We start from the raw sequence: 143,842 nt of genomic DNA on the forward strand, positions 1-143,842 counted from the left end.
GACGTCCTGGCTGTTCTCAGTTACAGAGGGAAATGGTACAGGAAAAGAAAGGCAAAGTTCACCATCCAGAAGGCAGGGCAAGCCTCAGAACACTGCCACCAGCCCAGGAGTACTGTCCTAAGTCTATTTATTGACACAGGTGACTATTTATAGTACAGAAAAATACATTATAAAACAATACGTATATCTGGGTGTGGTGGAACACACCTGTTTACTAAGCACTCAGGAGGCTGAGGCAGAGGGATTGAGAGCTTTGTGCAACCTGGGCTGTACAGTGAGACCCTGCCCCAAAGCAAACAAACAACAGCCATTTGTATGATAGCTTTATGAAATATCTTTTATAAATTACCTGCTTCTAAGAGACATCAGTAAGCTACAGAAGAGGGAGTGATAGTTGAGGGGCATTTTATTTTTAAGTCTGTACTAATTTGATTCTTCTGTGATGAATATATATTGCCTCCATGATGAAAAGAAAACATCCAGGGGATCTGAGTAAATAGAGCATCTCTTAGGAGAGTCACAGGTTCAAAGAACTCATAGCTAGGGGCCAGAGAGATGGCTCAGCGAGTTAAGGCAGTTGTCACCAAGCCTGATAACCTGAATTTGATCCTGGTGTCCAATGATAAAAGGAGAGAACTGATTTCCTGAAGGTTGTCTTCTAAGCACATGCAATGAGGCATGTGCATATACACACATGTAAAGAAGAAACAAAGCCCCATAGCCAGAAGACCAGCTAACTATTCCACTATGCCGGAGGATATCAACACTTACAGCCCCACACTTCCTTGTAGAAAGGAGGCCCAGCTTTTTTGTGGCCTCCTCATTTGCCTCCTCACCAGGCATCCCGAGATTCCAACTTGTGGCTGAGCACAGTGCTGAACACCTTTAGTCCCAGCACCCGGGAGGCAGAGGCAGGCGGATTTCTGAGTTTGAGGCCAGCCTGATCTACAGAGTGAGTTCCAGGACAGCCAGGGCTACACAGAGAAACCTTGTTTGGAAAAACAAAAACAAACAAACAGATTCCAGCTTGTCTTTCTTCGGCCTGCCCTCTCACAGCTCTTGGGCTCCTTTGTTCCCTAGCCACAAGCCATTCTTATTCTTGCCCATCATGTTCCCACTCTGAGCTTTGCTTTGGATACTCCCTTGTGTCTATAAGAGCCCTGCTCGACCACAGTCAGTTTGCGCTTCTCTGTTGACTTTGTCTCTCTTCATCATTTTTCTTTTCTCTTAGCTCCTCTCCCCCTTCCTCCTTACTGCTTTCCTCCTTTCCACCCTTTCTCTCTACTTTCTTTTGCTTTTTTCCTTCCTTTCTGTGGTGCTGGCCATCAAACTCAGTGCCTGTGCCACGCCAGGCAGATGCGCAGTCACTCATAGGTCCACATAGCTCTCCTGTCTCCCTTCTCAGCGATGGTTATTCTCTGAGTTTACAAGTGAACCAGCCAGCAAAATGGCCCTTTGGTTACCTATGTATACTTTAAAAAAATTTTTATCGGTTATTTTATTTCAAATGTTATCTCCCTTCCGGGTTTCCTCTCGGCAAACCCCCTGTCCCACCCTCTCCCCCCTGCTTCTATGAGTGGGCTCCCCACCCATTATGCATACCTTTTTATTATTTTAAATTAAATTGTGTGTGAGAGGATGAGCAAGAGGAAAATTTGCAGGAGTTGGTTCTCTCCTTCCACCATGTGGGTCCCTGGGGTGGGAGGTCGTTAGGCTCAGTACCCAAGTGCTTTTACCCACTGAGTCATCTCCCTGGTCTTTTTGTGTTCATTGTTATACCCTGATTCTGGAGGATGACAATGGAGTTGAGTCCCAAAACAAAAGAAAGACAAGATAATGTGGGGAAAAAAAAGTGATGGCTGAGTTGGTGTCTACAAGTGGTTGGCCAGTTCTTAGAGGAAGACGCTAATTACCCCACCTTTTCTTTCAAGGAATAGACAAAAGGCTATGAGCCTCTGTCAATAACTGACTGACTAATAGACAGAATTTGCTTTTTGTTTTGTTCTTTTGAGACAGGGTTTCTCTGTGTAGCCCTGGCTGTCCTGGACCTCACACTGTAGAACAGGCTGGCCTTCAACTCAGAGATCTACCTGCCTCTGCCTCCTGAGTGTCTGGATTAATGGTGTACACCATCATGTCCAGCAAAAGCCAGTATTTGTTAATTACTGATGTGAGTCTTTGAACTAAGTCTTCTAAGTCACCATGCTTTGCAAATAAGACTGATTATCCCTACTTGAGTACAAGCAATCTGGGAACGAGAAGAAAGCGAAACTAGTTCTTAGAATGAATTGCCAAAACCAAAACAAAGAACAAAATAAACTGTCTTCACTCAACACTGTTGTCTCCCAGGATAGGGAAGTTCCCCTGACATGGTCTGCCTTGCCTTTGAATTAAGTAAGCACCTCATTGTGGACAGGCTCCCTTGCTCAGGCTCTCCTACAAGGATGAGAAAGCTAAGATCATCTCCTGTCTGCTCCCATCAATCTGAATGACTTTACATTCATCCTTTCCTGCCAGTTTTTCTAACAACGCGGAGACTGTATACTTTAAAATTCTCAGTCCTTAATTCATGAGATAATGTAGAGATAGTCTCTCAACCCCCAGAAGATGTTTGGTGATTTGACTTTCTTTTCCTTTATTTCTTCTTTTCTTTTTCTCCATGGGGTCTCAGGTAGCCCTTGTTGGCCTTGAACTGTCTGTGTAGCCAAGGAAGGCTTTGAACTCCTCATCTTCCTGCCTCCTCCTCTCAGTGCTGGGATTACAGGCTTACACTACACCTGCTTAAATATTTTTGTTGTTAGTTAATAGTCATTTTTATTGAGAAGTTTTAGATTTGTACGCAGCGGAAAGAAATAATATGGAGAGATCACCACTTCCCAGAACCAACACCTAGCAGTTTATGATAAGATACTACAGCTCAGATACTGACACTGAGTCAGCCAGCCTGTGTGACTCACGTTTCCATAGTTTTAGATACACAGTTGTGTGTTAGTCTGTATATAGTGTTCTACCAGCTGGCATTTTCTTTTGCATCTACTCTTTTTTTTTTTCTTTTTGGTATAAAAGCTCTTGATCTTCACAATTAGAATCTTCTCATGTTCCTGATTTCTAAGAAGGAATTTGTTTTTAACTCTGGGGATTCTAGACTAGATCCGAAAACCTCTGTAGCTCTCAGTTTCAATAATCAACCCGAACCATTTTGAGACAATGTCCCACTATGCTGCCCAGACTAGCCTCAGACTTGCTCTGTAGCCCAGGCTAGACTCAAACTCGTGATTGCTCTGTCTTAGCCTTCTGCATCCCGGGGCTACACGTGTGTGCCACCATGACAGGTGGGTAAGGGGGCTGGGAAGATAAGGGAAAAGGAACAAAATACAAAGGCACAGTATACAGCTTGTCACCCACGGCTTGAATCCAAAGTGTCCCTTACAGGCTCCTGTTTCGAGAGCTTCTTTCCTGGCTGCAGTGCTGTTTTGACAGGTGGTGGAACCTTTAGGAGTTGGGTCCAGCTGGCAGGAGTAACCCACTAGAGACAGACCCTTGAAAATTCCAATCCAGACCCTGGTTCCAGCCCTTCTCTACTCCCTGGTCCACCACTGTGGTGGTTAAATGAGAAATTTCCCCGTAGGCTACTGGATCTGATCACTCCATCTCCAGTTAGTGTCACTGAGGCAGGACAACCCAGCCTTAGGACCTCCTGTGATGTCAACCATGAAGCGTGGCCATGAAGCAGCAGGACTTGGCTCGGCTGCTCACTTTGGTCTTGCTTTACTGCAGCAGTGTGCTGAGTTCCTGTCCTGTCCTCCGGTGCTTGGAATGGCTCTCTGTGCCACCAAGTGTTGGAAACACATCACTTACTTTTGTATTCTACAAGGTCTCACAGGTGAGAGGCTGCCTTGAATCTAAGACGAAGAAACTTTGGATTTCTGAGTAGGACTGTTACACCATGTGGAATATCCAGGTTGAACCAAATGCACTTTGTATTAAGAGATGCCCATAACCCTTTGTAAGGCCAAGACAGAATATTATGATTTAAGTCTGAGATGTGCCCAGGGACTCTTGAGATTTTTATTGTTGTTATTTCCCAAAGTACTGGAATTACAGGCACATACTATTAAGTCCAGCTAATCTTAGCTCTTAGTGCTATTCTGGAAGACTTTAGGACCCTTAACAGGTGAGCCGGGCTAACATAGCTCATAAGGGCAGGCCTTGGACAGTAACAGCCCAGGCCTGGTGTCAGCTACTCCTGCTGTGCCACACGCCTTCCCTACAATGAGAGATGGACTCCATGAGCCCAAATAAGTATTTTCTCCCTTGGATTGTTTCTATCAGGTATTTTATCACAGTGGTAAGACATGTGACATCCACACAGTCCGTTGAACTTAGGTCCCAGCACGGAGGCAGACTGTACATCAGGTAAAACAAATAATTTATTAATCATGCTCTCAAGAGTGAGGTTGTTGCTTGGTGATATTTGGAAAGTCTTTCTGTCGAAGCTGATGCCTGAGCTCCATGTTGAAGGATAACCCGGACTTCTTTAGCTGAGAAGAGAAAAACTGTTAAAAATGCATTCTCTCTTAAATCATACCTAGTCTGTTCTCAGTGCTTGGAGAGAAGACAGGAAACATTTCTACATTTGTCTACATTTGTTTACAATGTTAAGGTGTCAAATTTTTCAACCCTTGTGCGCAAGTACTAAAGCCAAGATATTCCCACCCCACCCCCATCCCTGAGTCCATTTTCCACTGTCTTGTCCAAAGTGGACACCAGATCCTGCCTGCTTAGTTTGAGAAAGGCATTTTATCTCTGGTGCCTTGATCACATCAGAGCTTATATTTAAAGCATGAGAGATGAGAAGAGACTGCAGCTACGCCCTTGGCTCTGTCCCATGGCTGTACCATCCTCCTCCTCTCCTCTGAAGACTTTGGAAGCCAGTCCTTCAACAGTTGATGGGAGTGAGAGCTGGCCAAACTGTGAATAAAACATCTTGGCCCTCTAACCCTAATCCTTTCCCTCACTGGTTCATCAGAACCCCTCCAGAGGCATGGGTGCCCTGACCCCTCAAGTCTGTCCTTCCTATGTCTGCTGGTTAGCTGCCTTGTGTGTACTCTCAGACACTCCAGGGATTTCTGTGTGGGCTTCAGGTTTTCTGTAAGGCTGCTTAGCTCCCAGCTCTGTTCTCACAGAGACCACTGTCTCTGATGTAGCCATTTTTGGATCTGGGAGGCTGAATCCAAGCAGACCTATACTTCCAAAGCCCCTGGAAGCCATGTTCGAGGCACTTCTTAGAAATGGTCTCTGTGTTCTGAAGGTTATTTAATTCATAAATTTCAGCATTGCCTCTGTAGCACCATCTCACAGAGTTAGTTTACTATTTATTTATTTATTTATTTATTTTGGTTTTTCAAGACAGGGTTTCTCTGTGTAGCCCTGGCTGTCCTGGAACTCACTCTATAGACCAGGCTGGCCTTGAACTCAGATCTGCCTGCCTCTGCCTCCCAACTGCTGGGATTAAAGGCATGAGCCACCACTGCCCAGCTAAAGATTTATTTATTTTATGTATATGAATACACAGTAGCTGTCTTCAGATACACCAGAAGAGGGTGTCAGATCCTATTATAGATGGTTGTGAGCCACCATGTGGTTGCTGGGAATTGAACTCAGGACCTCTGGGAGAGCAGTCAGTGCTCTTAACCACTGAGCCATCTCTCCAGCCCTAGTTTATTTTTTAAATAAATGGCCTGGCTGGGTATAGTGGTGAACTCTTCAATCCCAGCACTTGGGAGGCAGAGGAAGGTAAGATCTCTGTGATTTTGAGGACAGCCTGCATATATTGTGAGTCCCAGGTCAGCCAAAGTTACATAGTGAGTCCTTGTCCCAAATGAACAAACAAATTAATAAATAAACAAATGGCCTAGGCTAGAGAGATGGCTCAGTGGTTAAAAGCATACACTACTCTTCCCAGCACCTGTATCTGACAGCACACAATTGACTGTAATTCCAGCTCCCGGAGATTTGGACTCTGAGGGCATCTGGTGCACGTGTGCATACACACACATACACACACACATGGCCACAGACACATGGAAACACATATATGCATTAAAAACAGCTCCATGTGAAGCTCTTAGCATGTAGCTGGTACTCCATCTATATAAGCTGTTATTAACATTATTTTCAGACAAAGTCTCAAAAAACCCACACACATACACCAAACACATTGCATATGAACACACACACACAGACACACACACAGAATTGTGTCTTTCTTTTTCTAGTTTTTATTTATTTGTCTATTTGTTTTTTTTCTTTGTTTTAAGGTGGGGTTTCTCTATATAGATCAGGCTTACCCCAAACTTGTAATGGTCCCTGTCAGCCTCTCAATGCTGGAATGACAGGTATGTGCCCCTGAGCCTACCTTCCCAGCATGTATGTGTGTGGGCATACACGTTTGTCTACAGGTATGAGAAACTGAAAGTTGAGTTCATATTGAATAACTTGCTTTATTAATGGATCATTTATTCATTTCATGGACCATGAACTTCCTCATATATTTAGTTACAATGTGACAATCATACTTTCAGCTACTACCTGCTTTTCTAACATGTTGATATTTATATAATTCATAATGCATTACATTGGCCCTTAAATTGTTTCCTATTTTCATTTCGGTACACAGTGGCAAATGTCCTTGCTCATAAGTTTGTGTCTCTGGCACTGTCTCTTCAAGACAGATACTTGGGAGTGGAACAGCTCTACCCTGCTGTTGCTTTGCTAATCTTAGTTATGCAGAATTGCACCACAATCCCTGGCTCATGACACATTCTCCTGGCTGGCAAGTGAATGGTCCAGATCTTGTTCACTTAGATAATACATTTATTAATTTAATAATGTAATCAGTAACCAATCTCTAACCATAGCCTGTCATCTCCCTCTCCTACTGACCTTAGAGTTTCATTTCCTTGCTTCTATTTTTATGTGGTTTCATTGTTTCCATATTCTTTTTACTTTTTTATTTATTTATCTTTATTTTACGCACATTAGTGTTTTGCTTGCATGTATGTCTATGTGAGAGTGTCATATCTTGGAGTACAGACAGTTGTGAGCTGCCATGTGGGTGCTGGGATTTGAACCCGGGACGACCTCTGGAAGAGCAGTCAGTGCCCTTAACTACTGAGCTCTCTCTCCAGCCCCTATAAATATTCTTAAAGCTTGATTTTTTAATCATTTAAGAATCTTTCTGAGGGGTTGGGGATTTAGCTCAGTGGTAGAGCGCTTGCCTAGCAAGCGCAAGGCCCTGGGTTCGATCCTCAGCTCTAAAAAAAAAAAAAAAAAAGAATCTTTCTGTATTTATGATTAACTGACTAAAGTCCATCCATACCACTGCACATTGCTCCAGGTTACTCATGCTGATGGACCCAAAGTCACCCAAAACAGAACTGAACCATGGATCATCCTCCTCTCATGCTCCCATGAACGAACTAACACAATAGCCACGGTTTTGCTCTTCCACAAAGCACATCTGTGATGTCACCAACATCTCCTGCTCTTGCACTATCTATAGACTCAAGACCCTCTGGATACTCTCCCCTGGTGTTCATGTTTCTGTTGCCTGACAGTCATGTTGTCAGGCCACTCTCCAGACAGAGAGAGCAGTTTGCTCCTCCTCCAGGAAGAGAATATACACCTTCTCACTCTTCCTAATGAAAGAATCATGGAAGCCATTTTGACCATCTCACAGACAAAAGGTAACCCTCTCCTGGCTCTGTGGCCAGGTACTGATTCCTCTCAAAGCTGAGAACAGGTTATTGGTTCTGAGAATTGTTCCCAGTCTGATAATGTCAGTGATTTCTGGAACCCCTTTCCCAATGGCTCAACTGCTTTCCCTTGTCCTGAAAGAAGTGCTGCTGACAGGAGGAGGCTTCGAGGGGAACAGGGTGGGAACCGTGCCCAGCTTACCACAGTGGAAGATTGTCCCCTGGTCCCAGCCCCTGCCAGTGTCAGATCACGCCTAATAAAACAGGCATTCTCTCTCTCTTTTCACTCTCCTAGAAAAGCCAGCATAATGCTACCCTTTGTTCTTGAATTGACAAATTTAAACCTCCTGCTTTGCTCTGCAGTAAAAGAACTTTCTATTTTGGGATCAGTGACATAGCCAAAACCAAGCAAGAGCAGCCGGCTGCAGCATGAGTTAATAGCTTTCTTTAGGGGAGAAAGGATCCACATGCAAAAGGAGAATCTTCCAAAACGTGTCTTCTGCATAGCAACACGCAGCCCATTTGTCTATCTTTCTGCTGACAGATGTATTTCAAGACGGAAAACTAAACACTATTTAACATTCAAAGCAAACTAGGGGATTAACCCATAACTGACAGCTAGCCACACCCACTTCCCTGACCCTCCTGCCTCTACCACCCCAGTCCTAGGATTTACAGGCAAGAGCCACCTTGCTCAGTTTAGATTTCTTAATCAAACACAAACATTTGCTGATGGCCCCTGAGTTCCTAGCACTCAATAGGCGCTGCCAAGGAAGACATTCCTGTCCTAGAGGATTTCTAGCCACCAAAATTATGCTAATTTGAAGAGTATCTTGAGTACTAGCCAAGAATATGTTTTCCTCTAGTCTGCTAGTCTGCTAGTCTGCTTCTGTATGAGAAAGCCTCCATACTAGAGTAGGGGGTCTCAAGAAGCCTCAGGCTTGCAGAAAGGGCATGTTCAGATCTATGTAAGTAGGCACCAGTTAGTACAAACCCAGGTCTGGAAGAGATGGGCAGCAAAGAGTGAGTCCTCCCATTTCTCTTATGGAAGTTCCAAGTGCACAGAGTACAGATGATAATGAGAGCTATGCTATTAGCCACTGTCTGGTTTCAGCAATTATCGACATGTCTGTCTCATTCCATTCATACGCAACCCTCCCACATCTCTATCTTAAAACAAATTAGAGTCCGTTTATCTTTGTATACTTTATATATACATATAGGAAATACAGATTTCAACAATTACTGCATTGAGGCTGAAAAAAACACAATAATGTCATCTAGGGTTAGAGGTCAAACTGATCTGGTGTTCCTTGTACTTCACTGACTTCTTGCAATAGCTTGGTCTGACTTGGAGCAAAACAATGGTATCTGAGTAGGTATAGTGGTATAGGCCTGTAATTGCAGCACCTTGGAGGTAGAGGAAAGAGGATTAGGGGTTCAAGGTCATCCTCTGCTATATGCAACAAGTTCCAGACCAGTTTGTCTCAAACAAATAAATATAAAACAAAACAAAAACAAAAAAAACAGGCCTATAGGAAGGCATATAGGAAGGCATGTGGACACTTGCTGCCAAGAAGAGGAACTCAGGATGGAAGAAGAAACCTCTGACCTCCACACCCCAATACTAACTAACTAACTAACTAACTAACCATATAAATGTAGAAACATAATAATGCCGCTTTCTTTCACTAATGTATCGCATTGCCAAAGCCAAGCAATGAGCAGGAGGTTGCATGAGTTTCTGGGTTTTGTTCATAGTTTTAGTAACTTTCAGTTTATATTTTTTAAATCTTTATTTTGTAACAGTACCTGCTTCCCTTGCCTTTATTCCTGTGTATTTCATTTGTTGTTGTTGTTGTTATTTTCCCTTTTTGTGACTGTCTTACTCTGTGGCCCAAGGTGGCCTCAAACTCATGAATAAACTTCTTGCCTCAGCCTGAGTACTGGGATCAGTGACATGAGGCACCATGCTTGGCTAGTTTCTCATCCTTATTGTGCACTTTCTGGTAGTATTGAAGACAATAGGTCTTTTACTTTGATGGCTATGTAACAGACACTGTGGGGATGGCTTCTCCTTGCTCCATGTTTATTTGGGGCCTCCTTGGGAAGAGTCAAGTCTGCAGTGATGTCACATCTGAGATCTATCAGAACTTGAGGCTTGATGACCCCCAAACAAGGGCTGCAGCAGTGTCCTGATGTGGCCACTCTCTATGACTTAGTTTTCTAAAGCTGGGTGGTTTGGAAAGAGTTTGTTTTTGTTTTATTTAGTGTGCTCTGAGATCAAAGGTTTCCAGCTAACAAGCTGTTCTTTCTGACCAAATCTCAGAGCTCCCAGTGTCAATCTCCCTGTCTTCTAGTGGGTGACATTCATGAGCCCTCTCAAGTGGGATGGGTCCGACTCTACCTTTAGAGAAGCAAGATCTCTGTAGAGTGTGGAGGTTGGCCCAGTGGGAGGTCAGGATGGCCAGTTGAGGCTGCCTCTCTTGCACCAACCTGGAACAATGTTGCAAGCAGTGGGAACCTGCTGGAGGAGAGTACAGAGAGTTAGGGACATCTCCCAGCTGTGCACGTTGTACCCTGGACAACTGAAGAGCTGACTGAGCTACATCTTGGTATGGACTGTGCCCACATCTCCAGAAGGAACAAGGGCTGTGGTGGTTTGAATAGGAACGGCTCCCATAGATTCGTGTTTGAATGGTTGGCCATAGAGGGTGGCGCGATTAGGAGGTGTGTTCTTCTTGGAGGAAGTATGTCACTGTGGAGGCGGGCTCTGAGGTCTTCTATGTGTGGCAAGTCTCTCCTTGTTGCCTGTAGATCAAGATGTAGAATTCTCGGTTCCTTCTCCAGCACCGTGTCTGCCTGTGTGCTGCCATGCTTCCTACCATGATGATAATGGACTGAACCTCTGAAACTTGAAACCAGTCCTAACTAGATGTTGTCATTTATAAGAGTTACCATGGTCAGGAGGTCTCTTCACAGCAATAAAACCCTAACTAAGACAAGGGCTTTCTCACTTCATGTCAGACCCCACAGAACAGCAGTTTCCTAATGGACTGCAGTCATTGGATGCAAACATCTTCCTGACACTGGGCAACTATTGAACACAAGCCATTTTGGAGCACATTAGGTCTTATGTACCTTGAGCTAGATCCACTAGTTAACCATAAAACTTGAAGTTGTATTACTGAAATACTGTTTTTTGTTTTTTGGGGTTTTTGTTTGTTTGTTTGTTTGTTTTTTGTTTTTTTCGAGACAGGGTTTCCCTGGGTAGTCCTGGCTGTCCTGGACTCACTCTGTAGACCAGGCTGGCCTCGAACTCAGAAATCCACCTGCCTCTGCCTCCCAAGTGCTGGGATTAAAGGCGTGCGCCACCACTGCCCAGCTGAAATACTGTTTTAAATGATATGTGTATGCTTGTGTATGTGTGCAGGTGGCTGAATACCAGAAGAGAGCATCACACCTGTGAGAACTAAAGTTACAGGAGGTTTTAAGACAATGGTTCTCAACTTTACAGTTCCTTGTGTTGTGCTGACGCCCAACCATAAAATTATTTTGTTACTACTTCATAACAATAATTTTATTACTGTTATGTTGTAATGTAAATATCTGATATGTAAAATATTTGATATATGACCCCCAAAGGGGTAATGACCCACAGGTTGAGAACCATTGTAAATATAAGCTATTCTATGTAGGTGCTGAGAACTGAATTCAGATCCTCTACAAAAGCAACAAGTACTTTCAGCCTCTGAGCCATCTCTTCAGCCCTCAAATACTGTTTTTAAATGGTATGCACTTTTAGCTTGTAGGTCTTGCCCTTGTATTGCTATATTGGTCTAGTCACTATCTCAGAGGCTGAGACACCAGGTCTTAACATCCAGGGACCCCAACCTGACCCATCTGCATTTAGGCTTAGCTTGACACAAAAAAAATGGACATAGAATTTCTAAAAAAACCAAGCCAAACAGAATTGAGGATTTCCTTTCCTTTATTAAAATTTTCTGTTTCTCATTTATTGTTAGTATAGCTTTTATATTTGGGATAAATATAAGAGCAAATACTTAATTCTACTTCTGAGTGTCATGAAACATAAAGTATTTTCCTGGGGTCTGAGAGATGGCTTATTGCTTAAGAGAACTAGCTGCTCTGCCATAGGACATGGGTCAGTACCCATATGACAGCTCACAACTGTCTGTAATTTCAGTTTCAGAGGGGATCCAATACCATCTTCTGGCCTTTGTATGTGGTGCACAAACATACATGCACACAAAATGCCTATACACATAACTTACTTAATTTAAAAATAAATACATTTCTGATCATTAAAAAACTTTATTTTGGGCTTTATAATGGCTCAGCGACTAAGACCACTGACTGCTCTACCAGAGGTCCTGAGTTCAATTCCCAGCAACCACATGGTGGCTCACAACCATCTGTAATGGGATCTGATGCCCTCTTCTGGTGTGTCTGAAGACAGCTACAGTATACTCACATACATAAAATAAATCTTTTTTTTTTTTTAATTAAAAAAAAAAAAGTTTTCTTTTTAATTACGTGACTATGGGAGGGGTGCCTGTGTGAATGCAGATCCCTCAGAGTCCAGAGGAAAGCAAGGTATCAGATCCTCTGAAGCTAGAGTTACAGGCTGTTGTGTACTGCCCAACATGGATGTTGGAAATCAAACTCAGAGTCTCTGTAAGAGCTATACATGCTCCTAACCTCAAAGCCATTGCTGCAGCCCAATTTCTAAGTATTTTACATAGCAGGATAGCCTCATACAACCCTGTACCTGACAAGGGCAGGCAAGTTCCAAAACACCCCACAGAGTCCATATTTAAATTCCTCTCAATGAGAATATCAAAACACCATGGTGACATTCGCTCAGATGCTGGTAATAACATCTGGGTGAGAAAAGCCTCAGATGGCATGATCTGAACACCCAATTTTTATTTTCTTTTACATTTCAATGTTTGTCTTACTTATTAAACCTCAGATAGAGAGCATTAATCACAGATTTTCAGTTCACAGCACATTATACTGTTAAATCAGTCCACCCAAGGTTCTTCTTTTGTTTTGTGTTTGTGTTAGTATATATGTATGCATGCATGTAGTAGTTGGTACATATGCATGCATTAGTATATGTATATAGTATTATGTGCATATGTACACATTTGTGTATGTATGCATGCATATGTTTACATATGTATGTAGTAGTACCTATGCATGCATCTATGCAAGCATGCATGCTCATGCATATATATGTAGTATGTGCATATGCATGTATCTGTGTATATATGTATGCACAGATGTATTTGCCCCATTCCTTTCTCCATTCTTCTCTTATAAGCAATCATTCCAATATAGTTGCTGCTCCCAGTTTATGTGTGTTCATATCGGGTATGTTCGCATGTATTTCCATTTATATGAACAATACCGTGTTACATATCTCATTCTGTCTTTCTGTTTTTCACCCCTCAATATAATTTCCAGGCCTCTCCACATTGCTACCCGCACATTTCATATATCAGCTCAACTGCTGAACAGCATACTATAGTATGTACTCATGACAAATTGTCATCTCTGTCTCCCTAGTCACGGGCACTCTTATACAACCTCCAACTTTTCTTCCCAAACCAGGAGGAGCCAGCTGAGTAACCCATATCAGACTCATGTGGAAATCTCTCTCTTTTTTAATTAATTTTTTAAAACTTATCCTCATTACCCTGTGTATGTGTATGTCAGTGTGCATGCATGTAGATCTGCATGTGTGTGCATGTGCATGGGGGCAGGCATGCCAATAGTGTGTGTGTATGGGGGTCATTGTTTTCAGTTCACTCTCTCCTTCTACTTGGTTGAGGCAGGTGAGGCTACAGGTGAAGGCTTCTCCTTAATAGACCCCTTTGCTCTAGATCCTCTGGCCTGAGGCAAGGGGCTTAGGTACAGCAACACCTCATATTGTCTTGAAGACAGTGGAGAAATATGCTCCCCCATACCACTGCTGCACAGGCAATGTGGGGATCATATCCTCTGAGCAGCATCTCCAAGTGGTTTTGCCAGAGTGTGGAGACCTGGCCCTGAGCCACCCCATGTATGTCCTTGGGTGAATGTTTTGTGACAGAAACAAATAAGGGTGGTTTCCACCCAAGGACACCAGAGGTTTAGCTACAGCCATCTCAGTGAGCTTTTAAAACTGGTGAGGATTGCAATCCAGCAAAAATTCTACTGACTGTACAGACACATTTAAGCCCTCTTAAAGTGAACGTTGTACGGAGGAGATGAAATACCTATGTATAAAGAAAGCTGACTTGTTTGGCTTTCCAAGACAGTTTCTCTATGTAATAACTCTGGCTTTCCTGCAACTAGCTCTGTAGGTCCAACTGCCTCTGTCTCCCAAGTGCTGGGATGAAAGGCATGTGCCACCACCGCCAGGCAAAAACTGCTATTAGGTATACCTTTGTTACTTTTCTTTTTAGCTTTTTGAGGTAAGAGTTTACTATGTAGCCTACGCTGGCCTGGAACTCAGGGTCCCCCTTCTCACCACATCCAGTGCTAGCATTACAAGTGTGGTTTAGCCTTCCTGTGGCTGCAGCACAGCTTTTGTCCCCTCCTTGCACGGACCCAAGTTTGGTTCCCAGCAGCCAGATTTGGGCAGAGAACAACAGCTTATGACTCCAGCTCCAGATCATGACCTCCTTCTGGATGACATGGGCACCTGCACTCACACTGACAAGTCCCATTTAGAGTCTCTCTAAAACCAACATGCTGGAGAGCTGAATAACACTAGTGAGAGCACCTGACCTCCCTGCAGTTCTATGAGCTCCTAAGCATGCACAGATGAGTGGCCAACCGGCACCAGCCGTTCCCCTCCCCTTGGGTCAAGCCCTTGGATAAGAAAGTTTTGTGCTGTTGCCTTGGCAACAGCCTGAGACTCCTAGCTCCACATACCAAGCTTCTGAAATCTTAATGAGTCAGCAGCTCTGCTTCCTCCTCTAGTTCCTAACCACAGGCATAGCTCAGTTTCAGCCATGAACCAGGAAGGGCCCACAGTATCACCCACTCCCCAGAGTGATTCATTTGGTTGTTTCAACAGCTTGCTTGAAACACAAGCAACCTCCCCAAACTATTTTTGAAGCCCACACCAGAGATCATAATTCTTAAGATGTGTCATTCTAGTGACCAATCGCTTGATTCCCACAGCCTCTGAGAAAGCCTCCAAGGCTGACTGGTGGTCCTGGGGTATACAGAAGGGCAGGCTGAGGAAGGCATAAAAAGCAAGTCAGTAAGCAGCTCTTCCATGGCCTCTGCAGTCAGTTCCTGGTTCTACATTTCTGCCTTCAGTCCCTGCCCTGACTTTCATGAATGATGGACTACAAGCTGTAAGATAAAATAAGCCCTTTCTTCCAATTTGCTTTTGGTTGTGGTGTTTATCATAGTGATAGAAACACTAATTAAGACACTGTCTTTAGATTATTTCTATTTTCTCAGGAAGAAAAAGCATGCTGTGATCTCCTAGTTTCAGTGCACTGTAAGTGTGTGAGTGAGCTCAGAGGGTTTGGACACTGATCCCAGCCCCAGGTAATCACCATTTTGAAAACATTAGCATCCACACTTTGATGTCTTATCTCCTCTTTAATATATCACTTTGTAATCCTTGAGACACCATACTATCCTGTGTCACAGGATGTTGGGCTGATTAGGTGGAGAGCCCTGCAAAGAATGAAAGAAGCCAGACGTGAAAGCTCTGAGGACACAGATAAAGACTGCAGAGAAATGCATACAGCCAGTCACTGCTCGATCGAGTTAGGTCAGCCCACACTTGACCGAGGCGGCTGCTGGGTGAAGAGAATGCCACTCGGGAAGATGAGGACGCACTGAGCAAACGAGTCTTTGGAAAAACCACCAGTTCTCCTTTATCTCACAGCACTCCTGTGAGATCCAAGTACGTCTAACCCTGCCCTCTGCCTAAAGAGTCATCATTGAAAACTTATGTCTGTTTTCAAACATGTATAATATATATGCATATAATTAAGCAAGTGTAACATGTATAATTTCAAACATCTATAAAGGTCATAATTACTCACAAATTTATGCAATGTAGTAAACAGTATAATGGCCCCACTTCCCCAGGCAAGGTAAGGCTCCATTATCTGTTTCCACAATCATCAACTCAAAGCTATTACTACTTTTAGGCATCCTCATGACACTTCCTTGTGCCATTCTGAGGTAAATTCCATGCATTAAATATCATTAGTAAATATTTAATATCTGTCCCTAAAAGATAAAGTTCCAATTCAATCACTTCTGTAGTTAAAATTAACAGCTCATAATATCCAGGTGATTTTAGGCAGCAAATAAAATCCTGGCAAAAGGAGAGCTATAAAATGTGGGTCACACAGCCCTTATCCCATATGGATGAAACCTGAAGTGACAGAACTACCTCAGATTTCAGAATTTGAATTTTTCAATTTGAGAAATCTATAAACACTTTTCAGGCCTATCATCCCCAATCTAAAAATGAGAAATGCCCCAATTTTGCACTTTTGGGTGAGGGATGTCCAACTGTGCCACAGTCCCCATAGGCATTTATTTAAATGAAGGGTATGTCAAATTTGTTGCTAAGACCCCAGGGTGGCATGTCAGGTTTCAGGAAATGTAATGTGTGTCACAATCTACACTTGGTGTGGGAAACCATGGGGACATGCTCACCATGAAAATATTAGAGTGTGTCTCTTCATGAGCAATCCCCTTTGTGACATCATGCCATGTTGAGACACATTACCTCAGAGTGACACACACAGCTCAGGAATGTGAGCTGGCACAAAGGGCAAGGGAGTCACATGTGCATCCCGAACACAGGCCAGAAGCAGCGGTCTGTGAGAGCTTCCCGGAGTCTAATCTTCTTATCTCTTTCTCCTTGCCACTAGGAACACACACTCATTTATCACACAATAACAGAGCCATTCATGAGGATTACAAGAAAGACAGTCACACACATCAACAGTTTTAGTTACAAGTGACACATGCATGCACATTTGCCATATTCCTTGCAAGGATTGGTGAGTGGGACTTAAAAAACTTCACGTAAACACAGGTCTGTTCATGGAGCTCCTGAAGATCCAGATACAAACATTCCCCTAGAAAACACTGTTTGAGACAGGGTCTCACTGTGATCCAGGCCCCTCTGGAACTCATTATGTAACTCGGGCTGGCCTTGAACTCATGGCAATCTTTCTGTCTCAGCCTTCTGAGTGCTGGGATTACAGGTAGGAGCCACAACCGCAGCCCAGATTCTCAATGTAAGGCTGTGGCGTAGAGCAGCTAAATGCTTCTCACACTTCCCAGTCCCAGCCTTCACGCCATAGCTGTCTTCCTGGACATACCTGCTTCTGTCACTTCATTAATAGGTATCTAATGAGTCCATTGCCTTCTGAGACTATCTCACTTCCTTAGCACGGCACCCAGTTCTCTGTGATCCACTCCTGACTTACAGAAGAGCCTGCTGCTCCCTGCCCACTGCATACTCTAGCCTCCTGACGAGCAATGCTTTCACAACAGAGCCTGTTCTCCCAATGAGGTGAACCATGGATTTCATTCCTAGAACAAAGAACAGGATAGCCCAGTATTTAAAAGTTACCCTTCATGTTAGACTGGATTGAATTCTGCCTACGTCATTCACCAACTGCTTGTCTCTGCGAAAATCAATCTGACACAAGCTGTTCCAGCTCTAACCTGAAGACTAAGAGAGCACCCATCTCCTTGAGTTGCCAGGAGAGTGTATGCTTAGTCCAATATCCCCACAATCCCCACACATAAACATCCAACATACAACTTTATTTCAGTTTGTCAAGTCCACCTGCTGGTCAAGCCCTAGGTCAGCTGCTCTGCCATGGAGCCTTTCCAGCACCTCAGACTCTCACGGCCCCTCCATACCTCTTTCTCAGCCCACTTCCTGCCTCAAGCTATAATTCTTTAAAGACACAACTTTCCTGAATTCCTGCCCTTTGTTACATGCTATGAGAATAAAAGTTGAGGAAACTTTGGTCCTTAACTAAGGAGATCTAATTAGCAACCAGACACTAGCAACCAGGACATGATTCACCACCGGTTTGCTGAATGAGGCAATGCTCACTGTCTCTCTGTGAAGAGTGTTTAGTTGTCCTGAGATTTTCTCTATGACACAGTTTCATTCTGAGCTAGAGTCAAAAGGGGACCATCTCCTTCTGTTAGGCAGAGGTTATCCCCCACGAGCAACAACAGTGAGCTATAGTTGACTGCAGAAAGGCTGCATGGGCTGTCAAGGGAAAAGCAACATCAGTGACGTCAGGTTCAAAGGAGGCCATCGACTATGACTTCCTCATTCCAGAAGCTTCACTAGAATAAATGCACAAAGTGTTGGGCTTCCAACCCGACAGGCCAAGGGCTAAAACTACTTACAGCCTCTCTCGCCTGCTGATATGGCTGTGATATGTGTGGTGTACACATGACATTGAGAGCAGGTAGTGTGGTCTACATGCCGTGCTGTACCTCACATCCCAATATCCTGTCTGTAGACAAAGTCATGAGGTAAAGGGCTGCCTTGGGCTTCAGCTACAGCACACCAGTATTCCTACCTGCTACAGGAGTCATGTACCTTGTGTTAGATGATCTCCTGTCACTGCCCGCTGCTCAGTGTCATCAAGACTGCAAGTTCCTGCCTCACCCAAATACCAGATGATGATGCCCACAGCACCTCCACAAGAGGAGACGATGCATCTGGGCAGCATATTTTGACCATGTGAACTGGGTCCATGTCATTAAAGTGACTTCTCATAAAGTGACGGCCCAGGGCTGGCAGTAAAGTGGCTTGTCTGCTGGGCACTGTGGCCTGGTGGGAGGGTTGCCTCACTCCTCCAGATCTATAGCTTTGCCAGGAACCATGGGGGGAGAGGGAGCTTTAGCTGATTATGGCCAGTTCTGTTTCCGAACATAGTGCGCTTCTAAAACATAAAGGTCAAACAATAAACTCTTCTCAGGACAGGCCACATTCTAACCACAGTGACAAGTAGTGGCTTACCTTCCCTCCAGCCTTCCTTTTCTCTCTCCCTCCCTCCCCTCTCTTTCCCCTCCTTCCCCACCTCTATCCCTCTGTCCTTTCTTTTCCTCTGCTCCTCCTCCCTTCTCCCCCTCTGCTCCTGTAGTCTAGTTTGGCCTAGAACTAAGGAGCAAAGGATGACCTTGATTCTCCTGCCAGAGCTAGGATTACAGGTGACTGACTGACACCAGGCCTGACCTATGGGCACTGAGAGTCAAACCCAGGGCAACCTGCATGCTAGTCAAGCACTCTGCAAACTGAGCCACCTGCAGACTCAAACATGTACTTTCCATGCTTTTAGACTGCTTTCATTTTTTCACACTTAGCGGCAATGGAATACCTAAGGACTAGAGTTCTGCCACTACTCCAGGTGCCTCCAAGGCTCTCAGGGCTTCCGAGCAGTGGGTCTCTGAACACCGCACCATTTCTGTAGTTGCTGTACCTGTACTGGCCTTGCCACCATCTCCTCCCCTTCTATTTGTTTCTGTTTTTATCAAACAAGAGGGAACAAACCAAACTGTCACAAAACATCACAGTGCTTACAGTAGGATCAAATTAGCAGGTTTGATCATGGGCCTGCAGAGAAGGCCAGATGGTAGGTGAGAGACAGCCTGAGAGAAGAGAGCTGGGGAAGGCTCCCTGCAGGTAGGATCAACTGTCATGGGTGAGGGATGAAGCTGCTGGTTAGAAACACCCCTGCAAAGCGCTCATGGGCTGCAACTCACTTTCAGGATGTTATCTCGTTTGATCAGGGCATCAGTCTTGTACCTCACCTCACACTGTTTCTAGTTTCATGGAAGAAGAGGGTGGTAAGTCTGTGCAAATCAGTATTTGCTTACCATGAATTAGCAGTAAACAAGTACATTTGTCTTATTTGATACAGTAAATAAGGAGAAGCTGCAAAGATATTTAATGAGATGGGAACAAGAAAGATATTAAAGGGCCAGGCGGTGGTGCCGCATGCCTTTAATCCCAGCACTTGGGAGGCAGAGGCAGGCGGATTTCTGAGTTCGAGGCCAGCCTGGTCTACCGAGTGAGTGCCAGGACAGCCAGGGCTACACAGAGAAACCCTGTCTCAAAAAACCAATAAATAAATAAACAAACAAACAAATAAATAAATAAATAAATAAAAGAAAGATATTAAAGGAGCATGTGTACAATGGCTAAAGAAGGAAAAACCAAACCACAATATCTGATATGTTTTATGTCAGGGATATAGACACCAGGTATCTGTGGGAACAGCTGTTGGCTTTCATAAGCCTTGTGAAGTCTAGAATCACAACCTACCCCCGCCGGGTGAACAAGCTATACTGTTGTCTACTGTACTGTGCTCCTGCTGACATCTTCAGCCCCAGGTGCACTCAACAGAATTTCATTCAGTGCCTTAACAGGAGAGCCCATTACCAATTTAAGACTAAAAGACACTAGATTCAAACAGAATGTTAAACATAACACACGAGAAACTTAGAAACCTTAATGTTGACTAGAGTTTCGAAGTTTTAAACAATTTGTATCTGTGATAAGCAATTACATATTTTTAAAAGATGCACTTAACTTTTGGAGATAGATTCTTGAAATATTTAGGGAAGAATTATATGATACCAGGATGTGCCTCAAAAATAATACAAGAAAGAAAGAAATGCCTGGGAGACTAGAGGGGACAAAAATTGACCATGTGTTAAAAACTGTTAAAGCTACATGGTGCCTCCCTATGAATTATCAATCAGGAGAGCCTCTTAGAGTCCCTAAAACAATACAGAAATTTGCTACAGCTGTTGACTGATCACCAGAACTAGAGGTAAGAGTCTACTGATGAAGACACCACATGCTTTGGTCACAGAACTTAAAATAAATCAAATTGAAATGGGATGGGAGCTTCCTCCTCGCTGGCTCACAGTACCAGAGCGCTATACGCACTGCTGGGGAGAACTGCCTTCAGTGTTGCCTTCAGTGGTCTTACTACGCTATAGACCCTGAGTGTAAAGTTACCAGGCAGCCAGGCAAGGGGAGTTCACTGGTGCAGTAGTGGCCTGTCTGTTATGGGGCAACCAAGTGCTTTCTGATCGGACTTGAGGCCCACAAGGAGGGACCTCATACTGAATGTTGTGAATCTAGTCAAACACTTGTAGCTGGGGAGGTCTCAGGCCCTACTGGAGAAGTCACTGTAGTTGTTTTTTCTAGGTGGACATGATGTGCCTGTTAATTGCCTTCTAAATAACTATGCTTAGGCCCACAGAATAATGCTCCTACTAACTTTGGTCAGCAAAAAAATATTTTTTTTGTAGTAGTCAGCAGAGGCTCATAACTGGTCAAAAGCACTGAGAATAAGTAAATATTGGGTGGTCAGTCATCAGTGGGGCATCTATATGACCCATGCCTAGGCTAAGGCAACATTGTGGAAGGAAGGGTTAAAAAGAACGTAAGAAACAAGGGAGCCTGGTGGTGGTGAAGCACACCTTTAATCCTAGTACTCAGGAGGCAGAGGCAGGAGGATCTCTGTGAGTTCACGGCCAGCCAACCTGATCTACAAAGCGAGTTCCAGGATGGCCAGCACTACACAGAGAAACCATGTCTCAAAACCAGAGCAACAGAAACAACCTTTATTGAATTTTATTATGTGTGCATGCACACTTGAATGTACCACAGTACACATGTGGCGCTCTGAGGGCAATTGAGAGTCAGTTCTCTCCTCCCATACAGGCCCCGGGGATTGAACTAAGGTTGTCAGGGTTGGTGGTAAACACTGTGTTGCTGCCAGGGCGGTTTTAAAAAAATTTATATATATGAGTGCTTTGCTTGTGTGTATGTCTGTGCAACATGTATGTATCTAGTGCCCTTAGAGGTCAGAAGGGGATGTTGTATCCCCTGGAGCTTTCTTTCTTTTTAAAATAAAATAAATGTGTGTGTGTGTGTGTGTGTGCACACATGAATTGAACCTGGTCCTCTGAAAGACTGTTATCTGTTGAGCCATCTCTTCAACTCCCTAGATTCAACTCCCAACACACACACACACACACACACACACACACACACACACACTCACAGGGTTTCTCTCTGTAGACCTGGCTAGTCTTGAACTCAGAGATCCATCCGTCTCTGCCTTCCAAGAGCTAGGATTAAAGACCACCACCACCCAGTCCTAGATTGTTCTTACTATATTACACTGATTTGATTTATACAAGTCCATTTCTTTGCAAGTGTAAGACATTTTTGATGAGATTCTATGCTACCCTCAACTTTCATAGCTTCCCCTTCTCATAACTACATTTTTTAAATGAAAAAAAAAAATGTGAGCTCTATCCATGTGAATGGCCATAAGTGCAGGTCATTTTCACTGTGTAGAAATAACCATTCATTAATCCGGTTATTGAGAAACTGTTGCAACACTTACAGGTGTGGCTGTAACAAACACTGATGGGAACTAGTCTCATCCGAAGCCCATGTGCAAGGCTTCCTTTAACATAGATGCCAGGCTTTAGCACACAGGCCAGTTTGTTTATAGAGAGGGTGTAATTCCCAGAATTCCAAATGTCACACAATCGCAGAAGCTAACTGCAGCTGGCAAAATCATGCTCCGTCAGAACACAGGCAAATCACAGTCAGCTGCCGTGGGTAGTCTGAAGCGGCCGCATATCCCACACCTGGGATTAAAATAGTCTTCGCTGTGTTTTTAAAAGAAAACAAAATCCTCACCACAGAGGTGGGCCTCTACTCCACTCCCACAAGCACTCACTGGTTCCAGTTCCCTGTGTCCCCCTCACCAACAGTGTGTGCCAATGATCAGTCCTTGCCAAGTGGGTAAGGATGAAAAGTGGGGGCTGCTCTTCTCATTTCTACGTCTCTGCTTTCCAATGGTCTTCTCTTGTTATTGATCATCTATTCATTTTCTTTCTCTTATTTCCTGTGGTTTTTGTTTGTTTTTAAAGAAAAGGTCTTCTACATAGCCCTTAACTGAACTTGCTATGTAGACCAGGCTGGCCTGGAACTTGGAGAGCTGCTGCCTATGCCACCGAGCACTGAGGCCACCACACCCAGCTATCTTTTTTCCTATTTTGTTAAAGAGATTTTAGTACTCTAAAGATAAATGTGTTAACTCTAAGTTTAATGTAGCAACTCCCCCATTCTTTATGTTGGTTTTGGAGGTTTTTTTTTTTTTTTGTTTTTTTCTGTATAAGGATGTTTTGTCTCCATTGTCTGGATGTGCACTATTTTCCTGCAGTGCTGCAGAAGCTGGTAATGGACATCAGATCCTCTGACGGGAGTTAACAGACGGTTGTAGCTACCGTGCTGTTGCTGGGTATAGAACCCCAGTCCTCTGCAAGTGCAGCCAGTGCTCTTAACAGCTGGGCCCATGGAGAACCGTAAGTTTGTGTGCTTAATTAATTAATTAATTTTATTTATATGAGTACACTGTAGCTGTCTTCAGACACACCAGAAGAGGGCATCAGGTCCCATTACAGATGGTTGTGAGTCACCATGTGGTTGCTGGGAATTGAACTCCGGACCTCTGCAAGAGCAGTCAGTGCTTTTAATCGCTGAGCCATGTCTCCAGTCTGAAAACCATAAGTTTTAATACAGTTCAATTTGTCTATTACTTTCCCTTCTCTTTAAAGAAGTATCTACCCTAGAGTTTTAAATGTATTTTAAGACCAGTGAATGACTTGGCAGGAACAGCAATCACTTCCTAAGCAAACCTGACTAAGTCTGACCTGGAACCTAGGCAGGAGTGAAGTCTTTCTCGTTGACCTACACACACACTACATTCACACACAATTTCATACACTTACATACTCACACTCTCTTCTCTCTCTTACATTCTTTCTCACATAACACACTCTCTCTCCCTCTCTCTCCCACACACATTCTTTTCTCTCTCACATACACACACTCACACACTCTCCTCCCTTTCTCAGACACACACACACACACACACACACACACACAATGTTCTGATTTTCATTGTAAAGTTTTTGAGTTTCTCCATTCACAGTTCTTTTTGTTTTGGTTTTGGTTTTTCGAGACAGGGTTTCTCTGTATAGCCTTGTCTGTCCTGAAACTCACTTGGTAGACCAGGCTGGCCTCGAACTCTGAAATTCGCCTGCCTCTGCCTCCCAAGTGCTGGGATTAAAGGCGTGCGCCACCACCGCCCGGCCACAGTTCTTCTAAAACATATATTTTAAATTTTATTTATAGAGCATATTGTAGCTGTCTCTAGACACACCAGAAGAGGGCATCAGATCCCATTACAGATGGTTATGAGCCCACTATGTGGTCATTGGAAATTGAACTCGGGACCTCTGCAAGAGCAGTCAGTGCTTTTAACCGCTGAGCCATCTCTCCAGCGACACTCTCAATTCGTGATACATACTTAGTATTTCTAATGTGGAGAGAGCCCAGTTACTCTATCCTTTACCACACTCCAGTCCCACTTTTAAGGGTGTGGAGCCTCCTCAGCAATTGGGATTATCCGTGGCTAAGTTTCTGAGCACACATGGGCCTGTTTTCAGGTTCCTCACCAGTTACACGGGCTTGTTTTCCACCCTTTTATCAGTTCAGCAATGTCTTAATTACAACTTTAAAACCGCCTGTGGTAGAGTTAAACAAGTTCTTCTGCTCTGGTTTTTATGAGGTGCTGGCAGCTCCCAGTCTTTGGTTGTCCTGTCTAAATTGTACAATTATAGCAGAACCCATACAAACTGTCAGGGTTTATTGACATGCCCTGTAAGACGCCGACACCTTTCTGACAGTGAGCTCCTATTGAGGAGAGGAAGGAAGACAATGAGGGAGTCCCCTTCTTCTTGCTGGTCCCTTGCTATAGGAATGGTGTCTCAGTGGATTTTAGCATAGGTTCCTTCTTCAGACGGTTGTTTCCTTCCATTTCTATTAAAAGTGCCCCCTCCATTTAATCAGGAATAGATTTTGAACTAAAGCTGTCTTCTGCAGTGACTAATGTAAATGTGCCCTAAAGCCTCTTTCTCTCCCTCCGTTTCTTCCTCTCTTGGGATAGGGTCTTTGTAGCCCAGGCTGGCCTGGTAGTGGCCAAGGATGACTTTGAACGCCTAATTCTTCTACCTTCAATTACTGATTGTTTGGAATGATGGTATATACCCCAGTGTTGAGCATCCAAACCGCCAAGGCCTCATGTGTGCCAGGCAAGCACTCGCTGAGTTCCAGCCCTGTTCCTGCACTGTCTACCCTTCAGTCTTTCCTCAGTATTCATGACCTTGATCCTCAGAGTGTTACAGCCACTATCATTACAGCCTTCACCTGATAACTTTCTCACCTTTAGAATCAAGACACTTATTTTGGGGCAGGAACACCAGGAAAATAACCATACAAGGCTGTTCTTGCTGCACCTTGCCCAATGTTGTATAATTTATATATAGTGTTATATAATATAAACATATTATTTTTTATTTATGTGCATGTTTGTTGTGCTCACAGGTATGATGGCACCCTTAGAGGCCATAAGAGAGGGTGATGGGTACATCCAGGTCTTCTGCAAGAGCAGGGAGCATTCTTAACCATCGAGCATCTTTCTAGCCCTTAGTTTACCCTATTCTAAGCATGCTTATTTTGATAAAGTTACAGAGGGCTTCTAATATTCTCTTTGCACAAATCACTCTTTTTTTCTGTTTGTAACTCATAAGTCTCTTAGGAGGAGACAGTCAAAAACTAAGAAAGCACACGATCTTGCTCTACTGTCATTAATGATCCTTTTAGTGATGGGGTCAGGAGTAGGCAAGAGGGTCTTGGTATGTTCAGGATGGCAAAAGGCCTGCTTTGTAGGCAAGGATGAACTTGAACTACTGACCTTCCTGCCTCTGCCTCCCAACCGCTGAGATTATAGACACCCACTGCCAAATCTGCCAGACATTTTTATGATTATACTTATTGATTTAGTTATGCCCATGGCATATGTGAAGGTCAGAGGACAACATTCAGAAGTCAGTTCTCTTTCTACCATGTGGTTTGCAGGGCTCAAACTCAGGTTGGCAGGTTTTGTGGGACAGGTGCCTTAAAGGCGCTGACTCATCTTAGTGTGTCATTTGGTGATGCCAGCTTCCCTTCTTGTCATTCCTTCTACATTAACTAGAATCATTCTATAAGCAGAGCTGCGCATTCCTCTTTGTTTACTACTTTCAGAATTTTTTAAAGATTTATTTATTTTATTATATGAGTACACTGTCGCTGTCATCAGACACACCAGAAGAGGACATCAGATCCCATTACAGACAGTTGTGAGCCACCATGTGGTTGCTGGGAATTGAACTTGGGACCTCTGGAAGAGCAGTCGGTGCTCTTAACTGCTAAGCCATCTCTCCAGCCCTACTTTTCAGTTTTATACAAGCAAACTATCATAAAATATATGAAATATGTATTGTTTTTACATGTGTCTAGGGACTGAATGTTAATCCTCATGTGTGCATGGATTCATAGATACCCATTATCACTGTGTGCATGCATGTGTGTGCATGTGTGCGCGTGTGTGTATGCATGTGTGTGTGCATGTGTGTGCACGTGTGTGTGAGTGTGTGTATTCATAGGCACTGTTATGCAGGATCCAGTCTACTCCACTCTTGTAATTGTAATTGCTTTAGTGCCCACATTTGGCTACTAGAAGCTTCTTCCAGTTGGCTTCTGTGTCCTTTTTATATGCCTGTATAATTTAGTTATTCATGCTTTCTGGCACAAAACATTTCTATATCTAATAAAAATATGACTTAATTCCACGTGTATATTTGCCCAACCCGTTCCTAGAATATACATGCAACTTCAGAATTATTAACACATGCTGATGTGGAACAAATATACAAACTAGCATGCAATAATGGCACACTACTCTTTTTGTTTTTAGCCTCATAGTAGTACATAGGCAAAATTCCCTTTTCCAAACTCAGATTAGTCTCTTTTGGGCCAGCTGAATAGCTCAGTGAGAAAAGGCACTGCTAAGCCTGATGACCTGAGTTCAATCCCCAGGACCCAAATACGGTGGAAGGAAAAATGACTGCCTCAAGTGGTCCTCTGCACAAATGTATGTTGTGACATAGACATGCCCACAACACATACTCACGTGCACACACAAAATAAAATGTTGTCCTCTGGGTTTAATTTCCACCACCCACATGCAGCTCACAACTGTCTGTAACTTCAGTTCCAGGGGATCTGACATTCTCTCTCTCTCTCTCTCTCTCTCTCTCTCTCTCTCTCTCTTTTTGTTTGTTTGTTTGTTTGTTTGTTTGGTTTTTTTGTTTTGTTTTGGTTTTGGTTTTTTGGTTTTTTGGGTTTGTTTTGTTTTGTTTTGTTTTGTTTTGTTTTTTGGACACAGGTTTTCTCTGTGTAGCCCTGGCTGTCCTGGAACTCACTCTGTAGACCAGGCTGGCCTCGAACTCAGAAATCCACCTGCCTCTGCCTCCAAAGTGCTGAGATTAAAGGCTTGCTCCACCACTGCCCGGTAGGATCTGACATTCTCACACAAAGAGATACATACATTCAGGCAAGACACCAATTCACAGAGAAAAAGAATAAAACCATTTTAAAAGGGGTGGGGAGCTGGAGAGATGGCTCAGAGGTTTAGAGCACTGACTGCTCTTCCAGAGGTCCTGAGTTCAATTCCCAGCAACCACATAGTGGCTCACAACCATCTGTAATGGGATCTGATGTCCTTTTCTGGTGTGTCTGGAGACAGCAACGGTGTACTCATATACAATTGGTCTTTTTCTTCTCAGCATGACTATTTTAGTCAACAACTTGGTTAATTTGTTAGTATTCTGCATAGAGTTTATTCCTGCCACACCAATACACATGCCTGGTACAAAGTGGTTCAGCAGGATAACAGACTTTGTGTGTTGTGTGTATGCTGTCCCTGCGTGTGTGCATGCACACATACAGATCCAGAGGGGCATGGCTATGTATCGTCTTCTTATCATTTTCCACCCTATTATCTGAAATATTATCTCCCTAGGTCCCAGAGCTACACTTTTTTTAAAATGACAGTTCAGCTCTGTAAGTGGCCATGGAGGGTGTAACGCCTGTGCGCCACCCCAGCTGTTAGGAAGATGAAGACATTTCAAACCCCGGTGAAACCAGTGAGACCCTCCCCTACTCCTAACAGCCATCGTCACAAGAGCAAGCAATAGCAAGTGCTGCTGAGGAAGCAGGGACACCAAGAAAGGCTTTTCAGAAAAACATAACTTGGATTTGTCGTCAGAATCGCAGTAAGGGAAATGTTAATTCAAAGAGCCAAATGATTCCATACATGAGCCTGAAGGTGCAGGGAATACATTAAAAAAGAATAGGAAACTGTCAACCATGTAAGACACCAGTAATGTAGGGTTGACACACACTGATATAAGGAAGACGCATGGCTCCGTCAGCACCAGCGTGTGGAGAGCACTCTGAGCTGTTTCACTGAACCTCAAGAATAAAATGCAAACTTGATTAGGCCCTGGTAAATTAAACACATGTGAGAGGTGCAATTCAACAAGAAAATATAGCAAATTCTACAAACCTAATACAAAAACCCTTACTGATGCCTTAAAAGAGGCGGCCGGCAAGACGGATCAGTGGATAAAACCTAAGCCTAATGACCTGAGTTCAACCCTAGGACCCACATGTGGGGAGGAGGCGACCCCCAAGAGCTGTCTTGGCCTCTGTTTACATACACACAACATTACAATTAAAAATGTAAAAAAAAAAAAACAATTTAAAGAAACAAGCCCACAATTATTTTATCTGTACTTAGCTACCTTGTGGGTTTTTCCCCCCACTCTCTATTCCCCTGGTTTCACCCCTTATCACTGGATAGGAGAAAAAGGATACAGGAGATGGGGAGAGAGGGAAAAGGAGAGATTGATTCCTGAATCTAATTTCTTTCTTGTTTCTTCTTTGAGTGTGACTACTAACAAGCTGCAACCTGAATGACCAACACCCTCCAATGCTGCCTCTGGAGCCCTAGCATTTATATACCCTCTGAAAACTTCCCAGAATTCCATACATCACACAATCGCAGAAACAATCTGAGGCCAACTATCGGCTAGAGCACGAGGCAAACCATAGCCAGCTGCTGTGGATAGTCTAAAGCAGCCCCACATCCCTACACCTGGAATTAAAATGAAAGCAGATTCTTATAGTGCTGTGTTTTTTTTTTTTTTTTTTTAAGAAACCAAAATTTCAGAATTCTCACTATAAATCATTCTTGGAAATTTAGCATACACCCCTCAAAACTGTTAGAAGAGGCACATGTCAAATAATCAGAAAAGGATATGCAGACCTGAAGAAGGCAAGTCCACTCTTGACGAAATGGATACTGCACCCAGCAACTACAGAAGGCATGTGTTTTTTCAAATTCAAACACTTACTGTATGCTGCTATTTAAACCAAATCAAATATATTTTAAAGGAGCAAAATACTACTGAGCAGTGTCTCTGACCATCCTCTAATTACACTATCAACTTCAAACGTGCCTGTGTGGCTGTAAGTTAAGAAATATGCATCTCTAAAAAATGCACAGTGCAGAGAAATTACTGTAGTAGAAACTACAAAATATTTTCACCAATGATGAAAGTTAAACCTTGTCTGACAAAGCTAAAGTTGTTCCTAGAGGCAAGTCTGAGGCACCAACCTCATTGGCTTCTCATTCACAGAAATGCACAGCAGCTGGTATTCAATGCTATGGTAGAAATAAGCAGAATTAGTTACGTGTGGTGGTTTGATTTCAGCAGTTAGGGTCACCAGCTTGAGGCTACCCTGGTGGTGTGGGCTGCCCTGGTGCTGTTTGAATTATGTTAATTCTGTTTACTTAAGAGGGACTGCCCCATTACTCAGGTGATTTCATGTGAACCTTCTCCCCATTTAAACTGGTCCAATAAAGGCTAGAGCCTATGATTTTTCCAGTGGAAGGGAAAGGTGGGGCTGGAGGTGTTACAGATGGGAGGAAGGGAAAAGAGATGGAGGAAGAGAAGGAGGAAGGAAGACGGAGCAGAACCACGTGGCCTAGAGAAGCTGCAGATAACAAGGGATCTCAGCTGGGGAATAGAGTAGTGTAATACTAGATCTGCCCAATCTAGGTGTGCACATTATAAATATAATAACTGAGTTGTGTGGGGTTTTGCACCTGCTTATTGGGGTTGGGGATTTACTACAACAGCCAGTCTAATCTATAAAAGTAAGACTTGGCGGGATGGGTCGGGAGAGGGCATTAAAACAGAGTAGGAGAGAAGAATACAAGGAGGGCAGACATAGAGAACAGTAGAGCAATCACTACTCAAAAAGTGACAAAGAAAAATTACGAAACTTACAAAGTACAAGATTCTGGGATTTTGTTTTGGTTGTTTTTGTTTGTTTGTTTTTTGAAACATGGTTTCTCTATGTAGCTCTGGCTGTCCTGGAACTTACTCTATAAACCAAGCTGGCCTCCAACTTACAGAGATCTGCCTGCCTCTGCCTCCCAAGTGCTGGGATTAACAGCGTGCGCCAACCTGCCTGGCTCTGCTCCCTTCTTGACATAATCCACAGTCCCTCAGATGCTCCAGCACATGCAGAAAACAGCAGAGCTATGCTAGCCATAGGCTGCTGACACCCAAGTTTACACAGCATCACTGAATGTTAGAAGCTTATGTGATATGAGCACAAGCTTTAGAAAAGCTTTGGAGTAGTTAAAAAGTCCATGGATGTGTTTAAAAATTAAAAGAAAAAGAGGAAAAAGCAGCAGATGCTTCAGAGACCAAAAATAACCTGTTCTGGTGGATGGGTGCTTCACCATAAAAACATCCTATAAAGGGCAGGAGAGTTGGCTCAGCAGTTAAACCACTGGCTGCTCTTCCAGAGGACCCAGCACCCACATGGCTGCTCATTCAAGTTCCAGGGGACCTGATGCCCTCTTCTGGCCTCCATAGGCACCAGGCATGCATGTGGTACACACATGTATGTTCAGGCAAAATATTCATACACAGAAAACAAAAATTCTTTAGGAAAATAAAATAAAAGGGATGAATGAAAGAAAACAAGGGGGGAAGGAATGAAGGAGGAATGGGGAAGAAAGAAGATAGAGGGAGAGGGAGGGAGGGAAGGTGAGAGAAGGGGATGGGGAAGAGAAAATGGGGAGGAGTGGCTGGGAGTGACAAGGAAGGAGGGTAGAGAGGAGCTTTCGTAGGGGGAATCCATTTCACTGAGGGGACTTCAGCATGGAAATGAGATGAAACCAGTTACACAAAATTTTCAGCTCATTGTTTTAAAAAGATTTATGCTTACTTTTGATTATATGTCTGTGTGCATGCACAGAAAGGCGCCCTTGGAGGCCAGAGGAGGGTAAGATGCCTTCTGTGGGTACTAGGAAAAAGCCTCATCCTCTGCAGGTGCAGTGCATGCAGACTACATGAGCTGCTTCTCCTCTCCAGACTCTGATTAATTTTTTTAAAGGACACTTTATTTAATACTGAGAATTGAACCTAGGGACTCTTACATAATAGGCAAGCATTCTACCACTGAGATATACTCCCAACCCAAAGGAATATTTTCAGTATCAGTTAAACTTTGCAACTGGGTGTAGTAGCACATACCAATAATTGTAGCACTTGAGAGGCTGAGGCAGGAGGATCATAAGTTCCCGGCTAACCTGGGCTACATAGGGATACTTTGTCTCAAATATTAGCAACAATTTGGCTATTTTGTGTTGTGGATGCAAATAATCCTCAAATTGCAATAACTCAAGATGAGAGTCCTTTGTCATCTCATAGATCAGCTGGGAATTGCTGCTGCTCTCTGGCTCTTGGCTGGGCCAAGGGCAGCTATGGCTTTTGTCCCTGTGGCTTCTTTGTTCAGGACCTGAACTGAAAGAGCAACCTCTATCTGGGACTTGCTGTTCTCCAGTTCTGCTATCAAAAGACAAAGAAGTGGGAAGCAAGACACTATGATGCTTCACAATTGCTGCTCAACATGAAATACACGTTGATCCATTCACCTACAACTGCCTGAGCAAGTCAGTAGGACAAATCTCAGCCTGCTGAGGCCGAGGTATTTCTTCTTCCAGAAGCATCTCTGCTAATCACCCAATACTAGGCAAGCATACACAATCTCTTTGGAGGGAGGAGTGAATATTTGTGACTATCAATACAGAACCACTATCCAGCCAACTTTGGTGAATCAGCATAACCTTGATATGAAGTTGTTAAGATTGATTTACAAGGAAGGAACTCATGCTCTTGGCCCACTTTTCATATGGATGTAGATGCTCTCAAGTGGGATCAAGTTCATACCAGCAATTTGTAAGACACATGGGAAGCATTTTTGTTTGTTTTTGAGACAGGGTTTTTCTGTGTAGTCTTGGCTGTCCTGGAACTCACTTTGTAGACCAGACTGGCCTTGAAATCATTGAGATCCACCTGTCTCTACCTTCTGAGTGCTAGAACTAAAGAATTAAAAAAAAAAAAAAAAAAAAAAAAAAAACAAAGAAAGAAAGAAAAATAAAAGCAAAAAATAAAAGAAAAGAAACTATTAGGGGAGGGAGGATCTCTATGCATGTAGCCCTAGCTGGCCTGGAACTATGCAGACCAGATTGGCCTCAAACTCATAGAGATTTGCCTGCTTCTGCTTCCCAGTTGTGCTAGGATCAAAGGTGTGGACCACCATGCCTGGCCTAAGAAATATTAATTAATTTAGTTTGGGGGGTATATTTATGCCACAGCACACAAGTGGTGATCAGAGAACAACCTGCAGAAGTCAGTTTTCTCTCTCTACCATGTGCTTTCTGGGGACTGAACTAAGGCCATCTGGCCTAGTGGAAGTGCCTTTACCTGGAGAGCTGCCTGGCCGCCTGGGGGAGAGCTTTCAGATGCTCTAGAGCAGGGAAAGGCTCCTTGGATTTTCTAAATCTTCTGTCAGTGTTGGTTTTCACAGAATTTGTTCCCATTTGGGGTCACATTTATCGGCACAGAGTTAGTTATTAGACACCTTTGTGTTTTTAACATTATGCTTTGTGCACAAAGGTTTGCTTTTGTTGAGTGTCTACACTACTGGTCCCTTCAGGTCCTCAGGTCTGTGGCATCTGCAGTGACAGCCCCTTCACCTCACACACTGTGGCATCTCTCACCTTTTGTTTTGTTTTGTTTTGTTTTTCAAGACAGGGTTTCTCTGTATAGCCCTGGCTGTCCTGGAACTCACTCTGTAGACCAGGCTGGCCTTGAACTCAGAAATCCACCTGCCTCTGCCTCCCAAGTGCTGGGATTAAAGGCGTGCGCCACCACAGCCCGGCTCTTTTTTCTTCTTGTTTTAGTATTTATCTTGTTTTTATATGCATAGATGTACTGCTTGCATGTGTGTCCATGTATTGCATGTGTGTCTCAGGCCCACAAAGTCCAGAAGAAGGCACTGGATCTTCTGGAATTGGACTTACAGAGGGTTGTGAGCTACCATGGGGGATCTGGGAATCAAACTTGGGTCCTCTGGAAGAGCATCCATTGTTCTTAAACAGTGAACAATTTTCCTGTCTCTCCTTATTTCTTAAATTACATGTATTTATTTTGTATGCATGTGGGCATGTGTTCAGATGTGTTATGAGGGCAACCCTTCTCTTGGGTGCCAGGGATTGAACTCAGATCATCAGGATGGCCACAAGAGCCTTCACCTGCTGAGCCATCTGGCTGGCCCTCTCTCTTCCACTTTAACTTATTAATTCTTTTAAAAGCAGATGTATGGTAGCAATCCTTGGAAAGTATTGAGATTTGCTTTATGGTTCCATATATACTTGTCTCAGTTAAAGCTTTCTGTTACTGTGATAAACATCATTTCTAAAAGCAGCTTGAGGAGGAAAGGGGTTATTTGGCTTACACTTCCAGGTAACAGTCCGTTACTGAGGGACGCTAGACCAGGAACATGGAGGCAGGAGCTAATGCAGAGACCATGGAAGATCGATTATTGGCTTACTTACTGGCTTGTTCTTCCTAGCTTGTTCAGTCTGCTTTCTTATAGCACCAGGACCACCGACCCAGAGGTTTCTCCATGCACACACACTGAGCTGGACCCTACCATGTCAACTATCAATCAAGTAAATGTCCCACAGACTTACCCACAGGCCAATCTGCTTGGGGACATTTTCTCAACTGAGATTCCTTCTTCCAGAATGACTCTAGCTGGTATCAACTTGGCATAAAATTAGCCAGCACAATGGCCCATGTAGTAAATGTTATAATTGCACTTTTAAAACTGTAGTCCTTGGGGCTGGAGAGATGGTTCAACAGCTAAGAGCACTTGCTATTCTTGCAGAAGACTGTTCCATTCCCAGCACCCACATTAGTGGCTCTGTAACCCCCTGTAACTTCAGCTCCAGGGAACCTGACGCCCTCTTCTGGCTACTGTGGGCACTCACATGCACAGTTACAAGCACACAAACACAAAGTGCATATAAATAAAAGTTAATAAATAAATACTTTCGGCTTTCTTGTGTGTAGTATTCTAGTGGCATCTGACACTCAGGCTGGCTGGTGTTATTCAGGGCACATATGCCCCTACTAACTTTCTCTTTACCCATCTTGTCACTTACTTGTGGCCTGTAATCCTAGCTGCCAGGGAGGCTGAGGCAGGAGCATAAGTTCAAAGCCTGTCTAGGCGACAGAGTGAGTTCAAGGACAACCTTGGCAGTTAATGAGATTCTGTTTCAGAAGAAAAGTAAAAGAGAGTCCCGGTTATTACTGCGTGGCAGAGCACTTCTTGGGCATGAATGAGGCTGGGGCTCAATTGTGGAACCACAGAAAAGGACTGAAGTATCTGCTATATTTATGAACTTGTCTACCAGCTGTTGCTTTATCATCTTAAGGCTTTTTATAGTGCATCTAGTCATTACAGAACTTCTCCCCTGTATCCTGTGTCCAGACTCGACTCTGTCTGACAAGCCACTTCAATTCTCGCGATGACTAACTGCACATTTCCCCTTCCCACTCCTGTAGTTGTCCAGGCTTTTAACCAGATAATTTTCAGTTTTGTAACTGGAGTATTTGAGCCATTTATATATTTAAGTGGCTCTTGTAACTTTTTTTTTTCTTTTTGGTTTCTCCAAGACAAGGTCTCACTAAATAGCCTTAGCTGCCCTGGAACTATGTAGATCAGTCTGGCCTCAACTGGCTGTTTCTGCCTCCTGAGTGATGGGATTAAAGGCATGCACCACTAAGCCTGCCTCTCTATTTTTTTCAAGGTTATTCCATGTTGTAGCGAGTGTCAGTACTTAATTCCTTAAAATGTTATCGTCATTCTGGGTGCGTGCATGCATGTATGATGTGCAGGGGTGGTACATGTGGCACAGTATATGTCTGGGGACCTGAAGACAGCTGCAGAGCTGATTCTTTCCCTCTGGGCTGACACTCAGGTCCCAGGCTTACACAGCATCTCACCTGCTGAGCCATTTTGCCAGCCCTACTCTTCCTTTTATGAACAAGTATTACTCTGTTTCGTGGATGTGACAGTTTTGCTCACGTTTCTTTGTAGACAGTTGCTTTCACTTCTACTGGGCATATACAGGAGTAGAACTTCTGTGCAACCAGCTGAGGATTGACCCAGACTTTTTTTTTTTTTTGCAAAACACTCCCATAACTCTCTGCCCCACCTGTAGTGTGTATGAAGATTCTAATTTCTCCAGGGTCTAACTTGTGTTTGTTATTAACTGACCTTCTGGCTATCCTAGGGACAGTAAAGTTGTATCTAATTTGAAGTCTGACGTATGATCCTCTGAGAACTAAAAACTTTTGAGCTCATTAAAGATACTAGTCAGCTGTACGTCTTCCTCAGAGGACTCTACTCAAGTCCTGTTTTAATTAGTATGGGCTTCCACAAGCAAATGTCACCGCAGAATCCCTCAGCAGACCTTTATTTTCTCGTAACTCTAGAGGCTGAAAATCCAAGTTCACAGTGTCAACCTGGACAGGGGCTGCTGAGGGCACTCCTGCTTACAGGTATTTGCTGCTCACTGCAGACGGCCCTTTCTCAGAGCGTTGCTCAGCTGTTCTGTTTTACTGTTAATCCACACTCTGAGTCTCCAGCGTCTCCTCTTCCAAGGATGTCGACCCTATCAGATTAAGGTCTATCCTTACAACTTCAGTTAGTCTTAATTACTTTAGCAAAAACCAGTCTCCAAAACCAGTACACATGTATGGTTAGGGTTTCAACAAGTGAGTCTGACAAAGGTGGGCTTGGTGGGTTACAGCTCAGCCCATACAAATTCCTTTGCTCAGTTTAAATCATTAGAGAAGTCAGAGCAGGAACCCAAGAGCAGGAGGCTGGAACAGGAATCACAGAGGAAGGCAGCTTACTGGCTTGTTCATTCTCAGCTTTCTCAGCCCAGGTCCAATGGCCTAGGAATGGTGCCACCCATAAGGGGTTAGTTAGGTCCCACATCAATCATCAATCAAGACAGTTTCTCACAAATGTAGCCATAGGCCAATCTGATATAGGGAATCTCTCTTGAAAATAAAAACCAGCTAACACAGTAACCATATTGAGTTGTAGACTTCTTCACATGGGGCCTTTCTTATTCTCAAGGAACTATTGTCTGCTTCTTTGTCTGCCTCTCTCCCCAGCATGACACAATTCTCAGAGACAGTACAGCTCTCACTTGCCCTTGTGCCATTCACAGACGTCTCACCCACAGCCCATCCCCCATGTACATTTTCCAACCTCATATACTCAGAGCACTTTCCATTGCCCTGACCACACCAGCATCAACAAGGAGACAGTGCAGGAGGCCCTTCACCCCAAGACCTTCACAATGACCCACGCCAGCCAAGTCTAGCCAACGTAATAACACACATCTGTATTCCTAGCACTGGAGAGGCTGACACTGGAGGATCATGAATTCAAGGACAATGTGGGCTGTGTATTGAGTTCCAAACCAGCACAACAATAGCAATACCTAAACAAAACCAAACTCCCACACTACAACTTCTCATCTTGTCTCTCCTGTTCCTTCCCAAGATGCCACAATAAACAGTCAGGCCTGGTTTCCTTTCATGCACCAGGCCCCCTGGAAAGCCCTGGTGCTTCACCACATGGCTCCTTGTGGATAGCATGTCCCTTTTACCCATCCAAGCATCATTGAGGGCCAGTACTGCTCATCTTCTGAGGTCAGGCACATTCACAGTCACCCATGAGTATCTCTGTATCTTGTGACTTAATGCTCTAATTCTTAGCAATTTAAATATCTCCAGATATAGGACTTATAGTTTTCCTCACATTTGAACACATTTCAGCTCTTATTTCTTTTACCCCTTCTCTTCCTTCTGGAATACAAGAGCATGTTCCCTTAATATTGTCCCAACTTCACTCTCCCCCCCCCCCCATTTTGTTATTTTTTGTTTAATTTCATTTTGATCCTTATCACCCAATTTGGGTACTTTCTACTGCAGTCTTAAGGAGATGTATCATTTCTTCTTTTAGCTCTAGAAAGTTCCATTTGGATTATGGGGTATTCAGGGGATATCATCTCTGCATGCAAGACAAGCAGTCTTTGATTCTTTGGTTGGCTTTGTAAATTTCTCCCTCAGAATAGCTTGTCAGCCTAATTGCACAAAAAGCCATATGGCAAGAAGGGGACTTGCCACAGAAGACATCTGTCCAAGGAACTGCAGTAATACAGTGAGAAAGGAGCCACCAGCAGCTGGAAAGCCGGCTGCAATGCAGATCCGATCTGGGTGAAAGGGGAAAGACTCCAATAGCATCCTGTGTTCTCCCGTGGAGGAGAACCTTCTGGTCCCTGAGGAGCCAGTCAGAGATGAATGCAGGAAGTGTGGCCTCAATGAAAATGCTGTACTGACCTGCAGGATGCAGCAGTGAGGCTACCAGGAAACAACTTCCCAAATCTAAGAGGTGCATTTTGGAGGCCCCCAAATATCCACCAAAATACATCTACTCCAAATTTGAAGAGGGGCATTTCCATGGTTCCCATTGCCCATTCTTCCTGGGGAGAACTCAGGAAAGAGACAGCTGATCTCAGCAGCAGCTCACACCCCAGCTGTCTCATGGCCCACTAAACTAACTCAACTGTGTCTTTACAAGCTCTCAGGGCAAATAGGGTGCAGAAACCTTCATTTTGAAGTCGTCTGACCCTCTTGGCAAGCGTATCTTCTCAGTTGGAGCCTGCCTCGTGTGTTTATTCACAGTTAATGGAAGTGTGAGGTAACAGCAGGAGACATTAACATGGTACTTTTTGTTCAGCACATACAAGACTAAGTCTCTTCATGTCACAGGAATGAAGTGGAAATGTCAGGGTGCTTAGAAGAGTCAGCTGTGTTGGATGTTGTTTTGCTGGGGCAAACGTATGAAGGAGTGTTTTCCTGACTCATGAAGGAATGTTTCACTGAAGCAGACACAGGTGAAAGGATCTTCTGCTAAATCAAGCATGTGAAAAGACATGTGATGAAGGATTATTTGCTAAGGACACACATGTATTGGTGCGCCTTATACTGCATGGTTGAGCCACATTTCTTGGGACTCCAGAGAGAGAAATGTACCCAAATCTTCTTGGTGGGCCACAGCTTTTTTTTTTTTTTTTTAAATTCCACTTCCAAGGACTTGGGCTGATGGGCAGAGTGATGTCAGCTGAGACAGATGCACATGCTGAGACAAGACCTGTGGAGGACTCATGACGTTTGGAGGGAGTATAAATAGTACTTGATTGCCAGTGACAGAGGCTGAGCTAGGCTTGCTTATAGAGCTGGCTGTGGACCGCTGTGCTCTCCAGTCTTTGCTGATCTTTGCTTTGCCGAGAGAGGCACAGCCTCCTCTTCTCCTGGCGTTCCTTTTGGTCCCTCCTGCTGCTGGCTCGTGGCAAGGCTGAGGTCTGGCTGTCTCTGCTCGGTAGTGCCGCCGGCGCTGATTCCTGTTTACCTTCCCGACTCTCCTGAATTGTATCTGTGTATCTGTGAAGTGCCTGTGAGTGGACTGAGCTGCTCCTGCTAACCCGTGAACTGAACTGCCAGTTTCCAGAAAAACCAGACAGGAGCTGCTCCAAAGAACCTTTCTCAACAGGTTCGTTTCCCCTGTATCCTCTCTCTCCCACTACCTCTGGTGGGTGGTAGGTTAAAAGGAAATACAGTGTTTAAGAACCATTGAAAATATTAAAAGGTACACAGTAGTCCTGCCCCATCCTGTTGACCATAGCAGCCTGCTCTTATTCTTTCAGAATGGTGACTTTATTCCTGTCTGTTAGTCTCTGGACACAAGAAATGCCTTGGCAGTTGTAACTTTTAACTGGGACTCTTGCTATGACTTGACAAGAGCGTGCCTTTAAAAAAAAAAAGATGAGGAATTCCATGTCTCCAAAGCTCAAGATTATAGGACTGGGAACACAACACATTCTAAGTGGGGTGTGAGCTCCTATGTTAGGAGCGATAGCTATTGGAACTACTTCTGGGCCCATGCCTTGACTCCCAGACTCAAGTATCTTGCATGTTGGGATAGGTACTCTGACTTGGTCTACAGCCCACAGAATAGCTCATCATTCTTTGCATTTCCTCTGATTTATAAAGGCTGGCCCAGCGTCCTACAAGGCTGGATGCCTTAGGATGGGACTCTGTGTGACAGTACTAGTTGATCCCATGTTCAAGAGCCACTCCCCATCTCCTTCACTGTGAAGAGGTCCAGTGTTTCGCGTGTGTGATTCCACATCTAAGAATTATAGCCCCCAGGCAAGAATTCACATGCAGTAGACACAGCTACACACAGGCTCTATGCTATCACCATGAGTATGAAATTTGAGTTCTCCCAGGACAGAGGAGGCTGACATGCAGGACTTGGTCTTCTCTGGGAAAGCATCAGTCTCTGTTGCCATGGTTTTCAAAGCTTATGCTACTGTTCTCAGGGTTTCCTTAGTGGACATGGTGAGAGGATGCTGTCTTCTGCAGCCTATGTGGAGCACAGTTCTCTGTTTGGGCATTTATTCTAGCATGTTTGCGCGTACTCTTCACACCATCCTCTGCCGTTATAAATGCAGTACAGGCCTTCCCCTTTCCCTGAGTGTTGAGATCTTTTTCCAAGATTCTTAGAACCATCTCAGTGGCAAATCTGCCTTATCATCTACATCCTGAGAAAATGTGTTAAAAATCAGCCAGTTGTCTTTATCTAGGGGTAGATTCTCATCTTTGACTAAACACCCTAAAAAACGTAATTCCAAGGGTTCTTTCTTCGATGGCTCCTGCTACATGTAAGCTACATCTCTGAATTCTTTTGTCTCTTCTTTCCTCATCAAGCCTGGGATGTTTTCAGTGGACACACACTTGGATTCATCCTAAGTTCTTGGCATCGCATAGCAGTAAGTCAGGGCAACTTCTGAAACAAAGAAAACTGGGCCCGCTGGGCGGTGGTGGAGCACGCCTTTAATCCCAGCACTTGGGTGAGTTTGAGGCCAGCCTGGTCTACAGAGTGAGTTCCAGGACAGCCAGGGCTACACAGAGAAACCCTGTCTCGAAAAACCAAAAAAGAAAAGAAAAAGAAAGAAAGAAAGAAAGAAAGAAAGAAAGAAAGAAAGAAAGAAAGAAAACTGGGCCCTTCAAAAGCCCACAGGAAGCAAGAGCTGCTGCACCAGCATCCTTGCACACATCCACCCAGATGTTTCCATTCTGTGTTTCTGAGTTCTGGCCTTTCCCTCCTCTGGTGTGCTGGGCATTCAGAGCCTCCGAAGTTCTGCAACTCTGACAATTACATCTCCCCCAACCCCTGCTGCACAGCTGAGTCTGTTGTTCTGCTGAGATTCCATAAGACCCTGAGGCCACTGGCTTTGACATCCAACTTCTACTCCTTTGAGTCTGGAGCTGGAAAGATGACTTGACACTTAAGGAGGCTTACTACTGTTTACAGGGACCCTGAGTTCAGTTCCCAGCACCTATGTTGGACAGCTTGAAACCACCTGTAACTCCAGATGGAGGCGGTCTGATATCCTCTTCTGGCCTCCAATGACACCTGCAGACCCACACAAATAAATCTTCAAAACAGCTTTCAGTCTCTTGTCCCTTGGCAAGGGTTAGCACAACTCAGTGGGCGTCAGCTCTGTCTCCGCGGGTCTTCTCTCTTTCCCCTCTCAGTCTTTCACAGGCCTCTTGATCACACCCAACACAGAATTCCTCTCTAACGCATCACCCTTCAGTCGTCATCTATGAGATACCTAGTTGTTAAGCTCCAGTTTGTGCCAGGATCTATTTATGGCTCATGTGACAATCAGAATGATATCCACTCTGCACATCCCAAGGTGTGTTAGCCAGTCTTAGATCCCAGCCTAACATTTATTTTTCTTGGCACCATTTTATTGGCCTCCATAGTCTGATTAACAGATCAAAAGTGAGAACCTATGATTCGGGAGATTTGCCAAGGAAATCTGTAGGAAAGCAAGGGAAGCTGTAAGGAAAACTGGGAAAGGAGTTGGGGTGCCAGGTAGAGGCAACACATTATAAAACACACCTGACTCTGTAAGGTAAAGAAAATTTGAAGGGCAAAAACCTGGACTGTGTGGCAGTTTGAAGGAAGGCTGGCAATGCTGATAAGAACCATTCCAGCCAAGCTTTTGCAGTTCTCCCAAGAACAAGCCTGCCTTGGTATCCCTGCAGAGCTCTCCCTTTGGGAATGCTATCTCAAGTCACCGTTGTGGTTCAGCAGCTACCTTTAGGCAGAAGCCCTCTGTGACTGTAGGGCTCACCCCTAGTCTTGAGGCTGACTCTCTTCCACTCAGTGCCTGAGATACTCAGTTCAGATGTCTTGTTCCTCAGTTACCAAGCAAGGGTGTCATGTAGTTGTTCCCTCATGGCAGAAACAAAGCTGCCTATTGTTCTCTCAGGAAAATGTGTGTTTTCTTAATTTAGGAATACTTTTGTTTTCATCATTCAGGGTTTTGGAAGGTCACTGTTTTTGACTGGCTTCTTAAAGTACAGAGTTAGGTCCCCAAATGCTGTGGATTCTGTAAGTCTCCCCGAAGGCCTGTGTGCTTAAAGGCTTGGTCATGCTTGTTGTGCTGGAGGTGTGTGGTTGTGGATTCCCACTAGGTAGAACCTGATGGGAGGAAATTAACTCTTGAGGATGCCTTTGAAAAGGATCCTAGGATCCTGAGCCTTCTCCCACCCAGTTTCCTGCTTGCCGAGAGCTAAGCTTAAGCATGGCAGGCAAATGTTCCGAGAAATCCCGAAGTGCATCTGTTCATCCTATCTTTGCTGATGGAGTTACAAGTACTTCCTAATTTCTATTCTTTGCACATGTGAATTATTTATTAGTACACTGGTTAAATCATTTTTTCTAGCTAGTTATTATTTTCTATCTTAACCCTAGTGTGGCCAGACTTTGGTGACGTTTGTTTTATTGTCATAAAGCCCTTTTTGATAAACTCGCCGTATAGAGTTAAAAGTGATGATGCTCTAACCTTGGTTAGACAGTGCTCTGCTGCCGATAGGCGCTCAGTCATCGGCTGCTGTTTGGGCCTTGCATGTCATTACTGAGTCACACTTACTTGCTTTATGAGCTACTGGGAGAAGTGTGTTTACTGAAGACTGGTCTGTCTCCTTCCAGTTCTATTTCTGCATTTCGTGTTCTGAAACCAGGCTATTCAGCAAACACTAATTTAGGATTTAAGTTGATGTATTCTTTTGACAGACGCCCTCTTCATGGTGATAAAACATCTCCATGTCTCCTCACTATTGCCATAAGATCTACTATCAGCTTTCTTTTGGTTCATGTTGGATATTAGATTTCCTCCATTTAAAAATTTTCAGCGTTCCAGTGCTTTATATGGAAAGCTTGTTTGGAAATAGCATAGGGGTCAACAGTTCTTCTCTATACTGATAATCTGCTATCCTAGTATTTACTTGTAGTATCTATAATTACTAATCTAGTTGTGCTTATTTCTGTTATCTTTGATTTGTCTACATTTAGTATAAATAAAACTTGTTTGCTGTGGAAGCTCAGAGCGTATTATCTGTGTTTACCTATGTATTTCCTCCTGGTTTTCCTGTGGTAAAGCATGTAATTCTGTTCTTGTATTGCCATATTCTTGAGTGCTAGAGACTGGATGCAGGGGGCATGCATGCCAGGCACACACTCTACCGACTCTACTCCCCAGCTCTCCACACAGCTAAACGCTCAGAACCTTCCTATTCACATGTAATATTTACCCACAATTCCCCCCTTTGTTCTCGATTCTTCCCTGAATTATCCATTCCCATTTGGATCTATTTTTCTTTGATCTAAAGAATCCCTTAAAGGGACTGGCAATAGGCTCAGCAGGCAGCATAAGTTTGATCCACCAACTCCACTGAGGAGAAGGAGAAAACCAACTTCTGCAGTCGTCCCTCTGACAAAGGAGCATTGTGGAACACACACACACACACACACACACACACACACACACACACACAAAACTAGGGCCTTGAGAAATGGCCAGTAATTAAGAACATTTGCTGCTCTTACCGAGGACTGGAGTTCAGTTCTCAGAGCCCACACTGGGAAACCTAACTCCAGCTCCAGTGGACCGTCTTCTGGCCTCCATGGGCCCCCCTAGCATGTGGCATATATTCACACAGACATACATATACATAATTTAAAATTTTGTTTGTTTGTTTTGTGTTTTGAGACAGGGTTTCTCTGTGCAGCCCAAGCTGTCTTGGAACTTGTTCTGTAGACCAGGCTGGCCTCAAACTCAGAGCTCAGCCTGTCTATGCTTCCTGGGTGCTGGGATCAAAGGTGTGTGCCACTACAGCCTGGCTTAATTTTTTTTTTTTTTAATTTTAAGTAAAGTAACAAACATTAACAAAATAAAAAAAATTAAAAGAATTCCTTGAAGCTTTTGTCTTAAGGAGACTGCTGATAACCTACTCTCTGTTTTTGTTGTCTTCCCCTCGTTTGGCAGCTGGGAGCTCTCTCCTCCCCACACAGTCTCCTCCCCATGCCTGTCTCTGCTTTCTAACTTTGCGGCTTGTGCTTGTCAGAAATCACAGGCTGCTGTCGGTTTGTTCTCTTGCTTTTTAGATTCTCTCTCAGGCTTCACGCTTGCCCCGCAGTCTTGCTACAGTGCTCACATGCTACATTTCTGTTTCTCTTCCCACTTGGGGTCTGGGTGTCTGTCATGACTGCCCATCCATTTGTCAGTCTGGGTGAATCCTTGTGCAGTCCTGCTTACACTGACACTAGGGAACAGGATTGAAAGGGAAGCTGAGGGCGATGCTACCTATTACTCTAAGACGCCTATGCCATCAGTCTCTCTCAAGAGCTGAAAAGTTCAGTTGTGTGATGCTTTAAGATTAGTATATATTCCTGAGGATTGGGGAATATGAATCATCATACAAATTCTGTAATAATCCCCTCAAATTACTGTTCACTGTCAGCTCTTTGTTTGGGGTCTGGTCTGAGGCAGTCTCAATATTCCATGTTGATCTTAAACCTTGAATTTCAGATGATGCTGTGTCTACCCCCCCCCCCCCCAAGTACTGGGGGTATGGCACCAGCCACCATGCTCAGCTTACTTTTAAAGAACTTTTTGAATTTTGTCCAGATGGTTGTTAATTCTGTTTAAACCACTGAGTTCTAACCTGGAGCATCAGTCTCCTGTTCTGTGTTGAGATTCTCTTTTCATTAATGTCCTTTTTTATATTTCTTATTTTCATTATTATTTATTTCTTGACACATTTAGAAGATATATTTAAATTTCATATGTATGGGTTATTTTTTTATTTCTGGATAAACTATTTTTCTACGTGTCTATTACAACAATGTTAAACACTGTATTACTCAAATCCATAGCCATGTTTTGTTTGGTATACATGGGCTTTTTGTTGTTTCATTTTGATTTGTTTGCTTTGGCAGAGGCAGAGGGGCAAAGGGACAGAGGGACAGGGGGCAGAGGGACAAAAGGATGGGATAGAGAGATCAGGGAAAGAGGAACAGAGGACAAATGATGGGAACAGAGAGGCAGAAGGACAGGGGACAGAGAGGACAGAGGGACAGAGGTAGACCTCTGAGTTTGAGAGGTCTCAAACTTTCAGCTTGGGCTACATAATAAGTTCCTGTTTAGCCAGAGCTATTTAGAGACCCCCTCCAAAAACCCTAATACCCAACAATCAAACAAACAAACAAACAAAAAAGAATCTCTTATTGCAACAATAAACTTCTCAAGTTCTCCCTGGACTCACTAAATTTGTCTTTTACACATTTTGAAAGTGTGCTATTAGATACAAGACCTTTTTGGGGGTGTTGAACATACAGCTAGGGCCTGATACATGTTGCCAATGTACTCTGCCACTGACCTGCATCTTCAGATTTTTGGTACAAAACTTTTTAGCATTTAAATGAATCATATAGGGCCCCTCTAATGTATACTGTTTGATTCAATGCATGTGTGTGTAAGTGTCTGTGGTAATGTGTGCGTGAGCACGTTTCTGTGGTAACGTGTGGGGTCAGAGGACAGATGGCAGGGGTCTGCTCTCTTTCCACTGTTCGTTCCTAGTCAGCTAGTCAGGCTTGGTAGCAAGTACCCTTACCTGCTTTCTGGCCTCAATTTTTTTTCCTGATATTAACATAGCTACAAAAAACTGACTTTCCTCAGTATTTGCCCTGTATCTTTTTAAACAAATGTTTTATTTTGTGGCAGCAGTTATCAATTCCTTACATTTTATATTTACAACCTTAGTTAGTTGTAACATTTTTATCCCATTTATCTATCTTTTTATTATTTTGTGATTGTGTGTATATGTGTATGCATGTGTACATCTATGTGTCCCATATGTATGTGAAGGTCAGTAGACAACTTGTGGGAGTCCGTTCTTTCCTCCCACCAGATAATCTCCAGGAATCAAACTCAGGTTATAACTGCTTTTATCTGCTTAAACAACTTGTCAGTTCTAGGTAATTTTTTAAAATGACTGACATATTGAATTTATTTCTGTCACTGTTTTGTGGTCCACTCATTTTCTATGTCCTTTCTTTAGGAACTGTTGATGGTGAGTATGGTTGTCAATCTGACTTGATGGAGAAGACTGGTGTGCAGGATGGTGCTATGAGAAGAATGACCATGAACTCAAGTGCTATCCAATAGGCAGCGAACACACAAAGCAAAAAGGAGACAGAAGTGGGAAGCTGGCAACTGCGTGCCTGATTCTTCCTGAGTGGAGGTGGATATTGCTGTTTCTTTCTCCTGTGAACGTTAGATGTTTAATCTCTAAGTACAGATTTGCACCAGTGGCTCCTCAGGGACTTTCAGGCATTTGGCCTCAGACTATGGCACATCATGTCTCTTGTCTTCTTAGATTGAGAGCCACCAGTTTTCCATGGCTCTCCAGTGTGCAGATGGCCTCCGTGCAGCCTCTGACTATGTGAGTGAACCTCCTAAGCCTACTCTTGGATCATCCTATCATCTTATTTGTTCTGCTTGTCCAGTAACCTCTGACAAATACCATAACAGCATAATAATGTAGATGCTTATCTTGCATAAACAACATTTAACAGAAGGCAAATTAAGGCTGGTTTGGTTGAGAACAAATTAAGAGGTAACTCATGTCACAAAATAGGATGTGAAACAGTTAAAAAATTAAAAATGAGAATCTGGAGGAAAGAGAGATGACTAGGAGGGTTATACATTCTTAAATGTGAAAAACTTAATATCATTTTTGAGAACCAGAATATTACAGCAAGAATAAATTAGGTAGGGCTGCTTTTTAAATGGCTCTCAGACACTCAGGACACTGGAAAGTATCAAGTTGATGCCACAATTCAGGCCAGGGAGAAGCATGGGACTGAGACAAGAGGCATCTTCAAAGGGCAGGGCCACTGAGGACCAAGAGCTAGTCAAGCAGCTTGGAAATGAACAAACAAACAAAATGATCACCTCTCACAACCATTCCCCTGACTGGAGGAGTAGCAAATGATTACCTCTCTGCTGACCAGGGGGAGCGCTCACAGAGGGTATAGACGCCTCACAGGTGCATGCATTTTTTTTTTTACAAATCACCAGCCAAAAATAATCAGTCTCAAGAAAGATTACCTAAGTCTCCACCCAGGTCCTGTCACACAACAGAATACCACCCGCAGGTCCATAGCAGCGATCCCCCTTGGGCTGCTCCCCGTCCATTCCCAGGAATCATTCTCGTTTTCCTTAATAAATCTATGTTCACTCTGTTCATTTCTTATTTGTTTTCCTTATTATTCTTGGGTACAACACAAAATACCCACAAGACAGTAATGGGGGACAGTTTTAGTGACCGTTGATTCTCTAGCATCCAAGCTCCCTGGGTTAAGCTAAGAGCTGAGACAGGTCCCTTTACTACATGCAAGGAATCCACATCAGTTCCACTTTTAAAAACAGGAAGAGCTAGAGGGAAAACATGGTTTAGGATAAACCAGTCCTGTTTAGACCTGTATATCTTATGACCTGGGACGTGGTGACCAAGCTAAGCTCCTCGCATGGAAACAGGAAGAACAAAGAACTAAAGCTGTGTGTTCCAGAGAATGCTGACAGGGAAGCAGGTGGGAAGATAAATTATCAGAAGAGCAGAGGAGCATTTGGAGGTGAGAAGAGAAAGAGGACATGTGACAAAAAAAGATGAGAGAGGTTCCAGAATGGGATGGTGATTCATGGTGTCAAACGTGACACAGGTCAGGGGGACAAAGACTGGAAGAAAGCCACAGAGCTGAATAATTTAGGAGATAGGTGGAGCCCAGCCAAAGCAGGCTCTCATGACTGCTGGGGGGGGGGGGGAGGCTGGTTAGTTAACAGCCAAATTTCATTTTATTCTTCAAGGCAGTAAGGCATGCCCTCTCCTCTCCACTACATCCTCTGTTTCCTTTTGAAAGGAACTGAGCCACCAATTGTTACCCTTTCTGTTTGTGACAACAGAGGGCAAAAGACCATAGCCAGGACTTCTGCCTCATCCTATGAATATCTACACCACAGATTTCAAAATCCAGGCACCTGATTACTGATTCAGCAGCAATGCATGGCACACTTGTAGTATAATGTGACTCAAGTGGCAGCAATCCTGTCAGCAGAGGCTACCTGCTGAGAAGCTATGTGACCCATCCCTGGCTCATACTTCTTCCAAGGCCACAATGGTAGCCTGGTGATTTTGCATTTGAAAGTCTCCTTTAAAAAGAACTCTCATTTTAAAAGTGTCAACCTCTGTAAATGCCTAAAATAAGTGGTAATCCACTCACCACAGACATGTTTTTAGACCTTAAGAACTCCATGAGCAGGGTGGTGGTGCACACCTTTTGTCCCAGTACTCTGGAGGCACAAGCAGGTGGACTCTGTGAGCCCTAGGGCATCTTAACCTATAAAGTGAGGTCCAGGCCAGCTAGGATGAGACCCTATAAAACAAGCAGAGAGACAAGAAAATAACAATGAACTCCATGAATGTGCAAAAATTCTGAAGAAAAAACCCAAAACATTGTAAAGGGGGCGGGGAGGGGAAGAAAAAGAAACCAAAGCTGTGGCCTGCTGCCTTGCTGTTAAACAACTGCAGCAGTACTATGGCCCTGTGAGGGAGGTGCACAGAGGCCTCTGCCTGTGAGGGAGGTTCAGAGAGTTCACTGTGTCTCCACACTGACTTTTTCCCCAAGAACAGTAGGAGACATACATGCTTATCTTTAGGATTATTTTATTATTTATGAATATGTGTGCTTTACCTCTCTGCCACCTGCATGCCTGGTGCTAGCAAAGGACAAGAGAAAGTGTTGGAGCCCCTGAAATTGGGAGTTACAGATGGTTATGAGCCATCATGTGTGTTCTGGGAATGGAACACCAATCTTCTGGAAGAGCCGTCAGTGCTCTTAATCTCTAAGCTATCTCTCCAGCCATGTCTTTTTAAATTCTAAATTCATATGGGCATGGTAGCTCTGACCTATGCTCTCAAATACATGGGAAGGTGAGGTAGGAGGATTGTGAGTTAGAGGCCAGCCTGGGCTACAGACAAGATTGAAGTCAGCTTGGGTTACATTACACAAGACTCTGAAAACAAAATTAACCAAAGAAATACACAAACACCCTTGAATACAGAGTCTCTTCGTATTTCTAGTGAAACATTGTGTGCACACAGAACAGACGCTAGGTTGTTATCACCTGTCCCAGCTTCATGTCTAAAGCAAACGCAAATCCTCAACACGCCACAGAGCAGAGGGCGCATCCGTGCTGAATTTGTTCCCAAAATAAAGAAGTCACGACAACGTATGCTGACAATGTACACATCAGAGCAAAACCAAAGAGCACAGCTCACCTTCCTAAAAAGAATTTTACAGGCTTACAAATAACTAACCTTGATCAGGGCAGAGCTACTATGTCTTGTGTCTGTTAAGCCTCATCTCAGGAACCCTCACAATATCTCCAAAAACTAGAGCTCAGTGGTTAAGAGTACTTGCTGCTCTTACAGAGGACCCAGCCTTTGTTTCTAGCACTCACGTGGCAGCTCACAACTGTCTGAAACTCCAGTTCCAGGGAATCAGATGCCTTCTCTGGCTTGTGCATAAGCCAGCACATACATGCAGGCAAAACACTCATATACACTAAAACAACTAAATGTCTCTCAGAAAAAAAAACTATTATTTTTCATGTTAATTTACGTGTGTGTATGTGTGTGTGTGTGTGTGTGTGTGTGTGTGTGTGTGTGTGTGTAAGCTACTGTCCCATTTTCCAACAGGAAAACCCAAGGCAACATAACAATACAGACATACACATACACACATGTAGCAGGATACTTATTCTGCTACTTTGTATTCACAGTGGAGCTCAGTGATTAGGCAGTAGAAGAGGAGGTGAAGCTGGGAGAGAAAGAGAGGAAGGGGAGGAGAGAAATAGAGGAAAGGGAGGAAAAGGAGGAGGCTATCAGCCATGGAGAACCACAGATAGGTCGAAAGCTGTCCTGGGTAACAACTTCTATCAAATAGATAGATAGTAACAGCTCTAATTGTTTGGGCATCTTGTTGACTGAGCATTTCTAAATATATAAATCCTTTAGATAATCATTAAGCTTTAAGAGTCTCATTTCTACTGGGTACTTCGAGGATGGCAGATATTATCTGGGGTTCAGCCGAGCTTTGTGGCTACAGCATGGTGGATTGGCAGAGCCATCCCCCAGGCTGGCGTCTCATGGGTGCCAGGGCCTGCGCATCTAGCTAGCCTAAGCCCCAGTCAGAGCTAAGGAGCAGCGGGAACATGGTGGCTGCCCAGGAACAAGCCAGACCGGGTGCAGTTTTCTAAATATCTCCTCCTATACACAGTTCCCCAGTTAAGAATTGGTAAAGAGGATCGGAGAGTTGACTCAGCAGTTTGGTTGCTCCTCCTCAGAACCTGGGGCTCAATTCACAGCATCATCTGTAATTCCAGTTCTAGCAGATCAGATGCCCTCTTCTAGTTTTTGTGGGCACCAGGCGCACATGTAGTACAAAGACATACATGAGGCCAAACAATCATACACATAAAATTTAAAGAAATGGTAAAGGTGAAGCTACAGAGATGGCTCAGTGGTTAAGAACACTGGCCAATCTTCCAGAGGTCCTGAGTTCAATTCCCAGCAACCACATGTTGGGCACATAACCATCTATACTAAGATATGGTACCCTCTTCTGGCATGCAGGCAGAACACTCTGTCTGTCTGTCTGTCTAAAGGGGAAAAACAATGGTAAAGGTGCTGATGACTGAGTATTGCCTTTTCACTCAGTCATTCTGATGCTCATCTGGACTCTGATGGTTACACTCTTTATGGCTTTTAATAAAAGAGGAGTTTGTGTTTAATACAATTTTCAATGAAAGGATCTGCAGAATTGTATAGGTATAATAGTTTCAGTGAATGTTCTGATCCTGCTGGATGAATTTGGAGAAGAGAGAAAGATGAAAGGAAATGGCCTTCCAAACTGAAAAACAACCCAAGGGCTATTAATGGCAAAATGATTCCATAATAGACCTTGTTTGTCACAAGGCATTTCAGCATGATAACAACCCATTTCAATATAATAATTAGTAACCACAAAAAATTACCCAAGTATAAATGCCCTGTGGACCACGTCAAAGATGTTTCAGGGTTTGGTTTGAAAAATCCCAAGATTAAGAATCATTCCCCTGAGGAAACCAATCCCAAAGCCTAGCTTTTTATCACATCCTCATTTAGGGGATTTTGAGCAAAAAGCACTGATGGATTCAGTACCCATCTTCAGAACCTAGTTCAGTCCAACAGGGGACCCAACTGCTTGCCCTCCCTCCTACCAGGAGGCCTGAAAAGTCTAGACCTTGGGCTCCCTCTGGAGGAGACTGTCTTCTGTGAGGAAGTCATATGTAGCCCATGTGACAGCTTCTAAGGACCTACTATAATCTATATTCTGGGATGCAGAAAATGAAATTAATACTATCACACTGCATCTAGGCTCAGTAGCATGTGCTTGTAGTTCAAGCTACACAAGAAAGGGAATCAGAAGAGGTGCATGAGTTCAGGAGTTCAACCTGTGATACAGTGAGACCCTGTGTCAAACAAAAGTCAAAACAACAGAAAGACATGTTGACATGCCCCTTTTGCTTTCTCGAGGGCTTAGCATGTGTAGTGATTACATTTCATTCACCATGAATCAAATTTTCTTGAGGCCAATGTATTCTGAGCACTGCTCTAGGCATGGGGAATACAACAGCGGATAATGCAGTAGACCCTGCTTGTCTGAAGGTAGATTTTAGTAGGCAAGATAAACAATGTAAAGGAGCTTATCAGACTGGCGAGTGCTATATGGAAATTATACAGGATATGGGAGTGGGGGTAGAGTTGGAAGCAGCAGGGTTCTATAGAAGCACAGATGGACAGCAGGCTTTCCTGGACAAGTGGACAGTGAGGAGACCCTGAAGTCACACCACGGGTGTGTGTGTGTGGAATTTCTAAGCAGAGAGACTCAGGAACAAGGGCACTGGACTACTGACCTTCTAGGTCAGGGTGGAATGACTGGAAAGCAGCAGATGAGACCAAAAGAGGGAGAGGCAGACTTATGTGGAGGCAGCCACCTAACCTGTGTGCTGACAAAGCAGCACAGCTGAGGACTTTTAGGAGCATTCTGGTCATGCACTGGAAAGAAACTGAAGACTGAAAAAGAGTAAAAGCATGAAGGCCTGCCTGTTAGGGGCTTTCTAGCAAGCCTCGGCTAGGGATGTCATAACAGCAATGGAGAGTGAAGTGGTTACACCCTGAACTGCTTCAGAACAGACCTGACAGGATGGAGGTAAGAAGACAGGAGTAGAAATGAACTCCACAGAATTTCTCCTGAGCAACAGATGGAATGGAATTGATGTCACCTGAGACTGTGAAATGACTGAGGGAGAGAAGACATGGTCAGAAACCCTCGCCATCAATGCATTGAATTTGACATGCCTCTTACATGTTTCAGTGGCATTGTTAGCCACTTAAAAATCTGAATGTGGAGCTTTTTGGGACATCTAGGCTAGAGAAAAATAAATTTGTTCTTTTTGTAATCTAAGACATTATAAAGATGAATGATATGCTAGCTTGCCAGGCTGTCCAAATAAGAAATCAAAACTACAAACATAATCTATAACAACTATTTCTTACCAATTCTTTTTGTTTTTGTTTGTTTGTTTGTTTGTTTGTTTGGTTTTTTGGTTTTTTTGTTTTTTGAGACATGGTTTCTCTGTGTAGTCCTGGCTGTCCTGGAACTCACTCTGTAGACCAGGCTGGCCTCGAATTCAGAAATCCACCTGCCTCTGCCTCCCAAGTGCTGGGATTAAAGGCGTGTGCCACCACTGCCTGGCTTTACCAATTCTAAAATAAAAACTAATCTATTGGATAAACCTGACTTTAGTTTGAAAAGCTTGTTAACTATTTTTCTCATCAGTGTGGCCCAACTGCTACCCATCACAGATGCACACTGCTGGTTACATTATCTGACCTCAGGATTACTTTTTCAGAAAAGAAAGAATTGATGTAGACTATGGTCACAGTTTATCAGCTTTCCTACCTCTTCAGGAAAAGGAAGTTGTTAGGAGATTGGTAACATAGAGAATAGTTTCTTTCAGAGCCTTGTCTTCTGTTAAAAGGCCGCTTTCTTGAAGTCACGTAGCCCAGCATTAATGCCTGTGGGTTTTTATGTGAAGTCTTTTAAAAAAAAAAAAAAAAAAAAAAAAAACTAATTTTGTTTAAATTTTTTTTTCTTAAAGATTTATTTATTTATTTTATGTATGCGAGTACATTGTTGCTCTCTTCAGACACACTAGAAGAGGGGATCAGATCAGATCACAAATGGTTGTGAGCCACCATGTGGTTGCTGGGAATTGAACTCAGGACCTCTGGAAGAGCAGTCAGTGCTCTAAACTGCTGAGCCATCTCTCGAACCCTTGTTTAAAAATGTTAAAGAATGCCTTTTCATTTATAATCATCTTGAACTGCAGTTCACCTAAGATTTCTCAATTATTTCCCTATACAGGTTTATGAACAGTTTTAGTAAGGAGGCCCCTGTAGGGGTCTTTAATTTGCACTTCAGACAGCATGGTTCTGAATTTGGGAAGCTTTCCTTCTTTTGATGTTCCTATACACTAGTGTAATGTGTTCCTATGTCTATGCACTGAACAACACAGGCCAGAAGAGAGGGTCAGATTTCTTGGAACTGTCATTACAGGCAGTTCTGAGCCTGTGTGGGTGCTGGGAACCAAACACAGCTTTCACAAGAACAGCAAGACCTCTTAGTCACTGAGCCATCTTCTGGCCCCATATGCCTTTTTGGGGTGAGAGGTGTGTTTTTTTTTATATAGGTCCTCATTTTGCCACATGGCTGGTTTATGCAATGCAAGAGACTGAACTCAGGGTTTCATGCATGCTAAACACTCGACCAACTATGCTTCATCCCTGACCCTGAATCAAAACTTTTCTAAGGCTCCAAAAACCATACAGACTGTTGCCAGTGCTCTTGGTTGCACACTAGAACTTAATGGAGAGCCCCCACTGTTAAAGACACCACATACTTTCCTCCCAGGTCATTGAAAAATCAAGTTGGTACTTACCAAGACTGTTTCTTCCCCGCTGGCTAGGCTAGCATAGTCCTGGAAGGTGCTGTGCAGACTGCTGAGGGGGGGAAAAGTCATCAACAGGCTAACCTAGCTATGGACCTGTGCACTACAATAATGACTGGTATGGCAAGAGAGGCCAGTGTGTACAATGGCGTCATGGATGTTGTAGGGATAAATGATAACTACTTTGCAATTGCATTTAAGGTCTGCAAAGGGAAAATTCCATACCTAGTACTGTAAATCTAGCTAAGAACCCATGACTTGGGAGTTCATAGATCCCAGAGTCGAACCTATTATTCTACTAAGTGCACATAGTATCAACCTGCCCTCTAAATTCATTCCTCTATACCCATGGATTAGTGTGGCTCTCAGAACTCATTTAGAGATGCTTCTTTATGCCATGGATGGTGGTTAATCCAGAAACTCACAACTGGTCAAAGTGCAGTGAATAAGTGTCAGTGGAGTATTTGCTCATCTACAAATAGGACGACTGTACCATGCAGCCTCCCACAAGGCTCAGAGAACATCATGGGAGAAGGGGCAGAGAGCCTGGAGCAGCAGAAGTCAGGGAGGACAGGCGTGAGACAGTGCCTTCTAGATAAGCCAGAGCTGGTGCACTCACACACAGCAGCTGTGGCTGCTTGCACAGGCTCAAGCCAGTTAGTTACTCTAGCATGAGGGTGAAGGGCTCATGAGTCCTCAGCCCTAACTGTGTAGCTTTGGACAACTGAGGCTTCTGGAGAAAAGGAGTCAGTTTTCTTTAATGTTATTGTCCCTGGTGGGTTGCTCATACTACAGTGGATGCCCTTATCCCCAGGAGAATATAGGCAACACACACACACACACACACACACACACACACACACACGAAATTGGGGGTGCAGTAGGAAAGTGGAGTGAATCTGGGAAGAGTTACAGAAATGAATAATGAGTGAATAGGATCAAAACACAGTCTGAGAATCTCAGGGAATTAATAAAAGTAGTATATGAAAAGACTTTACTATGTTAAAAACACAGCACAATATTGTACTAAATAAATTGTGGTTCCTTGCTGGATGTGGTGGCGCACGCCTTTAATCCAAGCACTCAGGAAGCAGAGGCAGACTGATCTCTGAGTCTGAGGCCATCCTGGTCTACAGATCAAGTTCCAGGACAGTCAGGGCTATACAGAGAAACCCTGTCTTAAAAAACAAACAATTTTTTGTTTTCTTTTTCATATTTATTTAGTAACTAGAAAACTAGACAGAAGACTGGTAAAACATCAAGTAAGACAATTTTTATATAATTTTTACAGAGTGAAAAACAATCTAGAATTTTGGTAGTGCTTTGATTTAAATATATCCTTCAAAAGTTCACGTGTGGAGCATGCCTGTACTTTGAATATCAGGAGTCTGAGGCAGGAGGATTGCTCCAAGACTGAGGCTAGCCTGGACTAAACAGAAGTCAGCTGAGACTATATATAGCAAAGTCTTAAAACAAATCAACAAAAGGCCCACATCTTAGCTCAGTGGTAGAGAGGGTGCCTAGCACATGTGCATTCTGAATTCATTTCTCAGCATCCCCAGATTAAAAAGAAGCTAATGTGCTATAAGCTGGTGAAGTTTGGTCCTGGTTCTTCCTTCCATTTCCATGCTCCCAGAAATAAGACCCAGATTCAAAATAGATTTACAAATACTTTGGCCATATAGCTAGGTTCTTCTCTGTCTAGAATCATAACAAGAGAATTCCTTTATTTTAATCTACATTCTGTCACATGGCTGGTTTCCTGTGCTCAGGTACCATGCCTCTGTCTCCTCACATCTTTCCCAGCCAGATCTCTCCTGAGCCTGGCTCTATTCAAAAAATCTTTTTGCCTCCCAGATGGCCTACCTTATATTCCCTGTCTAAGCAATAAGCCATAGGCTTTTCAGTTGACAGGTGATGCATCCATACAATACACAAGATATTCTCTCTACCAGAAGCTTAATCTGGGGCTAGAGAGATGGCTCAGCAGTCAAGAGCACTGACTACTCTTCCAAAGGTCCTGAGTTCAATTCCCAGCAACCACAACCACATGGTGATTCTACAATCATCTGTAATGGAATCTCCAATGCTGTCTTTGGTGTGTCTGAAGACAGCAACAGTGTACTAACATATAATAAATACATCTCTTTTTTAAAAAAAAATCTTAATCTTAAAACTAATGTGTCAATTGCATTAGGCAGCTGAGGCCTTCAGGAGGTAATTCACAATGGACAAGGTCATGAAATGACACCTTCATGATATAGTAATGGCTTGTACTGCCACTTCACGTGGTGCCTTCTACCCCTGTCAACTATAGCAAGGCCCTCCCAGAGCTGAACAGATTTCAGCCTGTGCCAGTGGACTTCCTAGCTTCCAGAACTATGAGCCAAACAATCTTTGTTTTCTATGTTAACTAACTACCCAGTCTATATTATTCTTCAACAGAAAACAGCCCAGGATAGAAAGTAAACCTTTTCCAGGTTGTGCATTGCTTCTTCAGGAAATTCTTCTGGCTAAAGGAATTATTAGACTAAGGGAGTCAGAGAATGTAGTCAATTGTTTCATTTCAAGGACTTTAACCTAGGAACATCACATCACTGTCAGATGTTATGTAAATACTATAAATGCTTCACTACTGACAACAGAATGTCTTTCATCATGTGATGGCAACAAGTGGTTACTAAGACAACAGATAAGAAGGTCCGAGCATCCACTCGAAGAGGCCAGTGTTTTCCAGGAGACACCTGGCTTATGAGGTTTGACTCTCAGCAGTCTGAGAGCGGTGTGAACAGGGAACATCATGTGACTACCCACTCAGTAACCATGGCAAGGAAGGAAGCAGGCAGAGAAGGTGAGTTTATAATTTCAAATCACAGCATCAAAATAACACAGTTTTTAGAAGAAAGAGAAAAATGGTTAAATTTTTGCTAGCAAAACCAAAAAAGTAGATGATGCTGATGCAGATGGGATGGGTGGCTATCTTAGCAGCAGCCTATGTTAGAGTCTATTGTATACAAAATAAAAAGGAAGGAGTTGTCAAGCTTGTATTTTTAAGATTACTTAAAAGACAAAGCACTATCGGGAAAAAAAAAATCTGTTCCTCTTCAAATTCTTCCCCTCACAATCGCCATCTCCACCCTAAAATTAAAAACCAAGCCAGTAAGAACGAGGGATAAGAAATGTAAATACCTGCTGTCAAAGCCGTGATTGTACTAATGTTACACTATAGGCAATCTACTGAATGGTAAGCACTACTCAGCCTAAGTCCCAGCCTTTAAACCACACTGTACAGGACAAGACCTAGTGTCTGGCCAGCATGTTTGATGTGGAACCCAACCCCCGCTCATGCTTACCTTCTTTGCTTTCAGAATCTTGAGACATCTAGACATTGGGACACACTGTGTTTCATATTTACATTGGGATTCTTTATGACATGTTTACATTGGTATTGTATTATATATTCACATTGGGACTGTTACATATTTACATTGAGACTCTGTATTATATATTTACATTGGGACTCTTTGTGTTACTATGTTATTTTTTTATTTTATGTATATATGTACACTGTAGCTGTCATCAGACACACCAGAAGAGGATATCAGATCCCATTACAGATGGTTGTGAACTACCATGTAGTTGCTGGGAATTGAATTAAGAATCCCTGGAAGAACAGTCAGTGCTCTTAACCACTGAGCTATCTCTTTAGCCCCTTCTGTGCTACATATTTACATTAGGATGTTATGTATTACATACTTTCATTGGAACTCTCTGTATTACATATTCACCTTGGGACTCTGTATTATGTATTTAGATTGGAATTCTCTGTATTACAAATTCACCTTGGGACTCTGTATTATATGTTTAAATTGGGAGTATATGTATTTTATAGTTAGATTAGGATGTTCAGTATTACATGTTTACTTTGGGACTCTCTGTATTATATATTTACACTGGAACTCTGTTACATATTTAGTAACTTTCCCTTCTATAATTAAAAAGCTCTAAACCAACCCCAGGAATGAAGACTAATGAACATACTGGAAATAACAGATGATTAAACAAAGTTGCATGACTTCATGTGAAATGTAGGTCTATTAACAGGCATTTGTGAACTCAATGTTCAAATTAAGAAAACAAGAACAGTATTATTATAAACTTAAAAGCAAAAATAGGAGACTACACCCAGCAACCCAGGCTTTGATGCTGGTCAGCATTTCTGCACATGTGACACTGACAAAAAGAAAGGGTTGCCCTAACCACACATGATTCTGAGATCCCCTGAGTTTCCATCTGCCACATTTTCTAGTCTACAGCTAACAGGTTCCTCTCTCTTTAGCTGGAGCATTTCTTGTGTTCTAAAAACAAACAGGAAGTGATGAGTCACTGGCTAGGGAACTTGGCCTGAGATAAAATACCTGTATTTTATTGCAGGGGTTGCTTCCTAAGGGCACTGGGAGACTGGTGACGAAGGACTCCTCATCAAACAAAGATACTTACCCCTGACCTCCCCTCCCTGTAGCCTGTCTTTCCTCTCTTGACCAGGCCACTCATTCACAGTCATGCAGGGTTCTGTCTCGTCAAAGAGCCCCTTCAGTGTATACCTTCATATGTCAATGTATTGCTAACAAAGACCCCTGAAAGAGTTGGATACATATCTAGGAAGTGCTTGGATCTGATAAAGTAATTTAAAAACCAAGCAATGGAAGAGCTAAGATGAGAAAGAGTAGATTGCTATTCCCTGCCTTCTGGTTTCTGTTTGGGGTGCTCGAGACCAAGCCCATGCTAGGCGAGCACAAGGCGCTACACTCCTAGCTCCTATCCTATGTTGTGAAAACTATCTTATAGTTTCTCAAACTAAAAATAAACTACAGACTGAAATTGTAGAAGATGGAGCTCTGGCTGGCTTGTGATTCACTATGTAGACCAGACTGTTCTTGAACTCACAGTGACTCACCTGCCTCTCCCCCTCAAGTGTTGGTATTAAAGGCACGTGAAACCATACATGGCTAAGGAAATTTTGACATAGATTTATTTTGTGTGCACATGATGTTCATATAAAGGTCAGGACCAACTTGTGAGGCCTGGTTTGTTCTTTTTGCTATGTCATTCTAGAGCTAGACCTTGGATCTTCTGACCTGGCAGCATCTTTACACACTGAATCTGAATCATCTCACCAGCTCAGGCATTTTCTTAATGTTGATGTTAGCTCACCAAGATGTGTTCAGTCAGACTAGTGTTGTCTCAGTCTCAGCTATGCACTAGGGCTTCTGAATGGAGTACAGATAAGCTCTGGGCAACACTGACAGCTTCTGGTTGCTTCTAATAACTACAATTTGTTCCTGTTACTCTTTTCAAGCAGACCTTTTCAGGAATTCTACATCACATAAACATCTGAGAGAACTGTTTTGACTCATTTTCCCCTGCATGCATATGTGGTTTGGGTTTCTGGGCCTCTCATGGGATAGCAGGATAAACACAGTGGCATATCACAGCTCTCTGCAAACCCAAGATCCCTAACTCAACCAATGAGCCAATGGATTTGCAAATAGTATGCTATGCAGATTTCCAGGACATGAGCACATCTCTTAAATGCACAAGCTTAAAGAATCTTGTGACTTATAATGAACTAAAAGACGTTCCTTAATAACAGCCCTGTTCTGTAAAGTAGATTGTGACATACACAAGTAGTCCTGGGACTGCCAAAACAAGACCAAGCTCTAAACGTTACAATGGAAATGCCTATAGGATTTCAGAAAAATCTATACATACATACACACATACATACACACACACACACACACACACACACACACACACGTGCGTGCTTGCTTGCTTTTGTTTTCCCTGAGACAAAGTCTCATAGCCCAGTATGGCCTCAACGTCACTGAAGATGACCTTTAACTTCTGATCCTTCTGCCTCTACTTCCCAAGTGCTGGGATTAGAGATCTGTACACCTGATTTATTGAGGTTAGGGCCTTTTGTGTGTTGGGTCAGCACACTACCAACTGAGTTACATGACCCTCCACCTTTCCATAGTTTTAATTTACTCAATTTTCTTTAATAAAGCAGGAATAACTTTATCATGAATTAAAATATAGTCAATTCATTTCTTTCTTTCTTTCTTTCTTTTTTTTTTTTTTTTTTTTTGGTGTTTCAAGACAAGGTTTCTCTGTATAGCTCTGGCTGTCCTGGAACTCACTCTATAGACCAGTCTGGCCTCGAACTCAGAAATCCGCCTGCCTCTGCCTCCCAAGTGCTGGGATTAAAGGCATGTGCCACCACTGCCCGGTGTCAATTCATTTCTAATGGGGATAATAAAATTGATAAATTATGCACACAGATGACCTCACTAGGAAATCCGAGGCCACGTGCATGCCGGGCTCAGTGAATTTTGATTAAGTCTCCTTCCCTTAAGAGAAGGCATTCAAATGGATGTTGATGACAGGGAGATTTCTGAATAAAATCCAAGAATCGTTGTGGTGGGTGGGGTTGGAGCGGCCAGCAGACAGTTTTGAAAACAGGTTAACAGTTAGGGAACAGTGACAGACAGTAAACACAGAAGGGAAAAGCCAAAGGCAAACACAGTGGTGCTGTGCCCAGGACAGTCAGCCACTACTTGTCCCATAGTACGGGTCACCTGAGCAACGCTAGATGGTGAACTCACCACAGCTACTCTTTGTCATGGATGCTGTGTGTGCTAATCATTGAAAATTCAAAAGTGGGCTGTGTTTACTACTACAAAAACCAACAGTTAGAGTCTTTCAGTAGTTGGTAATAACATAAATAATTGGATATGGTGTTATATGCCTTTAAGGCCATCACTGGGGAGGCAGAGGCAGGCAGATCTCTCTGAGTTACAGAACAGCCAGAGCTACATAGTGAGACTCTGTATCAAAAAGCCAAAAATATACATAAATAAAATAAGATAAAAACAGACCTGTTTCTAAAGTTTAAAGATTATAAACATTTTAATTTTTATAAACTCTCCAATAGTAACTAAATTTAAACACTCAGTAAAAGACAAAACAACATTCTATGAAGAATATAAAGTGTTTACCTCTTGTTTTTCTTGATTTGGGTCCATACTAAGTAAAGTTGGTATTTTAGGTGAATCTGTTTTCTTTGATTCTCTCTTCAGCACTTTTATCTGTTTAACTTTTGAAGAAAAAAAAAAAAAAAAAAACAACGTAATTTGTTGGCCCTTCCTTGAAACTATATTTCCCTCTCAAGGGCTTCAGGTAGGTATCCCAGTAGCCACTAAGCCCACTTTTGAACTCAAGTCACAAAGGGCCTGAATAACTGTGAGTTGTAAGAGATGGTATGATTTTATCTGGTGATCTCACAAGAGCACGTCTCTATTTTCATCGAGGGACCCTCAAGTTGCATGTTCTACATTTTACACCTTGATATTATAGCACATTTTTATAAGGTGTCTGTTTTCCAAGGAAAGGAAAAAAAAACTTTTGCTCACAATAAATTTTATTTTAAAATAAATATCTGCTTAATTTTATTTCAATATATTTATTATTCATTTGTTTACTGGGGTGGGGCCAGTCCTCTCCTTCTACAATGTAAATCCCATGATCAAACTCAGGTCATCAAGGCTTGTTAGCATCAAGTGCCTTACCTGCTGAGCCATCTCACCAGCCCTTAAGATAAAGCTTAAGGTTATGATAAATTCTACATTTAGAAAAAGAAAATCTACCAAATCCCCGCATGCCCAAAACATCTACAACACTTCCGGGCAAGTGAGCAGGGAAGGAGCTTTACCCCACATTATATATGGAACTAAGTTGTCCTCCTCAAATTCTGCCCCAACACCTCAACATTAAGCTAACAGAACATTTACCCTTCAGGTTGTTTTTACCTTTCTTTAAAATTATCTTTATTAAATCTGACCCTTGCTGGGCACAGTAGACCTTTGGTCCCAGCACACACTCTGAAGGAAGAGGCAGGCAGATATCTGGGAGTTCGGGCCAGCCTGGTTTATATAGTGAGCTCCAGGACAGCCAGAAACACACAGAGCCTGACAAAACAAAACAAAACCAAAGTCTGACCTTTAACTTAGCTTACTTTTTCAAAGCAACTGGTTACTTCTACAAAGATCCCAGGTAAGTGTTCTTACAAACAGCCCCGCCCCTTAGTGCGTCTTCTGCGTACCTTCCATCCCTTTCATCTCCTTCGCCTGTATTGTGAATGGCAGTTCAGGGAAATGGAATTCTTTCCTGTCGCATTTGGAAAAATTCAGTTTCCTTTTGTTCCCACTCGCTATTTGGTCATTCTGACCCGTTCGTTCATTAAATGCACCTTTCTCTGTTTGGACCTAGACAAACAAGTACCAGTTAGTCCGAAGAACTGTGAATGACCAACTGTAGAGTCTTACGCTTACAGGTGCTGGCTATTTGGATGATGAAAAACAGTTCAGGAGATTACTTTAATAATCAAGAAGCAGAACAGAATGAGGTATAGTGGACATGCCTGCAGTCCTAGCACTTGGGAGTCAGGCAGAAGGATCTCGAGTTCAAGACCAGCTTAGGATACATAGTGAGATCCTAAGAAAACAAAAGCAAAACAAACACACAAACCAACAGACTAAAGCAACACTAAACACAGAAGCAGTCAGACTCCCAGGGACATTTTCCAAGTGAAGTTTTTAGTCCATTTACTGTTCTTGACTTAGAGAACCACAATCTTGACTTTGTTGTTGTTTTGTTGTTGTTAAAGACAGGGTTTCTCTATATAATAGCCCTGGTTGTTCCTGGAACTCACTTCTGAAGGCCAGGCTGACCTCGCTGGGATACAAGGTGTGTGCCACCCCTGCCTGGATGTCTCAATTTTATTTCATTATAAATAATGCTGTGCCTTGAATGTTATAAGCTGATTGTTTTATGTAAAGAAATGATGGGCAAAAAAGAGAAAGATATGGCTAGCATTTCTAGAGCAAGGAAACTACATCTATCTGGCAAGTGTTTTTAATCCATCAAGATATTTTTGAAAGAGAAAAGCACAAGTCTTGTGATTTGTAAAAAATGGAAGCCATATAGTAGTAAACAATGTAAGATAAAGAATAAGATGATACAGATACAGCTCAGTGGTTAAGAGCAGTTATTGCTCTTGCAAGGGGCCAGGGTTCAATTCTCAGCACCTACATGGTGGCTTACAGCCATGCACAACTCTAGTTCCAGGAGAACCAATGCCCTTTTCTGGTCTCCAAGAGCACCACTAGGTAATCACATATAAAATAAAATAAGTCTAAAAAAAAGATAAAGAGACAACCCAAAAGCTGGAAGCACAGGGGAAAACATGGTCTATTTTCAGCAAGAAAAGAGGGACTGGTGAAGGGATTCTCAGTGGGCACTTGCTCAGCGCCTGTGAAACCTTGAACTTGTCCAAGCACGGGTAAGAAAGGGAAGAGGGGAGAAAGGGGAGGAGGGAGGGAATAATTTAAAGATTTATTTATTTTGTGTATATTTGTGTTTTGACTGCATGGCTCTCTGTGTGAGGGTGTAAGATCCTCTGGAACTGGAGTTACAGACAGATGTGAGCTGGCATGTGGGTGCTGGGAATTGAACTCTGGTCCTCTGGAAGAACAACCAGTGCTCTTAACTGTGGACCCATCTCTCCAGCCCTGGGAGGGATTTTTTTTTTTTTTAATGTGAAAACTTAAGAAATAAAAAAGGTAGACAATGTTTAAAGAGGTCATATTTTATTAACTTATTCATTACATGTTTTATGTTCATGTTCTAATACGTGTACATGTGTGATAGGGTACACATGATGCACATGCTTATGGAAGCCAGAGGTTACATTGGATGTCTTCTGGATAGCTCTGACCTTACGTTTGAAGACAAGGTTTCTCATTCTACCGGGAGCTCACTGATTTGGCCAGACTAGATGCCAGCACAGTCTGAGGCTCCTCCTCTCTGACTCCCAGTGTTAGGGTCACAGGCATGTACTGCTGTGCCATGGTGGTGTGGACCCAAACTCTGATCCTCATGCTTGCTCATCTAGCACTTTACTGACTGAGACATTTCCCCAGCCCAAGAGTTCATATTTTAATGACTAACATCTTGCCTTACTTGTGTGGGACCTGTGTCCTCTTGTCTGCTATTAGACAAAGTTTGTCCAATAGTTTGTGAAGAAGTGCGTCTCTTTTTTGTTCTTTCAGTTAACCTATTAATTAAAAATAAATGAGAAGTGATTAGAACCTCCCAGAATTGTCTTTCTGTTAGCATTAAGAACAAGTAAGTTATAAACAGCGGGCCAGGCTATAAACACCAATAACATTGGCACTCAAGTGGCTGGCTGAGGATTTTTAATTTAAGGACAGTCTAAGCAACATAACCAGACCCTGGCTTATGAAAAAAGGAAAGGATTTATACCATGGTACTGTTAGAACACCAAGTGTCAAAAGGCAACTTTCGAGTCTAAAGTTCTGAGAACTCTAGGACAGGACAACCACTGCATGGCTAACTGTGGGTGAAAACGTGCCAGGAAAGGACTCTTGAGGCCCATTTGTTCCCTTGTATCTATTCTAAACTTGGATCATTTAACCTCTGGAGTTCTGAATTTTTGGACTTGTCTGAGACTGGCTTACAACCATGGTTTACTGGAGGTGCAACTCAGGCATCACCTGGAGAACACCTAGGTTACTGCAACCTAGGGTCTGATGTACCTTTGTACTTACAGACAAGTCCACTGGCTTATCTAGACAGACTGCTCATCCTCATACCAGCTCATCCTCACAACCCTAGCCTAAATCAGTGTGCCGGACTCTGGTTGAGCCAATGAACCTTCCAGTGTAAGTTTGCACACAGACCTGATGTCTTCACTGTCCATCACCAGTCCCCAGCTTGAGCAGTCTCACTATCAGTCTCTCAATCTGCAGCAGAGGCTATAAACCTAACACTCGCCTGACATACCATTTTCCTACCAACATACTTACTACTGAAAGGCTATTTGCTATGAAGGACTTATTTTGGACGATTCTTTCTCCATTGAGAGAATCTGCTATGAGGCAGAGATAAAGCTTACTTTGCAGCACTGACTGCTAGGTTAGATACAGTTTGTCCTCCAATGGTCCACATACTAGAATTTTGTTCCCAGTGTGCTGTGTTGAGAGGGGTGGAGCCTGTGAGTGGTGAGGACTCTCAAAAAGGAGTTGACTAGATCTCAAGATGGATTGAAGATGTTTTCCTCAGGAGGCATTCTTGCACTTGAAGGATGCTTCATGAAAGAGGGTCTTTATACAGGACCTGGCACCACCCCTGAACTCTCTCTCCTGTATCGACACACGTTATTCTTACATGTGGTCAGTTTCTTGCCTCCTTCTTTGCTATTATGTGACACAGCCAAGGAGCCCTTGCCAAAGCAGTGGCATCATGCTGTCGAGTGCTCCAGCTGCTGTAACCATGAGCCAGACAACACTCTATGAAGTAGCCTGCATCAGTAGAGCATCAGTTATTTTGGCATAGTAATACTAAGTGGACTAACACACCAAGGCACATGGATGCTCAAGTGAACACTTAAGTGAAATCATCCCTTTTCTCTGCAAATAGAAGATATTTTTCTTTTAAAAAGATATTCCAGGCTCAGCCACTGAGAGTACTGTCCATGCACAGGACCTGGGTTCAGTTCCCAGTATCTACATTGGGTGGCTCACAATTGCCTTTAGGTCCAGCTCCAGGGCTCTGATGCTCTGCGGACTCCAGAGACACTGAATGAATGTGGTGGTGCTCATACGAATACTTAGGGACACATAGAGACATAAAATAACAATTTTTAAAGATATCCCAAAGATATCAGTGAACAATTAAATATCTAAGTTAGTCATGATGGCAAACATCTGTAATCCCATCTCTGGGGAGGCTGAGGCTGGCAGACCATGTATAGGAGGCCAGCTTGGGTTACAAAGGAAGTTCCAGGATAGTCTGGGCTCTGTGGCAATTTGTCTCAAAAAAAAAAAAAAAAGTTTAATACCTATACACTAAGAAAAAAACTTCTCATACAACACTCCTAAGAACTCCTCAGTGAATGCCCTGCTACTACATGATTCCAGCTTGAGAAGATCCTTTTCAGGTGCAGGCCACACTGACACTGACCACACAGGATGGCGGCTTACTTAATCAAGCCTCCTCTCATTGTAGCTCACCGTGAATTGGGGTGGGAGAGGTTTGAACCAAGATTTGCGGCCAACAAATTACTGCTTGTCAGGTTGATAGGTGGCATTATCATACAACCTCCGGAGTGTGGATCGTCTTTGACACCATCAGAATTCGCACTGGGATTGACAGGGTTTGTCAGTTCTGAGACAGAAGGCTTCCCATCCAGGGATGAGGAGTGTGCGTCATCAGCTGGGCCCTGCTGGCGGTGGTCACCTTCACACTCTGTCTTCTTCAGGTCTGGGACGTCTCCTTTTCCCCCTTTGGCCTTCATGATTCTGACTTTGAGCTCCTTGGCCTTTTTGTCTCTGTCCACTTCCTGGAACAGGTGAGATGTAGAGAATCTGCTGTCATTAGAGCCCTAAGCATGTGCAACTACGCAGGCTGGAACAAAAGGTAAGGAGGAGCTCACCTTTCCATAAAGTGATGGGTTTCCATAGAGCAGAGTGTTGGTAAAAACTGTTTTTTTCTCATCTCTCATAGGTTCATTTTCTTTAAAATTCTCTTTTGGCTTTATAAATGAATTAACCTTTGCTTCCTGTAATAATTTAGCTCTCAGCTCTGGTATGAATCTGATGAATCAAGCAATATTAACCAATCATCTTTTTTTATATGGTTTATCTTAATAGAACCATTCAATCAAGCATTAAAAATATTATAGAATCATAACTGATACCAAGAGATGGCGCTATTTTTATTTGTTTGTTTGTGACAGGACATCACTTTGTGGCCCAAGTTGGTATCAAGTATAAATCCCCCTGCTTCATCTTCCTGAGTGCCAGGATGAGAGGTGTCACCATACCCAGCTAAGATGGTGTAAATATTTACAATAATTGTGTGCTGGCAGCAGATCTTTCAGACATTTTGTTAGGAAAATCTACCACATAAAACTTACAAAACAGACTTAACATTAGATTCCCTTTGAGATGTGAATCTAATGAAATGTCACTTTAAATTTTGATACAGAAGCTCTTCATCTCTTTAGACTCACACAGAATTTGAGTCACAGTGCTTGTGTTAGGTGGCTTACAAGTGCCTGTAACTCCACCTCTGGGAGATCTACTGTTCTTCTAATTTACACAGGCATCCTTGCACATGAACGTAAATAAAAAGAAATCCTTTAAAAGTAAATGAAATCAAGCCTTAAAAAGCTCTTGATTTAAACATGGTCTCTGGTTTGAGGTGAGACTGCAGCTGTAGCATGGGATCTTGGTACACTGCCTACATCCCTGTAGCCCTGTGACAAAAGCGAGCTGCCTATCATGTACCTGGTCAATATCTGATGCAGTAACTCCATTAGGTTTCTGTTAAATTGAATATTTGTGTTTTGTAACATTGTTCTATCTAGTGATTCCCCTTCTAGTAAGTCTCCTGATATAAAACACTAGGAAGACCACAAATGCTTACTTCTCAATAAATCCATCTCTAGTAAAGTAATCGTGACGCAAAAGATCAGTAGATGATATCCTCTCAGCAGGATCAATTTGTAAACAAGCCTAAAAAAGAAAAAAAGTCTAATAAAAGATGAGGTTTTTTTGGCTCTCTCCTAAAATCAAGTCTTTAACATTTGACATATGACAAAGTTATTACCCAGAGCTAACAGAGTTTGTAAACAAGCAGGTTTCTAACAGTAAACTCTGGCCATTTAGTTACCTAAGAATTTACTCTTGCAACTTTTAAAAGTTACTATTTTGTGTGACTGACAGCATGTGCATCCCATAGTCACACAGGGAGGCCAGAAAACAGCTCTGTTATGGGTTCTCTCTTGTCACCTTGTAGGATATAGGGATTGAATTCAGGCCTTCCATAAAAATCCCCTTTCTAGTCTCTGCAGACACCAAACACACACGGTGCACATACATACTGGCAAGAAAAACATCAGTACACATAAAATAAAATAAAATAAAATAAAATAAAATAAATCAATGAATAGCTCTTCTCTGTTTCTCTGCACTGGGAATGGTTTAGCTGAGGAAACCACCAAAAACCAAAGCCAACTCATGGGACAAATTGTGAACAGGAAGCTGCAGATAACGGTCTATCTGTAACTGTCATTAGAGAGAACCCATTCTTTAGAACAATGAAGACAGAATTTGAATAAAAGGTTTCTGCTTGATAAAGTGTATTCTTCCCGAGAGAAGACCTTTTCCCAGTACTTCTTTGCAGTTCCCATCATGGGCATTGTGATCCTGAGATGTTAATCACATGTCTGACATCTTTCAAATATTTAGTATTATTTATCACTGGAGAGGGGGCTTGCCTCAGCACATGTGTAGAATTTAGAAAACAACACAGTGGAGTTGGTTCTCTCTTCCCACCTTTATGTGGGTTCCAGGGAAGAAATTAAGGCTGCCAACCTTGCAGTAAGCATTTAGACCTGCCAACCCATTTTTCTGGCTCTTGCCTAAAAATGTATGTAGAAGGACCAGAATGAAAATATAAAAAGATGCTTCTACTATCTTCCAAATGCACAGCATAAACTAACAATTCTACCACTTTGCTGCTCGACAGTGTTCACAGGGTTAGAAGGGCTGTCCTTACAAATAGTAAGACAGGAAGACTGCATGCCGCGTTTCTTGTTTGGATAGACATTCATAAAGTGAAACTGAGTGTGTATGTTTGTGTGGCATATGTATGATCTCATGTGTACAGATAAGCATTCACATGTGGAGACCAGATAACTTTCCACCTTAAGTTTTTGAGATTATTTTTCACTGAACAAGGAGCTGAGCAATTCAGCCAGACTAGCTGGCAGGAAGCTGGGGGTCCTCCTCTCCACCTCCTCAACACTAAGATTACCGGTACATACCTCAGCCCAGCTTCTTACTGGGTTCTGGTAGATGGAATTCAGGTTTCCATGTCTACCAGTATCTACAAATATAGATACTTCATTATACTTGTTCTGAAATTTCAGAAACCATATTTCTTTTTAGAAGTGTGCATTAGGACTGGAGAGCTCAGTGATTAAGAGCCAAGAAGACACTGAGAGTACAGTCTTTAATCCCAGTACCCTGAAGGCAGAGGCAGATGAATACTGTCAGGAACTTCAAGACCCAAGACCCTCTTCTGGCACCTGTGGTCACTAGGCACACACATGGTGCACAGACATACATGCAGGCAAAACAGCCACATACATAAATCTAAAAATAAAAACCCCAAAAGAACTGTGTATTAGAAACAAGAACAAAGAAATATGCAGTCTACAGCCTGATCTCATTTGATCTCAGAAGCTAAGCAGGGTTGGGCCTGGTTAGTACTTAGATGGGAGACAAGAAATATTCATCGAGTAGAAACAAGAACTTTACTACAGTCATACAACCCTCATCTGGAAATAAGTTTCTTCACTCTTCCTGATATAGGAAACCGCTGATTAGAGAAATAAGATTTACTATTCATAATAAACCCACCTTACATTATTTGAATTTTGTGCCGTGTTCATGCTCTACCTACCATAAGCACAGTGTAAAATGTAAAGTAATGATGTATGGGCTAGGGACACGGCTCAGTTGGTCATTCTCTGTAACCAGTGAGGAGACAGCTGGGTGGGAGTCCACTGGCCAGGAGACTGAGGTTCACTGAAAGGGAGATCTCCCTCTCCTTTCTCCCTCTCCCTCTCTGTTCCTTCTATCTCCCTCCCTGTTGTGGGGACTGAACCCAGGACCTTGTGCCTGTTCACTAGCACTATATCACAGGGCTATGACACAGAAAGAAGTTCTGACTAAACAATAGCAACAAAACATGAGAGACTCAAATAAGGACACTTCACATCAACTTCTGGCTTCTAGAAACACGTGCACACAAGATGCACCTATGTGCACACACACTCACACTATCAAGTACTATACTTACACAACACACACACACACACCCCACACACCTCAGTAAATGTTTTTATTTTTTCCAACTTAAAGTGAATTTTGATACGTTCAAATGACAGCTGCCAACAGATGCCTCTATAGAAAGTTAGGATGATGCAGGACAAAGATCAACCACAGCCTGGTAGACCAGATGCTGAAAGTGGTGGGAAACATGGAAAGTCTTTCAAGTGTTCCCAGTTTATCCCACAGTATCTTAAATCTTAATTTCTCTTTAGTAATTTCCAGTAATTTTAACAGTTAACATCACTTTAGGGGGTCCTTCTGGAATTTTTTTTTTAACTAAATGAGGCTCAGTGGTAGGATGCTTGCCTAGCTGTGGGTTCCATCTCTAACACCAAAGATGAGACAAGACCCCATGGTATTATCATTTCTGCAAATTCTCAGCCAGCCTTAATGTCTTAACGTACATGAACTATATCTGCCAGCAATCCGTTGAGCTTTGGGTATTTCTTTCTTGCGTTTTTTGGGTGTTGAACTTGAGGAAGAACCACCCCAGCAAAGATGGGACTCTTGGAGAAGATACTGTGCAGGTGCGGGGTCAGGTTGCCTGGAACGAGAGTAAACGTCTGAGTCACGAAGTTGCTCTCAGACAAAATCCCATGTGGTTCTCTGTTATCAGTGTGGAGACAAAGAAGAACATGAGTTTTTATCTTACAGTTGGAAGAAAATAGCTAAATATGTCATAAAACCAGAGGTTCTAGGCTAAGACTACTGCTCTGCAGCAGAGTGCTTGCCTAGCAAGTGGGAAGCCCTAGGCTCAATAGATGGCTAATTAAAAAAAATTAGTAAGTCTTAAAACTGGAGGCTTCCTCCAGTAAACTGCTGACAGGCAGCAAAATACATACAACCATATGGTCCTTCCCCCCAAACTCTAGGACATAATTACCAGCAAAAACACTAAAATTTGACACTTGGGGTGGGACCTGAGACAGGGTTTTTCTCTGTGGCCCTGGATGTCTTGGAACTTGCAGTAGACTAAGCTGATCTCAAATTCAGAGATCTACCTGCCTCTGTCTCCCAAGTTCTGGGATTATTAACACATTTCTTTATTGATATCTTAATGATTTAACTGTCAAGTAACCATCAGTCTTCCAGACCAAAACCTTAATCAAAACAGCTAAAACAGTAAAGTAATTCAGAAACCAAAGTAGTGTATGGAGCAGTGTTTCTCAACCATCCTAACACTGTGACCCTTTAATACAGTTCCTCATGTTGTGGTGACCCTCAAAAATAACATTATTTTGTTGCTACTTCATAACTGTAATTTTGCTGATTTTTATTTGATACATGGGATATCTGATATGCAACCCCCAAAGGGGTCATGATACACAGGTTGAGAATAGCTTGTACAGAAGAGACCAGACAACAGCCAGAGTGCAAAGAACTGTGAACACAAGTGGAGACAACAAGGCTCTAGCACCTTTCACCACAACTAATACTGTGCCATGGAGCACGTCTCTTCATTGCTTTATGGCTTGGTTTCCTCTGAAAAATGGCAGGGTTAATGTCATCACTTCTAAGCTCTCTTCTAACACAGTCTCAGAACAGGGCTTTTTAAAAAGACACAGAAAGGGCTGAAGAAATGGCTCACAGGTTAAGAGCACTTGCTGTTCTTGCAGAGGACCCAGGTTCAACTCCCAGAACCCACATGATGGCTCACAACCATCCGTAACTCCAGTGCTTTGACACTGTCTTCTGGCAGGCACACTTTTGGTATGCAGACAAAATATCCTTCCATGTAAGTTAAAATAAACATGAAAGAAAAGCACATAGATCATCTTCAATCAATGCTAATCTGGGCTTTACTGCTTTAATGACTGCTCACAGTACCCTCTGTCAGAATCCTGCAATTACACAAGAGTTTCCCCAGCACACTTAGGGCTCCTCAAGCCCCTCCTGCAGACTGAAATACCATTCGCAAGGCTAACCACCAAAATGTTTAAGGTAGTTGTGGTGTTCAGTGTTAACTGTCAACCACTGGGAGGCAGGCCTCTGGGTATGCCCTAGGGAATTATCTTGATTGTGTTAAAAAACCAAGAAGGAAGACAAGAGGGAGGAAGAGGGGGAGGAAGAAGAGAAAGAGGGGGAAGAAGAAGAGGAAGAGGAAGAAGAGAGTTATTTGAGTAAATAATTGATTCTCAATCTTCTATACTTTTTTTTTTTTTTTGAGACAGGGTTTCTCTGTGTAGCCCTGGCTGTCCTATAACTCACTCTGTAGACCAGGCTGGCCTTGAACTCACAAGTTATCTGCTTGCCTCTGCCTCCCAAGTACTGGGATTATGGGTGTGTGCCACCGCTGCCTGGCCTCTAATAGTTTCAAAGGCTTCTGGCTCAGTTTTATTATTAAAAGTCCTCATGCGTAGCTTATAGCAAGCAAATGTGCATCTTGGTCTTCATGTGGGTCCCCTAACAATTGGAACAGGAGCTGTCTCTAACTGTCAAACCCCTGTCCCCAATTGGATTCCCTTCCTCTAGCTGGACTGCCTGGTTGAGCCTTAGTGGGAGAGGATGCACTTAGTCCTGCTGTGACTTGATGTCCCAGGGTTGGTGGTACCTAAGAGGGGCTTCCCCTTCTTCAAGGAGAAGAGTGGGGGAGGGCTGCAATCAGGATGTAAAGTGAATAAATAAATTAATGGAAAATAAAAGGAAAGTAGAATTTCAGGAAATTTAGTAGCTATTAGGGATATTGCATTGCTTTCTGGTGTCTCTGGGCCTCTTAGGTATGGAATATGACAAACTCCTGGCCTGGGATAGCCCTCTTCCTAAATTACCTTTTTGTGTTCATGATACTGGAATCTGTTAATGAAAGATATACTGAAGTTTCTCTTATGAAAAAAAAGTCCTTGAATAGAAGTGTAGGTAGAGGGCACCTTTTAGTTCTAGAACAGCAGCTTTTAGAAAACCTGTGGTACTGCAGTTGGAGACTTAACTCAGTGGCACATACCCTGTACTATTTTCCTTAGCACCAACAATTAACATGTGGCATTGAGTTCCTGCAAAGAAAATACTATCGTCAGAATGGAATCTTCTACCTCCTTTATCAGCATGGGCATCCCTCTGCCTCAGCTGTCTAGACAAGATCCTTCCTTTGTGTTCATTCACTAAGCATGGGCATCAAGCATAACTCATCTGCAGTGGCTACTTAGACATGTGGCAGAGGATTGCAGTAATACCTACCTACTTTTAAAACAATCTTGTGGAGCAAATCCAAATCGGAACTGCTAGGAAGGTAGGGATTGCCAGTGGCCATCTCAATGATCATACAGCCCAAAGCCCAGATATCCACCGGTCTGGAAAACACAAGCAAAAAAACAAAAGCACAGATTAAATTACTTTGTCAGGCACAAATATGTATGATAAGTAGCCTAAAAACATTTTATATAAGATCAAAGCTAGAGAGTAAGGTTGTTTGCCAGCAGAAGTGGGGAGGAGGAGAAACTAAGGGCAGGAACATGATCAAAGTGTATACATGCAAGGAAATGTCCCAATATATGTATTATTCAATTAATATACCCCCAAAAAGTGGGAATGCCAGAAGCATGGTACATAACTTTAATCCCAGTACCAGCTAGACAGAAACATGCCGTCTCTGGTTTTTTTGAGGCCAGCTTGGTCTACATATTGACTTCCAGGCCAGGCACAGCTAAACAGCAAGACAATCTCAAAACCAGGGGCCTGGGAGGGATAATGTTTTAGTGGTATTATTTACAAATTTTCACTGTAGGATATTTGTTAATTGTGAGACCATAATCCTTTATGAGGAATCTAGAACAGCAAGCACAATTTAAAAAACAAATCATTACTTACAGTCTTTATAAGACGGTATCACTTTTCCCAACCAACAGGAAACTTGGTAGATCCTATTTCTTTTCTTTCCTTTATTTTTTATTATTTATTCATTTTATATGAGTACACTGTCACTGTCTTCAGACACCAAAAGAGGGCATTGGGGATCCCATTACAAATGGTTGTGAGCCACCGTGTGGTTGCTGAGAATTGAACTTAGGACCTCTGGGAAAGCAGTAAGTGATCTTAACTGCTGAGCCATCTCTCCAGCCCCAGGAGATCCTATTTCAACACAGAATTACAGTAAATTATTCCAGAGTCTTTGGAGAGGCTGACAAGATGGCTCAGCAGGTAAAGGCACCTCCACTGAGTCTGACAACCTGACTTGGATCTCAGGGACCCACTGATTTCTGCAAGTTGTTCTCTAACCTCCACACTCATTCCTCAAGCCCCACACACATAAATAAACAAAATATAAAATTGTTTAATCTTTGTAGAACAAGGGAGCAGAACAACAACAGAGGAGACAGCACAGATTAAAGCAAGCATGGATCAGTGTCAGCACGTGAGCACCGGCCTTGGCAGCTGCAGCATTGAACCTGCAGGTGTAGGTACAGACATAGCTGCAGGAGCACAGTTGCCCGCAGAGGCTGCTGGTACCTTTAAAGGGGTCCCCTTTCTTTGACCGGAGGCAGACACAGAGGGCAGAGTGTCAACAATGGAGGGAGAATGACACACCTGGGACAGGACAGGCGGGCTCTCAGAGTATACATACTTTCCGTAGGAGGTGTCTTTCAACACCAGCTCTGGAGCTCTGTACCAGCGTGTGGCCACGTAGTCTGTGTAAACATCTCCAGGAGCTGCTAGTGTCCTCGCAAACCCGAAATCACAGAGCTTCGTAATTCCTGACTGGGAGACTAAAATATTTTCAGGCTTTATATCTCGATGGATAATCTTTAAAATCCAAAACAAAATAAAATTTGGTATGTTAAGACGGGTTTTCATTTTCTACAGTATCAAAAACTATTCAGAGAAAAACCTAAGCTGACAGTAATGGTATTTTCCTAAGCACAGGTAAAAAGTTAGATATTCTCCACCCATTTCTTCAAAATGACACAGTGTAACACTGAAAGGGGAATCACTCTAAGATCAAATGGATCTACTGACCCAGTTGGTATCCACTGTCTCCACAGCTGACCCTCTGGGAAAATACTGTAGACTGAGTGTCCCCTACTTCCCATGCTGGGATAAACTGCCCCACAACAGATGGACACCTCTCCAGCCTCTCTTCACTGACTTCTTAGTATGAGATATTACCATATCCTCCATTCTGCAGTCCTGAGACTGCACACTCTTCTTTACCTAGGGGTTCCTTTCTCTGTCCCCTCAATGTACAATTGTCTTCCCTTCTCAAATATTATGCTCTCCCTCCTTCTCTGCCCCCACTATGGTTTTCTCTTGTTTTTATGAGATAGAGTCTCATGTAGTCCAGTCTAGCTTTCAACTCTCTATGTAGGCATGGATAATCTTACAACTCTGGTCTTATGGGATCACAGGCACACACACCCCTTCAACTCTGTTTCTCTGTCTCTTTCCACAGACATTTTATCACTTGGTTCTGAAAACCACAAACCCATCTGTTTCTCCCCTCCTACTAACTGCTCCATTTCATCTCTGCACCTCTTCTTTTAAGATTTTTTTTTTTAAATACCATAGTTTTTTGTTTGATTGATTGTTTGGGTTTTTTTTGTCAGTTTCTCTATATAGCCCTGGCTGTCCTGAAACTCACTATGTAGTCCAGGCTGGCCTTGAATTCTCAGAGATCTTTCTGCCTCTACCTCCCAAGTACTGAGATTAAAGATGCATACTACCACCATCTGGCTAAAAAAATATTTTAATTGACATAAATTATATAATATATAATTATTAATTGCACACATTTCATTAAATGTTTTTATTAAAATATATCGAGGCTGGGTGTGGTAGCACATGACTTTAATCTCAGCACTTGGGAGGCTGAGACAGGAGAATGGCTGTGAGTTCGAGGCCAGCCTGGGTCTACATAGTGAATTCCAAGACAACTAGACAGAAAGATCCTGCCTCAACACACACACACACACACAAAAACTCAACCAGGAATGACTCTCTTACCTTTTGTCATTTTTACAAAAAGGATTTAAAAGGAACTCTCAGAGATTTTAAATAACACAATAGTCACTAACTATAGTTACAACATTGCAAAAATAATCTTTTGAGCCAGGTCCTTGTGGTGTATGTTGCAGGATACTTGATCACACTGGTAGGAATCACCCAAGTTTGACAGTGGCGTCTAATTGAGTGGCAGACAAAGTGAGGAATCAGAGAAAAATTTGACAGAACAGGATACACCCACCTCTCAGGAGAACAAAGAGTAAAAAGAGGCTACTGAGGAAAGATCAACACACAGAGAGAAGAGAAAGCAGGTTTTGGGGGGAAGTTTCACAGAGACAGATTCAAGAAAGAACAGGCTAGACACAGGTGAAGACAGAACAAGCTAGAGAATGAGAAGGAGCTAGGAGATCAGAACAGATTGCCACAGTTAATATGAGGCCAAGCAGAGCAAACAGGCAGAGCCAGTGAGAGAAGCCAGATTGAATCAGTCAGCTTGGAGAGGCATTTGATCCAGAGTAGCTGAGTTGAACCAGCTAGCCAGAGTTCAGAAAGAACTGGAAAGGGTGAACAACAACACGTTTCAGAGCCTGAGAACATTCTAGGTCTAGGTTAGCAGACTGAGTAAGCAAGCCTTGGAGAGAACAACTTCTTCAGGTGAATAACTTTTACAGATTTACATCTTTAATCCCCACACTTGGGAGGCAGAGGCAGAACTCATCTATGAGTTTGAAGTCAGCCTGGTCCATGGAGTGAGTTCCAGGACAGCAAGGGCTACACAGAAACCCTGTTTCAAAAAAAACCAAAAATAGATGAATTAATGAATTAAGTAAAAAATGAATAATAAGCCCAAGAAAAATTTTTTGAATTTACTCCTAATCTGAAATTTGGTACACGTGACATAATATCCTCACTTGTCCACATTGTCACAGATGATAATATGCCTCCTGTTAAGCCTCAGGATTGTACATACACATTTTTCTTTTCACTGTATTTTCTGTACCATTCATCTGAGGTTGGATACTTAGATTAATGCTGTGCTTTGCACTGTGAATGCTGCTGCAGTGGATGTAAGTCTACAGGTGTCTCAGACAAACTGACTTTGTTTCCTTTTAATACACACCCAGTAGGGAAACTGCTGCATCACCCACAAGTTCCAGCTTTCTGTCACTGTGGACCCTGCATACTGCTGCCTCCCACCAGCATGTACCTCCCACTCTCACCAGCAGTCGGCAAAGGTTTCCTGTGCTCTACAGTCTAGATCCTAGCTTTGAACTGGCCATCCGAGCAGTGACTTCCATTGTTGTTTTTAATTTAAATTTCTTTGATGGCAGACTTTGAGCATTTTTTCATATACCTGTCTACCTTCATTCACATATATGGTCTACTTCTTAAAAATACAATTTCCTTTGCTTGTTTTAAAGCACACTGTTTACAGTTGAGTTTTTTTGAGTTCTTTCTTGGTTTTCAATTTTCTCCCATTTTGTAAAGCTGTTTCTCTTTTTTAACTTCCTACTATCAGAAATATGCTGTCCATTTTCCCCTTGGCTATGCAGAAGCTTTTCAACTTGGTCTCATCTTGTTTACTTTGCTTTTACAATAAGTGCTTTGGGTTCACCTCACACACAAAAGAAAGAAACAAAGAACCAACCACCATGCACCTTTGTCCCACCAGGGTCATGGAGTTATTTCCCTCTGTTTTAGTGTTAGTCTTTAGTCTATCTTGAGGAGTTCGCTTTTGAGTGTGGGTCACGAACTTTAGAAGCTTTGGCCTGTCATTGTCACATTGACACTCTATTAAAAATGGTATTTTATTATTAATTATTAGTATTATTAGTATTTCTCAGCAGTATTTACTTTTCGGTGTACAGATCTTATACACCCTTTGCCAGGTTTTTCTTAGGTTATAGACTATTTTGATGTTATAAATGACACCTTATTTTATTTTAGGCAGAGTTTCATGTATTCCATCCATTATGTAGCTAAAGTTGACGCTGAGTTTCTGATTCTCCTGCCTCTACCTCCCAAGTGCTGGGATTTCAGGGGTGTGCCAACACATTCAATTTTATGTGGTGTTAAGGATCAAACCCAGAGCTACATGCAAGCACTCTACCAATTAAGCCACACTACCAGTCCATAAATTGTATCTAAAAATTCTAATTTCTGATTATTTGTTGCTAATGTATAGAAAAACAATAGATTTAGGGATGTTCATCTTGTATCCTACAATTAGAAATTTTTTTCTGTGGGAATTTTCTATGTAAATGAACAAGTTATCTGTGAATAAAGACAGTGTACTTCACCTATCTCAAAAATGATGCCATGCAATTGCTACAATAGCTACAATAAAAGCGATGGTCACAGGGTTGGTATGTACCTCAGTAGTACAGTCCTCACTGAACATGCACAAAACCCTGGGTCCCAGCTTTAGCATAAAACAAAACATGATCCTGTCTCTTTGGAAAACAGCTTGTTAGTCTCTTTAAAAACAGTAGCAATCACCAAAGTAACTAGAACAGAGCTGTTGCCAGCAGTGTTGGTAAAGCCAGGCCTAGATATAAAGTAACCACCTGCCAGCCAGTGTATACAGTTTCCACACTACAGAGCAGCACTCAGCATTCAAACAGTTAGTTACTGGCTGCCTGGCTCTGAGAGACAAGAACAGAGAGAGATGAAAAACTGACTTCTATAAATGCCACATTATTTTAAATATCCCATTTTCAACAAAAACTTAGGGGCAAAAAAAAAAAAAAAAAAAAAAAAAAAAAAAAGGCTCCAAATTTAGAAACTCAGTAACTCAGTGCATATGTCCCAAGAAGCCTACACTGTACTTGCTGGACAGCCTTTACATCATCTTGTTTATTCGCTTTTTGTTAGCATATAGTACTAGTGTAAAAATAGTGAGTCTCATAATACATGTTACACATCTAAACCCCAGCACTCAGGAGGCAGAGGCAAGTGGATCTCTGAATTAAAGGCCAGCCTGACCTTGAGTTCCAGCACAGCCAGGGCTATACAGAGAAACTGATTCAAAAAACAAAAATAAATAAATAATAAAACAAAACTAGTTTTGAGATTTTACTATGTTTTTTTCTAGATATATAATTTATTGCTATTTCCTGATTATATGTAGTTTTCCAGAGAGTATAGCCATCTGAAAAAGTATCACAAAACAAACAAACAAAACTACTGAGCTAGACAAGCTTGGTAGCGTGTGGCTTTAATCTTAACACTCAGGAGCAGAGGCAGAAGGAACTCTGTGAGTTCAAGGCCAGCCTGGTCTATACAACAGGTTTCAGAAGAGCCAAAAGTAGAGACTACTTAAAAAACAAAACAAAAAATACTGAGCTACATTATTACTTAAATACCACTGAAGTCAGTACTAAGAATCAGAAGTTAGGTGCTTTTCTCCTTGACTTTTTTTCAGGTTGAGTGTCGGACACTTTGCTCTGCTGTCTTCCCCAAAGGCATCCACCAACCTGCCATTCCCCAGCCTACCATTCACCTCCTGACTCTAAACCTCTCTCCATTTAAGGATGCTTCCATGAAAGCACAGCTCTGGCTTTCAACCTTGTCATGCATTTTCTGAGATGGTCCTTAGTTTACTGGCAATTCCTTTAAACTACTTTCAGTCTCTGTCAGTGGTTGGATATTAAGTGCCCTCTAAAAAAGGCTCAGGGAAGGTGCAGCCCCACTGCTGCTGCTGTGGGAGGAGGCTGGGAAAACTTTAGATGGGTGTCTAGCTAGAGGAAGTGGGCCATGTCCTTGAGAGAACATACCCTGTCTGGGACCTTTTCTCTTTCCGTTCCTTGTCTATCAGTGAGACAAGCACAGTGTCCTGTGCTCCTGCAGCCATAATGCTCCAAGAGAATTATGGGCCGAAACCTCTAAAATCATGAGACAAAACAAATAATTCTTCCCTTTATGTCATTCTCTCAGTATTCTGGTCAGAGCTCGTGTGAAACTAGCCACACCTCAGACTCAATCTACCTTATAACTACAATTACCAAGTACTCAATAAATGCTTTTGGGTTCTGCAAATAAACTGAGAGGCAATACCCACCTCCTTATTTTTTTAGGATGTCTATTATTATACATAGAAAACTGTTAACAGCCTTCATAAAACTAGACCTGTTCCAATGGCACTTGCGAGTCATGCTGGCCCCGGTGGGGCCCACTCTGAAGCACTTACATTATTATTGTGCAGGTACTCAATCGCTCGGAGGATCTGGAACAGGTACTTTCTCAGCCGCTTACTCTCTAGCCCGTGACAGTAGTGCTGTAGCTCGTCTAAGACCGTGTGGTCAATAAACTCAAATACCAAGTGAATTTTCTTTTTTTGTCTAAAAACTTCAATCAGATTGACCAGGTTTTCATGCCGAAATTGCTATTGACAAAAGAAATAAGACTTTTAAATAAAACTGTTTCAAATAGTAATTCATACAAACACCTATATAATTTTGAAATGAAACAAAACCAGTTTCAGTTTCTTTTCTTTCAACGGAATGTCTCAACTCTTAATGTCTTAATCATTCTTAATGTGTAAAAATTATTGTGACATCTCGCTCTCCGTAGAAAAAGGTGAGACATGTTGCCGTCCGATTGCTTATTAAAATAATTTAGAACTAGTGTACCACAATGCAATGAGAAATGTCTTGCTTTCTTTTAATTTGGTTTGTACTTAACACATGACATTTAAAAGGACTTTATGAGTTGGGCATGGTGGCATGGGCTTTTAATCCCAGCACTGGAGAGGCAGAGGCAGAGGCAGAGGCAGAGGCAGGCCAATCTCCATGAGTTCAATGCCAACCTAGTGAACAAAGGGAGTTCCAGGCTAGGCAGAGCTACACTGTGAGACCCAGGCTCAAACAAAACAAAACAAAAACTAATAAAGTAAAATGCACCTTGCTTCATGTTGGCTATTGTTGTGGTTGTTCTTATCTTTAGAGACAAGGGCTTGCTATGTATCCCCTATCCCAGAATACACAACTTTTCTGTCTCAGACTCTGGAGTGCTGGGATTTCAAACATGAGCCACTGCACTCAATATGCAGTTGTTTTGTTTTCTGGAGACTGAACTTGGGATCTTCTCACATGCTGAGCTGAGCCGGACCGCCCCACTAAGGTCCTCATGCTTTCACATGAGCCTGGGCTTTTACACTCTGTATGTATGAGTGTTGGTCTGCATGTATGTATGCACACTATGTGTATGCCTGGCACCTCCAGAGATCAGAAGAGGGTGATGTATGGTTGTGAACCACCATGTGGGTTCTGGGAACCAAACCTGAAACTTCTACAGGAACAAGGGCTCTAATCACTGAGCCATCCTCCAGCCCAAGCATGGACTTTAACTAATCATTAAGATTGCTATATTTTTGGTGGTGCACGCCTTTAATCCCAGCACTTGGGAGGCAGAGGCAGGTGGATTTCTGAGTTCAAGACCAGCCTGGTCTACAGAGTGAGTGCCAGCACAGCCAGGACTACACAGAGAAGCCCTGTCTCGAAAAACCAAAAAAAAAAAAAAAAAAAAAAAAAAAAAAAAGATTGCTATATTTTTATGCAACTTATTCTAATCTTGGTTTTAAACTCCAAAGGATAAACTATAGGTTCTAGGGGTCATTTATGAATCTACTTGATAATAAAAAGAGTATCATGCCTGTAATCCCAGGACTCCAGACGCTGAGGCAGAATGAGGAAGGCTTTGGTCTAACCTGGGCTATACAGTGAGTTTCAGGCTAGTCTGGACTATGCAGTGACACTTTGTGTAAAGGAGGAGCCTGGAGAGACAAAGCAGCAGTTCAGAGCACTGGCTACTCTTCTAGAGGACTCTAGTTCTTTTACATTTATTGACTATTTTATGTGTAAAATTCACTATTTTACTTGCATATATGTCTATACACCAGGTTCAGTCTGATGCCCAGGCTGATGTCAGAAGAGAAAATCAGATTTCACCCTATGGATTCCAGGAATTGAATCCAGGTCTTCTGAAGGAACAACAAATGCTCTTAACTCTGAGTCAACTCTCCAGTCCCTAGGGCTCTGGTCTAAATCCTCAGGCTCATAGCCATCTATAACTCTAGTTCCAGGGAATATGACATCCTCTTCTGTCTTCTGTGGACACTCACAAACATGGTACAAAGACATATGTGCAGGCAAAGCACCCATACACATAAAGTAAAATATTTTAAGTCTAAAAATGTTTTAAAGGAAGAAAGGTAGGAAGAAATAGAAAGCAGTTGGGCCAGGCCATACAGAGTCAGTGAGAGTAGTTTAAAGTGTCTTGCTAATGGTGTCACATGTCTTTAATCCCAGCACTTGGGAGGCAGAGGTAGGCAGATCTACCTAGATCTTAGAGAGGTTAGTCTGTTCTACAAAGGAAGTTCCAGGGCAGCTAGGGCTACATAATGAGACCCTGTCTTCAAAAACAAACAACCACTGAATAAAGTGTCTTAAAATAATTTGCATATACCAGACACAGTACCACATACCTTTAATCTCAGCACTCAGTAGGCAGAGACAGGCAGATCTGTGAGTTTGAGGGCAGCCTAGTCTACATAGCAAATTCCAAAACAACCAGGGATACATAGTGAGACCCTGTCTCAAATACATAAGTTATTTGTGTGCATTTAGAACAACAAAATATGGGCTGGTGAGATGGCTCAGTGGTTAAGAGCACTGACTGCTCTTCCAGAGGTCCTGAGTTCAATTCCCAGCAACCACATGGTGGCTCACAACCATCCATAATGAGATCTGATGCCCTCTTCTGGTGTGTCTGAAGACAGCTACAGTGTACTTATATACATAAAAATAAATAAATCTTAAAAAAAAAAAAGAACAACAAAATATGTTTTCAAGTTTATCACAGTGTTCTTGTCACTCTTGGTTAGTTTTATAAAAATTACACAGGGGCTGGAGATGTCACTCAGCTGGTAGAGTGCTGTCCAGTGTGCACAAGCACTGGGTTAGATCCCCAGAGCCACATAAAACTGGGTGACTAGATGGCTTCCGGGTAAAAACATTTGCTATCAAGCCTGACCTCAGTTCGACCCTTGAGAGCCTTCCAATTTTTACAAGTTACCCTGTGTCCTCTACATGTGTGCTGTTGATGTGTATGGACATACACCACTATATGTAATTTAAAAATTAAAACAAAGCAGGCATGGTGTTGCATGTGATCTCAGTGCTGGAGAGGTGGAGGCAGGTCCATCAGTTTACCTAGACTCCCGTCTCAAGGTAAGAAACCTTAATGCACCTAGATTCCAGTGAATTAGAAATACAATTAGAAAATTGTATTTGGAGGCCTTTTCCCCACCGTTTCTTTCCTAGCCTCCTAATCACCTCCTAATTTTATTTCTCACTTAGGGAGCACAGATTGCCTGACACTGTTGTTTCATTTCTTCAGGCAGGGACTGATGTCTCTCATAGTACAGAAGTATAACATCTTTACTAGCTTTTCATTTTTCTTCATATAGTCTAAAATAGAGCAGTTCTGACTGTTTACAGGTGCTAGCATAGTACTCTAGTTAGAAGCAAATTGATTTACATTATTTATATTATACAAATCTTTATGTTATATGTATATTATCTACATCTATCTATATTATTTAGAATATAGATAAAAAGAAGGAAAACGTTTCTTTTGTACCAGATAAGGACGTCAGGAGTAGCTGTGATCTTCATCACATATAAAACACCTGTCTCAAGGTAAGAAACTGGTGCACCTTGATTCCAATGACAAGAAAATCTGTATTTCCAGGGTTTTTTTTTTCCCCCCCAGTTTCAACCTCTAGCTGTGGACTCTCCAAGATCAGTTCACATTCTTTTTACTGCCTCAGCTCTGCAGCCTAGTAGACCTAGCACACCTGCAATGCCTTGAGCTCCCCTGATACTGTTGCTGTTTGTAAAAGCCTAGCAGTCTTCAGTTACATATCCCTGTCACCTCCAAGTCAACATTTCCAAAACTGAACTACTTCTCAACCTCTCTCCCAACTCACAACAGCCACAGTGTTCTCTGGACTTCAGGGCATCTCTGACTCCTTTCTATATGTTTCTACATCATTCTATGTTATCCCCAGTCTATCATTTTAACTTTGTATCTATTTACACTGCTGAATTCTAAAAAGGCATTCCTGATATTAGCAGCATTCTTGAATTAAATTCTTATCAGACCCCCTGAGTTTTCCGTCTAATACATTCTACAGACCACTGCTAAATTAAAGTATTAACTAAAATCTTCACTCTCCATCTCTTTAAAAAAATCATTTTTGTGCTTTTGAGATAGAGTGTCATGTATCCCAAGCTGGTTTGGAACTCAGTACATAGCCCAGGATGGTAGCAGGATTGATTATATACTCTCAGTTTTATATTGTACTGGGACCAAACCTGGGGGTTCAGGCATGCTCGACAAGCACTCTACCAACCTAACATCTCAAACCCCCAAACCAAGTTTTAACTTCTTAGCCTAAAACATTTTAAAATCTGTTTCCAATTTACTACACTAATCACACCTCTTTCTAATTCTATACAGGAAGCTCATAGACAAGTATCTGTTCTTTTTCTTTCCACTCTTGCTCTGTCCTGTTTGAGTCATTCTGACCCTAATGCTATCCCATAACCTGGAACTCAGTAGTATCTCCCTCCTACCCAAATGCTGCACACCACTCAAGGACAAGTAGATACTCTATTTTCTGTTTAAAACAAAAACAAAAATACAAAACAACAAAAATCTTCACTGTCAAACAGGAATTTGTGGAATTTAATATTAACCATTAAATAAACAACAAATGAACAAAAAACCTGTGTATGTGATTGTTTGCACATGCCTGCAGGTGTCCCTGAAGTGGGTGTAGGATCCCTGGGAGTTGGAGTTACAGGTAGATGTGAACCTGATGATGTGGGGTGCTGGGAACTGACTCTAGTCTTCTACAAGAGTAGTAAGTGCTTTTAACCAAGAGCCATCTCTCTGGCCCAGCATGAACCGCTCTTATTCAGGATTATTTTAATATAGCCTTCTGCATAGTTATGCCACTAAGGAACCATTTTTTTTTCAAGACAGGGTTTTCTCTGTCTAAAAGCCTTGGCTGTCCTAGAACGCTGTGGACCAGGCTGGCCTTGAACTCAAGAGATCTGCCTGTCTCTGCCTCCCAAGTACTGGAATTAAAGGTATACACCACCACACCTGGCAAAAAACAATTTTTTCCTTCTTTCTACTCTTAGCTTTTTCCACAATCCCTTGTACAAAGTAAACATCCTTATTAAGTATTATACTTTAATAGTTTTGAATGATTTCACAATATTAGCATAATTCTGTTACACACAAATCTTATATCAATAAAAAAGTACAGACTGTAGACAGTGAGGGTTTCTCTGACAGGTCTTAGTATATCTGTTAATGGAAATATTCTTTCACAGGTTTTATTTTTATCCCATAACAATTTCTAATTTAACATAATCAAGACAAAAGAAGAGGGGTGTTTCAATGTAGGCCTGTAAATCTTAGCACTGGAAAAAAGCATTCCAAGACAGCCTGGACTGCACAGCAAGAAAGGTCCCGATGGGAAAACAATAAAAATATATAATAAAAGGCAAAAGAAGCAAACCTTTAAAAACTTTATTTCTCTCGTTGCAATTTTGTTGACAGATTTTTCTGGTTTCTCATAGAATATCTTAATGGCCACTATCCGCCCAGTATCCTTATGTCTGCATTTCATGACCGTTCCGTAACTTCCCTCTCCCACTTTTCCAAGGGTTTCATACATCTCCATTTTCAAGCCTGGCTTCTACTTCACAGAAATAAAGAAAGAAAATGTTAAATGTTCACACTTTCAATTATACAAGCTGGATAATGCATAGAGATAACCCCCTACTTTCGGATATAAGAACAAAAACTAGGAGTGCTGGCTAAAGCAGAGCCTGTTCGTGGGAACTCTTGTCTGAGAAGCTCCAACTTTCACCAGAACGCAGGATGTCCTTCATTAATCTAGCATTTTGTGTAGCCGGGGATTGAGAAATAAAAGGGAAGTCTAATACGCGTTTAATTCAGGCAACCTTTTAGAATACAGGGTTTAGAATATGAGGTTCCCTTTCAGAAGCAATGGAAGCCAAGCTAAAAAGTCCCACCAACAAACACTGTAGGTTCCTTGTTAGAGGCCACAGTCCGCCAAACGTGGGGACCCCCACCTCAGCACTACAGTCACCCATCCATCCTGCCCCCTCCTCAAACACGAAGTCTGTGCAACCCCAACCCAAGTGGCCCGTCTCGCCGAGCTGTCGACCTCGTCCTGAGAACCGCCGCTGCCTCAGCCCATCCTGTAGTCCCGCCGGCCCGGCTGCGTGGAAGTCCCAGCCGGCCACGGGACACCACACCTCCTCTCCTGGCCGACCTTGCCGGCTCCGGGCAGCCGGATGTCCTGGCAACGGGGTGGGGGCGGGGCCCTACCGCGTTCGGAGCACAGTACGCAAGACTGGAAATCGCTGGGGTCCTGACCCGGAAGGGAAAGTGACAAGAAGCGGAAGATAGATGCAAGGGGATAGGGGAGGGACGTAGGAGGCCCGCGTGTTTGCAGGTGGTGGGGATAAGGGACAGCGGGGCATTTTATAGCAGAATGAACGCCCTCGAGGCTTTCGCCCGGGAAGAGAGCGGTTTGTCACTTGCGTGATTGCGGGTCCCTTACTTGTGCCCAGTTCTAGGAGGTTAACTGAGATAACTGATCTAAGACTTATGGAGCTACAGTTTGCCAATGCTACATTAATATTCCATACAACCAATTTCGACCTAAAAGTCGACATAATCCCTAAACCAGGGACAAGATGGTTCTTGGGTAGAGGGCTTAGCTCAGTGGTAAACCACATACTCAGCATTCACCATTCCCCTGACTTTTTTCTAACACCAATTCTGTACACATTTTCAGTTTCCAATTACTAGTAATCCTTTTTTGTTTTGAGACAAGGTCTACTATGTAGCTCCGGGTGAGCTGGGACCATGTATAACCCAGGCTGGCCTCAAACTCTCAAGAGATCATCTGCCTGCTTAGAATGCTCTGCGCCACCATATCCGGCCCTAGCAGTACTTTTAAAGTTTTCTCACGGCGTGTGAAACACAAAACTTTTTAGGAAAACAAATAATTCACCAGACTCTGCCACAGACTGAATGATGTACCAGGACACCTCGGAATGTACATTTAAATAACCTGCAGAGCTTTTTAAAGGGCTCCATTTTTAGAGATCTTGATTTAACTGAGTAGCAAAAGTAGGTCAATGAAATGGCTCAGTAGGAAAGGGCTATGAAGCCAAAGAATTGAGTTCAATCTCCTGGACCTACATGGTGGAAAGAGAACCAACTCATTCCAAGTTGTCTTGTAACCTATATACACAAATAAATGAACGTGCACAAGAAGTGTGCTGAGTAGTGGAAAAAAGAAACTAGTTTGCTTTTTAAAAGAAACAGTTTAGAAGCATTTCAAATTTTGCTACTAACTGCTAGAGCTTTGGAGCTTGAAAGTAAAGAGGGATGGGTACTTGGTTTGGATTTTTCTTTTTTTCTTTTTTCTATAAATAAGAATGCCATAATTAAGTCTTACAATATTATGAGACCTGTTATATGTTTACTTAATATTTGTTATGAACTAAATATTTACAAGGAGCAAAGCATGAATTACTGAGTCCCTGCCATCACAAATTAATTCACAATCACAGCGCTCAGGAGAGAGGAAGTCAGAGCTACGTGAGATTGAGGCCAGCCTGGTCTACATAGCAAGTTCCAGACCAGCCTGAACTACACATACCCTGTTTTAAAAAGTGAAATTATAGTTCTAAGACTGCAGTTGTAGGTTTCCAGCAAGTTGCCTGGCCATAAATTGTGTGCATTTTGTTAACATTCTGCCCTCTAATATTTTTGGGAAGCACATTCAATTTATCAAAACATTTCATTTTGGGGAAAAAAAAAAAAAAAACTATCCCATCCATTTTTAAAAGTAATTGCAAGATAAGCGACAGAACGAGATTAAAAAAAGAGAGAGAGTCTTTACCATTTCATTGTATATATTCCACACACACTTGTCTTCTTTCTTGACCATGTGGAGAAGATTAGGATTGGTATGGCTGGGCGGAAAAAAAAAGCCAAGGCACTTGTTACCTATCCCAGCTACTCAAAGAGGAGTTGAAGGCCGGTCTAGGGGATTTAAAGAGCCTGGTTTTTTATCCCAAGACGAGGTCTCTCCGTGCTCTAGGCGCTGTGGTACTCTAGTACAGACCTCTAGTCTCTGCCTACCTAAATGCCAGAGTTGCTCTTGGGTACTACCTCCTGCTCAATAAAACTTTACAGGGCTAAGTAAGACCCTGAGGTTCTATCGAATACCTCAAAAAGAAGAAACGTAAAGGTAAGAGTATTTAACTTTTAGCTTAGTCACATTGTGAGGATACAGCAGCGGGTAGCAAGGGTTAGACATACTTGACAATCCTCAAGGTTACCTTTTTGCTGGGAGGGATGAAGACTCTCAGGCTGCCCAGGGTGGCGGCTATCATTCCGCTTCACTGAGGCTAGCCTTACATTCCTGATCCTTTCCACTTTTCGAATGGTGAGATTAGCAGGATGCACCAAGACGCTGGGTTCTCAAGGTCATTTTAAATCAAGAGAATTGTTTGAAGAAAGGAAGGATAAGGACAGGGGAAAAGGTTAACCCTTCCTGGTTTCATGGAACTTTGAGAAGGCGTGGAACATGGTCTCATGTTCTTCTCCCTTCTAGAGCTAAAGAATCCCGCATCTACTACACTGTTCCGGTCCCTAGAACAAATCCTCAAAACAGGACTAGAAGCTGAGCACGGGAATTCCAGGAGCCTGCAGGGGATGGGTAGTGGTGGTGGTCAATGCTTCTGAACCTGCTGCGAACCACTCCCTCCCCCCACACCACCGAGCACTTCTGGTCCATTTGACCCCGCTTTGCTATTGTACAAAGTTTGTAATGAGCTACCTCAGACTCGAGATATAACTCCCACCCATGTCTGCACGATCTCTTCCCCGATCTGAATAATTTTTGTAGGTTTCTTTGACAATCAGCAGCCCATTGATATGCTCTAAGATCACACCCACTCATTTCTTGAGAAATACAATTGTGCCTCACCGCAGGCAAATTCACAGATTCCAATTCAAAGACTCCATAGATGGAGTCTTTAAGGCAATCTATTCCACTCTCATTTCTGTATACTCTAAGTATGGAAATCCCATTAGCAGGAACAGGCTATTGATCCAAATGCCCTTAGTCCCATCGCATTTGCACCGACCATAGCATTCAAAGCTGTTCATTACAAGGCTTTGCCACACTTTTCAGTACCTGTCCCACCTACCAGAGTTGCTAAGCCACTTGAAACAGAATTAAGTCCAGATTTTTTGTTCCGTTTTAAAGACTCAGAACGCAAGCGGCTCCTTCCACAATGTCTCCTTAATGCAAAGTCCCAGTACCTTGGGACCAAAAGAATAATGTATGACTAGAGGTGTCAACTCCTTAAACTCAAGGACCTGCTTTGTCTGAAACCAAAAGCCAAGCTAGGCCGTCACGTGACTTGTTCTGATGGCGTCACAGGCACACGTGGTTCTAGATACTTCGCTCCCTCCCCCTCAGGGGTGGATTGTTGACAACGCCGCTAGTGGTCACGTGACCTGACGTCATCCCACCTCCTCTCCCTGAAATCTCAGGCTCCGGATGCACCACTCTCTCCCGGTCCGGCCGAACTTGAAACTAGAGACGGGGGGAGCGAGGCAAGGTAGCGTGTGGGCTCCGTCGCCGTTGGGCCGGCCGTGTCCAGCGTGAGCACGGAGCGGACCCTCCGCAGTTCCCCGCAAGCAACAAGCCCGGAAGACGGCCGCCTGCGCCTCCAGCGCCGCGCGCGCGCCCGCTCGCCCCGCCCCCTCTCCCCTCCTCCCGCGGTGGTACTGGCGGAGGGCGGAGGGATCTGGAGGCGGCGGAGGGAGACGTCATTGCAGGGTTGTTTGTGCAGTCTCGACGGCGGCGGCGACCCACAGTGATTCGGCCGCTGCGCCGGGGGGTGGGGGGGCCGAACGGGACTCTTTTCTTTCAGACTGACCGCGGGGCAGCTGCGGAGCATGTCGACCCCGGCCCGTAGGAGGCTCATGCGAGATTTCAAGCGGTAAGGGCCCTCGTCTTAGCCCAATATGACGGCCTCTCCCCGAAGCCATGGACTGTAGGGCGGGGATTCGGAATATCTTCCCCTGGTGACCCTGAGGAGGCGGGCAGTGGCCTGCCGGACCCGCGGCAGCCTCGGCTCACCGGCGGCTCTTACTCTCTCGCTTCATACCTTCCTCTCTCTGAGTAAAGGTGGTCGGTACTACAGCCTTCTGCCCTTTCCCCCCTCCCCCCAAGTAGGAAGGTGGCTATCGCTGGGCCTAGGTGTCCCAGAGGCCCACCTAGGCCAGATGCAGACGCTTCACCTCCCGCCTCTGCACCCTGCGGCGTCCCCTCCCCAGGTGGTGCGGGTGAGCTGCTCCTGAGGCTCGGGCCTCGCCTGGCGGACCAGTCCAGCTTTGTTACAGGGCCCTGTGATCTCCTGTCTGTAGCGGGGTTGGGGCGAATACTGCCCCCAAATCTCTTTCCTTTTCTGCAGTGGTGAGGGTGGGGTCTGCTGCGCGAGGTCCGGAGGTGGTTAGCCCATCCCCCGAAACCCGATCTGCCCCCGCCCACCTGGAAGGACCTTGAGAACTGGCTCGGGAAACCTGGGCCTGGAGCTAGCCATTCGGGCTGCCAGTGTCTTCTGGAACTAAGATCTGGCTGCCGAATAAAGGCCTATCTATAGCCTCCCCAGCCTGGAAAAATGCCTTCCGTCAGACTGGAGCTAATCTGATACTCCACCTGGGCCACCTTTTGGAAAATAGGGGTTTATAGGAAATGAGGGGCTTGAAGGAAGAAAATGACCTCTTCCAGTTGTTTACCTCTCCTTGGAAATGTACAAGTGCAGAAACAGTAACTTGAAGTCCAGCGACAAGATACTCCTGAGTCTTCTTCCTGGGCAGATCTGCTGTGATTGAGACAAATCAGTAATATCAAAACGTAGATTTGCCTCTCAGGAAGCAACCGCTCAACTTTGCCATTATAAAGCCCTTTATGAGGCACTTGGAAGCTATTGTCTTGGGCTCTGGACTGCTTCATCATTTAATTTGTTGCTGATTTTAGCCACTTAAAATTGAAGAATCAGGCAGTAAGTTTGTTCCTTTCAGCCCTCTTAGTGGCCTAATCTGCTTGAGGGTGACCAAACAGTACACTTTTTATGTGGACTAATTGTCAAGTGTCCACTTAAAAATCATGACATACTTTGTGTGATGGATAGGTTGTGTGTGTGTGTGTGTGTGTGTGTGTGTGTGTGTTTTAAATGATCTGACAGACAAGGAGATGCCCTTTTTGGTGCAAAAGTCACCAGGGCTTGAAGTCACTATATTTGATTAGCTCTGTAACTGATACATGAAACTCCCCATTATGGATGATACATCATCCATTATTATTTATCTCCTGTTCATTTTTGCAATTTCTGTACTTGATTCTTGGTTGAATACAAGGTGCCTTTGGTGGTTTTCCAAGGATCTTGAGGTTGCATGAAATTGATGATGACGTCTGTTGAAAGCAGTGTGTGAAGGTCTGAGGTAGATTTGGCCTGGGAGCAGAGTCTTTAACATAGAGACTGCTGGAAAAGCTAGCTGGGGCTTCTGGCTACTTGAGAAAGCCACTGTCTGAAGCACATGCTGTAAAGTGAGACTTGCTTTCTAGTTAAATTGAATATGTTTTTTTAATCATTTAGTGTATAGAAATTTCCTACATTTTTGTGTTGTGCAGTGTCTGTAGTTAGGACTGAAGATCCTTGCATGAATAAGGTAGGAAAAGTGTAGGTTTTTATTTTTAATGGGTCAAGAGGGCAGTCTGGGAATAAAAGTTCTTCAAGAGACCATATCTTAAATCTTGTTGTTTGGAGAAGGATGATCTCCTAGCACTTTGGACTTAGAGATCACTGGTAGTATTAATGTATTAATAAGTATATTAACCTGGTTGATTCATTTAAGTCATAGCTCATTTCAGCTCCAACAATAACAAGTCAGTCTAACCTCTCTCTGAGAAAAGGTTCAGTAGAATTGAACCTCGCTGACCTTTATGTTTGACTCTGAAAATGACTACTATGGATTTCTAGATTGCAAGAGGACCCACCTGTGGGGGTCAGTGGTGCACCATCTGAAAACAACATCATGCAGTGGAACGCAGTTATATTTGGGTGAGTTGAATTAGAGATTGCTTAGGAAAAGTAAGTATATAAGCACCAGGGAAAGAGGCTGAGATGGAGGCTGAAACTCACTTGAGGGGGTAGGGGGCACCTTTTTTGAGAACCCTGGGTCTCCTGTGCTCCCAGCAGTAAGCTGTATACCCAGCTCCTGAAACATTTTATTGAGTCTGGGACAGTTATTATATAAAATTGGTCTGCTCCTTGCTGTTTAATTTGGTTTCTTTCCCTTGAGCCAAGGTGTTGCAGTGTTGCTTGGGGTGATTTTGAACTGGGCTGAAGCGATCCTCTTGCTTTAGGCCCTCTGGAGTAGCTGGGACTGTGGGAGTATGACACCGTACCTGGCTATGGTATGGTTTTACAGTCACTCCAGGTAACTGGTTGTAGGGTTTGAAGGCTTTGAGTGAAGCTGAGTGGTGGAATGCTTGCCTGCCATGCAAACAGCCCTGGGCTCGATCCCCAGCACTAAGAAGTAAGTACTTGGAATTAAATGGGCTGGTAAAGGGGATGAGATAAATCATCTCACATCAAATGTGCCGTGCAAGTGTTTATGCCTGTACTGTTGGAGCTGTAAAAGCACTTGGAACCATAAAGACTAAAAACTTTGCTGTGACACGAATTTCAGCTAAAAATCATATGCACAGCCCATTGAAAAGCCACTGAATGAAGTAGTTTTACTTTGGTTGATGCTAGGGTTGGATCCAAGCATTTTAACACATTGTAGGCAAATGCTCCATCACTGGGCTTCACTCCTAGCACCTTTGAAATTTTATTGAGATGAACTCAAGGGTGGGGTTCAGCCCTTTGATCCACCACTTGGTAGCTAAGGTACAGGCTGCCTACTGGGGCCCCGTCTCACAAAAACAACAACAAAAAAGCTCTCCATGCCTTTTTCAGACTGTCCTCAAACTTAGGATCCTCTTGCCTCAGCATCCCCAGTGCTGGGAACACAGGCATGGGCCGCCACATTCAATACCTTTTTAAGTTTTTGTTTCTTATTTGTGGATGCGAGTGCTCATGCCCGCATGCTGGCTGGCTGGCTGGCTGCCTGGCTGACCGACTGTGTGACTGTAGGTGTCAGTAGCCCACAACACTCAATGTAGAGGTAAGATGACAGCTGTTTAGTCATTTCTCTCTCTACATCATGTGTTCCTGAGGTAGTATGGCAAGTAGTTCTACCTGCTACACTGTCTTGCTAGCCCTGCACATCCTTTTTGATTTAAAACTTAAAAAATTATTTTTGATTATGTGTGTTTATCTATGTATGGGATTTTGGGAGTTTTCCACTACATTATGGTATTGTATGATTTTACAGTCAACCCAGGTAATTGATTAAAAACTAAGGTTTGAAGGATACGTGTACAACAGAGCAGGTGCCTATGGAAGCCAGAGGCGGCTGTCTGATTTCCTAAAGTTGTAAGCTGCCTGACATGGGTGCTGGAAACCAAAATCCTGTAAGAGATTTCTTTCAATTACTCTTACTCAGTAAGCTGTCTTTTAAGAGTCTACATTTCTAACTAGTGCGGGATTAGAAGTATCGTAGCTCGGTTGGTGGACGGCTTGCCCAGCGTTCTTGGAGTCCCAGTTTCAATCATGTGTAATCATAGCCCCTGGAAGGCTGAGGCAGAAGGATCACATGTAGAAGCCAACCTGGGCTATTTATTTAGTAAGACCTTATCTCGAGAAAATCAAAATAGGTAGGTATACTGACTCATACTTAAATCCTAGCACTCGGGAGTCTAAGGCAGGAGGATTGCTCTACAGTCAGGCAAGCCTGGGCTGTGATACCCATGCCCTCACTTTTTTTTTCTTGTGTATGTGTGTTGCACCATCCTTTTTAAAATTTTAGTTTGAGATGGTCTTGCCAAGTTAGGCTGGCCTAATACTGTGTGTCTTTGGTAGTCCTCAAAACTTCAACATCCCCCTGCTTCCGCCTCCTGAGTATCTGGGAGTACCGGGCCCACTTGTAGATTCTTGGGTTTTTGTTTGTTGGTTTCGGTTTTGAAAACAGGGTTTCTCTCTGTGTAGCCTCTGGCTGTCCTGGAACTCAGTCTGTAGCCCAGGCTGGCCTCAAACTCAAGATACCCACCTGCCTCCTCCTGTCCAGTGCTGGGATCAAACGCATGTGCCACTATACTTGGGTATGTGCTGCCACACTTGACTGTACTGTATTCCTTTTGCAACAAAATCATAGACAAGTTTCCTTTCAAAAAGAACTTGAGCATTGAGAGTCCTTTGTGCTGCCTGAGTTTAAGCCAAGGCTGTATGGCAGTCTGACTGGTGATGGTTGCAGCTCTCAGGCAGCAGGGGAGTGCAGTCCTTCCTAGTTCCTCAGCTTATCCTTCCCTCCCTGAAGACAGAAAGAAGAATAAAAAACTTCTTTTAATCAGAGATCTTTTTGTTTTCAGACCAGAAGGGACACCCTTTGAAGATGGTAAGTAATTCTTATTATATACATATTAAAAGGGTGCCCTTTGGTCAGAGACTCTAACAAACATTATTTGAAGACAGGCTCTACTCTTAATAAGCTCTTTGCATACTAAGCTAAGAAAAGTTAGATTTCCTGAGGATTTTTTTTTGTAGATCATCTTGGTCACCTCTCAGCAGTTTCCTCTGTGACATGGGATGCCTGTAGAGCATTGTAGGTCTAAGTCGGTCTGTTAGAAAATAGTTTCTATTTGAACAGCCTAATAGAGGGTGCTCTCTGGGTACTACCAAGAGGGTAATTGTATTTTTTTTGCTTTATTATCTGCATTGATAAGGATCTCATGATAAACATTTTCATTTCTTTTTTTTTTTCCCCCAGTGCTAGGGATCAAATCCAGAGCTTGGTATGTTCTAGGCAAGCACCCCACTGCCAGGCATCCCTGAGTCCTGAATCCATAGTTACCAGTAGCTTAACTCCTCAGCATTTAGCTCCCAGAAACATTGTGCAGTCATTTGCGTCTCAAGTTGGGTCTGTCTAACACAAGCAAGGAAAATGGGAGAATGGTTCTAATCTGTAATCACAATTAAGTTTACTAAATTGACTTTAAGCAGGTACTGAAAGATGTTCCCTAATTATAGTGGATTTTAAAAAAATTAAGCAGCTTTGCTGTAACTACCAGAATGACTTCAGAATTCATCTATTCAGCATATTTGACAAGAATAATTACTGTGAACTATTTGTGAGGGGACCTGAAAGCCTGAGAAGCAATTGGTACCATACATGGGTTCTGGAATCTTAATACCTGTTGAAGAGTATAAGGCTGGTCTGGATGTAGGTGTTAGACAAAAATGCTGTAGAATTACTTAGCATCTATATATTTGAGATGGATCTCACTCCTTGTGTAGGTCTAGACTCACAGAAATCCTCCTGCCTCTGCCTTCCAAGAGCTAGGACTATCCTCTTTCTCACAAAACATGTGTGCATGTGTAGGGATACATACCACACTGTCATCTTACTTATTTCTAGGTAGTCATGAGGAATCCCAAGAGCTACTGAGAGATTGTAGCAAAATTTTTTAACTATCTCAGGACTTCTCAGTTGTGGTCCATTCCCAACCCTTTCAGGAAACTCTGGTCATCTTTATAACAATGTTGTGTTGACCTTTGCATCGATGGTACAAAAAGCAGCCTAACTAAGCTAGATCTGTACCTGGTTGAGCATCTAAGAACAAGCTGAGACTGTGGCCCACACTGTGCTAACAGTTGCTGTGTTCTTTGCATATTAAAAGGACGTGGTGATAGTTGAAATTGCTCATGTCATTAATTTGAACCTCTTGGTCTGCTCCTTATTATTCTGCGTGATGAAGGGACATCTGAAGTACTTCCACAGCCGAGTGAGTTGGAGCTTGGGCTGCTGGTTTTTTCATGAAATGTGTTTTCTTGAAAGAATGACTGACAGGCCTAGAGTAGTAGCTGAGTGTAGAATATGTGCCTGGTATGGCCTTGGGTCTGCTTTGTAACACAGTCAAAAAAAAAAAAAAAGACAACACTTTAAAGTACAGCAGTTAAGTTCTGCTGTACTTTACATTTTTTATTTCTGTATATTTTTAAAATAATATTAAACCTGCAATTGAGTACAGAGAAGTGTTTTTTTGTTTTTGGGTTTTTTTCCCCCCGATGCTCCATTATAACAAACCTTTAAAGAAAAAAAGCTTGTGCAATATCCGATGAGTCTAGTTATCTGAAAGGGCTGTGAAAATTCTCTTCAGTTACATATTGTGTGAGGCCATATTTTCTTTGTGTACTGTACGTCAACCAAACAGCATATTGTAACAGATTGCATGTAGATAAGAGAACCCAGCTGTCGTCTTTAAAGCAGCCGTGAAGGAGAGCTGTACAAAGGCAGAAGAGCGGTGTGCTTGTCACTAGCAAGTCTTGAAGCATGTTATTTAGCATGTCTCAAGTCTATTATTTAGGTTAATATATAGTAAGGCTCGGGTACTTTTTGATAAATTGGAGAATTTTCTTAGGTACTCTGTCTTGACAGCTGGAGAATGACCCCAGGTGTGCCAGGCTCTCACTCTCCACTGAGTTGCCATTGCCCCAACCCCTTTCTACTTTATTTTAAGACAGGGTCCTGCAGAGTTGCTCAAGTTGGCTTAGAACTTGAGATCTTGTCTGAGCTGCCTGCATAGCTGGGGTTACAATATTTTCCATGCATCCACCACAAGCTTTTTCATCTGCTCGCTATGCAAGTGTTCTGTAACTGAGCTACGTCCCCAGCTGTCAAGTTAACAATTTCTGCTACAAGTACCAGTAGGTTATTGGAAGCAGTCTGTACTGAAACATGAGAGCCAATAAATCTCAGCTGTGTGAATCTCAGATTTTTGCAACCATTATTTTAATTAAATGCTACTTTTTTTAAAAAACAATGTTTGGAAATCTGAAAGTGGTAATATTCAGGCTACAAAATTGTTTTGTAACTTTTCTGCCACTTGGTTCTATCTGGTTCTTGGCGTTCTTGTGTCTGTTGCTATGGTGAGTTAATCATAGTGTATTCTGTTCTCTGCACCTCTTGGTTTCATGAATCCACTTCTTACCCGTAGTGGGACTAACACTGCTAAGTGGTCCTGAGAACAAAAAGCTCAACTACCTCACATACTTACTTGAAAATATAGTCCGGCTGTTTTTACAATTGCAAAAATGAAAATGTAAACTTGAAACACATAAGGGCTGGAGGTGTAGGTCAGCAGAAAGAATATGCTTAAGACTTCCATAAAGCCCTTGTGGTTTGATCCTCAGTATAGTCGTTAAGGCTAACTTTGTTAACCATCTGTTTCCTCTATTAATGTGTATGCAGATATGAACTAGGACTTAGCACTGTTTAGCTTTTATCTTTAACCTTTCTAACCCCAAGTTTCCAGCTAATAGCAACAACAAAAAGTAACAAAGTAGATGATTGCAAATCTATGACAAGTGAAGATGTGAACTAAGTAACTGGTTCTTAGCATGCTCAAATGAAAACTACCTTTCCTGTCAGTACTCGCACCTGAGTTGTCCTTTGCCAGGTGGTAGTCAGCTCTCAGAATCCTTTGGCACTCCCCTTTTAAGCTATAAACGACTTTCTAGTTTTTTTAAGTGTGTCTTTTTAAAATATTAGTAGTTAGGGCCCAGTTGCCTTTTAAATCTCTGACAATTGGGAGTGGTGAGATGGCTCAGGATGAAGGAGCTTGACCGCACAAACCTAACAGTTGGAGTTTGAGTGCCAGAACTCAGGTAAAGGTGGGAGGAAAGAGCTAACATCAGAAAAAAATTGACCTCTGACCTCCACTCATATCCCAGGTGTGTTGCCTGCCTGTCTGCACAAATCATACTAGTCAACCAGTTAATCAGATATGACAGTTACTACCACTTACCACACTTCTCCAGTAGCCCATGAAAGTGCTTGTCTTCCGAGCTCTTGTCAGTATTGCTTGTTCATAATCTATAAAAGAAGTATGTTAGGTGTTTTAGATTCCAAATGAGAATTCTCGGGCTAACGAGTGTGGTTATGCAAAATTTGATAATGGAATTAAGAATTATTTAATGAAGACATTTAAAAGTAATGTTTGTCTTTATTGTACTTTGGTTTGTTTTTTATTTAGGTACTTTTAAACTAGTAATAGAATTTTCTGAAGAATATCCAAATAAACCACCAACCGTTAGGTTTTTATCCAAAATGTTTCATCCAAATGGTAAGTAGCAGCCTCTTAGATTCTGTCAGAGATGGGATGAGGGGTGGGAGGGTTTGTTCGTCCCCTTGGGTACAGCTTATTAAGACCAGAAGGCTGGTCTTCAAATACTGCTTCCATGCCTGTGTTAGCTACAGTTTCATTGCTAGAATCTTAAGGTTCCATGTGTGAATTAAAGTAATTTAATAACATTTGAATTAAAAGTAATAAACATTTATATGCTTAAAGAACACAAATTTTACCTGAAACTTAGCTTTTAAAAACCATACATTCAAGCTAGGCAATAGGTAATCAGGAATTCAAGGTCGTTCTTAGCTACTTAGCAACTTTAAAGCCAGACTGGACTTCATGAGACCCTATCTCCCAAAACAAAATAAAATGGCTCAGTAGGTAAAAAGGTGCCTTCCCACTAAGTGTGACAGCCTGAGTTTGGTCCCCAGGACTCCCATAATAGAACCAATTCCTGCAGGTTGTCTTCTGATCTCCACATGTATTACTAGAGCACACATACACTCATGTGCACACTGAAATGAGTAAAACAGATAAGTGATGGGATCTCATAGCCAGGCTGGCCTTCAGGTTGATGTATCCAAGGATGACTTTGAACTTAGGACCATCTCCGGGGTGCTTATGGGCAGGTGCCACCATGCCCAATTTATCGTGGTGATAGGAATCAAACTAGAAAGTTACAAAGAAGGCAAGCACTCTACAACTGAGCTACACACCCAGTCTCAGGTAGACACACTCACATATGTAATATATGTACCATTCTACTTGGCCGTTCCTATTTATTTATTGTTTGTTTGTTTGTTTGGTTGGTTGGTTGGTCTTTCAAGGCAGCCTTCTCTATGTAGCCCTGGCTGTCCTGGAACTTGCTTTGTAGATAAGGCTGGCCATGAACTCAGAGATCTGTCAGCCTCCCAAGTACTGGGATTGAAGGTGTGTTCCACCACTGTATTACACAACTACACCATTCAAAAGTACAGCGCATTAAAATTACACAGTTCAGTAGAGTTTGGGTGTAGTCACAGACAGACCCAGCAAAACTATGAACGTGGCTGGCTTCCTTTTTTCTTGTGAGAACAACAAATAGTCTGGGTGATTTATATTAGTGGGTTCCTAGAGCACACAGCCCTTACTGATTTTTCACCTATGTAAACCCTGGTGTCAGTTGTGATAGTTGTAGCTGTATTTTGTCTCTACTGTTTGGCTTGAATAATATTTTACTGTTTAGATATATTCTGTTTACCTGTGGATCAGTTGATGGACACTTAGATACAAGTTTATTTTTGGCATCTAAAAAAATCAAAACTAGTTCAAAACTTTAAAATTATCAAATGCTTTTTTCTTGTGGTGTGTGTGACATGTGATTCTGTAGGAAAGATGAGAAGTAGCTGACTCACACTCTCAAGCCAAAAGGTCTGCACAGAGAAGTGAGGCCAGGAGGGAAGGGAACACTGCCCAGAGGGGAGTAATGGGATGGATTCTTTCACGCACACACACACACACACACACACACACACACACACTCACACACTCACACTCTGACACACTTAACTCATACATACACTCTTTTTCCCGTCAGTCCTGTTTCTGTGGAGAATATCCTGGTTCTGAGGTTTTTCAGCGTGGCAGTATTTCCAGAAGTAGCACATGCCTATAATCCCAACACTTGAGAGGTAGGGGAGGTAGGAGAGGCAGGATTCGAGCTCAGTGCTGTCCTAGGCTCCGTAGCAGCCCTTGACTACATGACATTCTAAAAAAGAACAAAGTCTCACTCAGTGGGAGTATCTGTAACACTGGCCTAAGGGGATAAAATTCAATGAATGTTGACTTCATTCTTCCTGACTTTTTCTTCCACTGGTGTGTAGCCAGGGGTTTCAGAGATGGCATGTGTGTTATAAGGGTAAATATCAGCTATCAGTCTTGGCTGCAAATATTTTGACATTAATTTTATAAATAGTTGTGTCTTTATTTAGTCAAAGTGAAGGTATTTAAGTTTTAAAAATCAAAATATGGAACTACTAGATATAATTTTTAAATTTTTTTTCAGGCAGAGGCAGGCCAATCTCTGTGAGTTCAAGTCCAGCCTGGTCTACATAGTTAGTTCTGGGCCAGCCAGGGCTATATATATAGTAAGACCCTGTCTAGAAACAAAAACTCCTTATTTTTATGGCAAACACAGTAGGTAGGTGGCATTTTTGATGACTACACTAGTAATGTTCCTTGAATGTGTCATCACTACTTCCGTGATGCTAGGAACCTAACCCAGGACTTTGTCCATGAGTGTAACAGCTCCACCACCAAGCAGCACCTTTGGACATGAGTGCCATAGTTTAGCCAGATCTTTTTTGGACCACAAGGGAGTTTCCTTTTTTTCCTCATATATTATGCAGCTGTGAAAGTCCTCCAAGTAAATCTCTGTGTTCACGATAATCTGAGAATCATCTTGAGAAGTGGGGCTTTTTAAAAGATCTCTATCTGAGACTTAAGAAAGGTGGAGTAGTTTTGGTTTGGGTGCTGGGGAGTGAGTCCAGGCCTGCACGTGTGAAGCAGGCACGATATCACTGAGCTACAACCTTGCACCCAAAATGGGGACAATGAATGTATGGTGTGCTTCAGAAAACTTTTCCTCAGCCTTCCAAAGGTGTCATGGGTACTGAGGCAGATGCTACTTTCAGAACAAGTTTCCCTGTAAGAGAGGAACTTAGTGTATGTGCAGAAGAGTTCTTACTGTGGGATGTGAGTTGCTTGTGACTAACTTGTGTTTTTTGCAGTGTATGCTGATGGTAGCATATGTTTAGATATCCTGCAGAATCGATGGAGTCCCACATACGATGTCTCTTCCATCTTAACTTCAATTCAGGTAAGTTTGTGTTCAGATGCATCACAACTTCATAGTCTGTAGCATATAGCCTGTTATTTAGAACCACCTGCCAGCACCTAGTGACTAATGCACGACTTGGACAACACCCCGACTGCTCACACTTTTATTAGTTGACATATGATATCTAATCCACAGCTTGTTTTTTTTGGAGGGCAGAGGTCTCTTGTTGCCCAGGCTGACCCATGGAAGACCGTTTCTGTTCACAAATACTGCAGATACAGGCATATTTCACCATGCCTAATCACAACCTGTTTCCTCACCATGTGTCTACATTCTTGCAAGTGAGACCTGTGCCCACGTAGTATCTTGGGGAGAAGTAAAGTGATTGCTTAGAAAACCATAGGGACCTCCAGGAACTGCCAGATACAAAGAACCTGTACCTGTGTTGTTCCATTAGAGAAAGAGGGGCAGTAACTGTTGGTCCACGAGTCTAGGGAGGCTGATGTAGCTGTGCTGATTGGAAAGGAACAAAAAACCATTTCAATGTGTGTCTGTCTTTGTGAGTCTTTTTTGCCTACTGTTCCCCCCATTTCTGGGGAATGTCATGAGGTTTCATACTACATCACTGAACCTTGTTCATATCTGATTCCCACTATCTGTCTGTCTATCCTGCTCACCCTCTGTCCATTTGTCTAATCCCTGTGTTTCCCTAATCCCCAGTCCTCTCATAGTCCAATTCTGGCCATGTCTCATGTATTTAAGATACAGTCTACATAGAAGAGTGACTGTTAGCCTTAGCTTGCTCATTACCCTGGACTTTCCTTCCGACTCTGGTCATCTCACAACTTTACTATTTTATTCCTCCCTGATAAATGTATGTGAGTAACCACAGTAATAAGATTTAGGCCTAGGGGTTGGGGATAGTGGTTAGTAGTAGAACACCCAGCATGCCCAACTTCAGGGCACCATGGAAAACAACAGTAGTAGATCTGGGAGCTGGGCAGTGGTGGCACACTCCTTTAATCCTAGCTGTAGGAAAGCAGAGGCAGAGGAATCTCTGTTTAAGGGCAGCCAGGGCTACACAGAAAAAGAACATGTCTTAAACTAGAGAGACAGAGACGGATCGAGGGAAGGGATACTAGCAGTAAAAAAAAAAATACATGAAATTACTAAGGTATTTTACAGTGTTATAGTTTAACCAGATTAAGCTGTTTATTCATGGTGAGGAAGTTCTTAATATGCTAATGAATATTGTTCTTGGCTGACTTCCTTGAAATGGGAAGTCTCAAGGTGACTAAGAATTGTTTTGGAAGCTTATATTCTTCAGCAACAGAAACTGAAGGTTTTGAGACCTAAAAGAAGACATAGGAACTTCCAAGTAATTCTGTTTTGTCTAATTTTCCTGTCCTCATCTGAGTCCTATTAATATAGCGCATAACTGAAAAGCATTTTCTTCTCTCTCTACTCTAGTCTCTGTTGGATGAACCGAATCCAAACAGTCCAGCCAATAGCCAAGCAGCACAGCTTTATCAGGAAAACAAACGGGAGTATGAGAAGAGAGTTTCGGCCATTGTTGAGCAAAGCTGGAATGATTCATAATAGACACCGGTCTGTTCATCTTTTCATCGTTGTTGTGTATAATTTACCTCCCAGTAGAAAGCCTAGCAAGTTTTAAGTGCCACGGGTTTTAAGGATTCTGCAGAGAAAAAAGAAAAAGTCCTTCAGTTTAGAACCTACAAAAGCTTGTGTATCTTGATTAATGTACTTTTTATTGCATGGTGTGAACTAAGTTATTGCTGCATAAATTTGTAATATATCCTGTTTGTATTTTTTTCCAAGTGTATAATGTTGGTGTGGAGTTTTCATGACAGAATATACACATTTTGTAAATCTGTACTTTTTTCAAATATTGAATGCCTTATTTTTGAATTCTTTAGATTTTTAAATTGGAGAAAAGCACTTAAAGTTTTTTATATATGAATATTACATGTAAAGCTGTTAAAATACATAACTTCAGTGCAAGAGACTTTGTCACTTATTTCCTTACCTGTGCAGGAGGGACTGCGAAGTCTGCTCTCCTCCAGGTGGGAGCCTCATTTCCAACTGCAGAAGATCACTCTTCTGTTTTATCAAGAAAGTCTGCAAATTTGATTCTAAAAACCGATTCTGATCTCCGGCTTTATTTTGAATGTACTTATGTTAGTTTGGTTGAGTAACTGTAGACTTACTGGTCTGCTTCTGTCCAGCTCTGTATTTGGGCCACTTGTTAATGTGCGTTTCTCATGTAAACTGTACCTTTTGTGACTTCACAATTGGCACCTCGACCACGAGTAGAGCTGACCACTCTGCTGCGTGGCAGCACCTTCACAGGCTTTTGATTAAGAAGAAAGTAAAACCATCATTTACCAAATGCCGTGCCACAGTATTAGCAATGGCCGGTTGCACTGGTTTGAGCAAGGCAGAGATTTGGAAGGAATCTTGGTGTAACTTGAATATTTGCAAACTACCTTTTAATGCAGCTGCGCGCCACCTGTTTATTCTGGAACTGTTGAGCACCAGGGCCTGCCAAGTTGCTTCTCACCTCCTCAGTTGTATACAAGTTGTACTGCATCTTAGTTTACTGGATAGATTTAAAACACAGTATTGTAGAAAGCTAATACAAAGCTATCCTATGCCTTCAAATAGTATAGAAAATGGAAAATATACAAGTAAATTCTGTTGAACCACTTGTGTAGTCTCTCTAGTAGTTGAAACAACTATTGCAGTGAGCCTAAGTTTCTTGTCATCCATACCAGCCTCCTAGAGAGACGGGCTCTGGTAGCCTCTGCCAGAACATCGGGTTGCAGAGTGACCATGTAACTGGGATGGAGAAGAACTGATACTTTCCTTTAGAAGTTGTTGCTGAAGAGATGGTTCCCTGGTTATTGCATGTACTATTTCTGCAAGAACCCAATCTCTGTTCCCAGCTCCCACTTCAGACAGTTCACAGCTGACTGTAACTCCAACTCTGGGGGGAATCCAAAGCTTCTGACTAAATCAGACACTGGCATTCACATAAACAGACACATAATTAAAATAAAAATATTAATTTATTAAGCTTAGCATGGTGGCACATAACCTGTTTATATCCTTGGGAGGCTGGAGAGGATCATGGTTTTGAGCCTGGTCACATAGTTCCAGGCCACTTGGGGGACATGGTGAGACGTGTGATGCTTCTGCCATTTATTTAGCTCTACAACTCTTCCCTCCAGTGACTTGGTCAGTAAATAAGCAATCCTTGTGAGAGGGGCTCAGCTGTTTGACTAAACAACATCCTGGGTATGTCAGCACCATATTTATTCTTAGCTGTTTTCCTCATCCATTTGAAAACAAACATTTCAAGTACTTGGTAAACAGTTAAAGGGAGTGATGTCAGATGGTGAGCCAGCTGTTCAGTTTTGCTACCTGTCTGGCCCATCTCACCCTGGGACCCCATAGAAGGAGAATATTGAAAACTCCCATAAGTTGTCCTGTCACCTCCAATCTCAACATAGGACATGTGTTCCCTTTCCCATAGAAATAACCACAAAACCAGTATAATCTTTGAGATCTGGTCTAAACGTGTACTGAAAGCAGTGAAGAGAACTGCTGTGACTAGTTCTGTGCTCAGTAAACCAAGGCCCTGCCTACACAGCCTGGTGTTTGCTGTTGGGAAGAGGGTTGAACCAAGGTCCTGAGAGAAGCACTATACAGATGAGCTCTGCCCCCCAGCTTCTATTTACTAGTCACAGAAGGAACGCTGGAGGCTGGAGAGATGGCTCAGTGCTAAGATCACGTACTGTTCCTGACAAGGACTTGAGTTCAGTTCCCACCACCTGTGCCAGAAAGCTCACCACTACCTGTAACTCCAGCTCCAGGGAACCTAGAACTTCTGACCTGTGGGAACTAGTACTCAGGGACACAGGTACACACGTAAAGATGTTAGAAGGACACAGATACAATATGGGTGTGGTGTAGTCCATGCCTGTATCTCAGCATTTGGGAGGCCAAGACAGGAGGATTCCATGAGTTTGAGGCTGGCCACGTTACACAGAGGGAGACCCTGCCTCCAGAAACATACATTTGGGCTCAAATGGTAAGATTCAGAGTTTTGTCTGGTTTGAGTTGCTGGGAATCAAAATGGCCCCAGGCATGCTAGGTAAAAGTTGTCAGTGACTTGTATTAACCAACCCTAGGAGTAGGCAGTGTGGGCCACAGTTCTTTCTATTGTGTCCAGCCATGGGATGTGGCAAATGGGTTAACTGTGTAAAGAGATACCTAGCAGTTGAAGCTGTTGAGGTGTGAAATTGTCAGGAGAGAGACTTTAACAGAGCTATGGCTCTGTTTACTTCACATCTAGTTGGGGAGAAAATGAGCTGCTGTCCAGTAGAGACCATCTTCTATCTAAGTGTGTGACACGGCATAGATAGAAGTCTTCTGAAGGCATGGGCCTTTCCTCTAGCCTTGGAGGAAAGGACAGATGATCCAACACATGCACCATTTTTAGTAAACTTGTCCTATCACTGCTATAGCTTTTAAAAATTAGTAAAGCCTTGAGGTTTTAATGTTTCTTCTACTCAAAGGATGGCTTAGGGAATTAACTTTAGTTGGGTCAAAAAGATGAACAACCCGTTTCCTTTACGAACGGGTTTATCAGCAATCCATTAGCTCCAGCCATCCTCTGGTATATGGAGGGTTCAGACTTGGATGCGGAACTTGCCTGTGGAAGGATTTAACTGCTGTTTATTGCATAACTAACGCTCTCTGGCCACGTGGTATTCACCTAGCAGAGTCTCGCTGAGAGCGGATAGCCAAGCTTACTAAGGAGTGAATTTACAGAGTGACAGATAAAAAAAAATGACACCTCTGGGTTGGGTGTGTGTGGTTCAGTGGTAGGCTTTGGCAAGTATAAGGACCTGGATTTGAACCCAGCAACCCATCCATCCCCATGTCCCACCTTCCAACCCCCACACACAGTAAGATGCCGCTTAATTGTTTTGTAGACCTTAACTGATCTTGAAGTCTCAGAAGGAAGTGAATCCCTAAAATGTGGTTGGATTGGGAACTTAGGATCAGAGTCTGAGTGAATTCTCTAGTCTTCATTCTTAGAATCTGAGAATGACTTTACCATGTCTTGGAAGCTGCTAGCATGAAGATATTTGCACGTCAGCTGCCCTCTTAGGGGCAAAGACTTTGCTACGTACGCTTGCTTCCTTTCTGAAGCTCACAGGAGAAAGTTGCCCCTTTACAAATAAGATCTTTTGCCAAGAATACCATGCTGACCAGCTCAGTTGGCCTAGTGGCACTTCTAAAAAGCATTAAATAACAAGCTTGCAGCTCCAGCTGGCCTGTATAAAGTCATTTTAGAAAATGGAATTGGGAATTTTATAACAGGGTTGGTTCAAAGAAAACAAGGAACAGGAAACCCTTCACCTATCACCTCATTCAAAGCCAGGGAGATACTCTTTCTTTTCATAGAAAAAGGTGTGTTTGCTGGACCTGGAACTGACCACACTGGCAGAGATGAGGAAGGGCTCAGGGGATGCTGGTCTGTCACCAGCTTCAGCCACATGCTTATGTCAGGAAAAGCTGTCTGTCATCCTACTGTACTGCAACTGGCTTTGGTCCTGGAAATGTTCCCTCGGGTGCATACAAAGATGCTGTGTGAGGCAGAGTGAGGTGTAAGGTTTCCTTTAGAGAGAGCACTCTTCCGTGGGGTCCTCTGCAAGCCAGCAACACAAGCAAGGCCAACACTGAGGTCTGGAGAGTTTTGTGTAAAGTGTTTCCTGGCTTTGGTTACCACACATTGTGTGTGCTAGGAACAGTATCATACAGCCCAAGCAAACCTAAAATTCTGTGGAGTCCAGGGTAGCTTAGACTTAGAATCCTCCTGGGTCAAGCTTCCAAGTGCTAATATGAGTATTTTGTAACACTTGTATGTCTGATGCCTGCAGAGGCCAAAAGAGGTCATCAGATCCCCCTTGAACTGGAGTTACAGTTGTTAACCACCATGTGGGTGCTTGGAATTGAACCAGGTTCTCTGAAGAGCAGCCAGTGCTCTTAACCATTGAGCCATCTCTCCAGCCTTATTTTTTTGTTGTTTGAGACAGTCTTATGTAGCCCAGGCTGACCTTGAACTTAGTACATAGTCAAGGATGACCTTAAATGTCTGATTCTTTTGTCTCCCTCTCTCAAGTGTATAACCAGTAGTTTTGTCTACTCTTTCTGCTCCTGGCTGGTTGCACACATGCACCTGCCCAGGAGCTATTTCAGATCTGTGAATAGAAACACACACACACACACACACACACACACACACACACACACACACACACACGTTATTCTTAAAATGCCTTTGTTAACTCAGTGACTGGGCACTCCTAATTCTTTCCCTCCTACTCCAGGCCTCTGGCCACTTCCTTGAAAACTTAGATGGCTGGTTGGCTTATCTCCTTAGCCATGCATCCCCTCCTCTCTTCCAGTCTTCCCAATTCTCACTGTGTCCTACCTGAAACTGTTAAGTAACACAAGGTAGGGGCCAGATAGCAAAGTCATGGGTATGTTAGATTCTGATTTAATAGTGTTTTTAGTTTGCTCAAATAGAAATGGCTAAGAGTAGTTCAGCAGTTCAGAGATACTTTAGTATTCAGAAACATCAGAAATCCACAGAGTGTGACATTTAATGTTATTTCATTTTTAAGGATCATTTGACTAGATACATGACTGCTCCTGACAGTGCCCCCTTCACAGTTCAAAGAAGACATTGAGCAACTGTAGGCAGGCATTCAACCCCAGCCCACGAAGACGCCTTGGCAAATTGGATCTTCAGCATGCAACAGCTTGTCAGGTGGCCACAGTCAGCATCAAGGATCCAGTGATCAGAGCAGCAACACACAATACCAAAGGAAAATGGAGACGGCTCTCTTTGCAGCTGGCCTGGGCAGGCACAGGCCTAGATACGAAGCCCAGAAGATAGCAGAGGACCTGTGGGGTCTACAGTGCACACCTTTCAACCCAGCATTTAGGAGGCAGAGGCAGACAGATCTTTGTGAGGCCTATTTGTGGTGAGGGCTACATAGCAAATTCCAGGCTAGCCTGGGCTATATACTGAGGCTCTGTCTCAATACAAAAACAATTAGAAAATTTAACAAGTTGTAAAGATAATTGAATACAAAAAGTGGAGGGAAGCACAAATCATTGACTTAGCAGCTGAGATGCTTAAAACCTAAGGTTTAAGTAGAAGTAGGGCAGTCAGCCTAGAACTCTAGCCGGAGTGAAGGAGAACCTAGTGTTTTGCAGGAATCTGTGGGACAGGCCGGTCACAGGCTGTGAACACAGTGCAGGACAAGGAGCATACTGACATACCAAAGAGCTCAGGACCCCAGACACAGAGCTATTGAGTCCCAAGATACCTAGTGTTTGGGGCTGGGGGCTGCAAGTACCCAACAGAGCCTTAGCCAAGATGTGCCACTTCGAGGATTTGTACTTGGTTGGTGGCTTGCTGCTCAGTACCTCCTGCTTGCTCTTTGAAGGCCACATGTTGCTGCTCCCTCTCTATAGAAAGGTCATCTCCGTTGAAGCCCTGTGGTGGGATGGGAGAGCAAAGCACTTATAGAAACTTGCTTGTCTTTTGTGTGAGCCCAAGTTTGTCAAAAGCTTTGGTTCCAACATGTCCCAGCTTCTCAGAGAGGAAACCCAAGACAAGACACAAGCAAAGTCGTGCCAAATATGTGCAGACACTGGCTTCCCACACAGTTCTCCAATAAGAGAAGTCCTGTTTGTCAGGACCCTGGCTCACAGGCTCACCTCCAGGACAAAGGAGCCCACATCTAAGGCAGGCAACAGACCCATTATTAGTTTCTAGTCTTTGGTTTTGCAGGGCTTTGAGTATGTCTAGGCGATGCTGTGGACTTCCCCAGCCAGCTTTCAGAGTGAGTGTGGGTGCCACGCCCCCTCCATTATTGATAAGTACCTGCCGCAGACTGCCTAGCCATCCTAACCTTTCCCCACCTGGCCCAAGAGTGTAATCTTTCAGAAAGAATGAACTTGGAAGTTCATTTCACACAACACACACACACACACACACACACACACACACACAAAATCAAGAGGTTTCGTTTCTTCAGTATTTGTTGAAGGAAGCAATTTCTCCATGACTAAAATGTGGTTTCTAAGTTCTGAAATTATTGTCTCTAAAGACCCATGTGTACTCTCCCAAATTAACTTCTCAGGAATATTACAGAGTGCAATTTTAGCATCACCAGCATGAGCCCTTCATATCTGAAACTTCTGTACTCACTTCCTGTGCCCTGATACACACTTTTCAAAGTCCTCTCCTGGGCATGCCTTGGAGGTGTGCTTAAGTTCCTCTGCATGATCTCATCTTAACTTCAAGCTTGGGAAGGAATACATAAAGAATACAATACTAATTTCATAAGTGAGTCAGCCACTAAGTTATAAAAATGAGAAGAAAGATAGGCAGCTTAGCTGAGGAAATGAAGAAAACCAAAACCACGAAGAGCAAAAAGAACAGAGAAGGGAAGGCAACAGAACTGTGCCATGCTGGGCTCAAGACAGCATGTCTGCAGGTGGCTTTACTTCTGGATTCGTTGTCCAAATACTTACATGAAGTAAGTAAACTGGAGGTTTATGGAAGAAATCAGAGAACTCGAATCTAACTTCATTCAATGGAAAAGCTGTTTTATTGGGGGTTGTAGACGGAAAATAAAATCAATCTATGGAAAGTGCATTTTGATTTTAAGCCTCACAAATCTGCACAGATGATTAGAATGAAGCCTTCTGCATCTGAGAAAATGAGGTTTCAGCTCAGTGAGCACAGAGCTCCCCCCTCCAACAGTCACCACCTTGCCATTACCCTGTGACAGGCAGTCTTTCATTGTCTGGAGAAGCTTGTCCAAGGGATCAAATCAATGGTCACTGGGGACTGGAGCTGAAGCCACATAAAGATGTGGCCTTTATCTCAAGCCACAAACAAGAATGTGTCCCACTGCTCTGATGCCAAACACCAGTGGCCCCAGCTTCTGGGTGTCCAATTTCCTGTATCCAGCAGATGATGCTAAGGCAGACCCCACTGTCTTTCTGGCCATAATGGGCCTGCCACTGATGAGTCCCGCAGCTCTAATGGTGACTAAATACAAGGAACTGGAAGGGGAATCAGAACACGTATGTCAGCTGTCAGGTGGAATGCCGGTACCACCATCTCAGAGCAAAGCAGGATTGCACTGCAACCCAGAAGCGATATGCAAGGCAGTTACTTCTTCAAGTGTGAAAGCCTTCTAGAAACAAAAATGCAGGCACATAGGCATCTAGTACCTAGAAATCATCTGGTTGGCTGAACAAAGCCATATATATACTTTCATCAATTTTTAATCTAACTAGCTATGTTCTTCTCTTTTTGAAATACTAGGGACCAAACCCAGGACCTCAAGCATGCTACGCCAGGACTCTACCAAGCTACGTCTCTAGCCCTCAGTGAGTTTTCAGTTGAGGCTAGATGCCTTTTTGTACGTTGCCTCCTACCTCTGAGCTAGCTCTGCTACTTCAAGTCTGCACTATGATTCCCACTTCTTACACAAAGGTCCCTGAGCCCAGCAGTGGCGGTGCTCCAGTGACACAGTTGGTTAGTGCAGAGTCCTTTGGTGGCCATCAGCGGTGCCGTACAAGTATAGAGTGTTCAGGTAGAAATAAGGACACAGAGGACCTGACCTGCCTTGCCTCAGGACAGAAATGGGTGGGGTACGGCAAAAACAAGAATTATGTTTACAGGTACTCTGTTTTAAAAAAAATCAAATTATAAAATTTATCAGCTGTCATTGTTATAGCAACATTGTTATTTCAAACCAAGTTTAGCTCTGACAATCCTGATGAAATCTGAGAGTCCGCCATGTATGAAATCATAAATATGCGCGTATATTTTTACAGCAGTCTTGGAAGAATGAAGACTTCTTTGAAGCCCTTGAGCCCCGTCCCCTTCTGTTCCAGCTGCCTCTATGCTGCAAATACCAGGAATCTCAAGAGCTGCCAATGTTCAGTCACCTTCACCCTGGCCTCCTTTCTGAGTCTGTCCCCAGGGTGGAAATGTGGGGATCTGCCTTAGTTTTGATGCTGAAGAAAAAAAAAAAAAGAAAAAGTTACATACCCATAGAGTCTCATGAATCAAGTTTATCTTCACACATTCAAATAAAGCAGTGATGGAATATTTATGTGCGACCCAGATGGCAAGTCTACTCAAAAATTATTAATATTTTACTACATACAGAAAATGCAGCCACACACTGACCACATGATCCATTTGGAAGCCAGAACCTTACTTCCCTCACTTGTGGCTTGCTGTCTGTGAGTGTTCACAATTTAAAGTGATAACGGAAATACTTAAGTGCTACGCCTGCCGCCAGCCTCTGCTCTCAGACGCTCACTGTTCTAATTCAACACGGCCAGGTTCAGGTGGTACTTTGTCACACTCTGCACTGAGTCAGAGCATGCAGGAGAAGTGAAGGTTACGCATTTCTGGAGTTCACACAATTACAAACTGTAAAAGCAAGTCTGCAAACAACGGTGACCTGGAGCCCAGATTCCTTCCAGGTGCTCTAGCACCTTCGGTAAATATAAACATGGCTTTAGAAACCTTTAAGGAGGGTGTGAAGAAATCGCTGACTGTCACTTGTGCTTGAATGGATTCCCTTAACACTGAGCAGCGGGAGTGAATCAACTTGAAAGTCTTTTTAGTAATCAAGAGATTTCAAGGTATGACCTATTTCCTAGCTAAGTCAAAAACCCTCAGCAAAGATAAAATACAAATCTTTCTACACTTGGGAGAATGCAGTGCAACCAAGAAACCACCTGGATGTGGTACAGAGAAACATCCCTGAGCCACCTCACTTAGATTTTTTCTTTCTTTCTTTCTTTCTCTCTCTCTCTCTCTCTCTCTCTCTCTCTCTCTCTCTCTCTCTCTCTCTCTCTCTTTCTTTCTTTCTCTTTTTTTTTTAATTTATTTTTTTCATGTGTAGGAATTAGGGGCTGCCCAGGCAATCAATTGTCTCCATAATTGTTTAAGTTTTGGAAGCTATGTGTGGTGCTTCCTATATACTCAGGCAATATTTAATTTGTTCTCGGATTTCTGATAGGGTGGAAGACTAGTTATAATTTCATAATCAAACTCAAGTTGTTTAGCATTGAGAGAGGTTACAGAGTGGAAGACGTGGTTTCAGATGATGTTGCAGGCTAAAATCTACACATAATTCAGGGATAGAATCATAAATCTTTAAGTTAGGAATGATGGTAGAGTACTTTATCTTATTGACAAATATGGTGGCTTAGATGTTAACTGTATATCATACTTTATAATTTACATGATTGCTATGGTTTTGTTCAATTTATGTCTGAGAAGAGGTTTTCTTTCTTTCTTTCTTTCTTTCTTTCTTTCTTTCTTTCTTTCTTTCTTTCTTTCTTTCTATCTTTCTTTCTTTCTTTTGACAGAAAAGGTGAGATGTAGGGGGTGGTCCTGATGCTAAGGTCCTGTTCCCCAACTGGTTCTTGATTGATCAATGAAGATGCTAGCAGCCAATGAGCTGGGCAGAATAGGCAAGACTGTTCTTCGGCAGGCAGGCTAGCAGACTTGGGAGACAGGAGATTTGCCACACTTCAGAGGGAGAAGAGGGCACCAGTCATGTGAGATCTCGGGTGGAGTGACCGCTGGCCACTTCCCCGACTGGGCCTGGGGTGGCAGACGGGAGGTGAGAAACACAACTAAGCTGAGGGCAGATTTAGAGTGCTGAGCTAGGAGTGAAAAGTAGGGCACACAAGATAGCCGAGGAAGGCTTAGAAGATCCCGCCCACTGAGCAAAAGCAATAAAAATAAACTAATGTGTGTCTTTCATCCACAGATCCAAGAGAACCTGGGTGGAGCTGGTAGCACTGTCCACCTAGAGCTTAAAGTGAGATAACAAAAAAACTATACACAACACTCATGTATGTAGGTGTTCTGTCTGTGCACCAAGTGTATGCCTGGTGCCTGAGGAGGTCCCAGGAAAGGGGGTTAGATGCCCCAGGATTAGGGTTATAGATTGTGAGCCACCATGTAGGTGCTAGGAATTGAACCAGGATCCTCTGGAAGAGCAACTAGTGTTCTTAACCACTGAGCCACCTCTCCGGGTCCACAAGAGTTTCAATTGGACAGACTCAGACCACTGTCCTTTCCAGATGGCATTGTTAGTTGATTTACCTATCCTGGACTGTGGACTACAAGACTGGCCCACAAGGTCAGATCCATTTTTTTCTTCCCTCTCTTTCAACAGGATCTACATAGTCCAGTCTTGTCTCCAACTGTCTAGGTAGCCAAGGATGACCTTGAGCTCCTGATCTTCCTGATCTACCTCTGGAGTGCTGGGATTAAGGATGTAGACCCCCATGTCTGGTTATGGCTTTCATGAAAACATGGCCTCAGAGCTGGCTGAAGCTGCAAAAAAAGTACAGAAGACCTTGTGGCACGTGGGCACACCTGCTCGAATGATTTTCACACTGTTCCTTGTGGCCAATTTCATACTGATGCCTTTCCTCATGGGATACAGATGTTCTCAGGAGAAGCAGCAAATTATGATGTTGATGACATCTTTGAATCAACAATAACAGCTTCTTTGTCAATCATTGCTCATTTTCTGGTTTTTGTTGTTGATGATGTTGTTTTTGAGAGAGAAAGATGCTCTCCATGTCGCCCCATCTATTCTGAAATTGAATGCGTAGACAGCCTCATTCAAACTCACAGAACTCCATCTGCCTCCGTCTCCAGAGTGCTGGGATTAAGGCGTAGCCACCACACCTGGCTATTCGTGACTGACTCAGTGGTGGCTATGGTGCCGCCCTTCCTGAATCAGCTGACGTTGTCACTGCTCCTGCAGCTGCCACAATGGCTGCAGGCGAGCACTGGGTGGCACTTAGATCGCCAAGGCTGCTTGTTCAATGTGCTTGTAACGAATTCCCCTTTTCAGAAGAGAGCCCACACTCCTCCTAACTGTTGGCCAAATCCCACCTGTCACATTCATTCCTTAGACCAAAAAGAAAGAGTTGGACAGAGATACACTTGCCCAAAAGCAGCAGGAGGACCAAATGTAGTTTAAATGGAGTTCTACTCCAGAGAGCTTCTACCTAAATCATCATTATTGTCTGGTCTCCAGGTGTCAACAATGCTGAGCGAGTCCATTCCACAACCCAGCTAACTCTAAAACCCTATTACACTCTAATTTTAGAGGATCAGTTCTGGCTGGCACAATGACAGGGCTTTTAGAGTTTTGGCCTACTACCCTTCAGCTTCACCTGACATGAAAGGAAGAACAAACTATCTCAAAGACTCTCTGCAGCCGACTCACAAACCAGTCAGAGACTGGGTGACTTGTTCTCACGAATGGCTTTCTTACAGGAGTTTGTTTTGTTGTGGGTACTAGGGGGAACCAGACCTAGGTTAGCACTGTCACAGAGACACATCCGCAGCCTCCTGGAAGAATCTCTTGTTGTTTACACTGTTATTTATTTCTCTGTGTGCTCATGTGAGCAGGCCACAGAACATGTGTGAAGGTTAGCAGACAACTTTCAGGAGTTAGTTTTCTCTTTCCACCACGGGTTCCAAGGCTTGATCTCAGGTCTTTTTTTTTTTTTAATGGTTTTTCGAGACAGGGTTTTTCTGTGTAGCCCTGGCCGTCCTGGCACTCACTCTGTAGACCAGGCTGGCCTCGAACTCAGAAATCCGCCTGCCTCTGCCTCCCAAGTGCTGGGATTATTGATCTCAGGTCTTAAAGCTTGCCAGCAAACACTTCGATCTGTCCAAGCCATCTCACTGGCCCAAGACTAACACCTGTGACTTGGGGCAGAAGACAAAAGTGGAAGAATTCCTGCTTTGTTTCCACACGCTGGTTCTTTCAAAGCCCTGGAGTGTGTCAAGTACATTTGTGTGAGTATGGCTTCCCTACGTGAGCACAGCCCCACCCTTTCCTATCACCCATATCAAGAAGATGATGTCTTGTTCTTCTGTGTTACTGCTTACAGGCTCCAGACAAATATTTGAGATGTCTCTGGGAAGCTCCAGGACACGGTGGCCTGGGTTCACACTGGCTAGGTCATCATGTACATCTGCATGAAGCTAAGAATAAGAAGCATGTGATGGATGCCTTGCATGAGATCAAGTTGAAGTTCACTAGCTTTCAGAAAGCCACAACCCACAGATGTGGGGCTTTACCAGGTTTAATGCAAGTAAATCTGAAGACTTGGAGGCTGAGAAGTAGGTGATGTCCTATGTCCTATGTGGTGTCAGAGCAGGCCCTGCACTCTCTCCCGAATCATGCTCAGTAGTAAATCTTATACTCTACCCAAATAAAGCTTTGAATTTTTATATAAAAGACTGGAGAGATATCAAACGAACTTTAGGAAGTAAGGGAGCAATTCTTCTGCCTAAAGAGACCAGAGCAGATGTGAGAAAAACACATTGTGTTGGGGGTTAGGGGGCAGGGGGCGTGTAGCCAAGACTTATTCTCCAAAGTTTCCTCTGCCTCTCCCTGGCCCCAGGGATCCAGGATCCAGACAAGACTCTAGGGCAAAGCTCACTGTGGACAAGGCCACAGCCATAAGACTAAGTCCTGAAGACCAGAACACAGCTGTGGTGTCTGGACACTACTCCACCACATTCCTTATCAGCTAGTCAGAGTCCACACAAGTCTGGCCCAGCCCTGACCTGCTGAGGCAGAGAAACCCTGTATGAATTACTCTAAAATGAAGTACTTCTAACTTTAACATCCTAACCAAGATTTTTCTTTTTTAAATAAGCAAAACAAGCCAAGTCTGGGGGTTTATGCCTATAATCCAAACACAGGAGGAAAAAGAACAAACAACAAAAACTAAATAAACAAAAGAATAAATAAGCAAAACAGCTGTGCCTAGAGACAGACATCTGTCACCTAGGCCACCAGGGAACAGAGGCAGGTCTGTGATCACAAGGCCTGCTGGGCTAAAGGTCAAGGTGAAGCCAGGGTAAAACTCTGTGAAAAAAGTAAACAAGAACTGGATATACAGCTGGGGGAGAGCATTTGCCTGGCACATACAAGGCTCTAGGTTCAACTCTCATTAATGCACAAATAATACACCCCACACTTCACCTGGGAAAGAAAGCATGGTGTTTGTTTTTCCTCCTTCTAGCTTTTTCTGTTCAACATAATTTCTGTTTCTATCCACTTCCTGTGAACATTCAATTTCATCTTTTGTTACAGCTCAACAACATTCCAGGGTTCATGGACTGCGTTTTCATCATATACTCGCCTACTGATGGGGATCGAGGCTGGTTACTGCCAACAGTGCAGCAATAAACACAAATGTGTAAAATGTCTGTGTGATGTTCACTCAAGAGTTCTTCAGGAGCAGTACAGCTGAAAATGTTTTTAGGACCCTCTGTACCAATTCCTAGTTTTCCAGTGTAAGGAGCACAGTTCAATCCCTGGCACCAAGAGAAAAGGAGTGTTGTAGACAAACCTAAGAGACTGAGCCTATGTGTTACTCCACGGACAATGCATAATTTATCACGCTGACTTGTTATCTAGTTAAGAAAAGATTTATACCAACTGTGAAGAAATAATGAAAGGACTTAAGACTGTGGAGCAGGAAACAAGAATGCTCAAAATCAACACAATACAGTGTAAGCTGGGCCCTTTGTCTCTACACCTGCAAATGTTTCTCACCTTTTTCATTAGTTCACTTCTGCTTGTAAACTGTGGCAGGTCTTCCACTTCAATCCCATCAGCCATTTCCATCACCTTGTCCAGAAGGTCTTTATTGTAACTGCACAATAAAAAGCAGTAAGGTAAAAACCCGGAAGACTCACTGTCACTGCCAGTTAGTAAGAAAATGTAGTTCTTAGACTGCAAATGCTACCCCTAGAATACAGAACTGCTTGCTCACTGGTATGGTCACACTATGCCATCTGAGGTTTAATCAATGCTCCTGCCTCAGCCTTCTCAGTAGCCAGGATACAGATGCGTACATCCGTAGTTCTGTAAAGACTGATTTGACACTGCAGGGGAAACTACAGGTGCCCAGCATACAGGTTCACAAATAGCTCTTCCCGCCTGTGAGTACAGAACTAGGCTTGAAGAATGCCAGTATAGTAGATGTTTCAAGAATTACAAAAACGGGCAGGAGCCATGGCTCGGCAGCCAAGACAGCACTTGAGACTTACAGAGGACCCCGGTTCAGTTTCTACACGGCTGTTCACTTCGGGTCTCAGAGACCTGAGGACCTCTCCTGCCCTCTGAGGACACTGGGTACAAATTTGTTACATATCCATACACATAAAATAAAAATCTTTTAAAAAAAAATTACCAAAACAGAATTTTGGAGAGCTAACAGCAGTTAAGAGCACTTGCTCTCAGAGGACCCAGTTTAATTCCCAGCACCCATGTCAGGTGGCTCACAACTACCTGCAACTTCCATTCCGTGGAATCCAATGCTGTCTTCTGGCCTCCAACAGCATGAGGCACTCATGTAGTATAGGCATGTGTGGACAAACGCCCACACATATAACACTTAAAATAGCTATGAATAAAAAACTAAATTCAAATTACAGAAACAGGAGCACTTATATACTTGGTAGATTCATGGATGAGATTTGAGAGCCAAAAATTGGATTATTTTAAGACACATAGAACGCTGGTCTCATGAAAATAGCACCTTGTGCTCCTTTTGTTCAGTTCTAGTCATCTGTCTGCGCCTGGATCCTGTAAACTGGGATCTTAAAGAGCACCTAAAGGCAGGAGGAAGAATGGGCCTGGGTGTGATGAGTGTGTCTGGCTCAACATCCTCACATCCTGTCTGACAAATATCTAAGATCTGAAACCAAGTAGCTTCAGTACTGGGGGTGAGGCCCAGTGATAGAGACTTTGGATGTGTAAGGGTCTGGGTTTTGTCCCTAGCACAAAAACCAAAAGGTAAACCAAGTGGTTTGGCCTGGAGGGGTCATGTGACTAGCTAGCCACTACAAAACTCAGGTCTGAGTAAGGTTCTCCTCTTCTAACACAACCTCAAGAAACTCTAGAAGCCTGTAAGAGCTTGGAGCTGCATGCCTTTCTGTACACGGGTGCTTAGGTGGATGGTGTTCTAGGATTACCTGGGCTAGGTAATAAACCAGAGGCCAGTCTCAGTTAATAAAGGAAGACTGCCTTAAAAATTAAAAGTCACAAAGGAGTATTAAAAACCTGGTGCCTTTTTCCAGGTGGAATATCTCAAGGCCAGATTCTTGTCTTCCTGGTATGAATGCAATGGCCGGAGCAGGCGGGTTATTGGGACAGCAACAAGAAAGCATGGGTTACTTTCATAAGAGAGAAGCCAAGAGGAGAAAGGGGAGGACAGATTACATCCTGCCTTATCGTGAAAGCCACCAACGGTGAGATATATCACATTCTCTTGCTAGGTGTCTCCATCTAGAGGGGGGGGTCTGCACTTTTGTCATGTGGGTGATAGGAGCTAATGGACTTCAAACACACTCTGAAAAGGAAATTCTCTGGAGTAATAAACAGTAATAAAAATGACCATCGCAATACAGCCGCCTTAGAGCACACCTGCACTGCACTTCCTATCATTTAGCTGCTGTAGTCATCACAACCACTCATTCACAAGAGAAAAGCGAGGCTCAGAGTGGAGATCCTCCCCGAGGGAATGCTAAGAGGGGATCAGTAGGAGGCAGGAGCCAGGTTCAGCGTGGAGCAGTGTACATGCCCAAGCTGAGGGTCGGCAGCTGGGGACAAGGTCAGCCAGCCGTCAGGGATCCGCACCTGCAACCCAGGAAGAGGTGGTTGGCCCAGACCATAGATAAGGACAGCAGCTGGTCCAGGCGGCCGCCGCCGTCGGGTGGGTCTCGGTAGTCAGGCAGGTGGCGCAGGATGAACTCCATGCGCGCTTTCCATTGCTTCTCACTCTCCGAGTAGGAACGGAACTGCTCGGCGAAGTCGGCGGCCTGCCGCACGCCGGAAACTAGCTTCTCCACCGCGGAGGTGGCATCGCCACCCACCATGGCTCCCGCTGCCGCAGCCGCTACCGCTACCGCTGCCGCTGCCGCCGCTGCCGCCGCCGCCGCCGCCGCCGCCAAGGATCGCACCAGCCCGCCGCTTTCCCGACACGCCCCGCGCCGCCGCCGCACGGCTAGAGCGACCGCGGCTGAGCGCGAGTGCTCTGGAGGACTTATCTGGAGCGCCCTCGCGGGGCACGGAGGCCTAGTGAGGCCCACTGCGTGTTACAACTGTTGGGGATCTTGAGGCCCGCTAACGCCGACATAGAGCTGGCAGCTAGCTGGGTGTCTGCTGGGGAGTCTACAATACCCTTTGTGCCCTAGGGTGTTCCCCAGGTATCTGTCTATTCTCAGCCACACCCGAGGCTTGCTGTACATTCTGTGGATCTCCTTGGGGAGTGAGGTCCTCTCTTTTATGGATCCACTGTGGTCTCAACATCTTCACTGAGGTTGTGTTCTCCTTGCTGTATTCATCATCCATCCAATCAGTACCTACAAAGCATTTTGTTTGGTGCCCAGGATGCCCCACTCCAAAGAACTTTGTGAGGGAGGTAGACATTAGGGAAAGAATTGCCCAAGTAAATAGGACGTTGACAAGTCATAAAATTTAAAATACCAAAAAGCTGAAGAAGCAAGGGACCGCTCCAATCTTGGGGATGTGGAAATGGTGGTGGGAAACTGAAGACCAACCTCTTAAGTTCAACCTCTTGGACCCTCATGGTGAAAGGAGAGAACCAACTCCTGAAATTTTTCCTCTGACTTCTCCATGCAAGTTGTGGTACTTTGATGTACACCCCCCCACACACACACACACCCAAACAAATAAATAAATGTAAAAATATAAAATGTAAGGTAAGGTTGAGTCAGAAGAAAGCCTAGAATTCAGGATCTCCAGTTCTAGTGAAGGTCTTAAGTGGTGAGTGGGCTTCAAGACAAGTATTTACCATATACTGTTTGCTATTACAGATCATCCCCCTCCCCTAGGGTCTTACACTGCATAGTCCAGTCTGGCCTACAACTGCTTGCCTCCCTTCTGCAGCTTCTGTTGCAGTGTTAGGAATCCCAGCAGACAGAATTGCAATCCAAACCACAAATGCCAGAGCAGTAAGGATCAGCACCCTGCTGAGTGACATCCCTTTCACTTCAGGAAGACATGGTACTGACATTCCAGCACGGAACATCTGAACCATGCATGAGAATCCAAAGACAGAAACAGCTTTTTCCCAGCAGTCAGCATGTTAACTGGATAATGGCGACCAGCGCTGAGTCCCTGGGATGCGGATGGCATACCCTGAAGAGCTTATTGCAATGGCAGGTTCCCAAGTGAACCCCCAGATACCCAGAGTCAAGGTTCCTGGTAATTCTGATTCTAGCTTCAGCTGACCAGACTCTGAGAACATATGATGAGCCAGGCACAGTGACAGACATCTTTTGTCCCAGCTACTTCATATGACAAGGCAGGAGAATTATTTGAGCCTGAAAGTTTGCTATCCTTATCATTAGAGAAAGACCCTTGTTTCTTAAAAACACTGCGGAGGGTTCTCTGAGCTATATCCTTGGTCCTTTGGTTGTATACTGCAGTGGTTGGTCCAGAAATGAGAACAGAGGGGCTGGAGAGATGGCTCCGCAGTTAAGAGCACTGGCTGTTCTTCTAGAGGATCTGGGTTTGGTTCCCAGCACCCTCATGGAGGCTTACAGCCATCTATAACTACAGTTACTTTGTTTTGTTTTAATAATATAGGCCACAAGCTTAAGATCCTTCTGCTTTAGCCTCCCCAGAGCTGGTAGTTTAAGTGTGTTCCACCATGCTATTTAATTTTGATATAAATTTTAGCATCTCTTTGTTGACTTCTAGAGAAACAGACTGTTGATATTTCATACCGGACCGTGCTGGCTATAGATCAATTGTAGAGTTAACATCGCTAGCGAATCTTCTAGTTCACAGACATGGCAACGATGCATCTCTCTGTTTAGTCCAGCTCTTTGTGCATATGTGCTTCTGTTCTGCTGTTTTGTTTGCTTAGCTTTTGAGATAGTGTCCCTTTCTGTGGTCCAGAGTGTCCTTGAAATCCCAGCCTTCCTGCCGTAGCTTCCTTGATGCTGTGATTACAGGTGTGCTGCTGCTGTGTGTGGGGAGTGGTGTGTGCTTTTTAAAAGCAGATTCTTATGCAGCCCAGGATGGCCTCAAAACTCCTTTGGTAGCTGAGGCTGGCATTGAAATACTGCCCCTTGGACCTCCACTTACCAAATGCTAGGATTGCAGGCATGAGCCAGTATTTCTGGCTTTGTGGTTTGCTGTTTCTGTTTGTTTGCTTGCTTGCTTCTTTTGGATGTGAGTGTTATTAGTAAACATTAGCAGAATGTGGAAGTCAGCACAGGGGAAAGCCTCAGGAGTGAAGGGCCACCACTGGGCCAGGAGATCACAAATGTTGATGTACTTGACCCCACAGACACCAGAGATAAGCTGATTTTCAGCTACTATGACTTCAAATTCATCTGCATTAAATCTGATGAAGTCCCTGTTCTTCAGAAGATGTAGATCTTCTGGAGGCCAGTTAATGTGAACCTGGCCTTTCCCAGGCCCTCAGACACATGCTCCTTATTTTGCATCTTGAAGCCGATAGACATGACGACTTGACTTGTGTGGACCTGTGTTCTGGGGGGGGGGGGGGGGGGGGGTGGGTCCAAAAGTGGTGGGCTTACAGCTCTGCAGCCTAGAGTATGGGTGGCTGAGCTCAGAGGCAAGTATATCCTTCCAAACTCTATCTTGAAGGCCCTCACAACAACCCAGACAAGGTACAGGCTGCACACTCCCAAGGAGCTGCTGCTTGCAGCCATTGCATCCAGGGCCCCAAGAGGAAAGAATCCTGGTCTTTTGGTGCAGAGGTCATGAGTTTTTAGGTCCCATGAACCATGAGATTTACACACCCATTTTCTACTTTGTTCTTTTTTCTTTATTCCTTATATATCTTTTATACCATGTGCTTCATTGTCTTTTCTTTGTTAATTCCAAACATCCATTTACTCGGTGAAAGCAGTCTAAGTAAGGGCAGCAGTGCTGTCTCTCTCTCTTACATGAGCTTTATAGTTCCTTCACATTAATGAACAAAGCAGGTTTAACATGTCACCTATCGATTTGGGAAGAAACATCCTTAGTAACAAATACAAAATACGGAACCCTTCACAAATCTGCGTGTCAGCCTTGCACAGGGGCCGTGCGAATTATGTCCGTATCATTCCAACTTTAGCAAGTGTGCTGCCCAAGTGAGCACATGGTTTCATGTTCTCTATACTTGAAACGTTACTATTCAAGTATTCTTTTAATCTCAACACTCAGAGTAGAAAGCAGGTGGATCTCTGTGAGTTCAAGGCCAGCCTGATCTACAGAGGGCGTTCTAGGCCAGAAAGGGGTTTCTAGTAAGATCCTGCTTCAAAAGCAAAAGCAAAAGCAAAACGAAATAAAAACAGAAAAACCGAAACAAACAAACCCTCCCACTTCCTTTACCTATTTAAATTTTTATTTTAAAGACAGGGTCTTATGTAGCCCAAGCTAGCCTCTAACTCACTGTGTAGTCAAGGATGGCCTTGAACTATGCTGCCTCCACCTCCCAAGAGCTGGGGCGTCAGACGTGAACTACAGAGCCACTGAACTTTGGGCTTCACTGGTTGTGGGGTTTGTTTTTTGTTTTTGTTTAGTTTGGTTGGTTGTTTGGTTTTCTTTCTTCTTCCTTTTTCTACTCCTTCTCTTTTTCTCTTCCTCTTTCTCCCAAGATTATTTTTTGGAATAATCTTACAAATTCTTTGGATTGCAGACCTGAGCTAATTCTAGGAGGTGCATTAGGAGCGAATCTCTCTCTCTCTCAGCCATTCTGTTTATTGTTGGGTTCGCCATTCGGTGGCATTTTGCACATAAGACTCTTCAGAATACAAAGTTTTGGACTTCATTTAAAAAAAATGTTGTGTGTATGGGTGTTTGCTTGTGTACCTCATGTCTGTGTACCTCATGTACATGCCTAGGGCACAAGAGGGTATCAGATCCCTGAAGCTGGAGTTATAGACAGTTTTGAGCTGACATACTGGGAATCAAACCGGAGTCCTCTGTAAGAACAAGTGCTTTTAACTGCTGAGCTACCTCTCCAGACCATACAATTAAAAAAAAAAAAAAAGAAGAAGAAGAAGAAGAAGATTTATTGCCAAATGTGGTTGGTGGTGCTCACCATCAATCCCAGCACTCAGGAGGCAGAGGCACACACATCTCTGTGAGTTTTAAGCCAGCCTACTTTACATAGTGACTTACATGACAGCCAAAGCTACATACTGAGACCCTGCCTCAAAATAAGCAAAAAATGCATTTGTTTATTTTTATGTGTGGGAGTGTTTTGTCTGCACAAATGTAACTGTACTACCTGCCAAGCCTAGTGCCCATGGAAGCCAGACTTGGGCATCGGGTCCCCTGGAACTGGTGTAACAGGCAGTCTGAGTCACCATGTGGGTGATGGAGACTGAACTCAGGTCCACTGCAAGAGCAGCCAGTGCCAAGCATTCTCTCCACAGCCCCTGTGCTATTTTGTTTTGTTTTTGAGAAAAGGTCTTAGTATATAGCCTTGGCTAAGCTGGAACTTGCATGTGCTGTGTAGACCAGGCTAGCCTTGAACTTATTTCAATCTTACTGTGTCTGCCTCCCCAGGTCCAGGATTGCAGGAAGGAAACACCATGCCTGGCTCTTAGTTGTTATTGTGTACCTGGTGACCTTGAACTTCTAAATCCTCCTGCCTCAGCTTCTCAAGTGCTATGGTTACAGAAAAAAAAAATTTTTTTTTTTTGAGTTTTGTTTCTTTTGGGGATAAGGTCTCACTACATATCCCTGAGTGACTTAGAACTTACTATGTAAATCAAGCTGCCCTTAAACTCATAGAGAGACCCCCCTACCTCTGCCTCCTGAGAGCTGGGATTAACATGTTGGTATATAGCTGTCACACTTGAAGGTACATTGAGTGTATGGAATCTTTGGCCCACAGTTTCCTTCCTGTGAATGCCTTGTAGGTGTTGGCTCACTGCACTGCTCCTGGCAGAAGTCAGTGCTGGCTGCCGAGTCCCTTTTGCTCTACCTGGATGGGAATTATTGAATAGGTGGTGTAAAGATCTCCTAACGTCTAAACTCCCATGCCCTTGAATGTCTAAAGCCTGGGGAGTGAAATGGCAAGCCCAGAGGCTCACAGCTCCAAACCTTGATATTCCAGGGCCTATTGCTCCAGGCTTCAGCAGCCAGAGACTCTTCAGGTTGGAGGCTTACTGCGCTGGCTTTAACTACCAGCGGCACTGGCATATGGTTGCTATCGTAACCCTTGGCTGCCAACCGTGAGCAGGAGCAGCGGGCAGCAACATTCAGCCGTAAGCAGCACCTGTTAGTGTGACAGCTCTGGACCTGGGATCCTCAGCTTCCACCGTGGCTCCTGTTCCCTAGCTCAAGCCTAGCGTGCAGACATTCTTGGTCCCTAAGGCTCAGCAGCTCTATGGTTGTTTTCCAGTGATTCTCGCGTTCCGGTCTTCATAGCCTCTGTAGTGTCTGTAACTTCTGCTCCTCACCTGGTGCTCTCTGCGACTCTTCTGTCACTCTCTAACCCCTACTGTGGCTGCCACTGCGGAGACTGCCACCTTCTCAGCTGCTGCTGTCCTGTGGCTGTCTCCACAGTCTCCTCCCAGCTCAGCTTGCTCCACTAATGAGAAAAATAAAAAGTAAGTGAGGAAGGCCACAAGATGGCTCAGCAGGCAAAGGGGCTTACCCCTTGGATTTGGCCCCTGGAATTTGATCCCCAGAATTCATGTAAAAATGGAAGAGCCAATTCTACAGAGTTGTCCTCTGACTTCCACATGTAAACAATGCATACACGCGCACATGAACACACACACACACACACACACAATTTGTTTAAAGTTTAAAAAGAGAAGTAATAGACTGGATGGGGTGGCACAGACCTTTAATCTCAGCATTTGGGAGGCAGAGGCAAGTGGATCTCTGTGGGTTCGAGGCCAGCCTGGTCTACATAGTTAGTTCCAGGACAGCCAGAGCTGCATAGTGCGACCCCGTCCCCCCAAAACAAACAAACAAACAAACAAAAAAAGAGAGAAAAAGCATTTTAATAGACCTAATGTCACAACACCAGGGGGCAGCACAGAAGGCTGTCTTTTGACTTACTCAAAAGTACACTGAACAGCCTGTTTGCACTGCCAGAAGTGGGTAGACAAGGGTGTTTGCACTCTGGTATAATCCTTCATGCAAATGAAAGACTGTATTTCCACCAGTCACAGCACACACAGTCCACAGACGAAAGATCACATCTGTACCAATCACAAGCACTCTTCTGAACCACTACGGAAAGTGTTGACCATCTAGGAAAGCAACGACCCTCAGCCTGGGTAAAAACAACTGAGAATTCACCAAGACTTGCTGTGGCAAAGAATCTGGCTTAAGCTATCTGAAACAGAAGTATCTGGAATAGTGCCTTTTGGAGCTGGAGGAGTGCTTTGGCAGCAAGCAGCTGTGGTTGCAGTGTAGCTTTCTCAAGACATTCGTGAAGTGTTCAAAGCAGCCTGCTGGCATGAGGCTTGTCCAGCTGGCTGCCAAATAGGGGCTGCTTGGCTACTGAGCCTGGGCTCAGGACAGCCTGGGCAGAAGGGAAGCTTCTAACAACTGTCAATTAGAGAGTCAAATTGCACTGACCACAATCATCTTATTGAAACAAAGATAGAAAGAAAGAAAGAGAGAAAGAAAGAAAGAAGAAAAGAAAGAGAAAGAAGAAAAGAAAGAGAAAGAAGAAAAGAAAGAGAGAGAGAGGAAGGAAGGAAAGAAAAGAAAGAAGAGAGGAAAAGGCATTCAAAAGGGAGCTAATAATGAAGACCTATCATTACCATTAACAGTGCTTCAGTTAACAATATGCAATGGAGGCTGGAGAGATGGCTCAGTGGTTAAGAGCATTGACTGCTCTTCCAGAGGTCCTGAGTTCAATTCCCAGCAATCATATGATGGCTCACAACCATCTGTAATGGGATCCGATGCCCTCTTCTGGTGTGTCTGAAGAGAGCTACAGTGTACTCATATACTTAAAATAAATATTTAAAAAACAGTATGCAATGCTTAACTCCTGCCCTGCTGTGGTGCCCCAGGAAGAGATGAGTTCCTCTGATCTCCCTGAGTTGGCAAGAACTGTTCTCTATTGTACACAAAGGACATTGTTGGCTAATTTTCTTATCCTTATGATTAAAATACCCATTAGAACCAGCTTGGAAAGAAGGTTTATTTTGGCTTGTGGGTCCAGAGAGCCACAGATCATCCACTATGGCAGGGACAGCCAAGCATAACACATGGGTTTTTGGCATGCGGTGGCAGCTTGTGGTGGTGGTGGTGGTGGCCTGTCACATCTTGAGCAATCAAGAAACAGAGCTAAGGGCAGAGCCAAAAGCTAATGAAACTTCAAAGGTCTACCTCTAGTGACCTGCTTCTTTCAGTGAGACTCCCATCTCTTAGAGTCTCTTCAAAATAAGGTCAGCAGCTGGAAACAGAGAAGCACAGGCTAGCCCTATGCCCAACCCATAGTACTGGAAGAAATAAATAATGATAATAATGATGATAGCAACAGCAATAATGAAAACTACCTCCACCACCACCATCATCACCACCATCACGACCACCATCACCACCACCATCATCACCACCATCATCATCACCATCATCACTACCATCATCACCATGTTCATCACCATCATCACCACCATTATCAAGGACTCTATGGTTCATAGTTTCAACGATATTTCCATGGACTTGTAATGGGTGTTTTCCTTCTGACAAATTTGGTTTCTCTCCAATTCAAGAGAGAGTGTACACTTTCAAAGGTTTTACTGTGTTTTAACAAATCCCATCAGAAACCTGATACCGACGTTTCCGTATCTCTGGGCTGCGGCTTCCCTTTAATGCTGGTGAGTGGCAGCAGTCACTGGCCTTACATTCTTGACTGTCCAGGGCCATCAATGCTCTCTTGAGCAGTCTGTCTTCTCTTGGTGGCCCAGAGTTCCCAGCATGGAGACATGGGCATAGCTCATTTTATGTCTATCCCTAGAACTTTCAACTCTTCTGTTTTCTGTTCTTTTGTTTGTGTGTTTTGGTTGTTTGGGGATGGCTTTCCTTTTAATTTTGTTGTTTTGACTTTTTTTCCCCGACAGTCTGTTTTAGGTATGTTTACTATTATGGTGATAAAACACCATGATCAAAGGCAAGTTGGGAGGAAAGGGCTTGCTTGGCTCTCACTTCCAAATCACTGTTCATCACTGAAAAAAGCCAGGGCAGGAACCTGGAGGCAGGAGCTGATGCAGAGGCGGTGTGGTGGTGCTGCCTACTGGCTTGCTCACCATGACCTGCTCATCCTCCTTCCTTCTTTCCTCCCTTCTTCCCTCCCTCCATCCCTCCCTCCCTCCCTCCCTTCCTTCCTTCCTTTCAAATATTTATTTATTTTTATTTTATCTGCATTGGTATTTTACCATCATGTATGTCTGCATTAGGGTGTTGGAACTGGAGTTACAGACAGTTACAGACAGTTGTGAGCTGCCATGTGGGTGCTGGAAATTGAACCCAGGTCCTCTGGAAAAGCAGTCTTAACTGATGAGCCGTCTCTCCAACCAATGTGTTTTCTTATAGAACCCAGGACCTCCAGCTCAGGAATGGCATCACCCACAATGGGCTGGGCCCTCCCCCATCAACCACTAATGTAGAAAATGCCCCGCAGATGGATCATATGGAGGCATTATCTCAACTGAGGTGCCCTCCTTTCAGATGACTCTAGTGTGTGTGTCAAGCTGACGTAAGACTAGCACAGGGTTCATTGCAGCCCAAGTTGGTCTCACTCTTACTCTATAGCTCAGGACAACTTGAGCTCTTGATCCTCCTGCCTCCACCTCCCAACCACTATAGTGAAGTCACTATGACTGCTGGTTTGGCTTTTGAGACTAGGTTGACTAAGTAGCTGTCTCAGTTATTGTTCTATTGTTGTGAAGAGACACCATAACCAAGGAAACACTTATAAAGGAAAGCATGGAATTGGGGTTGCCTTACAGTTTCAGAGGTATAGTCCATTATCATCATATGAGGAAGAGAGAGAGAGAGAGAGAGAGAGAGAGAGAGAGAGAGAGAGAGTTGTCATGGGCTTTTGAAACCTTATATCCTACTCCCATTGACACACTTTCTCCAACATCTCCTAATCTTTTCAAATGCTGCCACTCTCCGGTGACTAAGAGTTCAAATTTATGAGCCTATGGAGGCCACTCTTATTCAAACTACCACAGTAGCCCAGGTTGGCTTCAAAGTTGCGATCCCGAGTGTTTGTATTGCAGGTATGTGCCACCGTGCCCAGTTCTCTACACTGGGTTTAACCCATGTGAAGAGAAGGTAAACCAGTTAACAAAAGGCCCTGGAAATGGCTCATGGAAGCCTTCCGGTGAATGCTGGTAGCATGGACCCCACAGTTTTCAGACACGTTCAGGAAGTAACGTTTATTCACATGGTCTGTGTCATGTGGTCATGTGTCAAGGAGGGGGACAGCCTACATAAAAGCTGAAAATGAATACACATTAAAAATACTAAGTGATGGGCCAGCAAGATGGCTGGGTGGTAACTGTTCCCATGCCTGACCTGCATTTCATCTCCTAAACTCAAGGAAAAAGCTGGATGCAGTGGTGGGCATCTAATCTCAGCATTCCTATGGTGAGACAGGAGCAGAGGCAGAGGGATTACACGGGAGCTACTAGGTCTGCTAGCCCAGAATGTGCTGCATGATGGCAGAAACGGTGAACGACCCTACCTCAACAAGGTGGAAGGCCAAAACGACTCCTGAAAGTTGTTTAATGCATGCTGTGGCGTTACCCATGCTCTCTCTCTCTCTCTCTCTCTCTCTCTCTCTCTCTTTCTCTCTCTCTCCACATACACAACAAATGAATAAAATAAACTAAACAAAAATCAGTAAATAAACTAATTAATTAATTAAAATTGCTATGTGAAGCTGCTTCCAGGATCTGGTTTTGCTCTTCACTTGGCCCACCAGTCCTCATAATCTGTCAGAGCATTCAGATGAGACACACAGAGCAAATAAGAGTACATCCTGGAGTAAACTGAGGTCCTTGAGGGATAGTGGACTGAACCTCTGAACCTGTAAGCCAGCCCCAATTAAATGTTCTTATAAGCGTTGTCTTGGCCATGCTGTCTGTTCACAGCAGTAAAACCCTAACTAAGACATACTATTTCTTAAAGTTTCTGGAATAAAGCAGCTTTTCTGAGGGGTGCTTTCCTGTCTGGGTGATTGACAGTCCCATTTAAATGAACTTTTTACAAATATATTTTTAAAAATAAATGTGCTCTATTTTATGTGTATGAGAGTTTCACCTGCATGCATACGTATTTGTACACTGTGCCTAGTGCCCATATATAGGCAGTGAGAGAACATCAGATCCCCTGGACCTAGAGACAGCTGTGAGCTACCATGTAATGTAGCTAGAGGGAACTGAACCCAGGTCCTCTGGGAGAGCAGCACACCCTGTTAACCACTTAGCCATCCTCCAGTTGTAGACTAAGGTTAACTTCTCCAGCAGCCAGATCCTCTACCACAGGACTTACCCAAGGACATGGAAAACTGGTTTTTAGTCCACTGACGATAACTCTGCCTGCCACATCCTGTAAAACATTGTTTGCTTTCTTATAAGGTGCCATTTTCAGTATCACATCGGGCAGATATTTGCTTCAGCCTTTGCAAATACAAGCTTAACTGTCTCTCTGTTTCGTTAGACAAGTCTCCCTCCACCAGAACCTTACAAGGCTGTTCTTAGAAGACCAGTTTAGTGGCTGCTGCTGCCTGCCGTGTTCATCTCGAAGATCACAAAGAGTGAAGCCGCTTTACTGTTCTGCTTGCCTGGGGCCATACCCAGGGAACTTCAGACTGAGTGCCTTATTTTAAGCACAGCATTGATGAACTGAAGTACTCGGATGGAGAAGGAAAAGTGAAGCCGGCTTACAAACAGGCAGAGGACCCCAGGAGAGGAGCTTTGAAGGGCTGCTCGTTCTCTGTTGCTTTTCAAGACACGTGTAGGGCAAGCGCATGCTCCATGAAGCCAGGGCTAGCGCATGCTCCATGAAGCCAGATTCCGTCTCTTTTTTTCTTCCTTCGTTTTCTCTCTCTCTCTTTTCTTTTTTCCTTCCTTCCTTCTTTCTTCCTTTTTTTCTTTTGTTCATTCTTTATTCCTTCCTTTCTGGTCATGGTGTTGAAAAGGCCTTCTGCATACTGAGTGGTTGTTCTATCAACTACCAGCCCCACTCCCTGAGTAGCTTATATCTTTATTTTTTTAATTTTAATTTTTTTTTCAGAGGGTGGGAAAGTTTGGTTGTTTGGTTGGTTTGGTTTTTAGAGAGAAGGGTTCCTCTGTAGACCAGGTTGGCCTCAGACTCAGAGATATGCTGCTTCTTCCCCTTGAATGCTGGTGTGTGTTACCTTGCCTGGCTTTTGTTTTGTGGCAAAGTCTCTTCCTGTAGCAATGGCTGACTTTGAACTCACTATTATTAGAAATGGGTCAGGGTCCAGAGAAAAGGACAACACTATCCAAACTATTTCAGCAAGACAAAAAGTGTTCCTTCCGCAGGAGCCTACAGGATAGCACTTAAGCAAGCCAGCACACCCAGAAAGGGCAGAGAGGGCAAGCACTGCTGGGCAGGGTCCCGCTGGATTTTATTACTAAAACAAAGAGCTCTGATTGGCCAGAGCTCTGCCTCAGACTCTTCATGGTTGGCTAAAGACGACACATTCCACTTTACATCTCCCAAGCTATGTAGCCCAGGTAGGTCTCGAACCAAAGGATAACCCTGTTTCAGCCTCTGTAATCGGTAGGACCACAGGTGAACACCCACCCATACCTCGATCTCTCTTTAAACAATACTCTAAGCAATTAGAGCTGTTTGAAAATACAAAAATAACACCTGTATTAAATTTACCCCCCCCACACACACAGAGTAATCCCTCCTTCCTCATTCCCCTTCTGCCCCATTCCTGGGAAGATTCAAATAAAGGGTTAACCTGCAGCTCTGTAATAAATTTATAATAGAAGTAGATAATCTTGGGGACTAGAGAGAGGTCTGCATCGCCAGAGGACCTGGGTTTAGTTCCCAGCACCCCATGGCAGCTCACAGCTGTCTGTAACTCCCATTCCAGGAGATCCGACTCTCTCCAATCACACATGTGATCACATACATACATACATACATACATACATACATACACATACATATAATTTTTTAAAATTAGCTTGGCGGTGGTGGTGCATGTGTTTAAGTTCAGATCATTGAGTTTGAGGCCAGCCTGGTCTATAGAGTGAGTTCCAAGACAGCCAGGGCTACATAGAGAAACCCTGTCTTGAAAAACCAAAACCAAAATCAAAATCAAAACCAATTAATATATAAACAAACAAACAAACACAAACTCAACCAACCCAGGGAGCTACACAAAGAGTAGTGTAGAAGACAAGCACTCAGGTGAGGGTAGACAATGGTTTGGTCATTGTGCCAACCCTATTTAGGTAGTGTTTACATTTTTAAAAAGTCTTTAGAATAGATAGCTTTCCTGGGAAATACTTTCTTCTTTCCTTCTTCCTTCCTTCCTTCCTTCCTTCCTTCCTTCCTTTCTTTCTTTCCTTCTTTCTTTCTTTCTTCTTTTTCTTTTTTCGAGACAGGGTTTCTCTGTGTAGCCCTGGCTGTCCTGGAACTCACTCTGTAGACCAGGCTGGCCTCAGACTCACAGAGATTTGCCTGCCTCTGCTTCCTGAGTGCTGGGATTACAGGTGTGAGCCACCACTGCTCAGCAGGGAAATTTTTTTCTCTTCAGGAAATTGACAGACCCATCCATTTGTCTTAACTCCTTTTTAATTAATTAGTTCATTCATTCATTAATCAGGTGTGTGTGTGTGTGTGTGTGTGTGTGTGTGTGTGTGTGTGTGCAACAGAGTGCAAACACCCCAATGCATACATGGGCCTCAACTCCTAAGGGAGAAGACACAGGTATGTTTGTGTTCTAGACCAGAAAGCCTCCTGCTAGATTTTGATCTCCAATCTTTTGGGCTGTTCAGAATGTCACATCTCCACCCGGAACCAGAGACACAGCCTGCACGCCCCTGTTTTGACCAGCAAGCAAGTCCTGCTGTTTTAGGCCTCGGGTTCACCAGCAACCAACTGTAAACAAAGGACCCATCCTAAGACCTCCAAGCTGGCAACATCTGACTAGCTACCTGGCTCCACACATCCACAGAGATCATCTTTCTGGAGATGGACCTGGACCTTTACACATGTCAGGCAAGTGCTCCAGCACTGACCTGAATGCCCAGCTCCTCTCTCTTTTTGATGGAATGTCAGCAGTGGCGCTTGTGGTAGGAGTTAATATTCTGGCCACAATCCCCAATCACCATCAGCGTGTGACGAGGAAGTATTGTCAGTTTCTGTACAAATCTCCCAGACTGTGAGTATTTGCTATAGTGGAACTTTGCAGTTTGTCATTTTCTGTTTGGTCACAGTCCTAACTGTGGGGCTAGTGAGGCATAGCCTGCTTTTACAGCCCCTGGAGTATCCAGTGAGGATACAGGGTGAGCATTAGGGATGCCACTCAGTGACAGACTGCTCTCTCCAAGTCTATCCCTATCGCTACCCCATGCTCCTCCCCAAAGAAAACACTCATTTCTTTCTTTCTCTCTCTCTCTCTCTCTCTCTCTCTCTCTCTCTCTCTCCCTCCCTCCCTCCCTCCCTTCCTTCCTTCCTTCCTTCCTTCCTCCCTTTCTTTCTTCCTTCTTCTTCCTCTCTTTTTGGAGACAGGTCTTACCATGTTGATCTCACCACATAGACCAGACTTTCCTCAAACTCACAGATATCTGTCCGAGTCTGCCTCCTGAGTGCTGGGATTAAAGTCATTTACCATCAAGCTTGGCTCAGTCACATTTAATTTAGTTTAATTTTCTTTTTGCAAAAATAGAGTCTCACTGCATAGCTCTGGCTGTCCTGGAACTCTCCGTGTAGACCAGGTTGGCCTTGAACTCATAGAGATCCACTTGCCTCTGCCTCCCTAGTGCTGGGATGAAAGACATGCTTGGCTCAGTTAATTTAAAGTATGGAACACTTCACAGTCATTTCTCTGTATCATTTCAATTTAGTCTACATGGTGCTGAAACACAGTTAAACTTGAATTTCAGATAAGCAGTGATAATTTTTTTTAGTGTAAGTAATATCCCAAGTGTATTTTATCTGGCAATGCTACCACATTTTCCAGTCAAGATTCAGGCTTTGAAAGAAAGAAAATAAACAGAGACAGAGATGTTGACGTAAAACAGTTCTCACCCCTCAAAGGGAACACGAGAGAGTTTCCTCTGGGCCAAAATTGAGAGTCTATGGCCCCTGAATGAAGACCCGGGTTTCTCTGAGCAACAGAGGCCACCACAGAAGCACTTACAGGAACGTTTACATCACAGAACAAAAGAAAGCTGCACATAGAAGCATTTATCGAATATGTGGATGGCAACATGGGGGGCAGGTCACAACTTGCAGATGCTACTTTTTTTGTTGTTTTGTCTTTTTGAGGCAGGGTCTCACTCTGTAGCCTAGGCTGGCCTCCAACTGACAAGCCTGACTCAGCCTCTCGAGGGCTGGGGTTACAGACATGAGACACCACTTCTGGCCACAGATGTTATCTTGAAGCTACTGGTCTTCTCAGAAAACATTCCAAACATTTTTACAGGATAGTCAAAAGGATATTAGGTTAGCTGGAGATAGGAGTGATAAAGGGCGATTAGGACTTCAGATAGCCCAAGATAATGTTGGCTCCTCATCTACAACATTCCGGCTCTCCCACTCACACAGAGTGGAACCCATCAGTCTGCCTAGAAGTCCTAAGGTGGGTGTGGCTTTTCCAGAGAACATGAGTTCACACTGATAAGGTCAGCAGCAGAAACAAACCAAAATAGAGATAATTAATTCACAACCATCTCTTTTTGCTCCCTGTTCTCCCCCTCAGGAAATTCATTAGAGTGACAGGGGAAGTGGGGATTGAACCCAAGACCTTGTGCCCATTGGGCAAGTATACAACCCCCACGCTCTACCCCCAGATCTTATTTTATATTAATTTTTAGTATAAAACTGACATTGTAGCCTACCTCTGTGGTAGAGTGTTTCCTTAGTACACCCAAGGCCAGGCTTAATCTTGACCACTGGGTGGCAGAGAGTATAGAAAGAAAGTTAAAAATATTTTTTTATGAAAATATTGAATACTTGCACAAAACATAGAAAGTTGAACATCACTAAACAGCACATGGTGGAACTGCAGTTCCCTGTCTCTCAACTCTGTCCTACCTCTGTTCCCCAGAGATAATGAAGTCAGTATCTCTCAACCATCTCAACCGTCTCCCTCTGCTTCAGCCTCTTCTTATTTCTAAATTCTGTGCTTAAATATAAAACAAAGCCAAACACCAAGTCTCTCCCTTTGTGGTCCTAATGGCCTATAGACCAGGCTGGCCTCAAATTGCCAAGATCTACCCACCTCCACCTCAGAACACTGGAGTCAGGCAAGCATATCAACACACCTAGCTTTAGAACGATTCTCTTAACACTGCTAGCTAGTTTGTTGGCCTAATAGTTTATAGGAGATGAGAATATTCACCCGGTTATTCTGTTGGTTTTTTTTGTTTGTTTGTTTGTTTGTTTGTTTTGTTTTGCTTTTTTTTTTTTTCTTCAAGACAGGGTTTCTCTGTGTAGTCCTGGCTGTCCTGGAACTCACTCTGTAGACCAGGCTGGCCTCGAACTCAGAAATCCGCCTGTCTCTGCCTCCCAAGTGCTGGGATTAAAGGCGTGCGCCACCACCGCCCAGCGGTTATTCTGTTTTTAAATTTTATTTTCCTGCTGAGAATTGAACCCAGGACAGAATCAGCCCAATCATCAAGTTATTGTCCCAGCCCTGGTCTGTGCAATCTGTTTCCTTTTTGCCAGCCCTCCCACACCTCCCACACCCCCCACACCTCCCACACTTCCCACACCCCCCACACCGTTTCCTGCGGTCTTGGGTGAAGTCAATATTACGTTGTCAGCAGTGCTGACACTGTGACTGAGCCCAGGGACTTGTGTGTGCCAGTGGTGAGTTAAGTCACTAAGCTATGGTAGTCAAGCATTATGCCAGGAAGCTACGCTCCTAGTAATATCAGCTTTCTGTTAACATGATCATGGCTATGTAAAACATGTTTTTAACCTTGTATATGTTTTTCTTTAGAGTTTAGATGTGTTGATGTTACCGATAGGTAACATAGTTTTTGTTGTTTTTTGAGTCTTTGAAACAGTCTTGATTTGTAGCCCTGGCCTTGCACTCTTTACAATCCTCCTGCCCCAGCCTCCCAAGTGCTGGGATTAGAGGTATGTGCCATTAGGCCTGTCTCGTCTTTCCTTCCTTTAAAAAAATCTATTTATTTGTTTGCTTATCTTTTAATCTGTGTGTATGTGTGCCCATGTGCATGTGAGTCTGTATTGTGTGTGTACGTGCGTGTGAGTATAGATGGTGTATGTGCACACGCATGTGAGCATGTATGTGTGTGTGTCCGTGCATGTGCACGTATGTCCTGTGGAGCAGACAAGGGCATCCAATCCTCTAGAACTGCTATTACAGAGGGCTGTGAGCTGCTAAGTGGGTTCTGGGAACTGGACCTGGGTCCTTAGGAAGAGTGTCCAGTGTTCTAACCACTGAGCCGTCTCTCCAGTCCTGCTTCACTTTGCTTCCTTCCTGTGCATGCCTGCTCTCTTTTTCCCTTTAAATTTGGTGTGCAGCTGTGTGAGCCACAAAGCTCACATCCAGTCATTGGACAGTTACGTATGCCAGTTCTCACCTTACCTCATTTGAGACATTTCACTGTTGAGCACACCAGGCTGGCTGGCCTGTGAGCTTCTAGGCCGTCTGTTTCCTGTCTCGCCATAGTCTGGGATCAGAAAGATGCATGTCTGTCTTTGTGTGGATTCTAGGGACCTCAGAGCTGTACCCACCAGGTGCTCTTTCTCTCTCTCTATTCTCTTGGTGCCTTTCTGTTTTGAGGTGGGGCTCTCTATGTAGGCCTGGCTATGCTGGACCTTATTGTGTTAACCAGGGTTCTTTCTTCATCCCTGCTGTTTTGTGATAATGAACCTTGAGATGCCTGATTGTCTCTCTGAGGATTTCAGACCATGTTACAGTTTTCTTTCAGAATTTACGAGTTCTTCGTCGGCTGCCCCCACTGTTCACCCACAGGCACACCCCCTAGCTCTCATGGCTGAGGTATTCCTGCAATGTCTGGGGATTCCAGCCCTGGCCACATTATAGGACTGTGTGGGGAGGAGATGACTGGACAGCTAGTGTGCAGGGGTGGAGCTTGTCTGACGGGGAATTCTAGCCAAGGGCAGTGATCCTCAGTTGGCTTTTCCTTTGGGGACTTCAAGTGTCTGTCCCCATAGGTCTTTCCTGGAGCCTGCTTGGTTCTACAGAAAAGGGCTCTTTGGTCTACAGCCTGGAGGAGGCATGAGCCTGGAAAGGAGGAGGCATGGGCCTAGCTGTCTAAGAGCAGGATGAGGAAGAGGGGCTGGAAGCAGAGCTTTCAGTATCTCTGCTGCTCTCACTCCCACCTCTACCCTCCTGCCCACCCCCACCCTCGCTCCCACCCTCACTATACAGCACCTGGTATGCCAGTATGCCGATCCAAGTTCCCTGGGGATCAGGGAATTGGGTGGCCAGCCCGTCCCCTGCCCCATGTTCACATGTGGCCTTCCCAGCTTCCATTTGTCCCCTGCTCTCTATCACCCTCAAAGCTCGGCCTGAGTCCTCCACAAACCCCACTGCCGGAAGCAAGCCTCTGCTCCATCCTGTGCTGCAGGGTAGTCACTACTGTGTCCCCTTCCTACATTCTAAGACTCGGTTGACATCTTTGCCTCCACCTTCTTGTCTAGTCTCAAAACAATCAACAATCATGTGGTTTAGTCCGCATTTGATCCTTCATAGTTGCTTTTTAGTATGGTTTGAGGACAGAACAGTCAGAGTCACAAGGCACATTTCTGTTAAATTTAATTGAAAGCTTCTTTCTTTCTTTCTTTCTTTCTTTTTTCTTTTTCCTGGCAATAAATAGCCAGGTCTTTTTTTTTTTTCTTCTTTTCTTTCTTTCTTTTTAAAACAAGGTTTTATGTAGCCCATGATGACCTCAGACTTTCTTCTTCTTCTTCTTCTTCTTCTTCTTCTTCTTCTTCTTCTTCTTCTTCTTCTTCTTCTTCTTCTTCCTCTTCCTCTTCCTCTTCCTCTTCCGCTGCTTCTTCTTCTTCTTCTTCTTCTTCTTTTTTTTTTTTTTTGGTTTTTCGAGACAGGGTTTCTCTGTATAGCCCGGGCTGTCCTGGAACTCACTCTGTAGACCAGGCTGGCCTTGAACTCAGAAATCCACCTGCCTCTGCCTCCCAAGTGCTGGGATTAAAGGCATGCACCACCACCGCCTAGCGACCTCAGACTTTCTTATGTAGCCAAGGATAACCTTGAAATCTTCATCAAACTCTTACATCCACCTCCATAGACCTGAACCACTCTGCCTTGTTTATGAGGTGCTGGGGATGCAGCCCTGGGCTTCATGCTGAACAGCAGTGGAGCCACATCCCTGCCTCTCAGCCAGAGCTGCCAGGACTCAGTTTGTACTCACTTCAAGGCCGCCATTGTTAGGCCCTGCTGTACAGTAACTCTGCTCTCAGTCAGCAAAGCTTTTCCTTTCTTCTCTCTCTCTGTCTCCCTCTCCCTCCCCCTCCCTCCTTTCTACCCCCTCTCTTCAAGGTCTCACTACATAGCTCACTGTCCAGGAACTCACTCTGTAGACCAGGCTGGCCTCAGTCTCACAGAGCTCTACCGGGCTCTGCTTCCTGAGTGCTGGGATTAAATGCTTGCACCACCACACCCATCCTGTAGCAAAGCTTCCCTCTGATTCTTCTGGGCAAAGCTCAAACACTCAGGGCAGTGGCTCGAGTTACTGCTGGTTTTGGTAAAGCACAGGACCTTCTGGACAACACCAACAAAGCCCAACAATGGCTTCCACCTGGGAAGAGGAGGAACAGAAACCTTGAGAAGGACTTCAAAATGGTAGTAAAGTGAAGGCCCAGGTACTGTAGAGTCTCTTCCAGGTCCCTGCTCCTGTGCCTTGTCTGCCATGGGAGTCCCTTTGGTTGCTTGTCTCTAGAATTGTATAGAATTTTTTTTTCTACTTTTGACAGGGTCTTGTTCTTCAGCTAGGCTGACTTTGAACTCCCTGTATACGTAGGGCACACTGGCCTGGAATTCCAAGTCTTCCTGCCTCAGGCTCCCCAGTGATGACATCATTACAGGCATGCCATGCTCAGCACAAGGGTATCTCATCAGTGGTTCCCTATGCATTGTGCTGAGGCTCAGAGTTTTAGGAACACCACTGCCTTGTATACCACAGAGTCTAGTGCAGCCTGGAGCCTAGAGAAGTCAAAGAGGGAGAGCTGTGTGCTGTCACAGGGAAAGGAGGCCGACACGCAGACCCCAGTTCAGGGCGCGTGGAGGAGAGCGAGCAAAGTCAATGTGAAGGACACAACAATGTTGAGTGACCCAAGGCTTCTGACAAGGCAGTCTGTGCTTCAGGAAAGTTCTGCTGGGCCAGAGGGTTCAGATGGGAAAGGCTGGATTAGGTGGGGCAATTAGATAAAGGGGTTCCCTGGCCAGACAACTCACTGGGCTATTTTTGTTATTTTGTTTTGTTTTTGAGATAGGGTTCCATGGAACTCTGGCTGTCGAAGAACTTGCTCTGTAGACCAGGCTGTCCTTGAACTCTTGAGATCTAACTGCCTCTTCCTGGGATTAAAGGCATGCACCACCACCGCCTGATGCTCACAGGGCTTTTAAAGATCCAGATCTTGGGGCAGAGGATAGATAGCTCAGCTGGCAAAGTGTTTGCTGAAAGCAAGTGTGGAGAGCCCTGGGGAGTCTGGTTTCTAGTATCCGTGTGAGAAAAGCCAGGTGTGTCGGTAGGTAGATGCTTATGAAGTGTGGGGAGATGGGGTTAAGAGGATCCCTGGGGCTCCTGGCCTAACCAGTGAACCCAGAGAAAGAACCTGTCACAAAAACACAAGGTAGGTGGTTCCTGAGAATGACACACCTCCATACACACAGGTACACACATGCATGTGCACCTACATGTACTAGTGCATCCCCCTGACACCAGCACATGTACATACACACACACTGACACATAGACATGAGGATCTGGATCCTAGCTTCTACCCTTTAGCCTTTCTTCCTCCTCTGTTCTTTCTTCTCTTTTCACACATGCACACACATACACACATACTCACATGTACACACATACACACATTACACACACATAGACACACAGGCACACACACATACTCACATGCACACAATACACACATTACATACACATACATACACATATATGCACACACATAGATACACACACAGGCACACATACACACATACTCACATGCACACAATACACACATCACACACATACACATATATGCACACACACATACATACACACATACACAGGCACACATACACACATACACACATGCACACACATACACATATACACACATCACAAACACGTATACACATATATGCACACACATATACTCACATGCACACACATATATACACATATATACACATTACACACATATACACACATTACACACATATACACATACGCACACACACATATATACTCACATGCACACTCATATACACATATATACACATTACACACATATACACACATATACACATGCACACACATACACACATGCATACACACACAGACACCTTTGAGACAGGGTCTCACAATGTTGCCTTGACTGACCTGGAACTTGCTTTGTGGACCAGACTGACGTCTAACTCATGTAGACCAGGATGGTCTCTAACTCACAGAGCACTGCCTGTCTGTGCCTCCTGAGTGCTGACATTAAAGACGCATACCACCACATCTGCCTGGCGCTCCTTTGAGATTTTCCTGCCTGTGGTCTGGAGATGAGACTAGGAATCTGCATGTTTGAAACATCTCCTCTCAAACTCAGGGACCGACTCTGAAGGGAAGACAGGTGCCTTTCCTGCACCCGAAGGTAGAAGGAGATCATATGAGAGAGAAGATGATGAGGCGGGTGGGACATTGAGGAGGCCAAAGGGGACCTTGAGTCTGTGGCACCTTTCCCACTCACCGTCATGGGTGTCTAGAGCTGAGGGAGGAGGTGATACTTTGGCTCTCTGGAGTCCCTTGCACGTGGACACACACAATCCTCATCCCCAGGAGGTAGTGAGGGTGGAAGCTCATCGCTCAGGCTCTGCAGCTCAGCAGCTGGATTGCAGTGCTGTCTGTGTGTGAGTCACCTGTATGAACAGCAGACTCCTCCCCACAGAATGCAAAGTCTACAAGCTGTTAGCTTCATCTGTCTTTTTGGAGGACTCCATGCAGTGCCACACTGGAGGCTGGACATGCTGCCTGACCCCTAGGGAACATCCTCCAAAGGAGTGCTAGGCTCAGTTCTGAGAAATGTGTTATGACAGAAGCCAGAGAGCCGTGTCTATGTTGTTCAGCACTAGGAGACAAGTCCTCAGGAAAGCACGAATCCTCTCATTTGTTCTCCGCCTGTGTGGCTTTTCCTGGGTGTAAGTCTGGTTACTCCTCTGCCTTTGATTTCTAGGACTTGAAGAGAGATGACAGTCCCTTGCTGCTGCGTTTAATTGGTGAGAGGCACACAGACCTGGAATTATAATTATGACGTTTTAAATGTCAAGCTCTTCAAAAGTCTGCCTTTGCCCTTGCTGTCACCCTGAACCCAAACCCTGCCTCCCACACCCAGAGCGTGCCCCGAGTCTCTCAGCTAAGCTTCACCTGGGAAATCTGAGTGACAGGTGACGTGCAGGCAGCTGGAAGACGCACAGTAAACCGAGCCTACGATGAGCTCAGAAGAGGTGAGTTGATGATCTGCTATTTATAGCCCCACTAAGAGGCTCTGGCCGCCAGCTCCATGTGAGGCTGGGTGGAAATGATGCCTTTGCAGGCTGAAAGCACAAAATGAAATTGGTGATTCATGGGCAGCCGCCAGTTGAAATACAAACAGGCTCCTGCTTCTCCAGCTGTCCCCCCCCCCAACCCTTCACACCCATCGGGAGTTCTGAGAAGAGTTGCAAGCTCTCTACAACCTAGGCTGTCTGTGTTTGGCTCTGTGCAGTACTGGAATGGCTCTGCTGACCTCAGCCCCATCCCCTCCTAAGGCTGGGGCTAGAACCTGGGTCTAAATTAAGAGGTCATTCATCCAAGAGGGACAAGGCAAGGGAAACAGAGAGAAGGGCTCCTGTCTTCTGTTCCTTCAGGTGACACAGGTTACAGAGCAGCTTCTGTAGACCCCTGTAATGTGGAACGTGCAGGCATATACCAAACAGTTCTCCAGTCCCACAGCCCAGAGCCTGTCACCTAAAAGAGCTGTTGTTTACTGCCCTTGATGACATCTCCCTCCCAGGCCAATGTCCTCTGGAGCCCCTCTCATGCCTCCTCTCACCCAAGGTGAGGCTGCATCGGAGGACTCTCCTTCCCCGTAGCCCAGATGGCATTCACAGGTCCAGGATAAGGAGTCATAAACCAAACGCAGAAGCCAGATTGATCACCCAGAGCTAGGTACAGAAGGCTGGACTTCTGGAGTTCAGCTCTCTGGAGGCTGAAGCCAGAGGAGTGCCATGCTTCCCAGGGCTAGAAGATGACCACGTTTCAAAGAAAAGTTGGAGGGCAGCAGTTAAGGGCTCTTGTTGTTCACCCAGAGGATCTGAGTTCAATTCCCAGAATCCACACGGCAGCTCATAACCAGCCACAGCTCCAGTTCCAGGCTGTGCTGACCCCCACAGGCACCGGGTACTCACAGGTACACGTATGTATACAAGCAGAAAAAAACCTCATATACATAAAATAAAATGAATAGGTAAAATTTAAAAAGCATTAAAATTTAAAAGCGTTAAGAAAACCTGAGTTGCTGGGCAGGGGTGGCATATGCCTTTAGTCCTAGCACTTGGGAGGTAAGAGGCAAGAGGATCTCTGAATTCAAGGCCAACCTGGATAATAAGAACCCTTCCCCCACAAAAAAAATAAAAATAAAATAAAATAAAATAAAAAGAAAGAAAAAATAAAAAATAGACTTGAACAACTAAACTTTTGACTATTCATAATTTTTGTTGATTGTAGCTATAAGGTGAAAGTAAAAATTTTTCTTTTTTCTTTTTTTCTTTTTCTCCTTCCTCCTCTTCCTCCTCCTCCTCCCCTTTTCTTCTTCCTCCTCCTCCTTCTTTCTTCTTTAGTATTTGAGACAGAGTTTTCCTGTATAGCCCTGGCTGTCCTGGAACTCGTTCTGTAGGCCAGGCTGGCTGGCTTTAGACTCAGAGACCAGCTTGCCTCTGCCTCTGAGTGTTACAATTAAAGGTGTCACCATTCTGAGCTCTAACTTTTGTTTAGGAAAAAAAAAAAAAATCCATTCTATCCCAGCTACTCAGGAAGCTGAGGCAGGAAGATCGAAAGTTCAAGGCCAGACTAGACAAGTTAGTATGATTCTGTCAGTTTCTTCACTGAGACATTAGGAACAGTGGGAAACTTACCATACAGGGGCGTGATAAAGAGAAGACAATGCAACATCTGGAGTCAGGGCGCCAGCCCCATGGGAAGAGCAATGGCCACACATGCATGAGGACCTGAGTTTGAATCCCCAGGACCCAGATTAAAAACTGGGGTGACTGCATGTGCCTGCAACCCAGAGAGCTATAAGGAGAGAGAGAGAGAGAGAGAGAGAGAGAGAGAGAGAGAGAGAGAGAGAGAGAGAGAGAGAGAGAGAGAGGTTTATGGGGCTTGCTAGCTGTTGGTGTCACTGAAAAGAGTAAGCTACAGAGCTACAGGTTCGGGGGAGAGGAGAGCCAGTCTCAAGGGGATAAGCTAGAAAATGATCCAGAAGGATACCTGATGCTGTCCTTTGGCCTCTGTGCATTTGAGCACACACAGAGACACATACACAGGCACACACATAGGCACACATACATGAACACACACATACAGACACACACAGAAACATACACACAGACACTCACACAGAGACACACACAGAGACATCCCCATTTGTGAGCTGGGAGTGTCTTGCATAGGTCAGGCTTCATAATGAAACCCTAGGGCTTCAGCAGAGACCTGAGCTCTGTACCCATGCCAGGCTATCCAGCATTCTGGCCCTTTCTTGGTATATCCTTGACTTTGCATAGGAACCAAGTCCCTCAGGGCCATCTCTTGTCTGATGCTGGCAACCCGATTCTTCTGTTCCCCTGAGTCCTGGGTAGCTTCTACTGTTCACACGAGGATTCCAGGTGCTCCCTGAGTTCTGTAGGCAACACAACAGCAGGCAGCAGAGGACCTGCAGAGTGGCAGGAGGAGCCCACTCCACCTCTAGCTGGGTACACAGCACGAACTGCTGATTCATGGATGCTCGTGAGGCCTGGGCTGCTTGTACATCCTCTCATCTCCAGCTGTCGGCCGAAGCATAATTGTAGCTGTCACTTTGGCAGCAAGACGCCGTGATGTGTCCCTAATACAGCTGCCTCTGCTCCACAGC

General features: G+C 43.6%; 3 protein-coding genes, 1 long non-coding RNA gene, 1 other non-coding gene and 1 pseudogene across 15 annotated transcripts in view; 1 reads left to right on the forward strand and 5 right to left on the reverse strand.

The window, feature by feature from the left end:
* Positions 1-4,412: 4,412 nt before the first annotated feature.
* Positions 4,413-89,367, reverse strand: Cdkl3 (cyclin dependent kinase like 3). Of its 11 annotated transcripts, none has more exons than XR_013111303.1 (14): positions 86,075-86,211; positions 85,400-85,579; positions 79,994-80,188; positions 74,429-74,607; positions 73,045-73,157; positions 70,275-70,414; positions 67,397-67,485; positions 66,402-66,561; positions 65,980-66,308; positions 63,908-64,001; positions 61,989-62,151; positions 60,886-60,983; positions 10,165-10,284; positions 4,413-4,541 (listed from the first exon to the last, which is right to left on the reverse strand). XR_013111303.1 is itself a non-coding variant. In XM_076936875.1 (14 exons), the coding sequence occupies exons 3-14, from the start codon at positions 85,562-85,564 to the stop codon at positions 4,446-4,448; spliced, it is 1,821 nt and encodes a 606-aa protein (XP_076792990.1). In that variant the 5' UTR covers positions 85,565-85,582; positions 88,269-88,409; positions 89,142-89,324; the 3' UTR covers positions 4,413-4,445. The 11 variants fall into 11 exon arrangements, 10 of the variants coding, with proteins under 10 accessions (XP_076792990.1, XP_076792989.1, XP_076792988.1 ...); XM_076936875.1 differs by lacking the exons at positions 10,165-10,284; positions 86,075-86,211 and adding exons at positions 88,269-88,409; positions 89,142-89,324 and having other exon boundaries at positions 85,400-85,582; XM_076936876.1 differs by lacking the exons at positions 4,413-4,541; positions 10,165-10,284; positions 86,075-86,211 and adding exons at positions 56,762-56,962; positions 88,269-88,409; positions 89,142-89,367 and having other exon boundaries at positions 85,400-85,582.
* A 393-nt stretch (positions 89,368-89,760) lies between these two features.
* On the forward strand, positions 89,761-104,158 carry Ube2b (ubiquitin conjugating enzyme E2 B). The gene is made up of 6 exons (XM_034507346.2): positions 89,761-89,942; positions 91,986-92,066; positions 94,481-94,506; positions 98,144-98,233; positions 101,008-101,096; positions 102,528-104,158. Exons 1-6 carry the CDS (start codon positions 89,899-89,901, stop codon positions 102,654-102,656), a joined length of 459 nt encoding a protein of 152 aa, XP_034363237.1. The 5' UTR covers positions 89,761-89,898; the 3' UTR covers positions 102,657-104,158.
* Positions 104,159-109,754: 5,596 nt separating this feature from the next.
* Positions 109,755-119,249, reverse strand: Cdkn2aipnl (CDKN2A interacting protein N-terminal like). The gene is made up of 3 exons (XM_034507347.2): positions 118,898-119,249; positions 116,810-116,909; positions 109,755-111,200 (listed from the first exon to the last, which is right to left on the reverse strand). The coding sequence occupies exons 1-3, from the start codon at positions 119,134-119,136 to the stop codon at positions 111,189-111,191; spliced, it is 351 nt and encodes a 116-aa protein (XP_034363238.1). The 5' UTR covers positions 119,137-119,249; the 3' UTR covers positions 109,755-111,188.
* A 2,641-nt stretch (positions 119,250-121,890) lies between these two features.
* Positions 121,891-122,014, reverse strand: LOC117712133 (small nucleolar RNA SNORA70; annotated as a pseudogene).
* A 281-nt stretch (positions 122,015-122,295) lies between these two features.
* LOC117712103 (U6 spliceosomal RNA) lies at positions 122,296-122,402 on the reverse strand. The gene has a single exon (XR_004607181.1). It is a non-coding gene; the product is annotated as a U6 spliceosomal RNA (small nuclear RNA).
* Positions 122,403-137,333: 14,931 nt separating this feature from the next.
* LOC143442807 (uncharacterized) overlaps positions 137,334-143,842 on the reverse strand; it is a 10,929-nt gene continuing 4,420 nt past the window's right edge. Inside the window, exons 2-3 of the long non-coding RNA XR_013111304.1 lie at positions 141,100-141,269; positions 137,334-140,968 (exon numbers count right to left, since the gene is read on the reverse strand). This is a non-coding gene — a long non-coding RNA (uncharacterized LOC143442807). The remainder of the gene's footprint in view (positions 140,969-141,099; positions 141,270-143,842) is intronic.

The sequence above is a fragment of the Arvicanthis niloticus genome, chromosome 6 (assembly GCF_011762505.2).
Source record: "Arvicanthis niloticus isolate mArvNil1 chromosome 6, mArvNil1.pat.X, whole genome shotgun sequence".
Taxonomy (NCBI): domain Eukaryota; kingdom Metazoa; phylum Chordata; class Mammalia; order Rodentia; family Muridae; genus Arvicanthis; species Arvicanthis niloticus.

What these genes read in the sequence shown, in the direction of transcription:
- Cdkn2aipnl (XM_034507347.2), bottom strand. Translation starts at nt 119,136, where the DNA reads ATGGTGGGTGGCGATGCCACCTCCGCGGTGGAGAAGCTAGTTTCCGGC. An exon ending in CACCTCTTCCTGGGTTGCAG is followed by an intron (nt 116,910 to 118,897) that starts GTGCGGATCCCT and finishes TTTATTGTGCAG; the next exon opens with TTACAATAAAGACCTTCTGG.
- Cdkl3 (XM_076936869.1), bottom strand. Translation starts at nt 87,874, where the DNA reads ATGGTCAAGAAAGAAGACAAGTGTGTGTGGAATATATACAATGAAATG. An exon ending in TGCTGGCAGATATAGTTCAT is followed by an intron (nt 67,486 to 70,274) that starts GTACGTTAAGAC and finishes TTTCTTTTTTAG; the next exon opens with GCTTGTTTACAAATTGATCC. An exon ending in AGGACACAGGTCCCACACAA is followed by an intron (nt 62,152 to 63,907) that starts GTAAGGCAAGAT and finishes TTGTTTGTCTAG; the next exon opens with GTCCAAACAGAGAAAGGTGC.
- Ube2b (XM_034507346.2), top strand. Translation starts at nt 89,899, where the DNA reads ATGTCGACCCCGGCCCGTAGGAGGCTCATGCGAGATTTCAAGCG. An exon ending in CAAAATGTTTCATCCAAATG is followed by an intron (nt 98,234 to 101,007) that starts GTAAGTAGCAGC and finishes TGTTTTTTGCAG; the next exon opens with TGTATGCTGATGGTAGCATA. An exon ending in CCATCTTAACTTCAATTCAG is followed by an intron (nt 101,097 to 102,527) that starts GTAAGTTTGTGT and finishes TCTCTACTCTAG; the next exon opens with TCTCTGTTGGATGAACCGAA.